This window comes from Anolis sagrei, chromosome Y, assembly GCF_037176765.1.
Source record: "Anolis sagrei isolate rAnoSag1 chromosome Y, rAnoSag1.mat, whole genome shotgun sequence".
Taxonomy (NCBI): domain Eukaryota; kingdom Metazoa; phylum Chordata; class Lepidosauria; order Squamata; family Dactyloidae; genus Anolis; species Anolis sagrei.
Genome location: NC_090035.1, coordinates 60,691,121 through 60,835,299, shown reverse-complemented (window position 1 = coordinate 60,835,299; position 144,179 = coordinate 60,691,121). Strand labels below are relative to the sequence as shown.

Below are 144,179 nucleotides of genomic sequence, written 5' to 3'. Positions count from 1 at the left end.
GGTAACAGAAAAGCAAAACAGAGGGTTTTTTTCAAAACAGCAAGACCCCCTTGGGCCAATGACCCCGCAGTAACTGGTTGGAACTACTTTGAGGTAACAGAAATGCACAATAGAGGGCTTTTTTTTTCAGAGGAGCAATACCCCTTGGGCCAATGGCCCCGCAGTAACTGGTTGAAATTACTTTAAGGTAACAGAAAAGCAAAATAGAGTGTTTCTTTTTTCAGAACAGCAAGACCCCATTGAGCCAATGACGCCACAGTAAGTGGTTGGAACTACTTTGAGGTAATAGAGAAGCAAAATAGAGGGTTTTTTTTTTCAAAAGAGCTTGACCCCTTGGGCCAATGATGCCGCAGTAAGCGGTTGGAACTACTTTGAGGTAACAGAAATGCAAAATAGAGGGGGGTTTTTTTCAAAAGAGCTTGATTCCTTGGGCCAATGACTCTCCAGTAACTGGTTGGAACTTCTTTGAGGTAACAGAAAAGCAAAATAGAGGGTTTTTTTCAAAAGAGCTTGACCCCTTGGGCCAATGACCCCGCATTAAGTGGTTGAAACTACTTTGAGGTAACAGAAAAGCAAAATAGAGGGGTTTTATTCAAAACAGCTTGACCCCCTTGGGCCAATGACCCAGCAGAAACTGGTTGAAACTTGTTTGAGGTAACTGAAAAGCAAAATAGAGGGGTTTTTTTTAAAAGAGCTTGACCCCTTGGGCTAATGAGCCCACAGTAACTGGTTGGAACTAGTTTGATGTAACAGAAATGCAAAATAGAGAGGGTTTTTTTCAAAAGGGCTTGATTCCCGCAGTAACTGGTTGGAACTAGTTTGATGTAACAGAAATGCAAAATAGAGTGGGTTTTTTCACAACAGCCTGACCCCCTTGGGCCAATGAGCCCACAGTAAGTGGTTGAAACTACTTTGAGGTAACAGAAAAGCAAAATAGAGGGTTTTTTTCAAAACAGCAATACCCCCTTGGGCCAATGACCCCGCAGTAAGTGGTTGAAACTACTTTGAGGTAAGAGAAAAGCATAATGGATGGGTTTTTTTTCATAGGAGCAATACCCCTTGGGCCAATGGCCCCGCAGTAACTCGTTGAAATTACTTTGAGGTAACAGGAATGCAAAATAGAGGGGTTTTTTTTTTCAAAAGAGCTTGATCCCTTGGGCCAATGACTCTCCAGTAATTGATTGGAACTTCTTTGAGGTAACAGAAAAGCAAAATAGAGGGTTTTTTTCAAAAGAGCTTGACCCCTTGGGCCAATGAGCCCGCAGTAACTGGTTGGAAGTACTTTGAGGTAACAGAAATGCAAAATAGAGGATTTATTTCAAAAGAGCTTGACCCATTGGGCCAATGACCCCGCAGTAAGTGGTTGAAACTACTTTAAGGTAACAGAAAAGCAAAATAGGGGGTTTCTTTTCAAAACAGCAAGACCCCTTGGGCCAATGACCCAGCAGTAAGTGGTTGAAACTACTTTGAGGTAACAGAAAAGCAAAATAGAGGGTTTTTTTTAAAACAGCAAGACCCCCTTGAGCCAATGACCCCGCAGTAAGTGGTTGAAACTACTTTAAGGTAACAGAAAAGCAAAATAGAGGGTTTTTTTTAAAACAGCAATACCCTTGGGCCAATGACCCCGCAATAAGTGGTGGAAACTACTTTGAGGTAACAGAAAAGCAAAATGGAGGGGGTTTTTTTTCAGAGGAGCAAGACCCCTTGGGCCAATGACCCCGCAGTAAGTGGTTGGAACTACTTTGAGGTAACAGAAAAGCAAAATAGGGGGTTTTTTTTCAAAAGAGCAAGACCCCCTTGGGCCAATGACCTCGCAGTAAGTGGTTGAAACTACTTTGAGGTAAGAGAAAAGCATAATGGAGGGGTTTTTTTTTTCAGAGGAGCAATAGCCCTTTGGCCAATGGCCCCGCAGTAACTGGTTGAAATTACTTTGAGGTAACAGAAAAGCAAAATAGAGGGTTTTTTTCAAAACAGCAAGACCCCCTTGAGCCAATGACCTCGCAATAAGTCGTGGAAACTACTTTGAGGTAACAGAAAAGCAAAATGGAGGGGTTTTTTTTTCAGAGGAGCAAGACCCCGTTGGGCCAATGAGCCCACGGTAACAGGTTGAAATTAGTTTGAGGTAACAGAAACGCAAAATAGAGGGTTTTTTTCAAAACAGCTTGACCCCTTGGGCCAATGACCCCGCATTAAGTGGTTGAAACTACTTTGAGGTAACAGAAAAGCAAAATAGAGGGGTTTTTTATTCAAAACAGCTTGACCCCCTTGGGCCAATGACCCCGCAGTAACTGGTTGAAACTAGTTTGAGGTAACAGAAAAGCAAAATAGAGGGGTTTTTTTTCCAAAAGAGCTTGACCCCTTGGGGCAATGAGCCCGCAGTAACTGGTTGGAAGTACTTTGAGGTAACAGAAATGCAAAATAGAGTGGGTTTTTTTTCAAAACAGCCTGACCCCCTTGGGCCAATGAGCCCACAGTAAGTGGTTGAAACTACTTTGAGGTAACAGAAAAGCAAAATAGAGGGGTTTTTTTCAAAACAGCAAGACCCCCTTGGGCCAATGACCCCGCAGTAAGTGGTTGAAACTACTTTGGGGTAAGAGAAAAGCATAATGGAGGGGTATTTTTTCATAGGAGCAATACCCCTTGGGCCAATGGCCCCGCAGTAACTTGTTGAAATTACTTTGAGGTAACAGAAAAGCAAAACAGAGGGTTTTTTTCAAAACAGCAAGACCCCCTTGGGCCAATGACCCCGCAGTAACTGGTTGGAACTACTTTGAGGTAACAGAAATGCACAATAGAGGGCTTTTTTTTTCAAAGGAGCTTGATCCCTTGGGCCAATGACCCCGCAGTAAGTGGTTGAAACTACTTTGAGGTAAGAGAAAAGCATAATGGAGGGTTTTTTTTTCAGAGGAGCAATACCCCTTGGGCCAATGGCCCCGCAGTAACTGGTTGAAATTACTTTAAGGTAACAGAAAAGCAAAATAGAGTGTTTCTTTTTTCAGAACAGCAAGACCCCATTGAGCCAATGACGCCACAGTAAGTGGTTGGAACTACTTTGAGGTAATAGAGAAGCAAAATAGAGGGGTTTTTTTTTCAAAAGAGCTTGACCCCTTGGGCCAATGATGCCGCAGTAAGCGGTTGGAACTACTTTGAGGTAACAGAAATGCAAAATAGAGGGGGGTTTTTTTCAAAAGAGCTTGATTCCTTGGGCCAATGACTCTCCAGTAACTGGTTGGAACTTCTTTGAGGTAACAGAAAAGCAAAATAGAGGGTTTTTTTCAAAAGAGCTTGACCCCTTGGGCCAATGACCCCGCATTAAGTGGTTGAAACTACTTTGAGGTAACAGAAAAGCAAAATAGAGGGGTTTTATTCAAAACAGCTTGACCCCCTTGGGCCAATGACCCAGCAGTAACTGGTTGAAACTAGTTTGAGGTAACAGAAAAGCAAAATAGAGGGGTTTTTTTTAAAAGAGCTTGACCCCTTGGGCTAATGAGCCCGCAGTAACTGGTTGGAACTAGTTTGATGTAACAGAAATGCAAAATAGAGAGGGTTTTTTTCAAAAGGGCTTGATTCCCGCAGTAACTGGTTGGAACTAGTTTGATGTAACAGAAATGCAAAATAGAGTGGGTTTTTTCACAACAGCCTGACCCCCTTGGGCCAATGAGCCCACAGTAAGTGGTTGAAACTACTTTGAGGTAACAGAAAAGCAAAATAGAGGGTTTTTTTCAAAACAGCAATACCCCCTTGGGCCAATGACCCCGCAGTAAGTGGTTGAAACTACTTTGAGGTAAGAGAAAAGCATAATGGATGGGTTTTTTTTCATAGGAGCAATACCCCTTGGGCCAATGGCCCCGCAGTAACTCGTTGAAATTACTTTGAGGTAACAGGAATGCAAAATAGAGGGGTTTTTTTTTTCAAAAGAGCTTGATCCCTTGGGCCAATGACTCTCCAGTAATTGATTGGAACTTCTTTGAGGTAACAGAAAAGCAAAATAGAGGGTTTTTTTCAAAAGAGCTTGACCCCTTGGGCCAATGAGCCCGCAGTAACTGGTTGGAAGTACTTTGAGGTAACAGAAATGCAAAATAGAGGATTTATTTCAAAAGAGCTTGACCCATTGGGCCAATGACCCCGCAGTAAGTGGTTGAAACTACTTTAAGGTAACAGAAAAGCAAAATAGGGGGTTTCTTTTCAAAACAGCAAGACCCCTTGGGCCAATGACCCAGCAGTAAGTGGTTGAAACTACTTTGAGGTAACAGAAAAGCAAAATAGAGGGTTTTTTTTAAAACAGCAAGACCCCCTTGAGCCAATGACCCCGCAGTAAGTGGTTGAAACTACTTTAAGGTAACAGAAAAGCAAAATAGAGGGTTTTTTTTAAAACAGCAATACCCTTGGGCCAATGACCCCGCAATAAGTGGTGGAAACTACTTTGAGGTAACAGAAAAGCAAAATGGAGGGGGTTTTTTTTCAGAGGAGCAAGACCCCTTGGGCCAATGACCCCGCAGTAAGTGGTTGGAACTACTTTGAGGTAACAGAAAAGCAAAATAGGGGTTTTTTTTTCAAAAGAGCAAGACCCCCTTGGGCCAATGACCTCGCAGTAAGTGGTTGAAACTACTTTGAGGTAAGAGAAAAGCATAATGGAGGGTTTTTTTTTCAGAGGAGCAATAGCCCTTTGGCCAATGGCCCCGCAGTAACTGGTTGAAATTACTTTGAGGTAACAGAAAAGCAAAATAGAGGGTTTTTTTCAAAACAGCAAGACCCCCTTGAGCCAATGACCTCGCAATAAGTCGTGGAAACTACTTTGAGGTAACAGAAAAGCAAAATGGAGGGGTTTTTTTTTCAGAGGAGCAAGACCCCGTTGGGCCAATGAGCCCACGGTAACAGGTTGAAATTAGTTTGAGGTAACAGAAACGCAAAATAGAGGGTTTTTTTCAAAACAGCTTGACCCCTTGGGCCAATGACCCCGCATTAAGTGGTTGAAACTACTTTGAGGTAACAGAGAAGCAAAATAGAGGGGTTTTTTATTCAAAACAGCTTGACCCCCTTGGGCCAATGACCCCGCAGTAACTGGTTGAAACTAGTTTGAGGTAACAGAAAAGCAAAATAGAGGGGTTTTTTTTCCAAAAGAGCTTGACCCCTTGGGGCAATGAGCCCGCAGTAACTGGTTGGAAGTACTTTGAGGTAACAGAAATGCAAAATAGAGTGGGTTTTTTTTCAAAACAGCCTGACCCCCTTGGGCCAATGAGCCCACAGTAAGTGGTTGAAACTACTTTGAGGTAACAGAAAAGCAAAATAGAGGGGTTTTTTTTCAAAACAGCAAGAACCCCTTGGGCCAATGACCCCGCAGTAAGTGGTTGAAACTACTTTGAGGTAAGAGAAAAGCATAATGGAGGGGTATTTTTTCATAGGAGCAATACCCCTTGGGCCAATGGCCCCGCAGTAACTCGTTGAAATTACTTTGAGGTAACAGAAAAGCAAAACAGAGGGTTTTTTTCAAAACAGCAAGACCCCCTTGGGTCAATGACCCCGCAGTAACTGGTTGGAACTACTTTGAGGTAACAGAAATGCACAATAGAGGGCTTTTTTTCAAAAGAGCTTGATCCCTTGGGCCAATGACCCCGCAGTAAGTGGTTGAAACTACTTTGAGGTAAGAGAAAAGCACAATGGAGGGGTTTTTTTTCAGAGGAGCAATACCCCTTGGGCCAATGGCCCCGCAGTAACTGGTTGAAATTACTTTAAGGTAACAGAAAAGCAAAATAGAGGGTTTCTTTTTTCAGAACAGCAAGACCCCATTGAGCCAATGACGCCACAGTAAGTGGTTGGAACTACTTTGAGGTAATAGAGAAGCAAAATAGAGGGGGTTTTTTTCAAAAGAGCTTGACCCCTTGGGCCAATGATGCCGCAGTAAGCGGTTGGAACTACTTTGAGGTAACAGAAATGCAAAATAGAGGGATTTTTTTTCAAAAGAGCTTGATTCCTTGGGCCAATGACTCTCCAGTAACTGGTTGGAACTTCTTTGAGGTAACAGAAAAGCAAAATAGAGGGTTTTTTTCAAAAGAGCTTGACCCCTTGGGCCAATGACCCCGCATTAAGTGGTTGAAACTACTTTGAGGTAACAGAAAAGCAAAATAGAGGGTTTTTTTCAAAAGAGCTTGACCCCTTGGGCCAATGAGCCCGCAGTAACTGGTTGGAACTAGTTTGATGTAACAGAAATGCAAAATAGAGTGGGTTTTTTCAAAACAGCCTGACCCCCTTGGGCCAATGAGCCCACAGTAAGTGGTTGAAACTACTTTGAGGTAACAGAAAAGCAAAATAGAGGGTTTTTTTCAAAACAGCAAGACCCCCTTGGGCCAATGACCCCGCAGTAAGTGGTTGAAACTACTTTGAGGTAAGAGAAAAGCATAATGGAGGGGTTTTTTTTCATAGGAGCAATAACCCTTGGGCCAATGGCCCCGCAGTAACTCGTTGAAATTACTTTGAGGTAACAGAAAAGCAAAATAGAGGGTTTTTCTCAAAAGAGCAAGACCCCCTGGGCCAATGACTCCGCAGTAAGTGGTGGAAACTACTTTGAGGTAACAGAAAAGCAAAATGGAGGGTTTTTTTTTCAGAGGAGCAAGACCCCCTTGGGCCAATGACTCCGCAGTAACTGGTTGAAACATCTTTGAGGTAACAGAAAAGCAAAATAGAGGGGTTTTTTTTTAAAACAGCAAGACCCCCTTGGGCCAATGACGCCGCAGTAAGTGGTTGGAACTACTTTGAGGTAACAGAAAAATAGAGGGTTTTTTTCAAAACAGCTTGACCCCCATGGGCCAATGAGCCCACAGTAACTCGTTGAAATTAGTTTGAGGTAACAGAAAACCAAAAAGAGAGGGTTTTTTTCAAAACAGCCTGACCCCCTTGGGCCAATGAGCCCACAGTAAGTGGTTGAAACTAATTTGAGGTAACAGAAATGCAAAATAGAGGGGTTTTTTTTCCAAAACATCTTGACCCCCTTGGGCCAATGAGCCCACAGTAACTGGTTCAAACTACTTTGAGGTAACAGAAAAGCAAAATAGAGGGGTTTTTTCAAAAGAGCTTGACCCCTTGGGCCAATGACGCCGCAGTAAGTGGTTGGAACTACTTTGAGGTAACAGGAATGCAAAATAGAGGGTTTTTTTTTCAAAAGAGCTTGATCCCTTGGGCCAATGACTCTCCAGTAATTGGTTGGAACTTCTTTGAGGTAACAGAAAAGCAAAATAGAGGGTTTTTTTCAAAAGAGCTTGACCCCTTGGGCCAATGACCCCGCATTAAGTGGTTGAAACTACTTTGAGGTAACAGAAAAGCAAAATAGAGGGGTTTTATTCAAAACAGCTTGACCCCCCTGGGCCAATGACCCCGCAGTAACTGGTTGAAACTAGTTTGAGGTAATAGAAAAGGAAAATAGAGGGTTTTTTTCAAAAGAGCTTGTCCCCTTGGGCCAAGGAGCCCGCAGTAACTGGTTGGAAGTACTTTGAGGTAACAGAAATGCAAAATAGAGGGTTTTTTTCAGAGGAGCAAGACCCCTTGGGCCAATGACCCCGCAGTAAGTGGTTGGAACTACTTTGAGGTAACAGAAAAGCAAAATAGGGGTTTTTTTTCAAAAGAGCAAGACCCCCTTGGGCCAATGACCCCGCAGTAAGTGGTTGAAACTACTTTGAGGTAACAGAAAAGTATAATGGAGGGTTTTTTTTTCAGAGGAGCAATAGCCCTTGGGCCAATGGCCCCGCAGTAACTGGTTGAAATTACTTTGAGGTAACAGAAAAGCAAAATAGAGGGTTTTTTTCAAAACAGCAAGACCCCCTTGAGCCAATGACCTCGCAATAAGTCATGGAAACTACTTTGAGGTAACAGAACAGCAAAATGGAGGGGTTTTTTTTCAGAGAAGCAAGACCCCGTTGGGCCAATGACCCCGCAGTAACTGGTTGAAACATATTTGGGGTAACAGAAACCCAAAATAGAGGGGGTTTTTCAAAACAGCTTGACCCCCTTGTGCCAATGAGCCCACGGTAACAGGTTGAAATTAGTTTGAGGTAACAGAAACGCAAAATAGAGGGGTTTTTTTCAAAACAGCTTGACCCCCTTGGGCCAATGAGCCCACAGTAACTGGTTGAAACATCTTTGAGGTAACAGAAAAGCAAAATAGAGGGTTTTTTTAAAAGGAGCTTGACCCCTTGGGCCAATGACGCCGCAGTATGTGGTTGGAACTACTTTGAGGTAACAGAAATGCAAAATAGAGGGGTTTTTTTTCAAAAGAGCTTGATCCCTTCGGCCAATGACTCTCCAGTAACTGGTTGGAACTTCTTTGAGGTAACAGAAAAGCATAATAGAGGGTTTTTTTCAAAAGAGCTTGACCCCTTGGGCCAATGACCCCGCATTAAGTGGTTGAAACTACTTTGAGGTAAGAGAAAAGCAGAATAGAGGGGTTTTATTCAAAACAGCTTGACCCCTTCGGCCAATGACCCCGCAATAACTGGTTGAAACTACTTTGAGGTTAAAAAAAAAAGGAAAACGGAGGGGTTTTTTTCCAGAGGAGCAAGACCCCTTGGGCCAATGATCCCGCAGTAACTGGTTGAAACATCTTTGAGATAACAGAAAAGCAAAATAGAGGGTTTTTTTCAAAACAGCAATACCCCCTTGAGCCAATGACGCCGCAGTAAGTGGTTGGAAGTACTTTGAGGTAACAGAGAAGCAAAATAGAGGGGTTTTTTTTCAAAAGAGCTTGACCCCTTGGGCCAATGATGCCGCAGTAAGTGGTTGAAACTACTTTGAGGTAACAGAAAAGCAAAATAGAGGGGTTTTTTTCAAAATAGCAAGACCCCTTGAGCCATTGACCCTGCAGTAAGTGGTTGAAACTTCCTTGAGGTAATAGAAAAGCAAAATGGAGGAGTTTTTTTCAGAGCAGCAAGACTCCTTGGGCCAATGACCCCGCAGTAACTGGTTGAAACATCTTTGAGGTAACAGAAAAGCAAAATAGAGGGTTTTTTTTTTCAAAACAGCTTGACCCCCTTGGGCCAATGACCCCGCAGTAAGTGGTTTAAACTAGTCTGAGGTAACAGAAAAGCAAAATGGATGGTTTTTTTTCAGAGGAGCTTGACCCCTTGGGCCAATGACCCCGCAGTAAGTGGTTGAAACTACTTTGAGGTAACAGAAAAGCAAAATGGAGGGGTTTTTTTCAAAACAGCTAGACCCCCTTGGGCCAATGACCCTGCAGTAAGTGGTTGAAATTAATTTGAGGTAATACTAAAGCAAAATAGAGGGTTTTTTTCAAAACAGCTTGACCCCCTTGGGCCAATGAGCCCACAGTAACTGGTTGAAACTAGTTTGAGGTAACAGAAACGCAAAATAGAGGGGCTTTTTCAAAACAGCTTGACCCCCTTGGGCCAATGAGCCCACAGTAACTGGTTGAAACTACGTTGAGGTAACAGAAAAGCAAAATGGAGGGGTTTTTTTTCAGAGGAACAGAACTCCTTTGGCCAATGAGCCCGCAGTAACTGGTTGGAAGTACTTTGAGGTAACAGAAATGCAAAATAGAGGGTATTTTTGAAAAGTTCTTGACCCCTTCGGCCAATGACCCCGCAATAACTGCTTGAAACTACTTTGAGATAACAGAAAAGCAAAATAGAGGGTGTTTTTAAAAAAGAGCTTTACCCCTTGGGCCAATGACCCCGCAGTAAGTGGTTGAAACTAATTTAAGGTAACAGAAAAGCAAAATAGACGGTTTTTTTTTCAAAACAGCAAGACCCCCTTGGGCCAATGACCCCGAAGTAACTGGTTGAAACTTATTTGAGGTAACAGAAAAGCAAAATAGAGGGGTTTTTTTTTCAAAAGAGCTTTACCCCTTGGGCCAATGACCCCGCAGTAAGTGGTTGAAACTAGTTTGAGGTAACAGAAAAACAAAATAGAGGGTTTTTTTCAAAACAGCTTGACCCCCTTGGGCCAATGAGCCCACAGTAACTGGTTCAAACTACTTTGAGGTAACAGAAAAGCAAAATAGAGGGGTTTTTTTCAAAAGAGCTTGACCCCTTGGGCCAATGAGCCCATGGTAACTGGTTGAAATTAGTTTGAGGTAACAGAAAAGCATAAAGGAGGGGGTTTTTTTCAGAGGAGCAAGACCCCTTGGGCCAATGACGCCGCAGTAAGTGGTTGGAACTACTTTGAGGTAACAGGAATGCAAAATAGAGGGGTTTTTTGTTTCAAAACAGCTTGATCCCTTGGGCCAATGACTCTCCAGTAATTGGTTGGAACTTCTTTGAGGTAACAGAAAAGCAAAATAGAGGGTTTTTTTCAAAAGAGCTTGACCCCTTGGGCCAATGACCCCGCATTAAGTGGTTGAAACTACTTTGAGGTAACAGAAAAGCAAAATAGAGTGGTTTTATTCAAAACAGCTTGACCCCCTTGGGCCAATGTGCCCGCAGTAACTGGTTGGAAGTACTTTGAGGTAACAGAAATGCAAAATAGAGGGTTTTTTTTTCAAAAGAGCTTGACCCATTGGGCCATTGACCCCGCAGTAAGTGTTTGAAACTACTTTAAGGTAACCGAAAAGCAAAATAGAGGGTTTCTTTTCAAAACAGCAGGACCCCCTTGGGCCAATGACCCCGCAGTAAGTGGTTGAAACTACTTTGAGGTAACAGAAAAGCAAAATAGAGGGTTTTTTTTAAAACAGCAAGACCCCCTTGAGCCAATGACCCCGCAGTAAGTGGTTGAAACTACTTTAAGGTAACAGAAAAGCAAAATAGAGGGTTTTTTTTAAAACAGCAATACCCCTTGGGCCAATGACCCCGCAGTAAGAGGTGGAAACTACTTTGAGGTAACAGAAAATCAAAATGGAGGGGTTTTTTTTTCAGAGGAGCAAGACCCCTTGGGCCAATGACCCCGCAGTAACTGGTTGAAACATCTTTGAGGTAACAGAAACGCAAAATAGAGGGGTTTTTTCTAAACAGCTTGACCCCCTTTGGCCAATGAGCCCACGGTAACTGGTTGAAATTAGTTTGAGGTAACAGAAACGCAAAATAGAGGGGTTTTTTTCAAAAGAGCATGACCCCTTGGGCCAATGACGCTGCAGTAAGCGGTTGGAACTACTTTGAGGTAACAGAAATGCAAAATAGAGGGGTTTTTTTTTCAAAAGAGCTTGATCCCTTGGGCCAATGACGCCGCAGTAAGTGGTTGGAACTACTTTGAGGTAACAGAAATGCAAAATAGAGGGGTTTTTTTCAAAAGAGCTTGATCCCTTGGGCCAATGACGCCGCAGTAAGTGGTTGGAACTACTTTGAGGTAACAGAAATGCAAAATAGAGGGTTTTTTTTTTCCAAAAGAGCTTGATCCCTTGGGCCAATGACTCTCCAGTAACTGGTTGGAACTTCTTTGAGGTAACAGAAAAGCAAAATAGAGGGTTTTTTTCAAAAGAGCTTGACCCCTTGGGCCAAGGACCCCGCATTAAGTGGTTGAAACTACTTTGAGGTTTAAAAAAAGTAAAACGGAGGGTTTTTTTTCCAGAGGAGCAAGACCTCTTGGGCCAATGAGCCCGCAGTAAGTGGTTGAAACTTCTTTGAGATAACAGAAAAGCAAAATAGAGGGTTTTTTTTTCAAAAGATCTTGACCTCTTGGGCCAATGACCCCGCAGTAAGTGGTTGGAACTAGTTTGAGGTAACAGAAATGCAAAATAGAGTGGGTTTTATTCAAAACAGCTTGACCCCCTTGGGCCAATGTGCCCGCAGTAACTGGTTGGAAGTACTTTGAGGTAACAGAAATGCAAAATAGAGGGTTTTTTTTTCAAAAGAGCTTGACCCATTGGGCCATTGACCCCGCAGTAAGTGTTTGAAACTACTTTAAGGTAACCGAAAAGCAAAATAGAGGGTTTCTTTTCAAAACAGCAGGACCCCCTTGGGCCAATGACCCCGCAGTAAGTGGTTGAAACTACTTTGAGGTAACAGAAAAGCAAAATAGAGGGGTTTTTTTAAAACAGCAAGACCCCCTTGAGCCAATGACCCCGCAGTAAGTGGTTGAAACTACTTTAAGGTAACAGAAAAGCAAAATAGAGGGTTTTTTTTAAAACAGCAATACCCCTTGGGCCAATGACCCCACAGTAAGAGGTGGAAACTACTTTGAGGTAACAGAAAATCAAAATGGAGGGGTTTTTTTTTAAGAGGAGCAAGACCCCTTGGGCCAATGACCCCGCAGTAACTGGTTGAAACATCTTTGAGGTAACAGAAACGCAAAATAGAGGGGTTTTTTCTAAACAGCTTGACCCCCTTTGGCCAATGAGCCCACGGTAACTGGTTGAAATTAGTTTGAGGTAACAGAAACGCAAAATAGAGGGGTTTTTTTCAAAAGAGCATGACCCCTTGGGCCAATGACGCTGCAGTAAGTGGTTGGAACTACTTTGAGGTAACAGAAATGCAAAATAGAGGGTTTTTTTTTCAAAAGAGCTTGATCCCTTGGGCCAATGACGCCGCAGTAAGTGGTTGGAACTACTTTGAGGTAACAGAAATGCAAAATAGAGGGGTTTTTTTTCCAAAAGAGCTTGATCTCTTGGGCCAATGACTCTCCAGTAACTGGTTGGAACTTCTTTGAGGTAACAGAAAAGCAAAATAGAGGGTTTTTTCAAAAGAGCTTGACCCCTTGGGCCAAGGACCCCGCATTAAGTGGTTGAAACTACTTTGAGGTTTAAAAAAAGTAAAACGGAGGGTTTTTTTTCCAGAGGAGCAAGACCTCTTGGGCCAATGAGCCCGCAGTAAGTGGTTGAAACTTCTTTGAGATAACAGAAAAGCAAAATAGAGGGTTTTTTTTTCAAAAGATCTTGACCTCTTGGGCCAATGACCCCGCAGTAAGTGGTTGGAACTAGTTTGAGGTAACAGAAATGCAAAATAGAGTGGGTTTTTTCAAAACAGCCTGACCCCCTTGGGCCGATGAGCCCACAGTAAGTGGTTGAAACTACTTTGAGGTAAGAGAAAAGCATAATGGAGGGGTATTTTTTCAGAGGAGCAATACCCCTTGGGCCAATGGCCCCGCAGTAACTCGTTGAAATTACATTGAGGTAATAGAAAAGCAAAATAGAGGGTTTTTTTCAAAACAGCAAGACCCCCTTGGGCCAATGACGCCGCAGTAAGTGGTTGGAACTACTTTGAGGTAACAGAAAAGCAAAATAGTGGGTTTTTTTCAAAACAGCTTGACCCCCTTGGGCCAATGAGCCTGCAGTAAGTGGTTGAAAATTCGTCTAGTTAACAGAAAAGCAAAACAGGGTTTTTTTTCAAAACAGCAAGACCCTCTCGGGCCAATGACCCCGCAGTAAGTGGTTGGAACATCTTTGAGGTAAAAGAAAAGCAAAATGGAGGAGTTTTTTTCAGAGCAGCAAGACTCCTTGAGCCAATGACCCCACAGTAACTGGTTGAAACATCTTTGAGGTAACAGAAAAGCAAAATACAGGGATTTTTCAAAAAAACTTGACCCCCTTGGGCCAATGACCCCGCAGTAACTGGTTGAAACTAGTTTGAGGTAACAGAAAAGCAAAATGGAGGGGTTTTTTCAAAACAGCAAGACCCCCTTGGGCCAATGACCCTGCAGTAAGTGGTTGAAACTAATTTGAGGTAACACTAAAGCAAAATAGAGGGTTTTTTTCAAAACAGCTTGACCCCCTTGGGCCAATGAGCCCACAGTAACTGGTTGAAACTAGTTTGAGGTAACAGAAACGCAAAATAGAGGGTTTTTTTTCAAAACAGCTTGCCCCCCTTGGGCCAATGAGCCCATGGTAACTGGTTGAAATTAGTTTGAGGTATCAGAAATGCAAAATAGAGGGTTTTTTTTTTCAAAAGAGCTTGACCCCCTTGGGCCAATGACTCTCCAGTAACTGGTTGGAACTTCTTTGAGGTAACAGAGAAGCATAATGAGGGTTTTTTTCAAAAGAGCTTGACCCCTTGGGCCAATGACCCCGCATTACGTGGTTGAAACTACTTTGAGGTAAGAGAAAAGCAGAATAGAGGGGTTTTATTCAAAACAGCTTGACCCCTTCGGCCAATGACCCCGCAATAACTGGTTGAAACTACTTTGAGGTTAAAAAAAAGGAAAACGGAGGGTTTTTTTTCCAGAGGAGCAAGACCCCTTGGGCCAATGAGCCCGCAGTAACTGGTTGAAACTTCTTTGAGATAACAGAAAAGCAAAATAGAGGGTTTTTTTTCAAAAGATCTTGACATCTTGGGCCAATGACCATGCAGTAAGTGGTTGAAACTACTTTAAGGTAACAGAAAAGCAAAACAGAGGGGTTTTTTTTGAAAACAGCAAGACCCCCTTGGGCCAATGACCCCGCAGTAACTGGTTGGAACTAGTTTGAGGTAACAGAAAAGCAAAATGGAGGGTTTATTTTCAGAGGAGCAAGACCCCTTGGGCCAATGACCCCGCAGTAAGTGGTTGAAACTACTTTGAGGAAACAGAAAAGCAAAATGGCTGGGTTTTTTACAGAGGAGCAGGACCCCTTGGGCCAATGACCCCGCAGTAACTGGTTGAAACATCTTTGAGGTAACAGAAAAGCAAAATAGAGGGTTTTTTTCAAAACAGCAAGAGCCCCTTGGGCCAATGACCCCGCAGTAAGTGGTTGAAACTAGTTTGAGGTAACAGAAAAGCAAAATGGAGGGTTTTTTTTAAAAGAGCAAGACCCCCTTGAGCCAATGACCCGGCAGTAAGTGGTTGAAACTACTTTAAGTTAACAGAAAAGCAAAATAGAGGGTTTTTTTTAAAACAGCAATACCCCTTGTGCCAATGACCCCGCAGTAAGTGGTGGAAACTACTTTGAGGTAACAGAAAAGCAAAATGGAGGGGTTTTTTTTCAGAGGAGCAAGACCCCTTGGGCCAATGACCCCGCAGTAACTGGTTGAAACATCTTTAAGGTAACAGAAATGCAAAATAGAGGGGTTTTTTCAAAACAGCTTGACCCCCTTGGGCCAATGACCCCGCAGTAAGTGGTTGAAATTAGTTTGAGGTAACAGAAACGCAAAATAGAGGGTTTTTTTCAAAAGAGCTTGACCCCTTGGGCCAATGACCCCGCAGTAACTGGTTGAAACTACTTTGAGGTTAAAAAAAAGGAAAACGGAGGGTTTTTTTTCCAGAGGAGCAAGACCCCTTGGGCCAATGAGCCCGCAGTAAGTGGTTGAAACTTCTTTGAGATAACAGAAAAGCAAAATAGAGGGTTTTTTTCAAAAGATCTTGACATCTTGGGCCAATGACCACGCAGTAAGTGGTTGAAACTACTTTAAGGTAACAGAAAAGCAAAACAGAGGGGTTTTTTTGAAATCAGCAAGACCCCCTTGGGCCAATGACCACGCAGTAACTGGTTGGAACTACTTTGAGGTAACAGAAAAGCAAAATGGAGGTTTTTTTTTTCAAAAGAGCTTGATCCCTTGGGCCAATGACCCCACAGTAAGTGGTTGAAACTACTTTGAGTTAAGAGAAAAGCATAATTGAGGGGTTTTTTTTTTCAAAATAGCTTGACACCCTTGGGCCAATGACCCCGCAGTAACTGGTTGAAACTAGTTTGAGGTAACAGAAAAGCAAAATAGAGGGGTTTTTTTCCAAAAGAGCTTGACCCCTTGGGCGAATGAGCCCACAGTAACTGGTTGGAACTAGTTTGAGGTAACAGAAATGCAAAATACAGTGGGTTTTTTCAAAACAGCCTGACCCCCTTGGGCCAATGAGCCCACAGTAAGTGGTTGAAACTACTTTGAGGTAACAGAAAAGCAAAATAGAGGGTTTTTTTCAAAACAGCAAGACCCCCTTGGCCCATGACCCCGCAGTAAGTGGTTGAAACTACTTTGAGGTAAGAGAAAAGCATAATGGAGGGGTATTTTTTCATACGAGCAATACCCCTTGGGCCAATGGCCCCGCAGTAACTCGTTGAAATTACTTTGAGGTAACAGAAAAGCAAAACAGAGGGTTTTTTTCAAAACAGCAAGACCCCCTTGGGCCAATGACCCCGCAGTAACTGGTTGGAACTACTTTGAGGTAACAGAAATGCAAAATAGAGGGCTTTTTTTTTCAAAAGAGCTTGATCCCTTGGGCCAATGACCCCGCAGTAAGTGGTTGAAACTACTTTGAGGTAAGAGAAAAGAATAATGGAGGGGTTTTTTTCAGAGGAGCAATATCCCTTGGGCCAATGGCCCCGCAGTAACTCATTGAAATTACTTTAAGGTAACAGAAAAGCAAAATAGAGGGGTTTTATTGAAAACAGATTGACCCCCTTGGGCCAATGACCCCGCAGTAACTGGTTGAAACTACTTTGAGGTAACAGAAAAGCAAAATAGAGGGGTTTTTTTTTCCAAAAGAGCTTGACCCCTTGGGCCAATGAGCCCGCAGTAACTGGTTGGAACTAGTTTGAGGTAACAGAAACGCAAAATAGAGGGGTTTTTTCAAAACAGCTTGACCCCCTTGGGACAATGAGCCCACAGTAACTGGTTGAAACATCTTTGAGGTAACAGAAAAGCAAAATAGAGGGGTTTTTTTTTCAAAGGAGCTTGACTCCTTGGGCCAATGACGCCGCAGTAAGTGGTTGGAACTACTTTGAGGTAACAGAAATGCAAAATAGAGGGTTTTTTTTCAAAAGAGCTTGACCCCCTTGGGCCAATGACTCTCCAGTAACTGGTTGGAACTTCTTTGAGGTAACAGAAAAGCATAATGAGGGTTTTTTTCAAAAGAGCTTGACCCCTTGGGCCAATGACCCCGCATTAAGTGGTTGAAACTACTTTGAGGTAAGAGAAAAGCAGAATAGAGGGGTTTTATTCAAAACAGCTTGACCCCTTCGGCCAATGACCCCGCAATAACTGGTTGAAACTACTTTGAGGTTAAAAAAAAGGAAAACGGAGGGTTTTTTTTCCAGAGGAGCAAGAGCCCTTGGGCCAATGAGACCGCAGTAAGTGGTTGAAACTTCTTTGAGATAACAGAAAAGCAAAATAGAGGGTTTTTTTTCAAAAGATCTTGACATCTTGGGCCAATGACCACGCAGTAAGTGGTTGAAACTACTTTAAGGTAACAGAAAAGCTGAATAGAGGGGTTTTTTTCAAAACAGCAAGACCCCCTTGGGCCAATGACCCCGCAGTAAGTGGTTGAAACTACTTTGAGGTAAGAGAAAAGCATAATGTAGGGGTTTTTTTTCATAGGAGCAAAACCCCTTGGGCCAATGGCCCCGCAGTAACTCGTTGAAATTACTTTGAGGTAACAGAAAAGCAAAATAGATGGTTTTTTTCAAAATAGCAAGACCCCCTGGGCCAATGACCCCGCAGTAAGTGGTGGAAACTACTTTGAGGTAACAGAAAAGCAAAATGGAGGGGTTTTTTTTCAGAGGAGCAAGACCCCCTTGGGCCAATGAGCCCACAGTAACTCGTTGAAATTAGTTTGAGGTAACAGAAAACCAAAAAGAGGGTTTTTTTTTCAAAACAGCAAGACCCCCTTGAGCCAATGACTCCGCAGTAAGTGGTTGAAACTAGTTTGAGGTAACAGAAAAGCAAAATAGAGGGTTTTTTTCAACACAGCTTGACCCCTTGAGCCATTGACCCCGCAGTAAGTGGTGGAAACTACTTTGAGGTAACAGAAAAGCAAAATGGAGGGTTTTTTTTCCGGAGGAGCAAGACGCCTTGGGCCAATGACCCTGCAGTAAGTGGTTGAAACTTCGTCTAGGTAACAAAAAAGCAAAATAGGGTTTTTTTTCAAAACAGCAAGACCTCCTCGGGCCAATGACCCCGCAGTAAGTGGTTGGAACATCTATGAGGTAACAGAAAAGCAAAATGGAGGAGTTTTTTTCAGAGCAGCAAGACTCCTTGGGCCAATGACCCCGCAGTAACTGGTTGAAACATCTTTGAGGTAACAGAAAAGCAAAATAGAGGGGTTTTTTTTCAAAAAAAGCTTGACCCCCTTGGGCCAATGAGCCCACAGTAACTGGTTGAAACTAGTTTGAGGTAACAGAAACGCAAAATAGAGCGGTTTTTTTCAAAACTGCTTGACCCCCTTGAGCCAATGAGCCCACAGTAACTGGTTGAAACTACGTTGAGGTAACAGAAAAGCAAAATGGAGGGGGTTTTTTCAATACAGCAAGACAACCTTGGGCCAATGACCCCGCAGTAAGTGGTTGAAACTACTTTGAGGTAACAGAAAAGCAAAATGGAGGGGGTTTTTTCAGAGGAGCAAGACCCCTTGGGCCAATGAGCCCGCAGTAACTGGTTGGAAGTACTTTGAGGTAACCGAAATGCAAAATATAGGGTTTTTTTGAAAAGTTCTTGACCCCTTCGGCCAATGACCGCGCAATAACTGCTTGAAACTACTTTGAGATAACAGAAAAGCAAAATAGAGGGTTTTTTTTAAAAAAGAGCTTCACCCCTTGGGCCAATGACCCCGCAGTAAGTGGTTGAAACTAATTTAAGGTAACAGAAAAGCAAAATAGAGGGGTTTTTTTCAAAACAGCAAGACCCCCTTGGGCCAATGACCCCGCAGTAACTGGTTGGAACTACTTTGAGGTAACAGAAAAGCAAAATAGAGGGTTTTTTTCAAAACAGCAAAACCCCCTTGAGCCAATGACCCCGCAGTAAGTGGTGGAAACTACTTTGAGGTAACAGAAAAGCAAAATGGAGGGGGTTTTTTTCAGAGGAGTAAGACCCCTTGGGCCAATGACCCCGCAATAACTGGTTGAAACATCTTTGAGGTAACAGAAAAGCAAAATAGAGGGGTTTTTTTTCAAAACAGGAAGAGCCCCTTGGGCCAATGACCCCGCAGTAAGTAGTTGAAACTAGTTTGAGGTAACAGAAAAGCAAAATAGAGGGTTTTTTTCAAAACAGCTTGACCCCCTTGGGCCAATGAGCACACAGTAACTGGTTGAAACAAGTTTGAGGTAACAGAAAGGCAAAATAGTGGGGTTTTTTTTCCAAAACATCTTGACCCCCTTGGGCCAATGAGCCCACAGTAACTGGTTCAAACTACTTTGAGGTAACAGGAATGCAAAATAGAGGGGTTTTTTTCAAAAGAGCTTGATCCCTTGGGCCAATGACTCTCCAGTAATTGGTTGGAACTACTTTGAGGTAACAGAAAAGGAAAATAGAGGGTTTTTTTCAAAAGAGCTTGACCCCTTGGGCCAATGAGCCCGCAGTAACTGGTTGGAAGTACTTTGAGGTAACAGGAATGCAAAATAGAGGGTTTTTTTCAAAAGAGCTTGACCCCTTGGGCCAATGACCCCGCATTAAGTGGTTCAAACTACTTTGAGGTAACAGAAAAGCAAAATAGAGGGGTTTTATTCAAAACAGCTTGACCCCCTTGGGCCAATGACCCCGCAGTAACTGGTTGAAGCTACTTTGAGGTAACAGAAAAGGAAAATAGAGGGTTTTTTTTCAAAAGAGCTTGACCCCTTGGGCCAATGAGCCCGCAGTAACTGGTTGGAAGTACTTTGAGGTAACAGAAATGCAAAATAGAGGGATTTTTTCAAAAGAGCTTGACCCCTTGGGCCAATGACCCCGCAGTAAGTGGTTGAAACTACTTTAAGGTAACAGAAAAGCAAAATAGAGGGTTTTTTTAAAAAACAGCAAGACCCCCTTGGGCCAATGACCCCGCAGTAAGTGGTTGAAACTACTTTAAGGTAACAGAAAAGCAAAATAGAGGGGTTTTTTCCAAATAGCAAGACCCCTTGAGCCATTGACCCTGCAGTAAGTGGTTGAAACTTCCTTGAGGTAATAGAAAAGCAAAATGGAGGGTTTTTTTTCCAGAGGAGCAAGACCCCTTGGGCCAATGACCCTGCAGTAAGTGGTTGGAACGTCTTTGAGGTAACAGAAAAGCAAAATGGAGGAGTTTTTTCAGAGCAGCAAGACTCCTTGGGCCAATGACCCCTCAGTAACTGGTTGAAACATCTTTGAGGTAACAGAAAATCAAAATAGAGGGTTTTTTTTTCAAAACAGCTTGACCCCCTTGGGCCAATGACCACGCAGTAAGTGGTTGAAACTAGTTTGAGGTAACAGAAAAGCAAAATGGAGGGTTTTTTTTTTCAGAGGAGCAAGACCCCTTGGGCCAATGACCCCGCAGTAACTGGTTGAAACTAGTTTGAGGTAACAGAAAAGCAAAATAGAGGGTTTTTTTTCAAAACAGCTTGACCCCCTTGGGCCAATGAGCCCACAGTAACTGGTTGAAACTACGTTGAGGTAACAGAGAAGCAAAATAGAGGGTTTTTTTCAATACAGCAAGACAACCTTGGGCCAATGACCCCGCAGTAAGTGGTTGAAACTACTTTGAGGTAACAGAAAAGCAAAATGGAGGGGTTTTTTATCAGAGGAGCAAGAACCCTTGGGCCAATGAGTCCGCAGTAACTGGTTGGAAGTACTTTGAGGTAACAGAAATGCAAAATATAGGGTTTTTTTGAAAAGTTCTTGACCCCTTCGGCCAATGACCCCGCAATAACTGCTTGAAACTACTTTGAGATAACAGAAAAGCAAAATAGAGGGTTTTTTTAAAAAAGAGCTTGACCCCTTGGGCCAATGACCCCGCATTAAGTGGTTGAAACTACTTTGAGGTAACAGAAAAGCAAAATGGAGGGGTTTTTTTTCAGAGGAGCAAGACCCCTTGGGCCAATGACCCCGCAGTAACTGGTTGAAACATCTTTGAGGTAACAGAAAAGCAAAATAGAGGGGTTTTTTTCAAAACAGCTTGACCCCCTTGGGCCAATGAGCCCACAGTAACTGGTTGAAACTAGTTTGAGGTAACAGAAATGCAAAATAGAGGGGTTTTTTCCCCAAACATCTTGACCCCCTTGGGCCAATGAGCCCACAGTAACTGGTTCAAACTACTTTGAGGTAACAGAAAAGCAAAATAGAGGGTTTTTTTTTCAAAAGAGCTTGACCCCTTGGTGCCAATGACCCCGCATTAAGTGGTTGAAACTACTTTGAGGTAACAGAAAAGCAAAATAGAGGGGTTTTATTCAAAACAGCTTGACCCCCTTGAGCCAATGACCCCGCAGTAAGTGGTGGAAACTACTTTGAGGTAACAGAAAAGCAAAATGGAGGGGTTTTTTTTTCAGAGGAGCAAGACCCCTTGGGCCAATGACCCCTTGGGCCAATGAGCCCGCAGTAACTGTTTGGAAGTACTTTGAGGTAACAGAAATGCAAAATGGAGGGTTTTTTTTCAAAAGAGCTTGACCCCTTGGGCCAATGACCCCGCAGTAAGTGGTTGAAACTACTTTAAGGTAACAGAAAAGCAAAATAGAGGGTTTTTTTCAAAACAGCTTGACCCCCTTGGGCCAATGACCCCGCAGTAAGTGGTTGAAATTAGTTTGAGGTAACAGAAACGCAAAATAGAGGGGTTTTTTTCAAAAGAGCTTGATCCCTTGGGCCAATGACTCTACAGTAACTGCTTGGAACTTCTTTAAGGTAACAGAAAAGCCAAATAGAGGGTTTTTTTCAAAAGAGCTTGACCCCTTGGGCCAATGACCCCGCAGTAACTGGTTGAAACATCTTTGAGGTAACAGAAAAGCCAAATAGAGGGTTTTTTTCAAAAGAGCTTGACCCCTTGGGCCAATGACCCCGCATTAAGTGGTTGAAACTACTTTGAGGTAACAGAAAAGCAAAACAGAGGGGTTTTATTCAAAACAGCTTGACCCCCTTGGGCCAATGACCCCGCAGTAACTGGTTGGAACTACTTTGAGGTAACAGAAAAGCAAAACAGAGGGGTTTTTTTCAAACCAGCTTGACCCCCTTGGGCCAATGACCCCGCAATAAGTGGTTGAAACTAGTTTGAGGTAACAGAAAAGCATAATGGAGGGGGTTTTTTTTAGAGGAGCAATACCCCCTGGGCCAATGACCCCGCAGTAAGTGGTTGAAACTACTTGGAGGTAACCGAAAAGCAAAATGGAGGGTTTTTTTCCAGAGGAGCATGATCCCTTGGGCCAATGACCCCGCAGTAAGTGGTTGAAACTAGTTTGAGGTAACAGAAAAGCAAAATAGAGGGTTTTTTTTTTCAAAATAGCAAGACCCCTTGAGTCATTGACCCTGCAGTAAATGGTTGAAACTTCCTTGAGGTAACAGAAAAGCAAAATGGAGGGGTTTTTTTTCAGAAGAGCAAGACCCCTTGGTCCAATAACCCTGCAGTAAGTGGTTGAAACTTCGTCTAGTTAACAGAAAAGCAAAATCGGGTTTTTTTTCCAAAACAGCAAGACCCCCTTGGGCCAATGACGCCGCAGTTAGTGGTTGAAACTACTTTGAGGTAACAGAAAAGCAAAATGGAGGAGTTTTTTTCAGAGCAGCAAGACCCCCTTGGGCCAATGACCCTGCAGTACCTGTTTGAAACTACATGGAGGTAACAGAAAAGCAAAATAGAGGGTTTTTTTCAAAACAGCAAGACCCCCTTGAGCTAATGACCCCGAGGTAAGTGGTGGAAACTACTTTGAGGTAACACTGAAGCAAAATGGAGGGGTTTTTTTCAGTGGAGCAAGACCCCTTGGGCCAATGACCCCGCAGTAACTGGTTGAAACTACTTTGAGGTAACAGAAAAGGAAAAAAGAGGGGTTTTTTTTTCAAAAGAGCTTGACCCCTTGGGCCAATGAGCCCGCAGTACCTGGTTGGAAGTACTTTGAGGTTACAGAAAAGCAAAACAGAGGGTTTTTTTCAAAACAGCAAGACCCCCTTGGGCCAATGACCCCGCAGTAACTGGTTGGAACTACTTTGAGTTAACAGAAATGCACAATAGAGGGCTTTTTTTTTCAAAAGAGCTTGATCCCTTGGGCCAATGACCCCGCAGTAAGTGGTTGAAACTACTTTGAGGTAAGAGAAAAGCATAATGGAGGGTTTTTATTTCAGAGGAGCAATACCCCTTGGGCCAATGGCCCCGCAGTAACTGGTTGAAATTACTTTAAGGTAACAGAAAAGCAAAATAGAGGGTTTCTTTTTTCAAAATAGCAAGACCCCATTGAGCCAATGACGCCACAGTAAGTGGTTGGAACTACTTTGAGGTAATAGAGAAGCAAAATAGAGGGGTTTTTTTTTCAAAAGAGCTTGACCCCTTGGGCCAATGATGCCGCAGTAAGCGGTTGGAACTACTTTGAGGTAACAGAAAAGCAAAATAGAGGGGTTTTATTCAAAACAGCTTGACCCCCTTGGACCAATGACCCAGCAGTAACTGGTTGAAACTAGTTTGAGGTAACAGAAAAGCAAAATAGAGGGGTTTTTTTTCAAAAGAGCTTGACCCCTTGGGCCAATGAGGCCGCAGTAACTGGTTGGAACTAGTTTGATGTAACAGAAATGCAAAATAGAGTGGGTTTTTTCAAAACAGCCTGACCCCCTTGGCCAATGAGCCCACAGTAAGTGGTTGAAACTACTTTGAGGTAACAGAAAAGCAAAATAGAGGGTTTTTTTCAAAACAGCAAGACCCCCTTGGGCCAATGACCCCGCAGTAAGTGGTAGAAACTAGTTTCAGGTAAGAGAAAAGCATAATGGAGGGTTTTTTTTTTCATAGGAGCAATACTCCTTGGGCCAATGGCCCCGCAGTAACTCGTTGAAATTACTTTGAGGTAACAGAAAAGCAAAATAGATGGTTTTTTTTCAAAACAGCAAGACCCCCTGGGCCAATGACCCCACAGTAAGTGGTGGAAACTACTTTGAGGTAACAGAAAAGCAAAATGGAGGGGTTTTTTTTCAGAAGAGCAAGACCCCCTTGGGCCAATGACCCCGCAGTAACTGGTTGAAATATCTTTGAGGTAACAGAAAAGCAAAATAGAGGGGTTTTTTTTCAAAACAGCAAAACCCCCTTGGGCCAATGACGCCGCAGGAAGTGGTTGGAACTACTTTGAGGTAACAGAAAACCAAAAAGAGAGGGTTTTTTTTCAAAACAGCAAGACCCCCTTGAGCCAATGACTCCGCAGTACGTGGTTGAAACTAGTTTGAGGTAACAGAAAAGCAAAATAGAGGTTTTTTTTCAAAACAGCTTGACCCCTTGAGCCATTGACCCCGCAGTAAGTGGTTGAAACTAGTTTGAGGTAACAGAAAAGCAAAATGGAGGGTTTTTTTTCAGAGGAGCAAGACCCCTTGGGCCAATGACCCTGCAGTAAGTGGTTGAAACTTCGTCTAGTTAACAGAAAAGCAAAATAGGGTTTTTTTTCAAAACAGCAAGACCCCCTTGGGCCAATGACGCTGCAGTAAGTGGTTGGAACATCTTTGAGGTAACAGTAAAGCAAAATGGAGGAGTTTTTTTCAGAGCAGCAAGACTCCTTGTGCCAATGACCCCGCAGTAACTGGTTGAAACATCTTTGAGGTAACAGAAAAGCAAAATAGAGGGTTTTTTTCAAAACAGCTTGACCCCCTTGGGCCAATGACCCCGCAGTAAGTGGTTGAAACTAGTTTGAGGTAACAGAAAAGCAAAATGGAGGGTTTTTTTTCAGAGGAGCAAGACCCCTTGGGCCAATGACCCCGCAGTAACTGGTTGAAACTAGTTTGAGGTAACAGAAAAGCAAAATGGAGGGTTTTTTTCAAAACAGCAAGACCCCTTGGGCCATTGACCCTGCAGTAAGTGGTTGAAACTAATTTGAGGTAACACTAAAGCAAAATAGAGGGTTTTTTTCAAAACAGCTTGACCCCCTTGGGCCAATGAGCCCACAGTAACTGGTTGAAACTAGTTTGAGGTAACAGAAACGCAAAATAGAGGGGTTTTTTTCAAAACAGCTTGACCCCCTTGGGCCAATGAGCCCACAGTAACTGGTTGAAACTACGTTGAGGTAACAGAAAAGCAAAATAGAAGGTTTTTTTCAAAACAGCTTTACCCCCTTGGACCAATGACCCAGCAGTAAGTGGTAGAAACTAGTTTCAGGTAAGAGAAAAGCATAATGGAGGGTTTTTTTTTCATAGGAGCAATACCCCTTGGGCCAATGGCCCCGTAGTAACTCGTTGAAATTACTTTGAGGTAACAGAAAAGCAAAATAGATGGTTTTTTTCAAAACAGCAAGACCCCCTGGGCCAATGACCCCACAGTAAGTGGTGGAAACTACTTTGAGGTAACAGAAAAGCAAAATGGAGGGGTTTTTTTTCAGAAGAGCAAGACCCCCTTGGGCCAATGACCCCGCAGTAACTGGTTGAAATATCTTTGAGGTAACAGAAAAGCAAAATAGAGGGGGTTTTTTTCAAAACAGCAAAACCCCCTTGGGCCAATGACGCCGCAGTAAGTGGTTGGAACTACTTTGAGGTAACAGAAAACCAAAAAGAGAGGGTTTTTTTCAAAACAGCAAGACCCCCTTGAGCCAATGACTTCGCAGTACATGGTTGAAACTAGTTTGAGGTAACAGAAAAGCAAAATAGAGGGTTTTTTTCAAAACAGCTTGACCCCTTGAGCCATTGACCCCGCAGTAAGTGGTTGAAACTAGTTTGAGGTAACAGAAAAGCAAAATGGAGGGTTTTTTTTCAGAGGAGCAAGACCCCTTGGGCCAATGACCCTGCAGTAAGTGGTTGAAACTTCGTCTAGTTAACAGAAAAGCAAAATAGGGTTTTTTTTCAAAACAGCAAGACCCCCTTGGGCCAATGACGCTGCAGTAAGTGGTTGGAACATCTTTGAGGTAACAGTAAAGTAAAATGGAGGAGTTTTTTTCAGAGCAGCAAGACTCCTTGTGCCAATGACCCCGCAGTAACTGGTTGAAACATCTTTGAGGTAACAGAAAAGCAAACTAGAGGGTTTTTTTTCAAAACAGCTTGACCCCCTTGGGCCAATGACCCCGCAGTAAGTGGTTGAAACTAGTTTGAGGTAACAGAAAAGCAAAATGGAGGGTTTTTTTTCAGAGGAGCAAGACCCCTTGGGCCAATGACCCCGCAGTAACTGGTTGAAACTAGTTTGAGGTAACAGAAAAGCAAAATGGAGGGTTTTTTTCAAAACAGCAAGACCCCCTTGGGCCATTGACCCTGCAGTAAGTGGTTGAAACTAATTTGAGGTAACACTAAAGCAAAATAGAGGGTTTTTTTCAAAACAGCTTGACCCCCTTGGGCCAATGAGCCCACAGTAACTGGTTGAAACTAGTTTGAGGTAACAGAAACGCAAAATAGAGGGGTTTTTTTCAAAACAGCTTGACCCCCTTGGGCCAATGAGCCCACAGTAACTGGTTGAAACTACGTTGAGGTAACAGAAAAGCAAAATAGAAGGTTTTTTTCAATACAGCAAGACAACCTTGGGCCAATGACCCCGCAGTAAGTGGTTGAAACTACTTTGAGGTAACAGAAAAGCAAAATGGAGGGGGTTTTTTCAGAAGAGCAAGACCCCTTGGGCCAATGAGCCCGCAGTTAGTGGTTGGAAGTACTTTGAGGTAACAGAAATGCAAAATATAGGGTTTTTTTGAAAAGTTCTTGACCCCTTCGGCCAATGACCGCGCAATAACTGCTTGAAACTACTTTGAGATAACAGAAAAGCAAAATAGAGGGTTTTTTTTTAAAAAAGAGCTTGACCCCTTGGGCCAATGACCCCGCAGTAAGTGGTTGAAACTAATTTAAGGTAACAGAAAAGCAAAATAGAGGGTTTTTTTTCAAAACAGCAAGACCCCCTTGGGCCAATGACCCCGCAGTAACTGGTTGGAACTACTTTGAGGTAACAGAAAAGCAAAATAGAGGGTTTTTTTCAAAACAGCAATACCCCCTTGAGCCAATGACCCCGCAGTAAGTGGTGGAAACTACTTTGAGGTAACAGAAAAGCAAAATGGAGGGGGTTTTTTTCAGAGGAGCAAGACCCCTTGGGCCAATGACCCTGCAGTAAGTGGTTGAAACTTCGTCTAGTTAACAGAAAAGCAAAATAGGGTTTTTTTTTCAAAACAGCAAGACCCCCTTGGGCCAATGACGCTGCAGTAAGTGGTTGGAACATCTTTGAGGTAACAGTAAAGCAAAATGGAGGAGTTTTTTTCAGAGCAGCAAGACCCCCTTGGGCCAATGACGCTGCAGTAACTGGTTGAAACATCTTTGAGGTAACAGAAAAGCAAAATAGAGGGTTTTTTTTCAAAACAGCTTGACCCCCTTGGGCCAATGACCCCGCAGTAAGTGGTTGAAACTAGTTTGAGGTAACAGAAAAGCAAAATGGAGGGTTTTTTTTCAGAGGAGCAAGACCCCTTGGGCCAATGACCCCGCAGTAACTGGTTGAAACTAGTTTGAGGTAACAGAAAAGCAAAATGGAGGGTTTTTTTCAAAACAGCAAGACCCCCTTGGGCCATTCACCCTGCAGTAAGTGGTTGAAACTAATTTGAGGTAACACTAAAGCAAAATAGAGGGTTTTTTTCAAAACAGCTTGACCCCCTTGGGCCAATGAGCCCACAGTAACTGGTTGAAACTAGTTTGAGGTAACAGAAACGCAAAATAGAGGGGTTTTTTTCAAAACAGCTTGACCCCCTTGGGCCAATGAGCCCACAGTAACTGGTTGAAACTACGTTGAGGTAACAGAAAAGCAAAATAGAAGGTTTTTTTCAATACAGCAAGACAACCTTGGGCCAATGACCCCGCAGTAAGTGGGTGAAACTACTTTGAGGTAACAGAAAAGCAAAATGGAGGGGGTTTTTTCAGAGGAGCAAGACCCCTTGGGCCAATGAGCCCGCAGTTAGTGGTTGGAAGTACTTTGAGGTAACAGAAATGCAAAATATAGGGTTTTTTTGAAAAGTTCTTGACCCCTTCGGCCAATGACCGCGCAATAACTGCTTGAAACTACTTTGAGATAACAGAAAAGCAAAATAGAGGGTTTTTTTTAAAAAAAGAGCTTGACCCCTTGGGCCAATGACCCCGCAGTAAGTGGTTGAAACTAATTTAAGGTAACAGAAAAGCAAAATAGAGGGGTTTTTTTCAAAACAGCAAGACCCCCTTGGGCCAATGACCCCGCAGTAACTGGTTGGAACTACTTTGAGGTAACAGAAAAGCAAAATAGAGGGTTTTTTTCAAAACAGCAATACCCCCTTGAGCCAATGACCCCGCAGTAAGTGGTGGAAACTACTTTGAGGTAACAGAAAAGCAAAATGGAGGGGGTTTTTTTCAGAGGAGCAAGACCCCTTGGGCCAATGACCCCGCAATAACTGGTTGAAACATCTTTGAGGTAACAGAATAGCAAAATAGAGGGGTTTTTTTCAAAACAGCAAGACCCCCTTGGGCCAATGACCCCGCAGTAAGTGGTTGAAACTAGTTTGAGGTAACAGAAAAGCAAAATAGAGGGTTTTTTTTCAAAACAGCTTGACCCCCTTGGGCCAATGAGCCCACAGTAACTGGTTGAAACAAGTTTGAGGTAACAGAAACGCAAAATAGAGGGGTTTTTTTCCAAAACATCTTGACCCCCTTGGGCCAATGAGCCCACAGTAACTGGTTCAAACTACTTTGAGGTAACAGAAAAGCAAAATAGAGGGGTTTTTTTCAAAAGAGCTTGACCCCTTGGGCCATTACGCCGCAGTAAGTGGTTGGAACTACTTTGAGGTAACAGGAATGCAAAATAGAGGGGTTTTTTTTTCAAAAGAGCTTGATCCCTTGGGCCAATGACTCTCCAGTAATTGGTTGGAACTACTTTGAGGTAACAGGAATGCAAAATAGAGGGTTTTTTTCAAAACAGCCAGACCCCCTTGGGCCATTGACCCTGCAGTAAGTGGTTGAAACTAATTTGAGTTAACAGAAAAGCAAAATGGAGGGTTTTTTTTCAGAGGAGCAAGACCCCTTGGGCCAATGACCCCGCAGTAACTGGTTGAAACTAGTTTGAGGTAACAGAAAAGCAAAATGGAGGGTTTTTTTCAAAACAGCAAGACCCCCTTGGGCCATTGACCCTGCAGTAAGTGGTTGAAACTAATTTGAGGTAACACTAAAGCAAAATAGAGGGTTTTTTTCAAAACAGCTTGACCCCCTTGGGCGAATGAGCCCACAGTAACTGGTTGAAACTAGTTTGAGGTAACAGAAACGCAAAATAGAGGGGTTTTTTTCAAAACAGCTTGACCCCCTTGGGCCAATGAGCCCACAGTAACTGGTTGAAACTACGTTGAGGTAACAGAAAAGCAAAATAGAAGGTTTTTTTCAATACAGCAAGACAACCTTGGGCCAATGACCCCGCAGTAAGTGGTTGAAACTACTTTGAGGTAACAGAAAAGCAAAATGGAGGGGGTTTTTTCAGAGGAGCAAGACCCCTTGGGCCAATGAGCCCGCAGTTAGTGGTTGGAAGTACTTTGAGGTAACAGAAATGCAAAATATAGGGTTTTTTTGAAAAGTTCTTGACCCCTTCGGCCAATGACCGCGCAATAACTGCTTGAAACTACTTTGAGATAACAGAAAAGCAAAATAGAGGGTTTTTTTAAAAAAAGAGCTTGACCCCTTGGGCCAATGACCCCGCAGTAAGTGGTTGAAACTAATTTAAGGTAACAGAAAAGCAAAATAGAGGGGTTTTTTTCAAAACAGCAAGACCCCCTTGGGCCAATGACCCCGCAGTAACTGGTTGGAACTACTTTGAGGTAACAGAAAAGCAAAATGGAGGGGGTTTTTTTCAGAGGAGCAAGACCCCTTGGGCCAATGACCCCGCAATAACTGGTTGAAACATCTTTGAGGTAACAGAATAGCAAAATAGAGGGGTTTTTTTCAAAACAGCAAGACCCCCTTGGGCCAATGACCCCGCAGTAAGTGGTTGAAACTAGTTTGAGGTAACAGAAAAGCAAAATAGAGGGTTTTTTTCAAAACAGCTTGACCCCCTTGGGCCAATGAGCCCACAGTAACTGGTTGAAACAAGTTTGAGGTAACAGAAACGCAAAATAGAGGGGTTTTTTTCCAAAACATCTTGACCCCCTTGGGCCAATGAGCCCACAGTAACTGGTTGAAACTACTTTGAGGTAACAGAAAAGCAAAATAGAGGGGTTTTTTTCAAAAGAGCTTGACCCCTTGGGCCATTACGCCGCAGTAAGTGGTTGGAACTACTTTGAGGTAACAGGAATGCAAAATAGAGGGGTTTTTTTTCAAAAGAGCTTGATCCCTTGGGCCAATGACTCTCCAGTAATTGGTTGGAACTACTTTGAGGTAACAGGAATGCAAAATAGAGGGTTTTTTTCAAAACAGCCAGACCCCCTTGGGCCATTGACCCTGCAGTAAGTGGTTGAAACTAATTTGAGGTAACAGAAAAGCAAAATGGAGGGTTTTTTTTTCAGAGGAGCAAGACCCCTTGGGCCAATGACCCCGCAGTAACTGGTTGAAACTAGTTTGAGGTAACAGAAAAGCAAAATGGAGGGTTTTTTTTCAAAACAGCAAGACCCCCTTGGGCCATTGACCCTGCAGTAAGTGGTTGAAACTAATTTGAGGTAACACTAAAGCAAAATAGAGGGTTTTTTTCAAAACAGCTTGACCCCCTTGGGCCAATGAGCCCACAGTAAGTGGTTGAAACTAGTTTGAGGTAACAGAAACGCAAAATAGAGGGGTTTTTTTCAAAACAGCTTGACCCCCTTGGGCCAATGAGCCCACAGTAACTGGTTGAAACTACTTTGAGGTAACAGAAAAGCAAAATAGAGGTTTTTTTTAAAAAAACAGCAAGACCCCCTTGGGCCAATGACCCCGCAGTAAGTGGTTGAAATGACTTTAAGGTAACAGAAAAGCAAAATAGAGGGTTTTTTTTAAAACAGCTTTACCCCCTTGGACCAATGACCCCGCAGTAAGTGGTTGAAACTACTTTGAGGTAACAGAAAAGCAAAATAGAGGGGTTTTTTCCAAATAGCAAGACCCCTTGAGCCATTGACCCTGCAGTAAGTGGTTGAAACTTCCTTGAGGTAATAGAAAAGCAAAATTGAGGGGTTTTTTTCCAGAGGAGCAAGACCCCTTGGGCCAATGACCCTGCAGTAAGTGGTTGAAACTTCGTCTAGTTAACAGAAAAGCAAAATAGGGTTTTTTTTCAAAACAGCAAGACCCCCTCGGGCCAATGACCCCGCAGTAAGTGGTGGAAACATCTTTGAGGTAACAGAAAAGCAAAATAGTGGGTTTTTTTCAAAACAGCTTGACCCCCTTGGGACAATGACCCCGCAGTAAGTGGTTGAAACTAGTTTGAGGTAACAGAAAAGCAAAATGGAGGGTTTTTTTCAGAGGAGCAAGACCCCTTGGGCCAATGACCCCGCAGTAACTGGTTGAAACTAGTTTGAGGTAACAGAAAAGCAAAATAGAGGGGTTTTTTTCAAAACAGCTTGACCCCCTTGGGCCAATGAGCCCACAGTAACTGGTTGAAACTACGTTGAGGTAACAGAGAAGCAAAATAGAGGGTTTTTTTCAATACAGCAAGACAACCTTGGGCCAATGACCCCGCAGTAAGTGGTTGAAACTATTTTGAGGTAACAGAAAAGCAAAATGGAGGGGTTTTTTATCAGAGGAGCAAGAACCCTTGGGCCAATGAGTCCGCAGTAACTGGTTGGAAGTACTTTGAGGTAACAGAAATGCAAAATATAGGGTTTTTTTGAAAAGTTCTTGACCCCTTCGGCCAATGACCCCGCAATAACTGCTTGAAACTACTTTGAGATAACAGAAAAGCAAAATAGAGGGTTTTTAAAAAAAAGAGCGTGACCCCTTGGGCCAATGACCCCGCATTAAGTGGTTGAAACTACTTTGAGGTAACAGAAAAGCAAAATGGAGGGTTTTTTTTTCAGAGGAGCAAGACCCCTTGGGCCAATGACCCCGCAGTAACTGGTTGAAACATCTTTGAGGTAACAGAAAAGCAAAATAGAGGGGTTTTTTTCAAAACAGCTTGACCCCCTTGGGCCAATGAGCCCACAGTAACTGGTTGAAACTAGTTTGAGGTAACAGAAATGCAAAATAGAGGGGGTTTTTTCCCCAAACATCTTGACCCCTTGGGCCAATGACGCTGCAGTAAGTGGTTGGAACTACTTTGAGGTAACAGGAATGCAAAATAGAGGGGTTTTTTTTCAAAAGAGCTTTATCCCTTGGGCCAATGACCCCGCATTAAGTGGTTGAAACTACTTTGAGGTAACAGAAAAGCGAAATAGAGGGATTTTATTCAAAACAGCTTGACCCCCTTGAGCCAATGACCCCGCAGTAAGTGGTGGAAACTACTTTGAGGTAACAGAAAAGCAAAATGGAGGGGTTTTTTTTTCAGAGGAGCAAGACCCCTTGGGCCAATGACCCCTTGGGCCAATGAGCCCGCAGTAACTGGTTGGAAGTACTTTCAGGTAACAGAAATGCAAAATGGAGGGTTTTTTCAAAAGAGCTTGACCCCTTGGGCCAATGACCCCGCAGTAAGTGGTTGAAACTACTTTAAGGTAACAGAAAAGCAAAATAGAGGGTTTCCTTTCAAAACAGCAAGACCCCCTTGGGCCAATGACCCCGCAGTAAGTGGTTGAAACTACTTTGAGGTAACAGATAAGCAAAATAGAGGGTTTTTTTTTCAGAGGAGCAAGACCCCTTGGGCCAATGACCCCGCAGTAACTGGTTGAAACATCTTTGAGGTAACAGAAAAGCAAAATAGAGGGGTTTTTTTTCAAAACAGCTTGACCCCCTTGGGCCAATGACCCCGCAGTAAGTGGTTGAAATTAGTTTGAGGTAACAGAAACGCAAAATAGAGGGGTTTTTTTTCAAAAGAGCTTGATCCCTTGGGCCAATGACTCTCCAGTAACTGGTTGGAACTCCTTTGAGGTAACAGAAAAGCCAAATAGAGGGTTTTTTTCAAAAGAGCTTGACCCCTTGGGCCAATGACCCCGCATTAAGTGGTTGAAACTACTTTGAGGTAACAGAAAAGCAAAACAGAGGGGTTTTATTCAAAACAGCTTGACCCCCTTGGGCCAATGACCCCGCAATAAGTGGTTGAAACTAGTTTGAGGTAACAGAAAAGCATAATGGAGGGGGTTTTTTTTAGAGGAGCAATACCCCTTGGGCCAATGACCCCGCAGTAAGTGGTTGAAACTACTTTGAGGTAACCGAAAAGCAAAATGGAGGGGTTTTTTTCAGAGGAGCATGATCCCTTGGGCCAATGACCCCGCAGTAACTGGTTGAAACTACTTTGAGGTAACAGAAAAGCAAAATAGAGGGTGTTTTTCGAAACAGCAAGACCCCCTTGAGCCAATGACCCCACAGTAAGTGGTGGAAACTACTTTGAGGTAACAGAAAAGCAAAATGGAGGGTTTTTTTTCAAAACAGCTTGACCCCCTTTGGCCAATGAGCCCACAGTAACAGGTTGAAATTAGTTTGAGGTAACAGAAAACCAAAATAGAGGGTTTTTTTCAAAACAGCAAGACCCCCTTGGGCCAATGACTCCGTAGTAAGTGGTTGAAACTAGTTTGAGGTAACAGAAAAGCAAAATAGAGGGGTTTTTTTCAAAACAGCTTGACCCTCTTGGGCCAATGAGCCCATAGTAACTGGTTGAAACTACTTTGAGGTAACAGAAAAGCAAAATAGAGGGGTTTTTTTTCTCAAAATAGCAAGACCCCTTGAGCCATTGACCCTGCAGTAAATGGTTGAAACTTCCTTGAGGTAACAGAAAAGCAAAATGGAGGGGTTTTTTTTTCAGAAGAGCAAGACCCCTTGGTCCAATAACCCTGCAGTAAGTGGTTGAAACTTCATCTAGTTAACAGAAAAGCAAAATGGAGGGGTTTTTTTTCAGAGGAGCAAGACCCCTTGGGCCAATGACCCCGCAGTAACTGGTTGAAACATCTTTGAGGTAACAGAAAAGCAAAATAGAGGGGTTTTTTTCAAAACAGCTTGACCCCCTTGGGCCAATGAGCCCACAGTAACTGGTTGAAACTAGTTTGAGGTAACAGAAATGCAAAATAGAGGGGGTTTTTTCCCCAAACATCTTGACCCCCTTGGGCCAATGAGGCCACAGTAACTGGTTCAAACTACTTTGAGGTAACAGAAAAGCAAAATAGAGGGTTTTTTTTCAAAAGAGCTTGACCCCTTGGGCCAATGACGCTGCAGTAAGTGGTTGGAACTACTTTGAGGTAACAGGAATGCAAAATAGAGGGGTTTTTTTTCAAAAGAGCTTTATCCCTTGGGCCAATGACCCCGCATTAAGTGGTTGAAACTACTTTGAGGTAACAGAAAAGCGAAATAGAGGGATTTTATTCAAAACAGCTTGACCCCCTTGAGCCAATGACCCCGCAGTAAGTGGTGGAAACTACTTTGAGGTAACAGAAAAGCAAAATGGAGGGGTTTTTTTTTCAGAGGAGCAAGACCCCTTGGGCCAATGACCCCTTGGGCCAATGAGCCCGCAGTAACTGGTTGGAAGTACTTTCAGGTAACAGAAATGCAAAATGGAGGGTTTTTTCAAAAGAGCTTGACCCCTTGGGCCAATGACCCCGCAGTAAGTGGTTGAAACTACTTTAAGGTAACAGAAAAGCAAAATAGAGGGTTTCCTTTCAAAACAGCAAGACCCCCTTGGGCCAATGACCCCGCAGTAAGTGGTTGAAACTACTTTGAGGTAACAGATAAGCAAAATAGAGGGGTTTTTTTTCAGAGGAGCAAGACCCCTTGGGCCAATGACCCCGCAGTAACTGGTTGAAACATCTTTGAGGTAACAGAAAAGCAAAATAGAGGGTTTTTTTTTCAAAACAGCTTGACCCCCTTGGGCCAATGACCCCGCAGTAAGTGGTTGAAATTAGTTTGAGGTAACAGAAACGCAAAATAGAGGGTTTTTTTTCAAAAGAGCTTGATCCCTTGGGCCAATGACTCTCCAGTAACTGGTTGGAACTCCTTTGAGGTAACAGAAAAGCCAAATAGAGGGTTTTTTTCAAAAGAGCTTGACCCCTTGGGCCAATGACCCCGCATTAAGTGGTTGAAACTACTTTGAGGTAACAGAAAAGCAAAACAGAGGGGTTTTATTCAAAACAGCTTGACCCCCTTGGGCCAATGACCCCGCAATAAGTGGTTGAAACTAGTTTGAGGTAACAGAAAAGCATAATGGAGGGGGGTTTTTTTAGAGGAGCAATACCCCTTGGGCCAATGACCCCGCAGTAAGTGGTTGAAACTACTTTGAGGTAACCGAAAAGCAAAATGGAGGGGTTTTTTTCAGAGGAGCATGATCCCTTGGGCCAATGACCCCGCAGTAACTGGTTGAAACTACTTTGAGGTAACAGAAAAGCAAAATAGAGGGTGTTTTTCGAAACAGCAAGACCCCCTTGAGCCAATGACCCCACAGTAAGTGGTGGAAACTACTTTGAGGTAACAGAAAAGCAAAATGGAGGGTTTTTTTTCAAAACAGCTTGACCCCCTTTGGCCAATGAGCCCACAGTAACAGGTTGAAATTAGTTTGAGGTAACAGAAAACCAAAATAGAGGGTTTTTTTCAAAACAGCAAGACCCCCTTGGGCCAATGACTCCGTAGTAAGTGGTTGAAACTAGTTTGAGGTAACAGAAAAGCAAAATAGAGGGGTTTTTTTCAAAACAGCTTGACCCTCTTGGGCCAATGAGCCCATAGTAACTGGTTGAAACTACTTTGAGGTAACAGAAAAGCAAAATAGAGGGGGTTTTTTTCTCAAAATAGCAAGACCCCTTGAGCCATTGACCCTGCAGTAAATGGTTGAAACTTCCTTGAGGTAACAGAAAAGCAAAATGGAGGGGTTTTTTTTTCAGAAGAGCAAGACCCCTTGGTCCAATAACCCTGCAGTAAGTGGTTGAAACTTCATCTAGTTAACAGAAAAGCAAAATCGGGGTTTTTTTTTCCAAAACAGCAAGACCCCCTTGAGCCAATGACCCCGAGGTAAGTGGTGGAAACTACTTTGAGGTAACAGAAAAGCAAAATGGAGGGTTTTTTTTCAGCGGAGCAAGACCCCTTGGGCCAATGACCAAGCAGTAACTGGTTGAAACTTCTTTGAGGTAACAGAAAAGGAAAATAGAGGGTTTTTTTCAATACAGCAAGACAACCTTGGGCCAATGACCCCGCAGTAAGTGGTTTAAACTACTTTGAGGTAACAGAAAAGCAAAATGGAGGGGTTTTTTTCAGAGGAGCAAGACCCCTTGGGCCAATGACCCCGCAGTAACTGGTTGAAACTACTTTGAGGTAACAGAAAAGGAAAATAGAGGGGTTTTTTTCAAAAGAGCTTGACCTCTTGGGCCAATGAGCCCGCAGTAACTGGTTGGAAGTACTTTGAGGTAACAGAAATGCAAAATAGAGGGTTTTTTTCAAAAGTACTTGACCCCTTCGGCCAATGACCCCGCAATAACTGGTTGAAACTACTTTGAGGTTAAAAAAAAGGAAAACGGAGGGTTTATTTTCCAGAGGAGCAAGACCCCTTGGGCCAATGAGCCCGCAGTAAGTGGTAGAAAGTACTTTGAGGTAACAGAAAAGCAAAATAGAGGGTTTTTTTTCAAAATAGCAAGACCCCTTGAGCCATTGATCCTGCAGTAAGTGGTTGAAACTTCTTTAAGGTAACAGAAAAGCAAAATAGAGGGTTTTTTTTAAAACAGCAATATCCCTTGGGCCAATGACCCCGCAGTAAGTGGTGGAAACTACTTTGAGGTAACAGAAAAGCAAAACGGAGGGGTTTTTTTTTCAGAGGAGCAAGACCCCTGGGCCAATGACCCCGCAGTAACTGGTTGAAACATCTTTGAGGTAACAGAAACGCAAAATAGAGGGTTTTTTTCAAAACAGCTTGACCCCCTTGGGCCAATGAGCCCACAGTAACTGGTTGAAATTAGTTTGATGTAACAGAAAAGCAAAATAGGGGTTTTTTTTCAAAACAGCAAGACCCCGTTGGGCCAATGACCCCGGAGTAAGTGGTTAAAACTACTTTGAGGTAACAGAAAAGCATAATGGAGGTGTTTCTTTCAGTGGAGCAATACCCCTTGGGCCACTGACCCCGCAGTAACTGGTTGAAACTACTTTGAGGTAACAGAAAAGCAAAATAGAGGGGTTTTTTTTCAAATCAGGAAGACCCCATTGAGCCAATGACCCCGCAGTAAGTGGTGGAAACTACTTTGAGGTAAGAGAAAAGCAAAATGGAGGGGTTTTTTTTCCAGAGGAGCAAGACCCCTTGGGCCAATGACCCCGCAGTAACTGGTTGAAACTACTTTGATGTAACAGAATAGCAAAATAGAGGGTTTTTTCCAAAACAGCAGGACCCCCTTGAGCCAATGACCCCGCAGTAAGTGGTTGAAACTACTTTGAGGTAACAGAAAAGCAAAATGAAGGGTGTTTTTTTCAGAGGAGCAAGACCCCTTGGGCCAATGACCCTGCAGTAACTGGTTGAAATTTCTTTGATGTAACAAGAAAGCAAAATAGTGGGGTTTTTTTCAAAACAGCAAGACCCCCTTGAGCCAATGACCCCGCAGTAAGTGGTTGAAACTACTTTGAGGTAACAGAAAAGAAAAATGGAGGGGTTTTTTTTCAGAGGAGCAAGACCCCTTGGGCCAATGACTCCGCAGTAAGTGGTTGAAACTACTTTGAGGTAACAGAAATGCAAAAAAGAGGGGTTTTTTTCAGAAGAGCAAGACCGCTTGGGCCAATGACCCCTCAGTAACTCGTTGGAACTTCTTTGAGGTAACAGAAAAGCAAAGTGCACTGAATAATAATAATAATAATAATAATAATAATAATAATAAAACTTTGTAGTAATAATAATAGAAAAAATTCTTTTTAAATAATAAATATTAATAATATAATAAAATATAACTCATTAAATGAAATTAAAGAAAAATAAATTAAATTTAAAAAAATTCCCCTCCCCACCCCACACACAAGCAGGCCTGGCTCAAGCCACAGCCACAACCAAAGCCAGGGACTGGGACTGGGAGGCAGTCTACAAGCTCTCTTCCCCCAGCCCCCAGCACTCCAAAGCCAGAGCAAGAAGCACACAGGCAGACCTGGCACAAGCCACACCACATCCACACACACACAGCCACAACCAAAGCCAAGGACTGGGAGGCAGTCTACGAGCTCTCTGCCCCCAGCCCCCAGCACTTCAAAGCCACAGCAATCCTAATCCTCCCTCCGCTCCCTGCCCGAAGAAAAGCCTCCTTCCACCCTCGCTCGCTTCCCCGGCTGCAATGCGGTCACGCGGAGCACGCAGCCGCTTTTAAAGGGCAATGGCGATTCGTTAATGTTTTGTAATTTTTTCACATTTACGAAATTTCGCAAATATCGAACTTTTTAAAAGGAAAATTTTGTAATTATTTTAAATAACGAAATGCAAAAAAACCCCAAAAATGAAAATTTTAGAAACAAATTTTTCCGTTGTTACCCAGGCCTAATACATAAATATACAGAAACATACAAACTTTGACCAATAATTTATTTATTTATTTAAAACTTTTGTACCCCGATCTTCTCTTCCTCCGTAGAGGGACTCAGGCCAGTTCACAGCAAGGATTCAATGCTAATAATACAGTCTAAAACATACAACAACAAACATACAACTGCTTTGAGTCAGCCTAAGGGCTGAGAAATGCGGTATACAAATAAAGTAAATTAAATAAATAAATAAATTAAAATACATATAGAATAAAATACATTTAAGCCAAATCACCAAGATAAAATCATGTCCAGCTCAGTCCGCATATGTGGTCAATAACTTTGGTCTGTAGCCGGTCTCAGCCATTATTCTGGGAATGCTTTGTTCCATAGCCAGGATTTCACTAGCCTTCTGAAGGACAGGAGGGAGGGAGCAGATCTGATCTCAATTGGGAGAGAGTTCCATAGCCAAGGGGCCACTACAGAAAAGGCCCTGTCTCTCATTCCCACCAGACGCGATTGTGAAAGAAAGTAGGGCCCCACCAGAAGATATTAACAGCCTTAATGGTTCAAAGGGGAGAATACGTTCGGACAGGTAAACTGGACCGGAACCGTATAGGATTTTGTAGGTTAAAACCAGCACTTTGAATTGTGCTCAGAAGGTAATTGGCAGCCAGTGGAACTGGTGCAACAAAGGAATACCCCATCCCCATTAGTAACCTGACTGCTGAGCATTGGACTAATTGCAGCTTCTGGGCAGTCTTCAGAGGCAACCTCACATAGAGAGCGTTGCAGTAGTCTATACGGGATGTAACCAGAGCATGAACCACCGTGGCCAAGTCAGACTTCCCAATGTACAGGCACAGCTGGCACACAAGCTTTAACTGCAAAAGCTCCCTGGAGTTCCAGGCTCAGTGATGAGTCCAGGATCACTCCCAAGTTGCGAGCCTGCGCCTTCAGGGGGAGAGGAGATTAACTACAAGAGAGGAGATTAACTACAAGAGAGGAGATTCCATCTGAACATTAGGAAGAACTTCCTGACTGTGAGAGCCGTTCAGCAGTGGAACTCTCTGCCCCGGAGTGTGGTGGAGGCTCCTTCTTTGGAAGCTTTTAAGCAGAGGCTGGATGGCCATTTGTCAGGGGTGATTTGAATGCAATATTCCTGCTTCTTGGCAGGGGGTTGGACTGGATGGCCCATGAGGTCTCTTCCAACTCTTTGATTCTATGATTCTATGAGTGTAACCCCATCAAGCACAGGCTGTAACCCTATGCCCTGTTTGGCCTTATGACTGACCAGGAGTACCTCTGTCTTGTCTGGATTTAGTTTCTATTTGTCCATTACAGCAACCAAGCACCGGTTCAGGATTTGAACAGCCTCCTTAGCAGCAGGTGGGAAGGAGTGACAGAGTTGGACATCATCTGCATACAGGTGATACCGTATCTTGAAACTCCGGATGATCTCCCCCAATGGCTTCATGTATATGTTGAATAACATAGGGGACAGTACTGAACCCTGCGGGACCCCACATTACAATGGCCGTAGGGCCGAGCAGGAGTCCCCTTCCAACACCTTCTGGGAATGACCGTTGAGGAAGGACTGTAGCCACTGCAAAGCAGTACCTCCATGGCCCATTCCTGTGTGGTGTCTCAGAAGGCTACCATGGTCGATGGTATCAAAGGCCGATGAGAGGTCCAGCAGAGCCAACAGAGACACACTCCCCCTGTTTAGCTCCTGGCGAAGATCATCAACTAAGGTGACCAAAGCTGTCTCAGTACCATGTCCTGGCCTAAAGCCAGACTGTGCTGGATCTAGATAATCAGTGTCTACCAAGAATTCCTGGAGTTGCGAGGCCACCATATGTTCCAGCATTTTGCGAAATAGGGGAGATTGGAAACTGGCTGATAGTTGACAAATTGAGTGGGGTCCAGTGATGATTTATTCAACGGCAGTTTTATAACAGCTTGTTTTAAGCTCTCTGGAATGTTGCCTTCCCAAATGGAGGCATTAACCACCACCTTTATCCATTCTGCCAAACCCCCTCTGGCTTCCTTTACAAGCCAGGATGGGCAGGGATCTAGGATGCATGTGGTTGCTCTCACCTCTCCAAGAATCTTCTCCACATCTTTGAGCTGAACAGATTGAAACAAACCCATCAAAACCGGACAAGCAGATGCTCATATTACATCCTCAGAGAGTGCCATTAACATGGTGTCAAGCCAGAACGGATCAAAGGGACTTTGTCCGCAAAGAACTGAGCTAATGCTTTACTGCCGATTCGAGTCATCAGGGGACTCGTCCTGATGACTCGAAACAACTCCACCAGATGGTTCCTTGCAGACACAATATTGGCCGAATAGAAGCATTTTTTTGCGGCTTCTATTGCCATGGCATACCCCCTTAGACAAAGACGTAGCTGTGTTCGGTTTAATTCGCCAGGCTTTAGTCCGCCACATGCTCTCCAGCCACCTCTAGACATTACATAGATAGAGTAAATAATGCTATTGTAATATAAATATTCCCTATGAAGGTTGAACTGCAATTACTGTTCTCTGTTTTCAATGTCAATCTGGTTAGATCCTGTTTTTCCTCCCCTTTTGTCTGCAAAGATTTCATTCCCTATCTATATGTATATCTATATCTATAATAAAAGTGAATGTGTGTATGTATGTGGAGGATGGAAGTGTATGTGGCAGCGTTCTGATTGGCTGCCACTGTGGTACAATTTGCATATGGTCTCTGATTGGCCAGTCTCTACATTCCAACATTCTCAAGTGGTTGAGAAGGTAAATGAAATTTGCATATGGTTTCTGATTGGCCAGCCTCAACATTTTAACATTCTCAAGTGGATGAGAGGAGAAAGGAGGGGGCCTGAGGGACTTGCAGTACCTTCACTCACTTTCTAAGACCACTGTGACCCTCGCCAGTGACTTATGAAGACCAAACTTGGCACACAGAGCCCCCATGACCCACTCTACATCCTGGTGCACTTTCGAGGAGGACAGACTATGAATGATGGGACTTCAAGTACCTCCACTCATTTCCCAAGACTGCTGCAACCCTCATCTAATGACCAATCAAGACCAAACTTGGCACACAGAGCTCTCATGACCCACTCTACATACCAGTGCTGTTTGGAGGAGGATGGATGATGATGGGACTTGCAGTACCTTCACTCACTTCCTAAAACCACAGTGACACTCATTCAAATATCAATAAAGACCAAACTTGGCACACAGAGCCACCCTGGCCAACTCAACATTCTGATGCAGTTTGGGGGACAACAGACTATGGATAATGGGACTTGCAGTACCTTAACACACTTTCTGAGACCACTGTGGCCTTCATCCAATGACTGATGAAGACCAAACTTGGCACACAGAATCCCCATGACCCACTCTCCATCCTGGTGCAGTTTGGAGGAGGATGGACCACAGATGATGGGACTCACTGTACCTTCACTAACCTCCTGAGACCACTGCGAACCATATAAATACCTGATAAAGACCAGCCTTGATGCACAATTCCTTTCTCAAAAAACCTGGGCAGAGCCAGGTCCCCAAGATAGTCTATATCTATATCTATATCTATATCTATATCTATATCTATATCTCTATATCTATATCTATATCTATATCTATATCCATCCCCCTCGATGGACTGTCACCTTGTCGTGGTGAGGGGGCTTGCGTGTTCCGATGAATCTGTAGGCACAACAACTGGAGTCTTGCACTCCCAGGAGTGGCCGCATGGGAGGTTCCAGACCAAGCACAGTCCGAAGACCCAAAGACCTCAACGGCGGAGCAGGCGGAGGATAACATGGTACATGTTACAACGGCTGTGAAGGCGGAGGAAGGCTGCAACAGACTGAGAAGCCACGGTCATTGTGTCAAACTACATCACCAGTGGAATCTCAGTCTGTGAAGACTGTGTTGATCAGTTGTGCACTGACCTCCACACATTAAAAAAACCCACACACAGGCGTCTTCCAAAGAAAATAAAAAACAAACCAACAAAAGTCCCATGGTGATCAGCGAGTGGCGATGGGGGCAGGACTGTGAAATCTGGAAGCCCCTAGTCACAGACTGGCACATGGGCGGTGGGTACGGACTCAGTCGTTCTACCTCAAGGTCCGAAGCAGTTGAGTAGTTCGGCAGCTGTATCCATGACTGAGCAGCCCTTTTGAGGACCCACTCTGCTCACTCCACATGGGGAGGGGGCTAGAAAAGGTGCCCTAAACATAGTCTGCCTCTCTTATCCCTTACTGGACTGCCGCATCCAGTGGGGTCACCACCCTGCGGCCAAAAAAGAAAATGAACTTCAGTACGTTGAACGTACATACACTGATGGACAACAGTGACAGTGAACAGCCCGAACGCAGAACTGCCATCATTGCAAGGGAGCTGGGATGCTTCAACATCGACATAGCAGCCCTTCAGGAGACCCTGAGAGCAGGAGAGGGACAGCTGAAGGAAGAAAAAGGAGGCTACACCTTCTTCTGGAAGGGACTGCCTGAAGAAGACCAAAGAATACACGGAGTTGGCTTTGCTATCAGAAATGATCTGGTGAAACATCTGTCTGAAGCACCCACTGGCATCAATGAACGACTCTCCACCCTCCGAATTGATCTTGCCAAAAACCAACGGGCAACCATCATAAGTGCCTATGCACCAACACTAGATGCTGATGAAGACATCAAGGAGAAATTCTACTGTCAGCTGGACACCGTCCTATCGGGGTTACCTAAGGAGGACAAAATCATCCTCCTGGGGGACTTCAATGCAAGAGTTGGGCAAGACTTTAACCTGTGGCCAGGCACCATAGGAAAAGACGGGGTTGGAAACAGCAACTTGAATGGCATCCTGCTTCTCACCAAATGTGCGGAGCACAACCTTGTCATCACCAACACGCTCTTCCGCCAGAAAAACAAGGTCAAGACATCATGGAAGCACCCCCGGTCAAAGCACTGGCACCTCTTAGACCAGTGTTTCTCAACCTGGGGGTCGGGACCCCTGAGGGGGTCGTGAGGAGGTGTCAGGGGGGTCACCAAAGACCATAAGAAAACACAGTATTTTCTGGTGGTCATGGGCAGCAACTACAACTCCCAAATGTCAAGATCTATTTTCCCCAGACCCCACCAGTGTTGACATTTGGGCATATTGAGTATTCGTGCCAACTTTGGTCCAGATCCACCATTGCATGAGTCCACAGTGCTCCCTGGATATAGGAGAACTACAACTCCCAAACTCAAGGTCAATGCCCATCAAACCCTTCCAGTGTTTTCCATTGGTCATGGGAGTCAAGTTTGGTTCAAACCCATCACTGGTGGAGTTCAGAATGCTCTTTGATTATAAGTGAACTATAAATCCCAGCAACTACAACTCCCAAATTACAAAATCAATCCTCCCCAACCCCACTAGCATTCACATTTGGGTGTATTGGGTATTTGTGCCCAGTTTGGTCCAGTGAATGAAAAAGCATCCTGCATATCAGATATTTATATTATGATTTATAACAGTAGTAAAATGACTGTTATGAAGTAGCAACGAAAACAATGTTATGGTTGGGGGTCGCCACAACATGAGGGACTGTATTAAGGGGTCACGGCATTAGGAAGGTTGAGAACCACTGTCTTAGACTATGTAATCACACAAACCAGAGATCACCGTGTGCTCCTCACAAGAGCCATGACAGGTGCTGATGACTGCTGGACTGACCACAGGCTAATTCGATCCACGATGGATATCAAGATCGCTTCCAAGCGCAGACTCCAAGGAAGGAAGACAAGGCGCAAAATGAACACCCAAGCCGTTCAGGAGCCCTCCAGACGAGCCCATCTCCAAAAAGCACTCAAAGACCATCTACCCACAGTACATCCCGAAAATGTTGAGGAACATTGGAACAAACTGAAGACCTCCATCATCCAAGCCTGCAAAGAAACGATTGGATACCAAGCCAAGAAACATCAAGATTGGTTTGACGAAAATGACATCGAGATCCAACAGCTAATTGACAAGAAAAGGAAAGCCTTCCAAACATGGCAGAGAGACATCAACTGTGCTGCTAAGAAAAAGATCTACGCCAGTGCAAAAGCTGAGGTCCAAAGAAGGACAAGAAAACGCAAGAACATCTGGTGGACAAAGAAGGCTGAAGAAATCCAACACCTGGCAGATACCCATAATGCTCAGGGATTTTTCAAAACCACAAAGGTCATCTACAGACCAAGAAACCATGGCATACAGCCTCTACGCTCATCAAATTGCACTACAGGCATGTAGCGGGGGGGGGGGGGGGGGGGGGGGCTTGAGGGGCTTCAGCCCCCCCCCCCCCGAAATTCTCATGGTGGTTCGCGAAAAGGCCTTACTGGTGCATTATTTAAACTGTTATGTTTATTCATATCATGATCTGATCACCATACTCAATATATCCCATATGCATGGGGGTATTGGGGTAATGATACAAAAGGTTTGCTAGGCTAGACCCTCTTTCACTCAGACTCAGCCCCCCCAAAAAACCCCTGAAAAAAATTCAGCCCCCCCCCCCCCCTGAAACGAAATCCTGGCTACGGGCCTGTTGCACTATGTTCTTGTGGGTTTTTTCGGGCTATATGGCCATGTTCTAGAGGCATTTCTCCTGACGTTTCCCCTGCATCTATGGCAAACATCCTCAGGGGTGAGGTCTGTTGGGACTGGGAAGGGGTTTATATATCTGTGGAATGACTAGGGTCAGACAAAGGACTTTTGTCAGTTGGGCTAGGTGTGAATATTTCAACTGACCACCTTGATTAGCATACAATCGGCTGACTGTGCCTGGAGCAAACTCTTCTTGAAAGGTAATTAGATGTCCCTGCCTGTTTCCTCTCTGCTGTTTTTGCTGTTTGAATTTTAGAATTTTTTTTAATACTGGTAGCCAGATCTTGTTCATTTTCATGGTTTCCTCCTTTCTGTTGAAATTGTCCACATGTTTGTATATTGTTGTGAAAACGGGACCTGAGAGAGGAAAATTTGCATATGCTTTCTGATTGGCCAGCTTCAACAGAGGCTTTCTAATTGGCAGCCACTGTGGTGCTATTTGCATATGGTTTCTGATTGCCCAGCCTAAATTCCAAGATTCCGAGATGACAAAGAGAGGAAATGAAAAGGCCAGAGTCAGTGTCTCAAAATTACCAATACAGACCAAACTTGGCACAAAGAGTCCACAAGACCCACTCTACATCCTGGTGCTGCTTGGAGGATGGACCATGGATGATGGGATTTACAGTACCATCACTCACTTCTTGAGACCACATCAACATTCATCAAATTACCAATAAAGACCAAACTTGGCACACAGAGCCCCCATGACCAACTCTGCATCCTACTGCAGTTTGGAGGAGAATGGACCATGGATGATGGGACTTGCAGTCCTATCACTAACATTCTGAAACTGCTGTGAACATCATCCAATGACTGATCAGGACCAAAAATGGCACATAGACCTATCATGACCCACTTTATGCCCTGATGTAGTTTGCCTGGGGATGGACCATGGATTATGGGACTTGCAGTACCTTCGCTCAATTCCTGTGAGCACTGCAACCCTCATCCAATTACCGATAAATACCAAACTTGGCACACTGAGTCTCTATGATGCACTCTACGTCCTGGTGTGGTTTGGAGGAGGATGCACCATGAACGATGGGACTTGCAATACCTGCACTCCCTTCCTCAGACCATTACAACTACCAACAATGATGGATCAGGATCACAATTCACACAGAGAGCCTGCATGACCCACAGTACATCCTGGTGCAGTTTGGGAGAATTTGGAGATGGATGATGGGACTTTCAGTAACTTCACTTCCTGAGACCACTGAGACCCTTGCCAATGACTGACAAAGACCAAACTTGGCACACACAGCCTCCATGACCCACTTTACATCCTGGTGCACTTTTGAGGAGGACAGACCATGGATGATGGGCCTTCAAGTACCTCCACTCCCATCCCAAGACTGCTGCATCCCCAATCTAATGACCGATCAAGATCAAACTTGGCACACAGAGACCCCATGACCCACTCTACATTTTGGTGCTGTTTGGAGGAGGACAGACAATGGTTGATGGCACTTGCAGTACCTTCACTCGCTTCTTGAAAACACAGCGACACTAATTCTAATACCAATAAACACCAAACTCGGCACAAAGAGCCCCCATGGCCAACTCAACATTCTGGTGAGGTATGGGGGAGAACTGACTAAGGATGATGGGACACAAGTACCTCCACTCACTTCCCAAGTCTGCTGCAGCCCTCATCTAATCACTGATCAAGACAAACTTGGCACACAGAGCCCTCATGACCCAATCTCCATCCTGGTGCAGTTTGGAGGAGGATGGGCCACAGATGATGGGACTCGCAGTACCTTCACTACCTGAGACCACTGCGAGCCATATGAATAACTGATAAAGACCAACCTTGAGACACAATTCCTTTCTCAAATAACCCAGGCAGTGCCGGGTCCCAAGCTAGTATATTATAAAGTCAAAGTTTGTATGTGGCATAGGACAGAGGTAGGACGTAGGACGTAGGATGTAGGGCGGAAGAGTTTGTGGCAGCTGTCTGATTGGCTGCCACTGTGCTGCTATTTGCATATGGTTTCCAATTGGCTAGCCTCAAATGGAGTCCCTGGTAGTGAAGAGGGTCAATGAGAGAAGCGGGACCTGAGAGAGGGAAATTTGCATATGGTTTCTGATTGGTCAGCTTCAACAGCAGCCTCTGGTGGGACTTGAGACCCTTGCCAATGTCTAATCAAGACCAAACATGGCACACAGAGTCCCCATGACCCACTCAACATCCTGGTGCACTTTCGAGGAGGACGGACCATGGATGTTGGGACTTCAAGTACCTCCACTCCCTTCCCAAGTCTGCTGCAACCCTCATCTAATGTCCAATGAAGACCAAGCTTGGCACACAGAGCCCCCATGACACACTCTACATCCCGATGCTGTTTGGAGGATGGACGATGGATGATGGGACTTCAAGTACCTTCACTCACTTCCTGAAACCACAGCGACACTTATCGAAATACCAAGAAAGACCAAACTTGGCCCAAAGAGCCCCCTTGGCCAACTCAACAGTCTGGTGAGGTTTGGGGGAGAACAGATTATGGATTATGGTACTTGCAGTACCTAAACTCACTTTCTGAGACCACTGTGACCCTCTTACAATGATTGATCAAGAACAAAACTTGGCACACAGAGCCCCCATGACCCACTCTCCATTCTGGTGCAATTTGGAGGAAGATGGACCACAGATGATGGGACTTGCAGTACCTTCACTAACTTCCTGAGACCACTGCGAGCCATATTCATTGCCCAACTTACCGGGCAAGGCCTGCTGCGGTGGGGGGTGCCCTTCCCTCTGGCCATGTTGTTAGCAGGGGCTTATCTTTCCCAGAAGCCCCTGTGTGGCGGGAAGTTTCCCGCCACTGGGTCAGCTGGCCAACCAGCGGCCAGCCCCACCCAGCTCCTGGCATTGGCCAGGGGCTGGTTGCACCCTGTGCCCAGCAGCCTTAAATAGGCTGCACAGGGCCTAGCAGGGCCTAGCAGGTACCAGGCCTGCTTCGAGTTGTCCTCCCACCCACCCTGCATGTTCATGTTTTTGTTCATTGTTCATTGTTTTGGTGTGACAACCAGGCAGTGGTAAGGATCATCAATAGGCAGACATCTAAGTCAACCAGGGTCATGCGTCTGGTTCGGCACTTTGTGTTAATAGTCTGGAAGCTAATATCACTTTTTCAGCACAACATATTCGGATGAGTTGTCATGTTTTCAGGAAGAAAGGTTTCGCTCCGTGGCACCTAACGCAGATCATCTGCCCACCAGCTTCCCAGAAGAGCTATGGACCCTTGGAGATGGGGTTGTTATAGATTGGCATCGCGTCAGTGTTCAATGTATGGCATTGAAGTTTTGGCTGTTATGTGTAAACCTCTTTGAGTCACCCTAGGGGTGAGAAAAGCAGTATAGAAATACTGTAAATCTATACATATAATAAAAGTCAAAGTTTGTATGCGGCGAACGTGTGGCGGTGCGGAGGAGTATATGCCAGCATTCTGATTGACTGCCGCTGTGGTGCTATTTGCATATGGTCTCTGATTGGCCAGCTTCAATAGGAGCCCCTGGTGGAGAAAAGAGTTAATGACAGAAACGGGGACATGAGAAGGAAATTTGCATATGGTCTGTGATTGACCAGCCTCAATTCCAAGATTCCGAGATGACAAAGAGAGGAAAGGAAAAGGCCAGGGGCTGGGTCAGAAAATTACCAATACAAACCAAACTTGGCACACAGAGCCCCCATGACCCACTCTACATCCTACTGAAGTTTGGAGGAGGATGAACCATGGATGATGGGACTTGTAGTCCCATCACTCACATTTTGAGACTACTGTTAACCTCATCCAATGACTGATCAGGACCAAACTTGGCACGTAGACCTCTCATGACCCACTTTACGTCCTGGTGTGGTTTGGCCAGGGATGGACCATTGATTATGGGACTTGCAGTACCTTTGCTCAATTTTGAGAGCACTTCAACCCTCTTCGAATTACCGATAAAGACTAAACTTGGCACACTGAGTCTCCATGATGCACTCTACATCCTGGTGCAGTTTGGAGGAGGATGCAACATGGACGATGGGACTTGCAATACCTGCACTCCCTTCCTAAGACCATTACAACTGCCAACAATGATGGATCAGGATCACAATTCACACAGAGCCCGCATGACCCACTTTACATCCTGGTGCGGTTTGGAAGAATTTGGAAATGGATGATGGCACTTGCAGTCACTTCACTCGCTTCCTGAGACCACTGATCAGGACCAAACTTGGCACTGAGACCCTCGCCAATAACTGACCAAGACCAAACTTGACACACAAGTCCCCATGACCCACTCTACATCCAGGTGCACTTTTGAGGAGGACAGACCATGGATTATGGGACTTCAAGTACCTCCACTCCCCAAGACTGCTGAAAAACTCATCTAATGACCAATCAAGACCAAACCTGGCACACAGAGCCCCCATGACCCACTCTACATCCTGCTGCAGTATCGGAAGAGGGTTGACCATGGATGATGAGACTTCCAGTACCTTCACTCACATTCTGAGACCTCTGCGAACCTCATCCAATGACTAATCAGGACCAAACTTGGCACATAGACCTCTCATGACACACTTTACGTCCAGGTGTCATTTGGAAAAAATTGGAGATGGGTGATGGGACTTGCAGTAACTTCACTCACTTCCTGAGACCACTGAGACTCTAATCCAATGACTGATCAAGACCAAACTTAGCAGACAGAGTCCCCATGACACATTCTACATCCTGCTGCAGTTTGAAGAAGGATGGACTTTGGATGATGGGACTTGCAGTACCTTCACTCACTTACTGAAACCACTGTCACCCTCATCCAATGCTGATAAAGACCAAAATTGGCACACAGAGATCCCATGACCCACTCTATATCCTGCTGCTGTTTGGAGGAGAGTGGACCATGGATGATGGGACTTCAAGTACCTTCACTCACTTCCTGAAAACAATGCAGCCATTATCCAATGGCCAATAAAGACCAAACTTGGCATACAGCACTGCCATTACCCACTTTCTCTAATAACCCACGCAGCGCCGGGTCCCCAAGCTAGTATATAATAAAAGTCAATGTTTGTATGTAGTTGGCAGAAGTGTATGTGGCAGCTTTCTGATTGGCTGCCACTTTCACAGACCACTGTGACCAACACGGGTGATGCACCAGGACCAAACTTGGCACACATAACCCCCATGACCCCCTCTACGTCCTGGTGCGGTTTGGCGGACCACGGATTATGGGATTTGTGGTACTTTCACATGTTTTGGTTTCCACAAAACACTGTGGCCCCCACAAACACCGATAAAGATCAAACTTGGCACACAGAGCACCCATGACCCATTCTACATCCTACTGCAGTTTGGAGGAGGGCAGACCATGGATTATTGGACTTGAAGTACCTCCACTCGGTTTCTGAAACCGCTGCGACCCACAACAATGACAGAAGAAGACCATACTTGGCACACATAAACCCCATGACACCCATTACATCCTGGTGAGGTTTGGGAGAGGGTGGACAATGGATGATGGGATTTGTAGTACTTTCCAACACTTTGGATCCCACAGACCACTGCGGACCACAACAAATACCGATAAAGACCAAACTTGGGACACAGAGCACCCATAACATCCCACTGCAGTTTGGAGGATGGCCCATGGATGATGGGACTTGAAGTACCTCCACTCACTTCCTGAAAACAATGCAACTGTCATCCAATGACTGATCAGGATCAAACTTGGCACACAGCAACACTTATTCAAATACCAAGAAAGACCAAACTTGGCACAGAGAGCCCTCTTGGCCAACTCAACATTCTGGTGAGGTTTTCGGGAGGATGGACCAAAGATGATGGTACTCGCAGTACCTTCACTAACTTCTTGAGACCACTGTGAGCCATATAAATAACTGATAAAGACCAATCTTGAGACACAATTCCTTTCTCAAATAACCCGGGCAGCGCCGGGTCCCCAAGCTAGTAAATAAATAAAATAAATATCCATCCCACCCACCAGAGTTCAAAAGGAAAAAGTTCATAAGCATAAAATCATAACATCCCTTGATCATGAGAAGGGGAGTCCATAGGGTTTGGGGAAGATTCCATAAAGTTTCCAAAGTTCCTTGAAAGTTTGAGAAAGTTGTCCAAAGTTGTAAAATCCAGAAAAGGCAAGTGGGGAAAGGTGTCCCAGTGTCCATGGAGTCCTTATAACCATCCACCAATGCTGAAGATCAAAACCTGGGGGAGAACCACACCAAGGCGGCCTGCTAACATCTTGGGGGTCATAGGAGGCAACCATGACAGTCTTCCAAGATCAGCAGGCTCCTTGGACATCCACAAAATGGTGCCAGCGAGGCAACGTCTTTGGAAAAACAGCTGGGCTCCAGGTTGAGGGGAAGAAAGCAAGGCAGGAAAGGAGTCTTTGGTTGGAGCTGTTGCTGTGGCCACATTCCCATTGATGTCAGCTCAAGCGGGCAACAGAGAACTGCGGAACTCCTGCTGCAGGTCAGATTGGCTTCAAGGCAGGGGCTCCTGGCTGGCTTGCCAACATTTCCATCTCATGGAACATGAACAAAGATAGTTTAGCTGTATAATTATGGTAGACACTGACCTCTGTGTACCAACCAAGGAATTTTTAAAAAAATATGTTTTATTATTTTTTCATGATTTAATACATTTGTTATACATTGTTTGTTTTACATATAATTTGATACAACCTACCATAATTTTGGCATCTAGTGTTATTTTTCTGCTTACACATGTTGTCTATCTCTCACCGCTGTGCTCCCCACCCCTCTCTCAAACCACAGCTGTCATCTGTCCAAAATTTCAATTCTTCTTGTGGGGGTAACTTTCCTTCTTTATTTTTTAATCCTTTTCCAATAAATTTTCTCCATACATCATCAAAATCACTTTGTTTCCATATACCTCTTTTAACTTTTAATATACATGTGAGCTTATCATTTATTGCCAATTTTCATACTTCCTTGTACCACTCCTTTGTATATTTGTATATTTATTTCTTTTTTCCAGTTCCTTGCTATAAGCAGTCTTGTTATTGTTAATAAATTTGTTATCACTTCTTTATCCTCTTTTTCCAATTGTTTATTATTATATAATGATAATAAAGCTATACTAGGACTTCTTTCTATTTTAATATTCATTATATCTTCTATTTCTTTAAATACTTTCCCCTAAAAATTATTTACATGTCTTTGTCTTCATAATTGTTGCCACTCTGTTTCATTTATTTTTATCCCTAAATCTTCTTCCCAGACCTCCTTGAGGGTGTTATTTGTTGTTTTTCCTTTCTTTATTTCAATTATTATCTTATATATTTTACTAGTTATTCCTTTCAAATTTTCATGTTCCTCTACAACCCTTCCATTTTGAATTATTTGTTCAAATTGGTTAAGCTTACTTCTGTTTTTATTATTTTTTCCCCAATTTTTAAACCATTGTTCTAATTGTATACAATGGAACCATGTCAATTTTATTTCTCTATATTCTTCCATTATTGTTTCCTTCCTCATTTCGACCTTTATCCAATCCCCTATTTTGTCAAAAAAAAATTCCCTTAACTTTTTATCCATTACTTTTTTTTAAATGAAATTTCTTTTCCATTACAATTGGGGTTATTAGTGAACCCTCCATTATTAACATTCTCCTATATTTGTTCCATACTTCTAATATATTGTTCAACATTGGGTTTCTAATTTCCCTAGTTTCTTTTCTCGTATATATTCCAAATTTCTTCCTCCACTTCTTCCGAATCCTTTCTTAGCCAATCTACTCCCTCTTTTTTGTCATTCATTCTATAACCAATCTTAATCTACTCGCTTCGTAATATATTTTTAATATTAGGGAGTGCTAATCCTCCCTCTTTTTGTGATCTGTACCATAACTGTTTGTTTAATCTATTTCTTTTTCTACCATTACAATATTTATTTATCATTTGTTGCCATCTATTTAGCTCTTCTGTAATTTGAAGTGGCAACATCCTAAATATAAATTTTATCTTTGGAAGTATTTTCATTTTTACTAATGCTATCTTTCCAAAGCAAGATAAATGTATATTTTCATATTCTATTAATGTTTCTTGAACAACTTTTCTCAATGCGACTACATTTACCTCTTCCATTTCTTTTAAATCCTTTGTTATTATTACTCCCAGATATTTTAATTTATTCTTAATTCTAATTCCCATTTTGCTCTGTTCTATAAAGTCTTTTTCTTCTTTCTTTGTATAATTAAATAGCATCATTTCTGATTTGTTCCAGTTAACTTGTAGACCTGTTGTTTTCCCAAATATCTCTAAATGATCCTTTATTTTATCCATTTTACTTATTATATTTTCAATAAATAACAATGTATCATCGGCAAATAAACCCACCTTCTCCTTTTCCTTTATTCCTAGCCCTTCTAAGTTCTTATCTTTCCTGATGGCATTTGCAAATAATTCTATCACCATGGTAAACAAAATTGGTGATAGAGGACAACCTTGTCTTGCCCCCCTTGTCACTTTTCTTTTGTCACCACATCATTTATAGTTACTACTGCTGAATTTCTTGAATAATATTGTTCTAATAATCCTTTTATTCTACTTCCCATTCCAAATTTATTAATAATCTCCCTTAACATTCCCCATTTCACACAATCAAAAGCTTTAAAAATGTCTAATGATAATATCCCTACTTTTATCTTCCCCTCTTGAACCACACAAATTTTATTTAATACTCCTCCTATCAAATTTGACATTTGTCGTACTTTTACAAACCCACACCGATCTTTTTTAATATACTTGTACATGCATTTACTCATTCTATTGGCTATTATAGCAGATAAAATCTTTGCATCCTGATTAACTAGATATGGGCCTATATGACCCTGGATCTGTTAAATCTTTATCAGGTTTTGGTATTAATGTTATTAATGACTTCCTCCATGATTCTGGCATCTTATCTCCTTTCATTATTCCATTACACAGTTCTAATAATTTTGGAATCAATACTTCTCTAAAGCTTTTATAATTTTGTGTTCCCAGTTTGTCCAAACCTGGAGCTTTCCCAGCTTTTAAATTCTTAATAACTTCCTCTGTTTCTGTCTTCTTAATGGGTTGTTCCAATAATTCTTTGTCTTTCTCTTCCAACCTACTCTCTCAATTTTCCTCCACATATTTCCTAATTGCTTCTATGGAGCTAGCTTTTGTTTGGTATAATTCATTGTAAAACTCTCCGAAAACCTTCAATTTTTCTTTTATAGATCCACATATTTCTCCTGTTTTATCTTTTATCATACTTATTATACCTTCCATTTTCTTTTTTTTGTGTGGATTTGGCTAACATCTTTGAATTCCTATCACTAAATTAAAAAAAAATCCCTCCTTAAACCTATTAGATTATCTTGTACTTCATCTATTTCCATTTTATCCAATTCCTCTTTTTAGCTCTCAACCTTACATAAATTTGTATATCTCTCTTTATTACCTATTCTTTTTCAAGCTCATCTACTTCTTTTTCTAGGTTCCTTTTCCTTTCTTCTTGTCTTTTTTTTTTGAGATTAATTGTCTCTTTTATACATAACCCTCTCAGCACTGCTTTCATTGTGTCCCATAGCACTCCTTTTGATATGTCCTTTTCAATAAATCCCCAAATTTCTTGCCATTCTTATTTCATTCTATCCACAATCTCTCTATAATTCAAAATTTTTGTGTTCAATCTCCACCTCCTCATTTTATCATAATCACATTTCAAGGCAATCTCAGTTGACACCAGGGCATGATCCGAAATCTTAATAATTCCAATATCAGCATTTAACAATTTACTTAACATGTTTGTAGAAACAAAAATATAATCTATTATTGTATACACTTTATGTACAGCTGAGTAGTATGTGTGATAGTTCTCTATCTGTCCTGGTACTTTTTCATAAAATTCTTGCTGTTTTACATTTGGTGCGTATACATTTACTAATACATATTTATCCTCTCCTATTTCACCATACATTATTATATATCTACCTTCCTCATCTTTTGATAGCTTGTTTATTAAAAAGTTACATTTTTTTGCAATTATTTTAGCTACACCTCTTGATTTTGATGACCCAAAGGATTTTTCATAGCTCCTTATCCAACTCGATTTTAATTCATTCAAACCCTGTTTATTCTGTGTTTCCTGTAAGAAGATAACATCCGCTGCATCTTTCTTCAATAGGGTTTCAATCCTCCTCCTTTTAATTACTGTTCCTAAACCTCTCGTGTACAGTGTTGATATTCTCAATTTATTGGACATCATTTCCATTTCCATTTAAAAACATGTTATGGCTTGATCCATTGTAAACCCTTGTCCCTTTTAATTCCCTCCCCTCCCCCTCATTCCCCCATTCCCCCCCTTCCTTCCCTTCCATTCTTTGGGATGTCTAGTCCCAACCATGGCCCCTGGCCTTCCCAAGTGGGGAGTGGGGAGCAAAGTCATCCTGTGGCCCAGAGTCTCCCTCCCCCAAGTGCTCATTTTTTTTTAAAAAAAAATAGATTTTTAAATTCAGTGCTTCTAAATTTCTTCTTACAGCCCAATTCCTCCGATGGCGCTGATTATTCCCTCCAATTCTCCTTCCTTCTCTGGTGTTCTTCCTCCCTCCACTCCTTTCTCCTCCTCCTCCTTTCCATTTCTGACTTGGCTTGTTATTATGCCGAGCTCCTTCAATAGTTGTCCTTGTTCCAAAGAATCAATTCTGTACCTCTTGCCTCTCCATTGGAATCTGAGAAAGGTTGGGTATCCCCAGGTAAACCGTGTTCTGGGCTTCATTAACTGAACTGTAATTGGCTTCATTGAATATCTCCAGTTTTTAGTTTCAGGGCAGTAATCATTGAATATTTCCAGCTTTACTTCCCCCATCTTCAAATATTCTGGGTTCTTCCCCATATTTTCATCAGATCTTCTTTTTTAGCAAAGTAATGAACTCGAATTATTATGTTACTAGGTGTTATTTTATTTTTTCCAGCTCGTTCTAGATCCATTTCCGTCCAGTTTAAAATTGGTGTAGTTTTTTGCAACCATTTCAAAATTTCAGTTTTCAAAATCTTCTTTTCTGTTCCCTTCTGGAATTTTTAAAATTATAATGTTATTCCTTCTCTGGTTATCTTGCATATACACAAACTTTTTTTTCCATATCTGAAAGTTTGTTGTCACTTTGCTGGATTTGTTGTTTGAGTGCTTTTGTTCTTGTTTGTTCTTTTCAACTTCTGATTTAATTATTTCGTTATTTGTATCTCTCCATGTATTGTTTGTAGAGTTCTTTGTATAGTCTGACATTTGTCATCCGAGCTTTTCCTTTCTGCTTCCAAGCATTCATCTTGTTCTTCTCCAAAACTGAGCCTTTTAATACATATACAGAGCTGTCAGATTTGAATCTTCCGCTCCCCACCCCTTAGCCAGCTTGCCGCTGATTGGTTGGCACTCTACAGCTGGGAAGAGGCTTGGCTGCCTCCTGAGCACCTTAACCAATGGATGAGTTCCTGCTGCCTCGGCCCCCTGGCCAATCAGGAGAGAGGGAGGCAGGACGAGAGGGAAACAATGAAGTCTTAAGAGGATTATGGAAATATGTGGTGTTCAAATGGCCGGTGAGTCCTCGGGGGCCTTCTAGATGGCCAGCTTATTGTCTTGAGGGATGGCAATCATCATCTGATGTCTGGTGAGAGGGCCAGGATCCAGATTTTTCCAGAACGGAGATATGGGGACAATAGAGTAATCTGGTTTGCAATTTTGGTTGAGAGAAGTTTAAATGAGTAAACAGATCAGGACAAATTGTAGCTTTCCAAAGGCCTTTTGTCCTGTTGATATATGACTATCTATGCCAAGTGGGCACATCCCCTCGAGCGGCCAGACTCTGAGACTCAAGATCAATGCCCATTATAATTTCCATGCAAATATGTCCTTTGTCAAGGTTCTTTTCAATCAGTAGATTACCTCCTTTCCTGGGGTCACAGAGGGTGGCTCTCCACATTTTTATACATTTTAAATAAAAAAAGGGGAATGGAGAAGAAGGGCCAGGCAAAGGTTACAGGGGATAAATTATATAAAGGCAAAGGGAAACCTTGTCAGCCCTCCCTCCCTCCAAAGTTAAGACAAACACATTTGTCTTGTGGCCATTTGAAGGGTCTTTGACCACCACCCCTTCGCATTTCCATGAGGGAATAGATGGGGATCCCAGAGTTTTTCCACTTAGCCCAGGCAGGCAAGGCCCAGTTGGGGTACACCCTGGGACTAAGAGGTGAGTACATGGGGTTCATGCAGGGAAGTGGGGAGAGGTGTCCCTGATACCTAAAAGTTCATGGCAAGGGAAACATAAAGCATAATGTTTCTCCTGGCTAACCTGGTTTCTCCTGGTTAGATATGTAAATGTTTCTCAGCTCAAAAGAGACCCCCTTTTGTTTGTGAGTCATTGACTGAGATGGAGAACCATTTGGAGAGTTGTTAACTCTCTGGCCCAGGTGTGTCTCAGATGGAAAAAGTCAAACACTTTTGTGGCATGGTTTTCAGTAATAAATCGGTTACCTTCTGCTATAAATATATGAAAATGGGGGGGGGGGGGGGAGGTCATATTCGACCTTACTTCCACACAGTTGTATAAAATCCACATTGTATTGGATTATATAGCAATGTGGACTTGAAGTTGAACATGACCCCTCCCCCCCCCCCACCATAAAAGATAGTAACTTATAGTTTTGCTAAGGACAAGGACACCAGACTGGACAATAAGGGTTAAGCCCTGGTCAATTTGCCAAGACACTAACAACAACAACAAGGATGCTTCCCATGTTAGATAGTGTGTATCATTTAATCAAGGTTTTAATGCCCTATTTTAATATATTTATAGCAGAAGGTAACACATTTATTACTGAGAAACCACCTCCCTTTACACTTATGTACTCTCTTGAACTTCTATGGGACTTTTTCTCTTCTGAAGGACTCTTAGAAACTTTTTGGAAACGTTATCTTTTCAAGCCCCCTATGAATGATCTTTGCCTGACCCCTCTGCCCTTTATATAAAAATGTATAAAAATATAAGAAGCCACCCTCTGTGGCCCTGGAAAGAAGGAAATCGTCTGTTGAAAAAAACCTTATCAAAAGAAACGTTTTGGAATACAATACAATGGGCAGCAACCCTGGGGCTCGGAGTTGGTCCCCCCAGCGGATGGTGCCCGCTTGGCATAGATGATCATATCTCAACAGGACAAAGAGCCTTCAGAAACCATACTTTGTCCTGATCTGTTTGCTCATTCAAATCTTCCATCCACCAAAACTACACCCAGGATTACCCCATTGTCTCCATATCTCAGTTAAAGAAAAATCCGGATTCTGGCCATCTCGCCAGACTTCAACTTTTATTGCCACCAATCAAAGACAAAAGACTGGCTGGGTAGAAGGCCCCCTGAGGACTCATCGGCCATTTGGACACTACATATCTCCATAATCCACTCCAGTTCTCATTGTTTCCCTCTCGTCCCACCTCCTTCTCTCCTGATTGGCCGGGAGGCCAAAGTAGCATGAGCTCATCCATTGGTTAAGGCACTCAAGAGGCAGCCAAGCCTTCTCCCAGCTGTAGAGCGCCAACCAATCAGGCAGCTCTGTATATGTATAAAAAGGCTTTTATTTGTGTACACTGTATGCTTTGCATGATGAATTATTGTGGCTTTGCATCCTTTCCAGCTGGATGGAAATAAATCAACTCAGTGGCACTTCCTTCAGCTTTGGGGAGATTCTTTTGGGAACTTAGGGAAATCTTTTAATCGTGGCTTCTCCTTTCCTTTGCTCACCAAAGTAGTAAGTCCTCTTTGGTGAGTCTGCAGGGTCTCTCCTTTGGGGCGAGACCCTTTTAAAATTTCTTCTCAACCTCAGACTCAGATAGCCCTGTTCAAAGCAGATATTGTAGATTATCTGTCTTGATATTCAGGGTTATATGGTTGTGTGGAAGAGTAGGAAAAGTTAACAAGACACACCACTCAATTACAGACACTCAGGCTCCTCCCACTCAGCTGACTAAAATCCCACAATCCCTGCCTTTTGTTCTTGAAAGCAACTCCCTTTACCTTTGAAAGGACTTGCTTCCAGGTCCATATTGCCTGGGAGAGCACTGGATAATAACTTCCATTCAGCAGGTCACAGGGCAAGACATGAAAGGGGTTGATTGGCCTATAAATGCAAATGACCTTCGCTCTACCCCCTCGCTCTGGGCAGCGTCTCTCTTTCTCTCTCCTTACACTTGCCCTCTTCCTTTCTCTCTCAATCTTCCTCAGAGGAGCAGGAAGGCTGTCTCAACAGCACCCCCCGGGGATTTGAGTGGTAAGCAAATGCTTACCTTGAGTAATGCTTGAGCCACCCCTGGATCTGATTCAAAAACAACAGGCATCAGCTCCTCATCCCATCCTTTTGGCAGGTAGCTGAATGTTGGTTTCAGAGGACACAGGCAGGGATGATGGGAACTGCAACCCAAGCACACTTCCTCCACACTAGCTGTAGAGGCAGAACACAATGGAACCAAATGGCAGAACAAGAAATCGCACCTCAACAAAGAGCTTCCTGACTATTTGAACTGATTGACCATAGACTATAGTAGAGTGCCCTCTTTAGGTTTTTAAGTAGCATCTGGGTGACCATCTTTTGGGAGGGCTTTGTTGGTGTCTCTGATGGTAGAATGGGTTTGGACTGGATGGCCTTTGGGAGGGTCTTTCAACTATAGGATTTATTATTCTATAGTGCAATTTCTCTTTGAACCAGGTAATGTCTATAAGGCTGGATTGCTATCTGTCTAGAGGGCTTTGATGGTGTCTTCTTGCCTGGCAGACCACAGGAGAGAGATATGGCAAGCATTATTATTATTATTATTATTATTATTATTATTATATAGCACATTGTTATATTATTATATTGTTATATACTATTTATTACATGTATATAACATCACAACACACATGCACATTAAGTCAAAGTGTCTGGGATTCTAAATATTGGGCTCTTCCCAAGGGCTAGGATATTAGAGGTTTAAGAGCTATATTATTATTATTATTATTATTATTATTATTATTATTATTATTATAAACACGATACGATAAATCCACAACAGACAAGATCACTTTGTTGGCTGTTGTATTGGATCACATGTTGAACACATCCCAAGTGTCTAGGACTGTGTAGTGTATTGGCGAATAATGTGTGCAGATCCCAGTAAGGTGGCCTTCTGCAGCTGACAGATGGTAATTTTGTCAGTGCCAATTGTATTTAAGTGCAGGCCAAGGTCTTTAGGCACTGCACCCAGCGTGCAGATCATCACTGGGACCACCTTGACTAACTTGTGCCAGTGTCTTTGCAGTTCAATCTTTAAATCCTCATATAGTGTCACCTTTTCCAGTTATTTCTCTTCAATCCAGCTGTCACCTGGGATTACAACATCAATAATCCATACTTTTAACACGATTGTGAGGTCAGAGTATTGTGCTCCAAAACTCTGTCTGTCTGAATTCGGAAGTCCCAGAGGAGTTTGACGTGTTCATGTTCTGTAACTTTTTCTGGCTTGTGATCCCACTACTTCTTTGTAGCAGGCAGATGGTATTTGTGGAACAGGTTCCAATTAATCATCTGAGCAATGGTGTTATGCCTTTGCTTGTAGTTTGTCTGCATGATCTTCTTGCAGCAGATGAGAATGTGATCTATTGTTTCATCTGCTTCCTTGCAGAGTCTACACTTGGGATTTGCCATCAACTTTTCAATTCTGGCTTTGATGGCATTTGTTCCAATGGTTTGTTCTTGGGCTGCCAGAATCAGGACCTCCGTCTCCTTTTTCAGAGTTCAATTTGTGAGCCACAGCCATGTTTTTTCTTTGTCAATTTGGCTCTCAATTTTTGCCAGGAACTGTCCATGGAGAGTCTTCTTTTGCCAGTTTTCTCTTCTGCTCTGGATTGTGGATTTTACAGTATTCACTCTTTGTCTTTTGCACTTGAAGCAGTTTACTACTATTGACTTCCCTCAATGTTGGTTCAATGTTGCCTTTCACATCATCTGATAAGTGTGCCGCATTAACATTGGTGGTGGTGGTTTGGGTGTGTGTGTGTGTTAACTGCTTCTATGATGTTGAGAACTGTGCTGGCAGTAGTGTAAATTACCAGCAGGTTCAACCAAGCCAGAGTGGTCTCAAATGAGAGGTAGAATAAAGTGCATCCAATCCATTTAAATATGGTGAAACAAACTGTAAAGAAGTCTATACTGGCTCAGTTGACACCCAGGATAATAAGGACCTCGGCGAGTGCTTCTCCTGGGCACGGGTCAACAAGTGGGCTACAGGAACCAGGCTCACTGCTGAGCAACCAGGGCATGTGCCTGTAGGGCAACTGGAAGCAAAATAACTACAGAAGCAGCAGAAACTTTCAATGCCACAGAACTGAACTGTCATGAACTGCTACTACTACTGCTACTACTACTACTATTGACACAAAAGGACAGTATGTCACAGCAAACAAGATCTATATGCTGGATTTCGTATCACAAAATCACAAGTCGAACACTTCTCAAGTGCCTAGGACTGTGTGATATATTTTCGAATGATGCACGCAGATCCAAGTAAGGTGGCCTTTTGCAGTTGACAGATAGTGATTTTGTCAATGTTTATTGTTTCCAAATGCCGGCTGAGATCTTTTGGCACAGCACCCAGTGCGCCAATGACACTGGGACCATTTGTACTGGTTTATGCCAGAGCCTTTGCAGTTCAATTTTGAGGTCTTGATAGCGGCTGAGTTTTTCCTGTTGTTTTTTCTCAATGCGACTGTCACCCAGTATGACGACATCAATAATCCAGACTATTTTCTTTTCCACAATCATGATATCTGGTGTATTGTGTTCCAAAACTTTGTCAGTCTGGATTTGAAAGTCCCACAGTATTTTTGCATGTTCATTTTCCCACCAATTCTTTACTGCTGGCAGGTGGTACTTGTGACATAAGTTCCAATGAATCATCTGGGCCACAGAGTTGTGTCTTTGTTTGTAGTCCGTCTGTGTGATTTTCTTGCAACAGCTGAGGATATGATCCATGGTTTCATCAGCTTCCTTGCACAGTCTGCATTTTGTGTCATCCGCTGATTTTTCAATCCTGGCCTTAATTGCATTGGTTCTGATGGCTTGCTCCTGGGCTGCAAGAATCAGGCCTTCTGTCTCCTTCTTCAAGGTTCCATTCGTGAGCCATAACCAAGTCTTCTCCTCATCAACTTTTCCTTCAATTTTCTCAAGGAACTGCCCATGTAAGGCTTTGTTGTGCCAGCTGTCAGCTCTGGTTTGGAGTGCAGTTTTCTTGTGCTGACTCTTTGTCTGCTGTGCTTTGAGAAGTTTCCAATTATTGACTTCAATTAATGCAGGTTCTTGGCTTTCTTTGACATATTGTACTAGGGTGTATTTTTCTTCTTCAACTGCTTGTTTGACTTGTAAAAATTCCTCTGCCCCCAGACTTTCTAGGCAGATAGAGCTAGTCATCAGCACTGCGAGGATGTAATGATTTACGAATGGTCATGGGTTTTCTTGTTTTTCTGTCCAAATTGTCCAGTTCTGCCTATGTCCAGCTTATGATGCCAGCAGTATATCTTATGAGAAGTATAGCCCAGGTGTTTATGGCCTTGATGGTATTGCCTCCATTGAGCTTACTTTTGAGAATTTTTCTGACCTTTGGAATGTATTCTTTGCTGACCACAGTTTTCACATGTTCATGTTTGATGATGTCCAGCTGTAGTATGCCCAGTATGCATTATTATTATTATTATTATTATTATTATTATTATTATTATTTGAAACACAACAAGATGAATCAACAGCAGACACTCTGCTAGCTGTTTATTGGACACTTCCCAAGTGTCTAGGACTATGTGATGTATCAGCGAATAATGTGGCCAGATCCCAGTAAGGTGGCCTTCTGCAGCTGGCAGATGGCAATTTTGTCAGTGCCAATTGTGTTTAAGTCCAGGCCAAGGTCTTTAGGCACTGCACCCAATGTGCAGATCATCACTGGGACCACCTTTACTGGTTTGTGCCAGAGTCTTTGCAGTTCGATCTTTAAATCCCCATATCGTGTCATCTTTTCCAGTTGTTTCTCTTCAATCCTGCTGTCACCCAAAATTGCAACATTATTATTAGCTTGGGGACCCAGCAATGTCCAGGTTATTTGAAAAAGATTTTTTTTGGGGGGGGGGGGATGTTAGGTAATATCATTTAATTAATTTATAACACTATATCTTAGAAAAAAGCAATGTCTGATTTCATTTTTTTTATAAATGCTCCCATTAGAATATACATAATGATGTGGGTGAACTACAATTCCGAATCTCCACAAATCTCAGCAGCATGTTCAGTGGGTCTCTGTGCCAAGTTTGGTTCCAATCCATTGTTGGTGGAGTTCAGGGTGCTTTGGTTGCAGAGCAAATGACAACTCCCATGTGGGTGGGAAATTCCCTCCCCAACCTCTCCAGTATGTTCTGTTGGTCATCATGGCTCTGTGAGCTGTGTTTGGTTGAAGTTCTGTCATTGGTGGGGTTCAGAATGCTTTGGTTGCAGGGTGAGCTACAACTTCCACATGGGTGGGTCAGTCCCGCTACAAACACCTCCAGTATGTTTTGTTGCTCCTGGGGGTTTTCTGTCCCAAGTTTTGTCCAGGCCCATCATTCGTAGCTGTGGTCTGTGGAAGTGGGTGAAGCTACTGCAAATCCCATTGCCCCTGGTCCATCCTCTCCCAAAACCCACCAGGATGTAAAGTACATCATGGAGAGTCTGTGTGATAAGTTTGGTTCAGATCCTTCATTCGTGGGTGTGACTGTAATCTGTGCATGTGGATGAAGGTACTGCAAATCCCATCAATTGTGGTCTATCCTTCCTCAAACCTCACAAGGACATAAAGTGGGTCATGGGTCATGGCAAATTTGGTCCAGGTCCATCATTTGTGTGGGTCGCAGTGATCTCAGGAGGTGAGTGAAGGTACTGGAAATCTCATCACCTGTAGCAAGTATGGTCCAAATCCATTGTTGGCTGGGTTCAGAGTGCTCTCTAGCTGTAGGTGAACTACAACTCCTATAAGTCAAGGTCACTTTCCCCAAATCTCTTGTTCAGTTGCTAACCAAATCATGTTTGTTGTGTACCAAAGGAAAGGATATGAAAGGGTTAAGGGAGAGGCAGTGGATGGGGTCATGCAAATTCCACCCCAACAGAGAGAGAAAGGACCCTGGAATGTCCAATCTGGTGGAAAAACAGAGCATCTTGGATGACATGGTCCCAGAATGAAAACATTTCTAGGGTGGTGGGTAGTATGGTGCTTGGGGAGGACATTGGCATGGTTTGGGCTACATGTTCATGGTGCACGCTGTAACTTGAAATGTGCTTGGAGGGAGTGCTTTTGGTGGCTCTTCAGCATTGTGGGTTAAAGCTGTTTCTGGAGGCAGGCTGTCTGGACGCTTCCGTTACATACACACATACACATTTTCATTGATTATGTGTATAGATAAATAGATAGATAGATAGATAGATAGATAGATAGATAGATAATCCAGCCACAAGGGATCACTGTGGAGTAGCAAGGTCCATGGGTGCTATACCCCATCTGGCCATCAGAGGGGGGATATGGCAAGTGCATATCCTAGTATTCAGAGCTACTTTGATCCAGTTTTGCGCTTGGTTGTTGGCATGCGTCTGGACCTTGCAGGCCACATAAATTGATGTGGCAGGCTAAATTAGTTCCACGGGGCTTCCATTCAATGCTAGTGGGCATCTGTGGACACAAACGAAACCCATGGGCCATTAAAAGGGAGATAGCAAATGCATGCCAAAACAGTTCTCCATTGAGCATTGGGAGGCCAGAAACCCATTCATAAATCGCGTTGTAGACTAAAAACAATGAGGCGAAACTGCAGTGGCAGGCAATATTGTGTTTTGGCTAACATTCAAAGCTGGTATCGGGCAAAGCTTTCTATAGGGAGTCTCGGTTCTCAAATTTTACGGCCTTCCTTTGGCAGAAAAGTTTCAGCAGCTGGGCGCCAGCATCTGGAGGGAAGACACCTGCCCTTCCAAATCCTTCAGGGCCATCATGTTGAGCCAGTTTTGTGAGAGAGTCTTGCCTATACCTTGAGATGGGAGAGCAGAAAAACACACAACACAAACCCAGTTAGCAAACGAAATCAGGCCCCAAAAGCTCAGTCTCTCCCAAAGATATAAGTGGTTAGTTCCTGATACGTTCTATCCTGATACGTTCCATGGTTAGAAAAGAGCACTCTCTAGTGGTCAGTCCTGGGAACTAAATATGAATACTATACTCTTAATGCATTGTATGGTTAGAAAACAGTACCCCCTAGTGGTCAGTCCTAGGAACTAAATCTAAATCCTATATTCCTGATACATTCCATTGTTAGAAAACAGTATCTTCTAGTGGTCAGTCCAAGGAACAAAATATAAACATGTTATTCCTGATACATTCCATGAATAGAAAACTAACTATAGTGTATTGCTGGTGCAGTCCATGGTTAGAAAACAGCACCCTCTAGTGGTAGATCCCAGGTACCAAATATATATACAGTAGTCTCGCTTATCCAACATAAATGGGTCGGGAGAACGTTGGATAAGCGAAAATGTTGGATAATAAGGAGGGATAAAGGAAAATACTATTTCATTAGGATTTTACAAATTAAGCACCTAAACATGTTTGAAATCCAAACACCTGGAAGACCAGAGTTGGGAACACATTCATATACTGGAGAATAACCATCTCTGGAATCCATATTGAGTATAGAGGGATGGCAACACTGGAAAACCAAAGTTTGCTAAACACTAATATTGGTTGACTGTCCACAGATTCTCATCTGGAGCTGGCTCTATATGGAGAGGACTTGGCATCTGCCTTCCAGCCTAGCACAATGGGGCTGAACTGGGAAACCTCTTCAGGAGGGGGATTGGGATTGGGTTAGAAGAGGAGAAGGAGAAGACCAGAAGTGCAAGTTGCTGCAAGGCTGCCAGAAGTAAAAGATGGGAGGAAGAGGAGGAAGAAGAAGAGAGCATGCGTGGGGAAGGAAAAGAAAGAGTGAAGAGAGAGGGGGATCTGGTGCAAAGTGTGTGTGTGTGTGTGTGCGTGTGCGGGAAGAAAGGGGGGTCTGAATACTAGCATATGCACTTGTCATATCCCCCTCTGGTGGCTACCTCCAAGGCAATGAGGCGTCTCTCCCCACTTTTCTTCCTTCTAGCCATGAGCCCCTCCCCCCAGCTGGAAACAAGGTTGGGTTGGAGATAAGTCTCCAAAGAAGGGGAACAAGCATCTGTGTGCACCAAGAACACACACACAGAGAAGGAGAGCCATCGCATTTCCTTTTTCCCTCCCCCTCCCTTCTTTTTTCCACTCTCATCCCTTTTTCTCATTTGATTCACTCCCCTTCCCCTTTGGAAATGTGCTTTCCTCTCCTTCTCCTCCCACATGGGAAAGAAAGCTGCCCTCATGAGCACATATCAAAGGGTGCAATTTTTCCAATCAGCCACATGATGCCATTGGTTAACACGGAGTGTCAGATGAGCTGAGATTGGATAACCAGAACTGTACTCCTGGTACATTCTATGGTTAGAAAACTGTCCTCTAGTGATCAGTCCCAGGTATTAAATATAAACACAATATACAGTTTGTCGGATAAGCAAGAATCTACTGAGCTTTATACATTCCATGGTTAGAAAACATCGCCCTCTGGTGGTCAATCCCAGGAACTAAATATACATCCTCTATTCCTGATACATTATATAATTAGAAAACAGCACGCTTTAGTGGTCAGTCCCAGATATGATATAGTCAGAAGTGACTAAACAAATAAACAACAACAACAAATATATATTATTCCTAATACATTCTTTGGTTAGAAAACAGCACCAGCTAGTGGCCAGTCCCAGAAACTAAATATAAATCCTCTATTCTTGATATATTCCATGGATAGAAAAAACACCATCTAGTGGTGTATTCTAGGTTCCAAATTTTAAAAAAACACTGTGCCATGAAAAACCTAGGAGAGGTTCACAATTTGTAAGATCAGAAGACATATCATCATCATCCAATTGCTGCCCTCCTCTGATTTTTGGAACACTTACTTGTAAAATTCAGGTTATCTGGGCTGTGGAAAGAGAAAGGGAGGATGAAAGAGTCAACACAAGAATTGGAAAAATGCTTTGTGAATGAGATATATTCAGTGTAACCACAAGAGGGCAATATGTAGATGGAAAGGATTAGCTCCAAGTCTGTATGTATGAAGTGCTCAAATGCAGCCACAAGAGGGCAGTATAGAGATAGATGGGATTAGCCACTGGCCTCTAAGTCTATATGTATGCCGTGCTCAGATGAAGCCACAAGATGGCAATATAGAGCTAGAAAGGTATTGTTGAAGGCTTTCATGGCCAGAATCACTGGGTTGCTCTGTGTTTTTTGGTCTGTATAGCCATGTTCCAGAAGCATTCTTTCCTGATGTCTAGCCAGCATCTATGGCAGGCATCCTCAGAGGTTGTGAGGTCACAACATATGAGGATCCCTGCCACAGATGCAGGCAAAACGTCAGGAGGGAATGCTTCTGGAACATGGCCATACAGCCCAGAAAATACAGAACAAGCCGTAGAAAGGTCTATATGTATGCAGTGCTCAGATGCAGCCACAAGAGGGCAGCATAGAGATAGAAAGGAATAGCCACTGGCATTTAGGAATAAATGTATGCAGTGCTTAGATTTTTTTCATGTCAGGAGTGGCTTAAGAAACTGCAAATCACTAATGGTGTGAGAGAATTGACTGTCTGCAAGGATATTCCACAAGGGATGCCCAGATGTTTTGATGTTTTACCATCTTTGTGGGAGGCTTCTCTCATGCCTCCTTTGCATGGGGAGCTGGAGCTGACAGGTGGAGCCCATCCGTGCTCTCTCAGATTCGAACCTGCGACCTGTCAGTGTTCAGTCTTCAGTCCTGTCAGCATAAGGGTTTAACTCATTGTGCCACTGGAAGCTTCTGGTGCTTAGATGCAACCACAAGAGGGCAATACATATATAGGTAGAAATTATTAGCCACTGGACTTTAGGAATGTATGTATTCATGCAGTGCTCGGATGCAGCCACAAAAGGGAAGTATAAAGATAGAAAGAATTTTTCTGGACCTTACCTTGTGGATGTACAGTGGCTGGAAGTGAAAAAAAGAGAAAAAGTTACCAGTGATGGTTTGCAAATTGGTTTTCCCCAAAGCTTTTCAGGGAAATGTATACATACCTAAATCCGGGGAGCTGCTTTAAGCCCACTGCCCACTTTTGTGGCTGCCTGCAGAAACAAAAGTAATTCCTTCATAGCCATTGCTTCTCCATTCTGCCACCATTGGTTTATTCAAATAATAATAATAATAATAATAATAATAATAATAATAATAATCCCAAATGTAGAATCTGCAAGGAAGCAGATGAAACAATAGATCACATCCTCAGCTGCTGCAAGAAGATCGTGCAGACAGACTACAAGGGGAGGCATAACACCATTGCTCAGATGATTAATTGGAAATAGTGCCACAAATACCATCTGCCTGCAACAAAGAACTGGTGGGATCACAAGCCGGAAAAAGTTACAGAACATGAACACGTCAAATTGCTCTGGGACTTCCGCATTCAGACAGAGTTTTGGAGCACAATACTCCTGACCTCACGATTGTGTTAAAAAACAAAGTATGGATTGTCGATGTTGCCATCCCAGGTGAAGAGAAACAATTGGAAAAGCTGACACGATATGAGGATTTAAAGACTGAACTGTAAAGACTCTGGCACAAGCCAGTCAAGGTGATCCCAGTGATGATCGGCACACTAGGTGCAGTGCCTAAAGACCTTGGCCTACACTTAAACACAACTGGCACTGACAAAATTACCAGCTGCCAGCTGGGATCTGGACGCATTATTCGCTGATACATCACACAGTCCTAGACACTTGGAATATGTCCGATGTGTGATCCAATACAACAACCAGCAAAGTGTCTGCTGTGGAAATAATAATAATAATAATAATAATAATAATAATAATAATAATGTATTATTATTTATCATAATTAGTTGCTAAGCTATAGTCATGCATGTATGTAGTGCTCATATGTAGTCACAGGAGGGCAGTATAGAGATTGAAAGAATATAATAAATTAATTATTTGATTATTTGTCAGCTTTTCCAGTTGTTTCTCTTCAATCCTGCTATTGACTGGGATTAAATTAATAATAATAATAATAATAATAATAATAATAATAATAATTCCTGCTAGAGTTACATATACTCTGTTGAATCAATGCACTAATGTAAGGGAATTCTGGGAGTGGTAGTTTTATATATCCTAAGAGTGTTGGTGTCCAGAAACTAACTCCCAAGATTCCAAAGCATTGAGTCACAACAGTCAAAGTGATCCTAAATATGATTCTATATTATTATTATTATTATTATTATTATTATTATTATTATTGATTAGCACTTCTCAATTATTAGAATTGGTCTCTTCCAACTTGTTGTTGTTGAATGGCCTCAATAATAATAATAATAATCATCATCATCATCATCATCATCTTTATATTCTGTTCTATCTCCCCAATGGGACTCAGGGACAAATTACAGAACATATTAACAGCAAACATTCAATGCCATTATAAAATTAACAAGGACAAAGAATATGTAAACAGAGCTATAGGCTTTTCCATCTTTTTCCATCTCCAGCATCTGAAGGCTGTGCTCAACTCCAGCCACAGGGAGGTGCTGTTGCTCCATCTTCCATTCCATGGAGCTTTTGTTGTTCATAAAAGTCCTTCTGATCAAATTGTCCAGGGGTCTTTTATTATCTCCCTGCTTAAAGCAGTACTTATTTATCTACTTACAACTGCTGCTTTCAATCTGCAGCTGGGTTGATGGTGGGAACTCACACCGACTCGGGCTTAAATGGCCAACCTTTTGGTCAGCAAGAGTTTCTACAGCTGGCAGTTTAACCTGCTGTGCTAAAGCCCAGCTCTATCAACTCTAAGAATCTTTATAATAATAATAATAATAATAATTATTATTATTATTATTATTATTATTATTATTGCCCCTCTCTATTACTAAAGTTGGTCTGTTTCAATAGCAATAGATCACTGTTAATTGGAGGATGACAAGTTCGAAGCCCAAGTCAAATTGAGCACCTGACTGTTAAGCCTAGCTTACTGTCAACCTAAGCAATTCGAAAACAGTTGTGCTGTGAATAGAGAAATTCACAGCACAATGAATTTCTTGGGGATGGCTCTTGGGGAGTTTCCTGCCACCTCGGTAGATGATCCTGTTGATGCCTCGGTCACTCTCTGAAACGGGGAGATGACTAGGGCAATAGACATGAACGCTCCAGAACATCCCCTCTCAAGTAGTCGAGCTAAACCAGCTCCTTGGTTCAACGAGGAGTTGGCAGCGATGAAGCGAAGGAAGAGGGAACTGGAGAGCGTGTGGCATTCGGATCCGATCGAGCCAAATTGAACACGGTTTCTGTCCTTTTTAAGGGCATATGCCGTGGCAATAAAGGCTGCAAAGAAATTCCAGTGAAAATGGAGGTAGGCACAGCTTGACGAGGCTCTCGTCAGCCACCTGGTTTTTACCGATCGAGAGGAAAGGAACCTCTCCTCAACCCGCGGATTGAAACGGGAAGAGTCATGAAGCCTAAAGACCCCCCTCATAGATCCTGAAGTCGCCCCCACCCTCAAGGAGGGGGTGACTAGAGGGTCTGAGGGAGTGCGGTTGGGCGAGCGGATCCAAACCCAGGAAGTGGGGAAATATCCCGGCACTTACTGCCTCCACACCCTTTTTAAAAACAGAAAGAAGAAGAAAGAGAAAAGAGTGCAAGAGAAGCTGGTAAGGAGGACATGTAAGTTCCCAACAAAATTAAGTTCTCTTACTGCCTATAAAAGCTACTCTCTGGACCCCAGGCTGGGGATGATCAAAGAGAGGAAAGAGAGGAAATTAAAGAAATAAAAGATATAATCAACTAGGTCCTCAATAGAGGAAAGAAAATTAAAGTTGACTTAAAGGAAGGAAGAAAGAAGAGGGAGCTGAGAGAACCTCTAAAATTCCTGTAATTCCTGAAATTCCTGAAAATAGGAGGGAGAAGGGAGCGGAGCGGAGATTCAAGGGAAAAGGAACAAAACAAATTGGTGATCACCCGAAACACGATCCCCTCCCTTCCAAAAAAGAGACTTAACCAATTTAAAGGGCAAATGGGAACAATAACTAAAAAATGGATGAATAATAATGGCAGCAGAGAAAGGAAAACAACAAAAGCCAGAACTGACCTTGAAGAGCCTCGAAGAGCCTTTTGTTTAGTCTACGGCAGGCCCTTCTTGTAAACAAATGCTGGCAGACTGAAGATTAGAAGGAAACCGGAAGAAGAAAGGCAGGGACGGAATGCCCTACCCGTAGACATCAGGCAGGCCCCTTCGTTGCTGGAGTTCCGGAGGAGGGTCAAGATGTGGCTCTATGAACAAGCGTTCGGTCAACAAGGCAACTGAACTCATGAAGACGGTATAAATGAACAAAGGAATGGTAGAAGGATTATGAGAACGGAATCTGATTTTACTGAGGCGTTGATGACCACGTTGTTTGTCTTGTATTGTCTGTTGTGTATGTTGTGTTTTAATCTGTCATTGTTATATAAATTGCATTGTAAACCGCATTGAGTCGCCGATTGAGGCTGAAAAATGCGGTATAAAAATGAAGCAAATAAATAATAAATAAATAAATAATAAATAAGGACGGTCAATGAGGAAGATTTAGAACATAGAGATAGTAAAAGACAGAGGTGAACGCGCACACGACCGGAAACGGAAATTTAAAAGGCGCAGCAAGAACATAGATATAGTAAAACACAAGAAAATTAATATCCTAAACAAACGGGAAGAGTTAAGACCGGGGAACAGACCAGGAAGAGAAGAAGACGAGCGACGGACCAGGAAGAGAAGCAGACAAAAACCCAATTAAGGATTACAAATTGAGAAAATAAAGTTCCAGAGAAAGAAATCTTGATCTAGTAGTAGGATCATAAAAGGAACCGAAACTGAACAGCACCCATTTAATAGAAATTAAGTAGAAATAGGGAGAACCAACGACAATCAGACGAAGGAATATATAGATAAAAATAAAATAAAAAATAAACAAATTAAAATATTAATAATAATAAATTAATTAATTAAGTAATTAAAAAAGGAAAAAGGGGAAAAACAATAAAGGATACATTAACACAAGCAGACATTTAGGATAATAAATACACACACTCTCTCTCCCCCCCCTAAAAATAGGATTATATTCAAAGTAATTGACTAAGTAAGTCAAGTAGAGGTACAAAAGAACTCTCTAAAAATAAATGAATTAAAATAAATGAATTAAACATACAACAGACTACAAATATTGCTTAGTACTTAATAACACAAAGTACTTACACTACTACTTACTGAAAATCAGGAATTACCAAAGAGACACAATGACCACTCCTAAACACAAGGCAGAAAAAGAACTAAAAGACCTTAAAGGTACAACTAGAAGAGGTTCAGGACAAGAAGAAGCAATGATAGTAGGAGCAGTAGGAACAACAGGGACAACAGGAATAACAGGTTGGAAAGACATTTTAAAGGAAATACAAAAACTGTCAGAAAAGCAAGATGAACTACAAAAAGATTTTGAAACAAGATCAATAAGACACGAGGAACAACAGAAACTGATCAGGGAAGAGATGGCGGAGATTAAAAAAGACTAAAGGGAAGAATTAGGAAAAATGAACAAAGACATAGATGATCTAAAAAAAGATAAAATTAAAATAGAGAAAACTCAGATCAAAATACAAAAAAACGTGGAACAGTTAGACAACAAAAACATGAAATTAGAACAACTTCAAGAGAAATTAGAACAAAGTGAAATGGAGTATCAATTAAGATTCCAGAATGTTATAGAAACTGAAACTGAAAATATAAGAGAAATAGTCGTTAAAATAATGGCAAAAATACTGGAATGCCCAGAACAAGAGATGGACAATGGGATCGATAGGGTCTTCAGGATTCAGACTAATTATGCAAAGAAAAATAAAATGCCAAAGGACGCTATCATTAAATTTGTGAGAAAAAACCCCGAGATGATATCCTGAAACAAGGTAGTCTAAAGCTAACTTTCTATAAGGACACTAAAGTGATAATACTTAAAGAATGCCCACTGACAATCTTGAATAAACGCCGGAGATATTTCTTTTAACTGAAGAGCTTAAATTGCTAAATATAAGATTTAGATGGGAGAAGTACGAAGGAATAATGACTACGTACAAGGGAGAGAAATTCTGGATCACGTCGGAAGAGAAGGCTAAAGAATTTTACAAAAGATTGGAAAAAAGAGAAACTGATAAAAAAGACACCCAAATCAGCAGAAAAAGGAAAAAGACCAAAAAGAAAAAGATCTAGATCCCGAGAACTACAAGGTGCAACGGCAAGTATGCAGTCTACTTAGGAGGATGGTGATGATGAATAGGAAGGAGAGGAAAATGGCAGAATTCACATATCAACTAAACTGCTATTCAAACAATGTAATGGTTTAAACCCCCCCCAATTAAAGGAAAAAGTATTTAACCAATTAAAGCGTGGAAAATATAATGTTATTGCTTTGCAAGAAACACACGTTGCACAAAAACACATATCTTATTTAGAACAAAAACAACTAGGCAAATTTTACTATTCCTCAGCGGCAGAAAAGAAAAAAGGAGTAGTACTATACATTGATGAACGAATCCCATCTGAAATGGCTTTTAGAGACTAGGAAGGCAGAGTGGTGGCAGCTAAAATAACTTTAGGTACAGATTCCATCCTCTTATGTAATATATATGCACCAAACAGACCGAAATCAAAATTTGTGAAAATGTTCAAGGAAAAGTTATTAAACCAACAAATCAATCATATGATTATAATGTGGGACTTTAACAGCATAATTGACACGAAGATAGATAAAACGAGACATCAGAAAAACATAATAAAGAGAACCAAGGAAATTTACCTAAAAACTTTCCTATATTGAAAGAAGAATTTGATTTGGATGATACCTGGAGGTTACATAACTTCCAGGAGAGAGACTTTACGTTTTATTCTAATAGACATATGAGTTGGTCCAGGATCGACATGATATGGACAACGAGGACATTAACACTAAAGTAGATGATATAAAAATCTTACCAAGAGACTTATCGGACCACGGCCCAATAATAATGAACATAAACTATAAAAAACCAGTAAGGAGATGGAGATTAAACAAAAACCTACTAAAAACACAAGAGGATATAAATAAATACAAGATGAAATCGAGAGAATATTTTGAGATCAATGATAAGGAAGATATAAAAATTCAAATGGTGTGGGAAGCATACAAAGCAGTTATGAGGGGGTCATCTGATCCAGCAAAATACGGTAAGAAACAAACTTAAAAGCCAAAAAAATCAAAGAAATACAGGGGAAAATCGATAAAAAAGAAAAAGAGTTAAAAAGTGATCGAGGAAATTGTCAGATTAATAAAGAATTAGACTTACAAAAAAAGAGAAACATAATATGGAACTGGAAAAAATGGCAAAACAATTAAAATATATCAAACAAAATGCAAATAAGATAGGAAGATGGCTGGCAAGAAAATTAAGAAAGAAGAAACAAGCAGAGAATATAAACAAAATTAGAATAGGGGAGACGGTATTAACAAAAGAAAAAGAAATTATGAGGGAGTTTCAAAAATATTACCAACAGTTATACATGAAAGGTGACATAGAAAAAGAGAAAATAATGAAATATCTGAGTAAAATGAAATTAGAGAAAATCTCAGAGGAACAAAGAGAAAAATTAAATAGACCAATTACTATTGAAGAAATTAAAAGGGCAATACAAAATTTAAAAAACAATAAAGCACCAGGACCGGATGGATATTCGGCATGCTTTTATAAATCAATGCAAGAGGAAATCTTACAAGTTCTACAAAAGATCATGAACAGAGCTCTTACAAATCGTGAGATACCGGACTTGTGGAAAGCAGCAGGTATTATTTTGCTCCATAAAGAGGGTACAGATACAGAGGAAATGAGGAACTATCGCCTTATATCGTTATTGAATTCGGATTATAAAATTAATCAAGTATTTTAGCTAATAGATTCAAAGACTTCTTAAAAGATTGGATTGGGGATGATCAAAATGGTTTTTTACCGGACAGGAACATAAAAGACAAAGTAAGAATTATTGTAGACTCTTTGGAATATTATGAAACCCACCACCAAAAAGAAATGGCACTACTTGCTGTCGACGCTGAGAAAGCGTTCGACAACATGAACTGGGACTTCTTTAAACTTCTACTTCAAGAAATAGACATCGGTTACCATTTTCAAAATACAATCGAAGCGATCTACGAGGGGCAGAAAGCTAAATTGATGATCAACGGGAGTATAACAAAGGAATTCAGGATAGAAAAAGGCACAAGACAGGGGTGCCCACTGTCCCCACTAATTTTCATTTTTGCTCTGGAAATCCTATTAAAAGATATTAGAGAAGATGACTCCCTAAGAGGTATTAAAATCGACAAACAAGAATATAAAATTACGGCTTTTGCCGACGATTTAATAGGTATAATTGAAAATCCGAGAGATAATATAGTAAAATTGATTTAAAAATTAGAGGAATAGGGAGAGGTAGCAGGCTTGAAAATTAATAAATCTAAAACAATGATGTTGACTAAGAATATTACAAGTCAAAATAAAAAAAACCCTACAAGAAATAAATTAAAACATCATCTAAAATTAAATATCTGGGTATTTGGCTAACGGCAAGGAATTTGCAGCTACTGGAAAATAACTATCTAAGCAAATGGAAAGAAATTAAAAGAGAGATGGAAAATTGGGGAAAATTAAATCTATCTATGTTAGGGAGAATTGTGGCGGTAAAAATGAACATTCTACCAAGGATGCTTTATCTCTTTCAAAACCTCCCTATTATAAGAAGTAATAAATACCTTAAAGACTGGACTAAGGATATTATGAAGTTTGTTTGGAATAACAAAAAACCTAGAATTAAATTAACAATTATGATCACTCCTAAGGATAAAGGAGGCTTTGGTCTACTGGACTTGAAACTTTATTATGAGGCAGCAGCACTAACGTGGGTTATAGACTGGAGTAAACTAACCAAAGTCAAAATTTTGACCTTAGAGGGCTACGATCTGAGAAAAGGATGGCATTCATACATGTGGTATGATGGAATAAAAAAAGAAAAAAACTTCAGGAACCATTTTGTTAGATCATCGTTGATAAAAGTATGGGAACAATATAAGAAACATTTATTTGGGAAAACTCCCTTATGGATTTCGCCCTTAGAGGCAAATCAAAGGAGACTGCTAGGGTGGACATGTTGGTCGACTTATAAAGAGGACATTGCGGACCAATTTAAAAATGTATCATGGTTTCAGTATTTACAGGTGAAGGACTTTTTTTAGTGTAGATAAAAAGTATGGTTTCGGAGATAAAGAAGATTTTTGGAATAAAATACAGATTGGGGGAAAAATAGAAAATTACAAAAATTTATAATAAATTGCTAGGATGGGCAACAGAGAGGGAGGAGATAAAAGATTCAATGATACGATGGGCCAAAAACATTGGCAGAACAATTCAATTAAGAGAATGGGAAGAAATATGGACAAAAAGGTTGAAAAATACATATGCATCAGACTTACAGGAAAATTGCCAAAAAAATGTTACATAGGCGGGACATGACACCACAAAAATTAGGCAAAATGTATAAACAGGTAAATAAGGAATGTTGGAAATGTAGAAGGCAGGAAGGAACCTTCTACCATATGTGGTGGTTGTGCGAGTCAACAAATAAATACTGGAAAATGATTCATACAGAATGTAAAAAAAATATTAAATATGGAGTTCCCGTTAGTGCCAGAAATGTATTTATTAAGTATGTTTGATTCAGATATATTTAAAGACAAAAATAAGGAAAAACTATTCACCTTCTTTGCTACGGCTGCAAGAATGGTGTTTGCCAAACTTTGGAAACAAGACAAGATACCTTCAAAAACGGACTGGATTGGAAAAATTATGAACATCAAAGACATGGATGAGTTAACATATTGGTTAAGGTACAATAATGGACGAGGTACAAAATCAACTGACTGGAAAGCATTACAAGAATATATAGAAAAGAAAGACTGGTTAAGTTAAGCTAAGTAAAATAAGAGGGACAGAAATATCTTAAACGGTTCTTTTTCTTTGTACATAATTAAAATTTGGTGGAAGAAGGGCAAAGAAGAAGAGAAAAAGAAAAGGTAGAATGTATTTCAGACTAAGTAAGAAGAACGAAAGTCACACTAGGACGGGGGATGGTGTGTTTTTTTAAAGGTTTTTTCCTCCTTTTTTCTCTATATTTTCCTTCTTTTTCTTTTACTTGTGTTGAGGACTCTTGGGGGATACTTTATGAATGTTTTATTGTAAACTTTTTGGTGAAAATTAATAAAAAATATTTTTTAATAAAAGGCTACAAAGAAATTTTTCTTTGTGGCCACTATTGCGTCTGCAAAGAACCATCCGGCTGAACTGTTTCGAATTGTCAGAGGCCTTTTAAATTCCACCTCTCAGGTTGGGAGCCCTGACAACTCAACAGCTCGCTGTGAAGCTTTTGCTCAGTTCTTTGCAGACAAAGTCGCTTTGATCTGTTCTGGTCTGGACACCATGTTAACGGCAGTCTCTGTGGATGTAACTGGAGGATTTGCTTGTCCGATTTTGAGGGATTCGTTTCAATTGGTGAAACCCGAGGATGTGGACAAGATACTTGGAGGAATGAGGGCAACCACATGCATCTTAGACCCCTGCCCATCCTGGCTTTTGAAGGAAGCTTTTGAAGGATTGGCCGAGTGGGTAAAGGTGGTGGTTAGTGCCTCCCTTCGGGAAGGCAACATTCCAGTGAGCTTAAAACAAGCTATAATAAAACCGCTGTTGAAGAAACCATCACTGGACCCCACTCAATTCGACAACTATTGACCAGTATCCAATCTCCCCTTTTTGGGCAAAGTCTTTGATTGTGTGGTTGCTTCACAACTCCAGGTTTTCTTGGGAGACACGGATTTTCTGGATCCAGCACAGTCTGGCTTTAGGCCGGGACATGGAACTGAAACAGTCTTGGTCGCCTTAGTTGATCTTCGCCGGGAGCTAGACAGGGGGAGTGTGTCCCTATTGGTTCTGCTGGACCTCTCAGCAGCCTTCGATACCGTCGACCACGGTATCTTTCTGGGACTCCTCGCGGAAATGGGCCTGGGAGGCACTGTTCTGCAGTGGCTCCGGTCCTTCCTAGAGGGTCGATCTGAGAAGGTGTTATTGGGAGACACCTGTTCAACTCCACAACCATTGTCTTGTGGACTTCCTCAGGGCTCAATACTGTCTCCCATGTTGTTTAATATCTACATGAAGCCGCTGGGAGAGATCATCCGGAGTTTTGGGGTACGATGTCATCTGTACGCGGATGATGTCCAACTCTATCACTCCTTTCCACCTGCTACTAAGGAGGCTGTTCAGGTGCTGAACCGGTGCTTGGCCACTGTAATGGTCTTGATGAGGGCGAACAAATTGAAACTGAATCCAGACAAGACAGAGGTACTCCTGGTCAGTTGCAAGGCCAAACAGGGCATAGGGTTACAGCCTGTGTTGGATGGGGTCACACTCCCCCTTATGACACAGGTTCGCAGTCTGGGTGTGATCCTGGACTCAGCGCTAAGCCTGGAACGTAAGGTTTCAGAGGTGACCAGGGGAGCATTTGCACAGTTAAAACTTGTGCACCAGCTGCGCCCGTACCTTGGGAAGTCTGACTTGGCCACGGTAGTCCATGCTCTGGTCACGTCCCGTATAGACTACTGCAACGCTCTCTACGTGGGGTTGCCTCTGAAGACTGCTCGGAAGCTTCAAATGGTCCAACGATCGGCAGCCAGGATGCTAACAGGAGTGGCACCCAGGGAGCATACAACTCCACTGTTGCGCCAGCTCCACTGGCTGCCAATTTGCTACTGGGCACAATTCAAAGTGCTGGCTTTAGCCTTTAAAGCCCTAAATGGTTCTGGCCCGACTTACCTGTCCAAACGCATCTCCTCCTATGAACCAGTTAGGACACTAAGATCGTGTGGGTAGGCCCTGCTCTCGATCCCGCCAGCTTCACAAGCACGCCTGGCGGGGACGAGAGACAGGGCCTTCTCAGTGGTGGCCCCTCGGCTGTGGAACGCCCTTCCTACGGACATTAGATTGGCCCCCTCCCTACTGGCATTCCGAAGGAGAGTGAAGACCTGGCTGTTCGAACAGGCATTCAACTAGGCAGTGCAATTCATTATTGGAACACAGAAAATGGATATGAGGACTGGATTCTGATTTTATTGATGAGACGCGATGGATTTGTTAAATTGATGTATTGATGTTTGATGTTTAATCACTTTGTTTTTAAATGTTCAATGATTTTCTACTGTGTATATTGGAATTGTTAACCGCTCTGAGTCGCCTAAGGGCTGAGAAGAGCGGTGTACAAGCGAAGTAAATAAATAAATAAATAGATACTGCCTAAAGCCAGGTATTTTATGACACCAAAGAAATACCAGCAATCAAAGGAGGAAATATGATCAAAATGACTTGGCATATTAGTGGATGAAGCGACAGCACCCTCCCTGTGGCCGGAATCGAGTGTAACCTCAAGGTGCTGAAGATGGAAATGCCAAAATACCTCTGTCTGTCTTGTATGTCTACAAACGGCATTGAATGTTTGCTGTGTATGTCTGCATTGTGATCCGCCCTGAGTCCTTTTCAGGGCAAAAAGGGTGGAATATAAATACTGTGAACAAATAGAAAATAAAATAAATAAATTATTAATGATTCCACTTCCAACCCGATGAATCTATGTTGTTGTTGTTGTTGTTGTTGTTGATCAGTCCTCCTCTACTGTTAGAGATGGTCTCTTCCAACTCTAAGAATGTATGGTATTATAATAATTATTGCTATTGTTGTTATTACTATTATTCAGCCATGTCTGTTTAAGGGATGCCAAACTGCATTCATTCTACAGTATAGAGTAGAGGCCTCCAGACTAGATTGAGATATATTGGATTAGTTTGGAGAAAAGGGAACATGGATCCGCTCCAGGTTTTGGTTCAAACTTTAGAATATCTAGTTCTGGTGCTAGGTTAATTAAAGAGGTGGTGGAAGGTATCAACTTACGAGCCCAAGTCGTTTCTGAAAGAGAAAAAGAAGGGGGACAAATAATATAAATTAGGAAAGAGGATGCTGCAGAAGAGCAAAGAGCACTGCTTCTGAAACATTGGGTTCTCTGAGCACCACCTAGTAGCTGTTTGGGCATTGACGTGAATCCATTGTGCAGTGTTTACAATGGAAGACACTTCTTTAAAAGCTTATTTGTTTTCAGACCCCGCAACCAGCCCATTCACTTCTATGGGGGCAGGGTGCTCCATATTTTAAAGGGGTCCTATCCATTGACCCAGAGACTTACATATATTTATAGAGGCCCTTCAGTGCAGTCTCCCAAGCTTCCGAGGACCTGGTAGAGAAGTCGAACAAAGCCAGTAAGACCATTTTTTTGGTTTCATATATATTTCAAACAGCAGTCTAACATCATACTTATCAGCCAAAGCAGTACTCTTTAGTGTTCAATCCTAGGTACTATACAAATGTACACAAAGAAATCTATATTATATATTCTTGATACATTACATAGTTAGAAAACAGCTCCCTCTAGGGGGAAATGATAGGTAGCAGATCTATATATTATATTCCTCATGCATTCCATAGTTAGAAAACAGCTCCCTCTAGTGATAAATGGCAGTTACTAAGTTTACTGTGTATACTTTGAGTATAAGCCTAGTTTTCCAGCCTTTTTTTAGGGTGAAAAAGCCCTCCACAGAGTATACTCAGATGAGGGTCCTTGTGGGAAAGCATGGGGCTGCCCCAAACCTTCTTGCCAGGACCCTCACCTCTTCGCACAGCAACCCAGCTCTCCTTCCTCTCCTTCCCTCTTGTTCAGCATGTGCTTTCCTCTCCTCCTCTCTTGACACCTGTCATTCCCACTTTTCCTTATTCATATACACACAGCATTTCCCCCAAAATGTATAGTTAATGATTTAAACAGAATAAGACAGTTTTATCTTAAATTACAGTTTTATGTAAAAATTCAAATACATTTGACCTACTGCTACCCCAGTTGATGTAATTTTATTGGTATCTATTTTTATTTTGAAATTTACCAGTAGCTGCTGCATTTCCCACCCTCTGCTTATATTCATATCAATAAGTTTTCCTGGTTTTCTTGTGATAAAATTTCTTACCCCGGCTTATATTTGGGTTGGCTTATACTCAAGTATACTCAAGTATATACAGTATATATTATATTCCTGATACATTACATAGTTAGAAAACAACTCCCTTTAGTGGTAAATGATAGGTACTAAATCTAGATTATATTCCTCACGCATTCTGTGGTTATCAAATAGTTCTCTCTAGTGGTAAATGATAGGTACTAAATCTATATACTATATTCTTAATACTTTACACCAGTGGTTCTCAACCTGTGGGTCCCCAGGTGTTTTGGTCTACAATTCCCAGAAATCCCAGCCAGTTTATCAGCTGCTAGAATTTCTGGGAGATGGAGGCCAAAACATCTAGGGATTCACAGGTTGAGAACCATTGCTTTACATAGTTGAAAAACAGCTCCATTGGAACAGCTCCCTCTAGTGGTATATGGAAGGCACTAAATCTATATATTATCTATATATATAAATGTGTTAGGCGAGTCCAATGGGACAGCAAAACTCTAAAAAAAACCCAACGAAACTTAACCAAAATTCCCATGCCCATAACACAACCCACAAAGTACAAATATATCTACTCAAAATGAAAAACAACACAACACACTCACAAAATGGCAAAACAACAAAACTCAAAAAACCCCAATGAAACTTAACCAAAATTCCCATGCCCATAAAACAACCCACAAGGTACAAACATATCTACTCAAAATGAAAAACAACACAACAACACACTCACAAAACGGCAAAACAACAAAACTCAAAAAAAAACCCAATGAAACTTAACCAAAATTCCCATGCCCATAACACAACCCACAAGGTACAAACATATCTACTCAAAATGAAAAACAACACAATAACACACTCACAAAACGGCAAAACAACAAAACTAAAAAAAACCCCAACGAAACTTAACCAAAATTCCCATGCCCATAACACAACCCACAAGGTACAAACATATCTACTCAAAATGAAAAACAACACAACAACACACTCACAAAACGGCAAAACAACAAAACTAAAAAAAACCCAATGAAACTTAACCAAAATTCCCATGCCCATAACACAACCCACAAGGTACAAACATATCTACTCAAAATGAAAAACAACACAATAACACACTCACAAAACGGCAAAACAACAAAACTAAAAAAACCCCAACGAAACTTAACCAAAATTCCCATGCCCATAACACAACCCACAAGGTACAAACATATCTACTCAAAATGAAAAACAACACAACAACACACTCACAAAACGGCAAAACAACTGAGCATGCGCATTGATGCCCACCCGCAAGTTCCCTGGCGCGCGCACACAGCCTTCCAGCCAACGTTCCCTCTGTGGAAGCCATGCCCACTCCAAGCCCCGTCCTGCCACTTCCCGCACACACACACACACCCTGCCACACGCACACACACAACCCCATGCTCCATCACTCCCCCTGCCGCCGCATACACACACACACACACACACACAACCCCATGCTCCATCACTCCCCTGCCCCAATCTTACCTCCTTTTACTTCACGCCACCTCCAAACCCCACCCTGCCCCTTCCTGCCCTGTCAAAATCCAGGAAAGACAGGAGGAAAGGAAAGAAGGAAGAAAGAGAAAGGGAGGTAAAGAAAAAGGGGGAAGGAAGGAAAGTTAGAGAAAGAAGGAAGAAGAAAAGGAAAGGAAAGATGGAAGGAAAGAAAAGAGAGACAGCAGAAGAGAAAGAAAAAGGGGGAAGAAAGGAAAGAGGTAGAGAAGGAAGAAATGAGAGACAGAGGGAGGGAAAGAAAAAGGGGGAAGGAAGGAAGGAGAGAAGGAAAGAAAAAAGGGAATGAAGGAAGGAAAGAGGGAGTGAAGGAAGGGGGAAGATGTAGAGAAAGAGGGAGGGAAGGAAAGAAGGAAAGAGAGAAGGAAGAAAAGAGACCAGAAGAGAAAGAAAAAGGGAGAAGGAAGGAAAGAGACAGAGAAGGAAGAGGAGAAGGAAAGATGGGAGGGAAGGAAGGAAGGAAGGAGGGAAAGAAGGAGAGAAGAAGGGAAGGTTGGCCCAGCAGCACGTGGCGGGTAAAGGTTGTTATTTCTATTATTATTATGCTATTATTCCTATTAGACCCTGGGGAAATGGGAGAGGTGTCAGGTCCCAGAGGCAATGCATTGCATTATTGTTATTGTTATGATGGTGGTGAAATAAAAGGAAATAAAAAGTGAAAGAAGGAAGCAAACAGGGAGGGAAGAAAGGCAAAGGAAGAAAGGGGGAGGGAATGAAGGAAAGAGAGAAGGATGAAACCAAGTAGTGAAAGAAGAAAAGAAAGAAAGAGGTAGAGGAGGAAGAAAGGAGAGAAAGGGGGAGGAAAAGGGGGAAGGAATAGGTAGGCACCTCTTTCATAATAGTCCAGATATCTACCTCAACTTTGATAAGTTTTACTATAGGCCACAGCAACGCATGGCAGGGCACAGCTAGTATTCTTATACAATCAGCAAACAGAAAACAGCTCCTTGTAGTGGTATATGGATGATACTAAATCTATATATTATATTCCTGATACAGAAAATACATACCAGGGCACTACGCTCAAAGGAAAGAAAAATGCAGCAATAGGAAAACAATTGCGACCCATCAATTCGACATGTTCCCTTCCCCAAAAAATATAAATGAAAGTAAAAAATGACTCTTACTCGCAATTATAGCCAAAGCACGTGGGTTTGGTCTGATTACAGGTCTCACAATTGATGGCTTTGTACTGGTTGATTCCTCCAAAAAAATAAAGGAGAGAAGAGAATGAGTGGAAAGACAGCAGAAGGGATGAGGCATTTCTACAGGAAGTAGCTATCTACCTGTTTCTCTAATTACTTATCTATCTGTCTCCAGTCTCATGACTTAATCTATCTATTTACCTGTCATTTATCTTATCTATCTTTCTTTTCCCCCTAACTACTTAATCTATCAATCTAAGTCCCCTCTTTCTCACTACTTAAGCTATCTAAATATCATTCTGTATATTTAACCTTATCTATATATTTCCCCTCTCTCTCACTACTTAATCTATCCATCTATCACCCTATCTGCTTTAATATACTTTATTTATAGGAAGGACAAGAGACCTCTTCCAGAAAATTAGAAACAACAGAGGTAAATTTCAGGTGAAAATGGGCATGATCAAGATGGCAGGGACCTAACAGAAGCTGAAGAGATCAAGAGAATGTAGCAAGACTCAACAGAAGATCTGTATAGGAAGGACAATAATACTGAAGACAGTTTTGACTGTGGTGAGTTAATTAGAACCAGATATCCTGAGGAATGAGGTTGAATGGGTCTTAAAAAGCATTGCTAACAACAAGGCAGCAGGGGATGACAGGATCCCAACTGAACTGTTTAAAATCTTGAAAGATGATGCTGTCAAGATGATGCATGCCATATGCCAGTAAATATGGAAAACACAAGATTGGCTATCAGATTGGAAAAAATCAACTTATATCTCCATATCAAAAAAGGGAAATGCTAAAGAATGCTCAAACTTTCATACAGTGGTACTTATTTCACATGAAAGTAAGGTAATGCTTAAGATCCTGCAAGGGAGACTCCAGCAATACAGAGAGAGAGTTGCCAGATGTACAAGCTGGGTTTCAAAAAGGCAGAGGAACAAGAGACCAATATCCACTGAATAATGGAGAAGGCAGGGAGTTCCAGAAAAAACATCTATTTCCGTTTTACAGCAACAAGATGGATTGATAACTGGCAAATAGAAGGGGGAAAGGTGGCAGCAGTGCCAGCGTTTGTATTTCTAGGTGCAAAGATTACTGCAGACTCAGACTGCTGCCAGAAAATCAAAAGACATTTACTTCTTGGAAGGAGAGCAATGACCAGTTTCAACAAAATAGTGAAGAATAGAGACATCACATTTGCAACGAAGATCTACATAGTCAAACAATGGTATTCCTCATAGTAACCTATGGATATGAGAACTGGACCATAAGGAAGGCTGAGGGAAGGAAGATAGATGCTGTTGTTGGAGGAAAATTCTTATACAGTCCATACTTCAGGAAATAATGCCAGACTGCTCATTGGAGGGAAAGATATCAGAGGTAAAGATGAAATACTTTGGCTACATAATGAGAAGACAGGAAAGCTTGGAGAAGACAACAATGATGGGGAAAATGGAAGGAAAAAGGAAGAGGGGCAGACCAAGGGCAAGATGAATGGATGGTATCCTGGCTTGACTTTGAAGGAACTGGGGGTAGCCATGACTGACAGGGAGCTCTGGCATGGGCTTGTCCATGAGGTCATGAAGAGTCAGAAACGACTGAAAGAATAAACAACAACTATTTATATTCTGATCTATCCGAGGGGACTTAGGGCAGATTACAGAATACATTAACAGCCAACATTCAATGCCATTGTACAATTAACAAGGACTGACAATACATAAACAGAGGTAAAGGCTTTCCCCATCTTTTCCATTTCCAGCATCATTCTAGAGGCTGTGTTTGAATCTGGCCACAGGGGGTGCTGTCACTCCATCTTCCATGCTGAAAAGCTTTGTTGTCCTTAAACGTACTCCCAATCAAATCGCTGACACCTTTTATAACCTCCCTCGATCAACTAGGTGGCCAGTGAGCTGAGGCTGATGGGGGGTGCTCATCCCAACCAGGGGTTGAATTGCCAACCTTTTGATTGGCAAAATTTTCTGCAGTTTAGCGGTCTAACCCACTGTGCTAAGCCCAGCCCCCCTTATCTATCTGTCTATCTATCTATCTATCTATCTATCTATCTATCTATCTATCTATAATTTATTTTATCCGCTTACCTAATATATTATCTACCCTCACTACTTAATTTAGCTATCTAGCTATCTAGCTATCTATCAATCAATCAATCAATCAATCCTATCAACCAATCAATCAATCACCCATGCTTAATTGCAACATAGTCTCACTTTTGATCCCTTTTTGGCTGAAGAAAAGGGGTGCAACTATTAGCTGATGAAAAAGCAGGTTGTTTGGGGAGACGAATCAAGGATGCAACTATTATTAGAGGAAAGCAAAAAATACACATTTGGGAGGCCAAAAACGGGATGTATGACTATGCCATGAAACATGGTATCTACCTAATTTATTTATCTCATTTATCTATCTACCTTGTCTACCTAATCTACCTACCCACCTACCCAGTCACTCAATCAACCTGATCAATCGATCTACCTAATCAAGCTGTCCAATCTGGCTGGCTGGCTACCTACCTACCTACCTACCTACCTACCTAATGAATCATAGTTAGTTAGTAGTTAGTTAGGTGATTCCTAGTTGTCTGAGTAAGATTGTCCTCCAAGTTCAGTGTTCGAGCAGTGAGTACATATGTGACTGTGGAGCCCTATTCTTGATCCGCATATTCTTCCACAGTGAGGACATCGGTTTCTAGATAGAAGGCGGTCCCGGTCAGGGTTGGCTTTCCTCTTGGCATATTTTTCTCTTTTGCCCTCCATTCATGCCTCTTCGAATTCTACAGCACTGTAGAATTCGCAGTTTTTTACTGACAAAATCACTTTGCTCCGAACTGTCCCCTACACCTGGAACTGTCCCCTACACCCGACACTTTGAGTGAGCTGGAGACTCCGTAGCTGCTTAGTGGGCCTAATTTCGATAGATTCATCCCGCTAGACGCGGAAGATGTCACCAGAATCCTGGCTTCTGCAAAGCCAACCACCTGTTCCCTTGATCCATGCCCCTCTTGGCTGGTTAAGAGCTGCCTGGAAAGACTATTCGATCCTTTGAGCAATATAATCAATGGCTCTCTTGAACAAGGGGTTTTCCCGGATAACCTAAAAGAGGCAAGGGTCCGTCCCTTGTTGAAGAAGCCCAACCTGGACCCTATGACCCTTGCCAATTATCGTCCCGTCTCTAATCTTCCATTCTTAGGTAAGGTGATAGAGCGGGCTGTATTGGGACAATTGCAGCAATTTTTGGACCCTTTCTAGTCAGGCTTTCGCCCGGGTCATGGGATGGAGACAGTCCTGGTTGCTATTACAGATGAACTTCGTCACCAGTTTGATAGCGGCAGATCGGCGCTTCTGGTACTTCTTGATCTTCAACACCGTTGACTACAATTTAATGATCCACCGTCTCACCATGTCCGGAGTTCGCGGTCAGGCCCTCAATTGGTTCAATTCATTCCTCTGAAATCTGAGTTAGTGCGTGGAATATGTGGACCAAGTCTCCAAAAGTTCCCCCCTCCTATGCGGGGTACCCCAAGGTGCAATTCTCTCCCCTCTTCTTTTCAACATCTATGTTAGACCCCTTGCCAGTTTGGTTCAGAGATTTGGCCTGGACTGCTATCAATATGTGGATGACACCCAACTCCTGTTGCGCTTGGAGCCTGGAGTAAGATCAATACCTGACAATGTCACCTTATGCCTGGAGGCTTTGTTGAACTGGCTACGTGCTAGCAGGCTGCAGGTGAATCCGGCGAAGACTGAGATCCTGTGGCATGGCCGCCCGATAGGTCTGACCCATCCGTTACCTACCTTTGATGGCGCTGCTCTATCTCCATCGCCTACCGTTAAGAGCCTAGGTGTCGTTTTGGATTCGCAGCTGACGATGGAGGTTCAGGTGGCTGCTGCCAGCAAACAGGCCTTTTTCCATCTACGACAAGTGAGGCAACTGGCACCTTAACTGTCGGATGAGGCTCTGGCAACAGTCATCCATGCCACGGTCACATCTAGGCTGGACTATTGTAATGCCTTGTATGTTGGCATTCGTATTTCTATGACCCGAAAGCTCTGTATTGTCCAGAATGCTGCAGCCAGGTTACTCACAAAAATGCCCATGAAATGCCATATAACACCAGTGCTGTGGCATCTACACTGGCTCCCAATTGAGTATCGTGGTTTGTATAAGATGCTGGTCCTGACTTTAAAACTTTATATGGCCAGTATCCATTGTATCTTAGAGATCGTCTCTCCTCCTACCATCATCGGAGGTCGCCACGACCATCCCAACGCGATCTGCTCTATATACCGAGTTCTAGGGAAGTGCACTTGGAAAGCCTTCTCTATTTCTGCCCCTGCCTTGTGGAATTCCTTGCCTCCCTATTTGAGAGCCATGTGCAACTTGGGGCGTTTTGTCCTGGCGCTTAAGACCTGGCTTTTTACTGGAGCATTTGACTCATGTTAATTTTAATATTTGTATGTATGTGTTTTATCCTGTGTAATTTCTGCAGTGTAAATTGCCTGGAGCATCTCAAGTGGAGGGCGATTAATAAGTAATTAAAGATGAGATGAGATGAGATTTTCTGTTCTTGAGTTTGGAGTAGAGCAAATGCTTTGGGAGACAATGGTGGGGCATTCGGATAAAGTGGCGGGTCTAGCGGATGGCAGAGGAGCATCGCTTCAATGCTGGTGGTCTTTGCTTCTTCCAGCATGCTGATATTTGTCTGCCTTTCTTCCCAAGAGATTTGCAGGATTTTTCAAAGGCAACACTGATGAAATCATTCAAAGGAGTTGCATGTGACATAACAAAATATGTAGATACTTAGTCCACATTTTGCAGGTATTTAGCAGGGTTGGGAGGACAATAAATTTATAAACAAGCACCTTGGTATCCTTACAGATGTCCCAGTCTTCAAACACTGTGCTTCATTCAGAAAAATGCTGCACTCGCAGACCTCAGGTGGTGTTGCATTTCAGTGTCAGTTTTGACTTTTTTTGGAGAGGTGGTTGCCAAGGTAGTGGAAATGGTCAACATTTTCTAATGTTACTTCACTTCACTTTATTTCTTAATTAGTCGCTCTCCACCAAGGTGCTCCGAGTGACTTACAGTCTAAAATAGCATTTACATAATATAAAAACATTCAACATAAAAACATTCAACAGTGACTATTTGGCAAATTAGATCTGATTACTTAAATGCACAACCAAACAGCCAAGTCTTGAGTGCCTTTACAAAAGGTCACAACTCCGACATTGCTCTAATGTATGGAAGCAATGAGTTCCACAGAATTGGAACATAGGTTGAAAAAGCTCTACGCCTTCTAGCTTCCAGGTGTACCTCCCTAGGGCCTGGTATATATAGGAGATTTTCCTAGATAGATCGAGGTGACCACTGATGGAGAAAAGGAATGAACCGGTCCCTAAGATATAAAGGTCCTTGGCCATTTTGAGCGCTAAATATCAGAATCAGTATCTTGTAAGAGATCCGATGTTCTATTGGTAGCCAATGCAGTTGTTGCAGAATCTGTGTAATATGGGATCTTATAGAGGATCCCACTAGCAGCCTAGCCGCTGCATTTTGGACCATCCGAATCTTCTGGGTTGTTGACTTCGGAAGGCCAGCATATAAGGCGTTGCAATAGTCCAACCTCGTGGTGACTGTTGCGTGGATTACTGTTGCCAATGCTTCTACCAAAAAGCAGGATGCCAATTTCCTTGCCGGATAAAAAAGGCCTGCTTACTCCATCATCAGTGATGAGTCCAACACAACCCCAAGGCTTTTAACAGTGGCAGACAGAACCAGAGCTTTCCCATCGAAATCAGGCAGAGACTGGATTAATTCTGGCGGCTGGCCAGGCCAGAGTATCTCAGTTTTAGCAGGATTCACTTTTAGTCTGCTCACTCGCAGCCAACTCATCACTGCTTCCAAACACAGCCTAAAGTTCTCAGGAATTGCGGTTGTCCCAGGTTCGAGATGCAAGAGTAGCTGGGTATCATTTACATACTGGTAGCACTCTATGCCAAAGCTCCACACCAGTCCAGCAAGTGGCCGGATGTAGATGTTAAATAACAGGGGCGAGAGGATAGCACCCTGGGGAACTCCACAGCAAAGGCAGGAGCTCTCAGAGCTTTGGCCTAACCTTTCCACCCTCTGTCTCCGGTCCCAGAGGAACGAATTGAACCATTTCAGGGCTAAACCTCATACACCAGACATAGCCAATCGATGAATCAGCAAGTCATGGTCCACGGTGTCGAATGCAGCTGTGAGGTCCAAAAGTACCAATAGTGCTGATCCGCCTTGGTCTATCTGACGATGAATTTTGTCAGTAATAGCTACCAAGACAGTCTCTGTCCCATGACCTGAATGAAAGCCTGATTGAAAGGGGTCCATACCCGCAGTCTCATCTAAGAATTGCTGTAGCTGCCCCCCACTGTCCATTCATTCACCTTGCCCAAAAATGGAAGGTTTGAAACTGGACAATATTACTAGGTATGGCGGCGTCTAGGCTTGGTTTTTTCAAGAAAGGGTAGACCACTGCTTCTTTAAGGCAATCTGGAAAAATTCCTTGCTCCAAGGAGCTGTTGATGATGCTCCTTAAGATCTCTTGATCCCTCCCAGCACTCCTTAACCAACCGGGAGGGGCAAGGATCGAGGGAGCAGGTGGTTGGTCTTGCTGCAGTTAGAGTCTTTTCCAGGTCTTCAATTCCTAATGGCACAAAATGTTCTAGAAGTTAGCCACTAGATAGGCAGAAGGCCTCTAGTTCCCTCGATGTGTCCTCTGTGGAAGGTAGCTTTTCACAGAGCAGATTGATCTTATTTATAAAGTGGCTCTGGAAGGTCTCTGCTGTAATATCTTGACTAGCCATATCTTTGGCCGGATGGGTTGGATTTGTGATGTTACGAACAATTTTAAATATTTGAGCAGGTCGAGATCTGGCGGATGCTATCAATGAGGAATTATATTCTTTTTTGGCCTCTCTGGTGGCTGCTTTGTAGATTTTTTGATGTATTGCAAAAACCGACTTTGATGTTTCATCAGGTTTCTTGCGCCAATTACGTTCTAATCTCTTCCGCTCAAGTTTCATCTGACGTAATGCATCCGTGAACCATGGAGATCTATTCCAGCGAGGGCAAAGAGCCCGTTTAGGGGCAGTTGATAGATTTTTGTTCCAGTTTTCCACTCGTTCACATAGAGAATCAGCGGTGTAATCCAGTTCTTTAAGGACACTCAAAAGTCTAGTCGGATCCATCAGCTTCCTCGGCCACACAAAAAATTGTTCAGTCTCTGGACGCTGTGGTGGTGGAATCTCTATTTGAGTGTTCAAGATATAGTGGTCAGACCAAGGAATCTCTAAGACTGAAGATAGAGTCACTTGTATTCCGATACTAAAAATCAAGTCCAAGGTGTGCCCAGCTCGATGAGCAGGACCGGTCACCATTAATGAGAAGCCTATTGTTTCCATAGATTGTACTAGGTCCCTTGCTATCGAAGAAGACAACAACCTATCTGCATGTACATTGAAGTCTCCCAATATGATGAGACTTGGGAACTTCAGGGCCCAGTTCGCCACAAGGTCTAATAACTTGGGCATGCTCTCGTTTGGGGCCCCAGGGGCCCGATATACTAAGAGGATAGTCACACTTTCCCTAGCAGCCAATGTCAAACCTATACATTCGATACCCACAATATCTGGGGTAGGAATAGTTCTAATGGAGAAATGATCGCGGGCTACTATTCCCCCCTCCCTCCTCGACCCCCCTTTTGAGATCTTTGAAGCATCTGGAAACCTGAAGGTATTAGTTCATATGAGAGAATATTATCTCCTTCTCGTATGAAGGTTTCTGTAATGCATACTACATCTGTCTTCTGATCAACAATAAACTCTCGAAGGGTCACGGTTTTGTTCACCACTGACCTAGCATTGATCAGTTGCAAGGTCAAGGAGGATGAAGGAGAAGGGTTCTTGTTATCATATTTGGGAATATCACATAATACAGATGGAAGCCGAATCTGTCTCTTACTTTGTCTCTTTTTAGAGATCAGCACGTTATCATTCTCATATATCCCTCTCCCGATGATTACTTGGATCGTCCTCCCAGTACTGGGTTCGTCTGTAATATCAATTAGGTGCCGGATGTTCGAAACACCTCCAGAAAAGGGAATGACGCAGGCCCGAGAGAGTATGATTTTGGGCACCAACCTGTGGGCACAGCAGAGCTGGAATAAATGCTAAGTCTCCTAAACGTTGTTTAGGGCATACAGGTGTTCCGTTGGACCGAGGGGACAAGCCCCTAACTGATGGGTTTTTAGAATGACCCTCCTCTGTGGCCCTATCTTCCCTGTTTGTGTTAATAGTAGCCCTAACTGGAGAGGTATTCATCCTTTGTGTTGAAGATGACTTGGGCATTCTTGTCCCGGCTCCAAAACCAGACCCCCAAAAGGTTCTGGTTTTGTGGCTGGACTCTGTGCTTTGATGGACAAGGGCTGGTAGCTGATAGCTCTTTCCGATATCTATTCAGATCGTTGACGGAAGTGTTCTCCACCTTTGCAGAAACCCCTCCAGATGCGATCTTACTCACTAGGGCATCCTGAGTTGGAACTTTCCCAATATTTTTCTCAGGACTGGCCCCTTCAGAGTTTCTTCATCCGGAGACATCCCCTCCAGGGTAACTCCTACCGGAAGTTGATGCTTTAGATGGATTCCCCTCAGGATCAGTTCTTTTGGAGATGTTGTCACCGAAAGTAGGGCCTTTCCCTAGGTGGTGCTTCCATTTCTTTCTCGAACGGTGTTTACGCCTGCGCTGTTTCTCTTTAGGACTTAACCATAGGGAGGTCGATTCCCCTTTAACAATCCCCATACAAGGCATCATTTTCAAGGCCTTAATCTGAGCTCGTCTTTCAGACAAAGGAAGACAACGACGTCTGTGGCGATCTTCCGGATTTGAGGTTTCGGTAATCATCCTTGGATCTTTCTGCAGGATCGAGGAAATGTCCAATGGCTCCACTTCCATCCACTGAGGCAGGTCTGCCCCCATGGCCTTCCAAGGTTTCTGTTTTGACCAGGACAAGTGCTGTCAGGGTTTACCCCAAAAGGGCAACAATGTTACACAATTAAGCTACATTTCTGGCATTGCAGATGGGTTGGTTAGTGACTGCTGAAAGAGCACTTTGGTTTTCTCGATGACAGACTGAGCTTCTTGTATATATCTGCAAAGGTGTTTAGAGTGGTTTGTAGGTCTTTCTCTGAATGTGCACAGATGACATTGTCATCAGCAAATTGGAGTTCTATAATAGATGTTGTTGTAACCTTGGTTTTGGCTTTCAGTCTGCTGGGATTAAATAGCTTGCCACCTGCCCAACAGATTATTTCCACTCCAGTGGGAAGCTTCCCATCAACAAGATGAAGTATCATAGCGATGAAGATGGAAAATCAGGTTGGGGCAATAACACATCACTCTTTGACACCTGATTCCACCTTAAATGGGTTACTTTGGGAGCCATTGCTGCCCAACACTGTTACCATCATGTCATTATGGAGGAGCTGCAGGATGTTCACAAATTTGTCAGGGCACCGATTTTTTGGCGGATGGTCCAGAGAGCACTGCAATTTACGGTGTCTAATGGCTTTGCAAGGTCAATGAATGCCATGTACAGAGGTTGATTTTGTTCCCTGCGTTTTTCTTGGAGCTGTCGTGCAGTGAAGACCATGTCCACTGTTCCTCTGGAGGGCTGGAAGCCATTTTGGGATTCTGGGAGGGTGTCTTCTGAGAGAGGTAGATGGCGGTTTGCAAGGATTCTGAGGATTTTCCCAGTGGAGGTTAGAAAGGAGATACCTTGATAGCTTCCACAGTCTGTTCTTTCCCCTTTTTTGAAAAGGGTGATAATGGTGGCATACTTGAAATCTGCTGGGATTTTCTCAGTCACCCACACTTTTTCAATGAGCTGGTGGAGTTGTTGTGTTAACTGTGATCCTCCCTCTTTCAGCAGAGATCCCATCAGGTCTGCTGGTTTTGTTACTTTTTGTTGGCTGGTGACATTGCTGATTTTTTCCAAACTTCTTCCAAACTAGGCAGTGCTGCAAGCTAATTCCTGTTTTTTTTTTTTTTTAATCATGTCAGTAGTGACTTGAGAAACTGCAAGTCACTTCTGGTATGAGAGAATTGGCCATCTGCAAGGATGTTGCCCAGGGGACGCCCAGATGATTTGATGTTTTTATCATCCTTGTGGGAGGCTTCTCTCATGTCCCTGCATGAGGAGCTGGAGCTGATAGAGGGAGCTCATCTGCCTCTCCCCGGATTCGAACCTGCAACCTGTTGGTCTTCAGTCCTGCCAGCACAGGGGTTCAACCCACTACGTCACCGGGGGCTCCACAAATGCAGGTGAAACATCAGGATAGAATGTTGCTAGAACATGCCATGCAGCCCGGAAGCCATACAACACTCGTGTTTCAAAGGATTGCTGCTTTATGCCCTTCCCAGTGCACAAACAGCCCCTGGCCTCAATTATTCAAAAGATGGCGATCCTGCAACATGAAACTAATGAGTTAGTCTCTATTTTCAGAGTTATTTTTTCCATTTGTTCCTGTCTCAAAATGATTAATATATCTTGATAACTCTTTAATCCATTTGTGACTGTTTGTGTAATTATAACATGCTACCATTGTGGAATATACTGCTTTGAAAATGATATGTCCATTATTTTAAAACTACATGTAGAGTATCGTTTTTAGATCTATCTCTGTGGAGCAAAGAGTATTTTACAGTTACTCTTCCTGCAATTGCTTCAAGTTGAGGGGGAGTGGTGTTAGACCCTAGTTTACAACTTGTGGAGCTCCCATTCAGATTGGAGAAGCTTGAATAGGAATGTGTTGCACTAGGCATTTTTGCACTAGGTACTGTTGCACAAGAGAACTATCTCGTTCCTTCTCTAAGCCATGCACTTTATTCTTGGCCCACTTATTGGCTACTCGGCACTTTCTAAGGGTATTCCTCAGCCTCTCTTCACTTGAATCCCGCACTTTCCATTGTGCAAAGATCTCGGAATCATTGCACTTATTTGAGCCTGATCCCAGGTTTGAACTTTATCTCAGCCTTATTGTTTTAATATGATGTTTTGTGATTGTGTTATGTTTTTATTTGATTTATTTTAATGCTGTTTTATTGTAACGTGGGCTTGTCCCCTTGTAAGCCACCCCGAGTCCCTTTGAGAAGAAGGTGGTGGGGTATAAGAATAAAGTTTTTGTTGTTGTTGTTTGTCAAACCAATCTTGATGTTCCTTGGTTTGATGTCCAATAGCTTCTTCGCAGACTATGATGATGGGGGTCTTCAGTTTGTTCCAATGTTCCTCAACATTTTTTGGGATTTTCTATTGGTAGATGGTTCTTGAGCATTGTTTGGAGAAGGGCTCATTTGGAAGTGCTTCAGTCAGGTCTTTCACCAGGTCATTTCTGATAGCAAAGACAACTCTGTGCATTCTTCTTCAGTCCTTTCCAGAAGAAGGTGTACTTCCTTTTTCTTTCTTCACCTGTCCCTCTCTTGTTGTCCGGATCTCCTGAAGTGCTGCTATGTTGATGTTAAAGCATCTCAGCTCTCTTGCAATGATTGCAGTTCTTTGTTTGGAGCTTTTGGAGCATGTTGTCTAACAGTGTCCGTATATTCCAAAGGACTTGGGGCGGCTTACATGGCGCCAAGCCCAAAGCAAAATACAATTAAAAGCAAGAAATAACAAATTAAAACAGTAAAAACAGAATAAAACAGCATAAAACAGTATAACAATAATAACAAGCATCAAAGGCAACAGCAGACTAATTTTGGAGGGGCGGGGGAACGACAAAGACCACTGTGCGAGCCAGTCTAAGGATAAGGTAATTCAATAAGGTGGATAGCAATGTATAGTAGTATAGGAAATAGCATGGGCACAAAGCAATTTAACAGGAATTTATAGAGCAATTTAAAGATATATATAGTAATGTGACATTGGAATTCAGAATCAGGTCATGATTCAGGTCATGATATAAATAATTTATCATAGGAGTCATCAGTTGAATGCACAATAAAACATCCACGTCTTTAATTCCTTGTGGAATGTAGCCAGGACGATTGACACGATTGCTCCTGAACGTCCCCTCTCTTTGTTCAGAGTCACACCAACTCCTTGGTTCACTGAGGAGCTGGCTAAGATGAAGCACTGGAGGAGGGGTCTAGAGGGCATCTGGAGGAAATCTCGAGGCGTATTTGACCAAGCATGGGAAAGTATTCTCGACTGCTCACATAGCGTCTGCAGCAAATAGACCATCGGAGTTGTTCCGGGTTATTGGGGAGCTCTTCCGGCTTCCTGAGGTTGGGGAACTTCCTGACGACTCGGCAACTCAGTGCGGTGATTTTGCGCACCATTTTGTAGGCAAAGTTGCCCAGATACATCTTTAGCTGGGCTCCAGTTTAAATGTAGTACCACATGAGGTAGCCGAGGCACCTGTCTGTTCAATCTTATGGGATTCTTTCCATCTTGTTCAACCTGATGACATGGAGGGGATCCTTGGGATGGTGAGAGCAACCACTTGTGCTCTGGATCCTTGCCCTTCCTGGCTAGTTAAACTAGCCAGGGAAGGGTTGTTGGAATGGTTTGTCGCAATAATAAATGCTTCATTGGGCCAGGGAAAATACCCATCCTGCCTTAAGCAGGCAGTGATCAAACCACTATTAAAGAAAACTTCCCTTGAACTGACTACTTGTAACAACTACATATCAATTTCCAACCTCCCTTTTTTGAGCAAGGTCCTGGAGCAGGTGGTAGCCTCACAGCTTCAGGGTTTCCTTGATGACACCGATTTTCTGGATCACTCGCAGTCTGGCTTAAGGCCTGGCCACAGTACCGAGACAGCTTTGGTCTCCTTGGTGGATGACCTGGACAGGGGGAGTGTGGCCCTGCTGTTTCTCTTGGATATCTCAGCAGTTTTAGATACCATTGACCATGGTATCCTTCTGGGGAGACTTGCTGGGATGGGACTTGAGGGCATTTATTTTCCGAGCCCAATTTAAGGTGCAGGTGCTTACCTACAAAGCCCTAAATGGTTTGGGACCATCCTACCTGCGTGACCGCATCTCCGTTTATGAACCCATGTACTCACTTCGTTCATCCGGAGAGGCCCTGCTCGCGATTCCGCCTGCATCGCAGGCGCGTCTGGTGGGGATGTGAGACAGGGCCTTTTCTGTGGTGGCCCCCTGACTCTGGAACACCCTCCCCAAAGATCTTAGAAAGGCCCCTAGGTTGGCAGTCTTTAGAAAGAACTTGAAGACCTGGCTGTTCCGATGTGCCTTTCCAGAGTAGGAATACTCCAACAACAAGTCCCAGAAGCACTTTATTAGAATTAAGATTGCTGTACACTGCACTTACCCCATAATCCTTATATATCACTGTCACATCAGCACTTTTAATTCTGTACCCATTACTCTGGCCCGGCCCAGTTTTATTGTGTCTTGGTGTATTGTTTATTGCTTGTTGTTAATATTGCTTTAATTTGCTTTAATTTTTTAATTTGCTTTAAGTTTTGAACTGTTATGTTGTGTTTGAGGCCTTGGCCTTTGTAAGCCGCATCGAGGTCTTCGGGAGATGCTAGTGGGGTACAAATAAAGTTAATAATGCTTTTACTGTGGCTCCGGTCCTTCCTAGTGGGTTGTTCCCATTTGGTGAAGCTGGGAGACACCTGCTCGGACCCCTGGCCATTGACCTGTGGGGTCCCGAAAGGTTCTATTCTGCCCCCCATGCTATTTAACATCTACATGAAACCGCTGGGAGAGGTCATCCTGAGTTTTGGAATACGGTGCCATCTCTATGCAGATGACACCCAACTCCACTACTCTTTTCCACCAGACTCCAAGGAAGCCACTCAGATACTGGACCAGTGCCTGGCTGCTGTGACGACCTGGATGATGAAGAACAAGCTGAGGATCAATCCTGACAAGACAGAGATTCTCCAGGTCAGTCGCTCGGTCTGACTGGGGTATTGGGTGGTAACCTATGCTGGATGGGGTTACACTCCCCCGGAAGTCACAGGTTCCGCAGTTTGGGGGTCCTCAGCACTGACACTTGATGTACGGGTGCTGGCGGTAGCCAGAAGGGCCTTCGCACACCTAAAACTTGTGTGTCAACTGCGACCTTACCTCGTGAAATCTGACTTGACCATGGTGATCCATGCCTTAGTTACCTCTAGACTGGACTACTGTAATGCATTCTACGTGGGGCTACCCTTGAAGATGGCCAGGAAACTACAATTTGTCCAACGTTTGGCAGCTAGATTAATAACTGGGGCTAGTTATAGGGAGTGGTCTACTCCCTTGTTTAAGGAGCTCCACTGGCTGCTGTTTATTTTCCGGTCCCAATTCAAAGTGCAGGTTATCACCTATAAAGCCCTAAACGATTTGGGACCCACCTACCTCCGTGACCATATCTCTCTCCATGAACCAATTCGGGCCCTCTGATCTTCTGGGGAGGCCCTTCTTTCACCCCTGCCAGTTTCTAAAGCTCACCTTGTAAGTACAAGGGGAGAGCTTTTTCCTCTGTGGCCCCCGACTCTGGAACTCACTATCTGGAGAGATTAGGAAAACCCCTATCCTAGAAACCTTTAAAAGAACCTTAAAACCTGGCTCTTCCACTGTGCCTTTGGTGAGTAGGTATACAACTTCACACTATGTTCAGCCTCAATGTTCTGTCATTTGGAGTCCCTCCCCCCCCCTCTTTGTGGGAAAGCTTGATTCCACAACCTCCGCTATAATGAGCCCTCCTCCACAAATAACTGCTTCTTCTTTATCTCACTCGAGTTTTAATTAGTTTTTTCTTTTAAATTTTACATGTAGCCTGCTCATTGTCACTGTGATTGTGTTTATTGTAATTTTATACTGTTAAGTTTTCACATGTTTTATGTAATTATGATGTTATTGTTTAATGTCTGCATTTTCGGGTTGCATTTTTGGTTTTTTGCTGCTGTAATTTGTGTTTGGGTTTGGCCTCATGTAAGCCGCTCCAAGTCCCCATTGGGGAGATGGTGGCAGGGCATAAATAAAGTTTATTATTATATAAAGTTTATTAATATGGACATTATCACAGGATGTCTACGCCCTATACCACTGGAGAAATTATACTGTTTAGCGGTATTGCACCACATAACATCCATTGGAAAGTTGCAGCCTGTAATGAAAGGACCATGGCATTGACATCTCCGGCCCATCCTCTGTTCAGATATCAGTCATGATGCCAACACCTTTAATCAAGAAAGTGCTTCCTAGGATCTACAGAGATACCCACAGGAACTCCTCAGTGAGCGAGAGTCCAATAGTGGCAGGTGAAAACCCAGAACCTAAATCAATTGCAGAGACTAGATAAGAAACTCCTTCCTGGGCACACAGAAGACTGAGGCACTTCTGATCGCATTCTGGCATCACGAGATGCAGAGCCAAAATAGAGTCTACGACATGTGAGTGTGGAGAAGAACAAACCACAGAACACTTACTACAATGCAGTCTGAGCCCTGTCACATGCACAGTAGACCTTCTCACAGGGACACCAGAGGGACTCCAAGTGGCCAACTTCTGGTCAAAGGACATTTAGTGTAATGCCAAGTTTTGAACTGTATTTGTGGTTTTTCAATGCAGCTCACAAATATTAGTTTAAACAAAGTAGTTGAAACTTTGGAGAAGTTTTTTTTAAGAACCGATCATGTCAAAAAAATTAATTAAAACAAATTATATTTTAAAAATATAATTCCCCCAAAAAGGAGATTCCATCTGAACATTAGGAAGAACTTCCTGACTGTGAGAGCAGTTCAGCAGTGGAACTCTCTGCCCCAGAGTGTGGTGAAGGCTCCTTCTTTGGAAGCTTTTAAACAGAGTGCTAGATGGCCATCTGTCAGGGGTGCTTTGAATGAAATATTCCTGCTTCTTGGCAGGGGGTTGGACTGGATGGCCCATGAGGTCTCTTCCAACTCTATGATTCTATGATTCTATGATTGTATGAATCCACATCCCACATTCTTCTCAGCCCCGCTTACCACAATGGCGTTCACACTTCACTCTGCCTAAAGGGAAAGAGAGAGACGAATACTATGTTTTGCAGGAAGGAACTTGCAAAAAATCACCTCTGAATCAACACTAACCTGGATAGGCATCTGCTGATTCTTATTCGCAGTCTTTATGGGAAAACATACATTGCAAGCGAGATGTAACTAATCAATACCCACATATGTGAGAGGAAACAAGGTTGTGGGTTTTTTTTTTACCACTACTTCATTCAGTATTTATATAAGCTCCCTGGATGTTACATAAAAAATATAACATTTATATAAATGAACCTAATATTTCTATAAACAAACCTTTGCCTTCCTAAATTGGTTGGGAGAGCAATCTCTGTTTTACTGTATGCAGATGACGCAGTGCTTTATCATTGTTATTTTCATGTCTAATACATCTATCTATCTATCTATCTATCATCAGTCTGTCTATCTATTGGTCTATCTGCCTATCTATTGGTCTATCCATCTGCCTATTGGCCTATATATCTATTGGTTTATTTATCTATTGGTCTATTTATCTATCTGTCTGTCTATCAGTCTATTGGTCTATCTATCTATCTATCTATCTATCTATCTATCTACCTACCTATCTATTAGTCTGATAGACTAATAGTCTATCTGTCTGTCTATCTACCTCTCTATCTTTTGGTCTATCTATCTATCTATCTATCTACTGGTTTATCTATCTACATTATCTGTCTATCTATCATCTATCTATCTATCTATCTATCTATCTATCTATCTATCAGGGCTGGTCAATTCGTTTCGTTAATTCGTAATTCGTTAAAAAATTCGTTATTTTTTGAATTACGAAACGATTACAAAACATTTTTTTAACCTGGAAGTGTTTTTAAATATCGAAACGGCAGGCACCAAAAAATTTTGTATTTCCGTCCATTTTGGAAATACGTAAGATGGCCGCCTGCCGATGCTTGCTGAGAGGGGCGAGCGAGAGGGGCGAGCGAGCGGCGAGCGAGAGGGGCGGAAGCACTCTCTCCTGACATTTCACCCACATCTATGGCAGGCATCCTCAGAGGTTGTGAGGTCTGTTGGAAACTAGGCAAGTGGGGTTGATATATCTGTGGAATAATGTTCAGGGTGGGAGGAAGAACTCTTGTCTGCTGGAGGCAAGCGTGAATGTTGCAGCTGGCCAGCTTGATGAGCATCGAATGGCCTTGCAGGTTCATGGTCTGGCTGCTTCCTGCCTGAATGTTGCAATTGGCCAGCTTGCTTAGCATTGCCTGCCTATTAATAATAATAGCGAGCGGCGAGCGAGAGGGGCGAGCGAGCGGCGAGCGAGAGGGGCGGAAGCACTCTCTCCTGACATTTCACCCACATCTATGGCAGGCATCCTCAGAGGTTGTGAGGTCTGTTGGAAACTAGGCAAGTGGGGTTGATATATCTGTGGAATAATGTTCAGGGTGGGAGGAAGAACTCTTGTCTGCTGGAGCGAGAGGGGCGAGCGAGCGGCGAGCGAGAGGGGCGAGCGAGCGGCGAGTGAGAGGGCCCAACAGAGTGAGTGCCTGCCTTCCCTCCTTAATAATAAATAATAATTAATCCCTATTCTACTAAATTAATAATTAAAATTAAAAAATATTGAAAAAATATTGAAAAAAAAAGGGCGCTATCTTTATAAAATGTTTTGTAAATATTTACAAAATTTCGTAAATACCGAAACTTTTTTTTGGGAAAGTTTTGTAATTATTTTAAATTTCGAAAAAAAAAAACCTAATTACAAATCGATTTTAGAAACAAATTTTTGCGTTGTTACCCAGGCCTACTATCTATCTATCTATCTATCTATCTATCTATCTATCTATTTATTTATCTATCTAGCTACCTTATTGATCTTTGTACTTAATCTATCTAATTGATCCAATCTATCCACTCTATCTATTTATCTGTCTATATAATCTACCTAAATACCTTATCAATCTGCCTAATCCATCAATCTTATTTATCTTTCTACTTAATCTAATTGATCCAACCTATCCACTTTATCTATTTATCTGTCTATGTAATCTCCCTAAATGCCCAATCAATCTATCGATCTGCCTAATTCATCAATCCTATCTATCTACCTAATCTAAGAAGGCTGGATGTTTATTGTAACATTGAATTTCTGGCAATTAATCATTATATCCGATATCTGTATGCATGTCTAATCTGGCCATTCATGAAATGCTGAAACAAATAATAACTCTTTCTAATAAATAGCATTACAAAATGCCTAACCAAAGGCATTGCGAGATATCTATGCCAATGTGTGTGCGCAGATATATAGATAGATAGAGAGAGAGAGAGAGAGAGAGAGCAGTGTAGTATAATCATTAGATTATTATTAATAACATTATAGTATTATAATTAGATGGTTATTATTAATAATGGCATCATATTATTATTATTATTATTATTATTCTAATTGCATTATATTATTATCAGTAGATAAGGATGATGATTATTATTATTATTATTATGAACAAAGAAGGAAGGCAAGCTCACTTTCAAGGATAGCGTTCCGTAACATTCTGACTTGTTCCTCGAAAATGGAATGCAGGACTTCCGGAAGAGCCCCTGGAAGAACAGGAGAAAACACATTATACCATCAAGGAAAGGACAGAAGGGGAGAAATAATGATATATATATATAATTATATACACATTTACCTGGCTTATATAGCTTGCCTTGAAATAGGGTGTCGAGCTTTGCATACACCTTGGTCGCGATCATCTGGAGCTCCATCATTGCTGGAAAAGGAAAACATATAGGCAGGGCTGGTTCATCAATTACGCAAAGTAAGCGGCTGCTGTACACTTTTTTTTATGCCAGGGCGCCTCTGAGTCGCAGTCTTTCTCTGTCTCCCTCTCCCTCACTCCACCGCCTTCCTTCTAGTGCATGTGCCCCACAGTTGGATGGGGAAGGCGGGCTCCTCTGTTTCCCTCCACTTGGTGCCTGTGTGAGGAGATGAGAGCAGCTGTGTACATGGCTCCAGCTTGAGCTAGCGAGGAGCACAAGGAGGAGCTCAAGGCCAGGTCAGTTCTAGTCACCTACTTACAAGGAAAAGGCTTAAGGCTGCAAGGAATAGTGGGAGTTGGAGTCCAAATCACCCAAGGGCAGCATGGCTCTCTTCCCCTCTGCCTTCAAGAACTTCCTGGCCCCACTTGACTTACTGTTGTTGTTATATTGTTATTATTATTCTCATTACTATTAATTTATTATATGCGAGGAATAGTGGGAGTCCAAATCACCCAAGGGCAGCATGGCTCTCTCCCCCTCTGCCTCCAAGATCTATTTATTTTATTTATTTTGTGTACTTCAATCCCCGAGGGGGGACTCAGGACTTCCTGGTCCCACTTGACTTACTGTTGTTGTTATATTGTTATTATTATTCTCATTACTATTATTTAGGGTTGGGTGGTTTCGTTCGTTAATTTCATAATTTGTTATTAATTCGTATTTAAATTAGCTTACGATCCGATGTTGAGCCATGCAGGAGTAATTAAAAATCAAAACGATTTTTTTCAATTTATTTCGTAATTGTTTCGAAATCGTTTCGTAATTGTTTTGTAATTATTTCCGTATGTCTGGTGCAAGTTTTAGGGTTGTTGTTTGTTTTATTAGTGATAAAAAATAAATTATCACACCAACAGTCAACAACAGAGGGAGAGGGAAGCTTCAGAAGTTCCCCCTGTCCCATTTGGAGGGTTTTTTTTTAGCATATTGCGCAATCGCGTCCGCCATTAACAAATTGATTCGTAATTGTTTAAAAATCGTTTCGTAATTGTTTCGTAATTTTACGAAATTTTGTATATTTCGAACTTTTTTAAAGGAAAATTTCAGAATTCTTTAAAAAAACAAAATGCAAAAACCCCCTAAAAACGAATCGAGTTTAGAAACAAATTTTTCCGTGGTTACCCAGCCCTACTATTATTTTATTACATGCGAGGAATAGTGGGAGTTGGAGTCCAAATCACCCAAGGACAGCACGGCTCTCTTCCTCTTTGCCTCCAAGAACTTCCTGGCCCCATTTGACTTACTGTTGTTGTTATATTATTATTATTCTCATTACTGTTATTATTTTATTATATGCAAGGAATATTTGGAGTTGGAGTCCAAATCACCCAAGGGCAGCATGGTTCTCTTCCTCTTTGCCTCCAAGAACTTCCTGGCCCCACTTGACTTACTGTTGTTATTATTATATTATTATTCTCATTATTATTATTATTATTATTATTATATGGGGCAGAAAGGATGAGGGAACCTGCTATAACCTTGACTTACTGTTGTGGTTGGTTGGTTGGTTGGTTGTTGTTGTTATATGGGGCAGAAAGGATGGGAGAACCTGCCATAAGCTTGACTTGTTGTTCTTATTGGAAACACAACAAGATGAGTACACAGCAAACAAGATCATTCTGCTGCCTGTTGTATTGGATCACACGTCGGACACTTCACAAGTGTCTAGGACTGTGTGATGTATTGGTGAATAATGCGTGCAGATTCAAGTAAGGTGGCCTTCTGCAGCTAACAGATGGTAATTTTGTCAGTGCTGATTGTTTTTTTAAGTGCAGGCCAAGGTCTTTAGGCATTGCACCTAGTGTGCCGATCACCACTGGGACCACTTTGACTGGCTTGTAGCAGTTCAATCTTTAAATCCTCATATCATGTCAGCTTTTCCTGTTGTTTCTCATTAATCCTGCTGTCACCCGGGATTGCAACATCCACAATCTGTACTTTTTTTTTTAACACGATCGTGAGGTCAGGAGTATTGTGCTCCAGAACTCTGTTGTTGTTGTTGTTGTTGTTGTTGTTATATGGGGCAGAAAGGATGGGAGAACCTGCCATAAGCTTGACTTGTTGTTGTTGTTGTTGTTGTTGTTGTTATATGGGGCAGAAAGGAGAACCTGCCATAAGCTTTACTTATTATTATTTGAAACAAAACCATATTAGTACATAGCAAACAAGATCACTATGCTGGCTTTTGTATTGGATCACATGTCAGACACTTCCCAAGTGTCAATTATAATAATAATAATAATAATAATAATAATAATAATAATAATAATAACTATTATCATTATTTGGAACAGAAAGGATGGGAGAGCGTACAATAAGCTTTACTTATTATTATTATTATTATTATTATCATTATCATTATCATTATTGTTGTTGCTCCTGCAGTAATTCTATGTCTCTGTCTGGTAGAAAGAAGGGGGCTGGACTGGATGGCCTTCGGGGTTCCCTGCCAACTGCCTGAGTCTAATAATAATAATAATAATAATAATAATAATAATAATAATATTGGCTTTTGGGGTTCCCTTTCAACTGCCTTAGTCTAATAATAATAATAATAATAATAATAATAATAATAATAATAGTAATAATCTATTATAATGATGGTGAAGATGATGATGATGTGATGATGATGATGTATAATAATAGAATAGTAATTCTATCTTCCTGCCTGGCAGAATGATGGGGGCTGGATTTGATGGCCTTTGGGGTTTCCTTCCAACTGAGTTTTATAATAATAATAATAATAATAATAATAATAATAATAATAATTTATTTATCGTGTCATCCACAACCAGAACACTGTATTACATTTCTTACAAAACAGAACAAAACAAACAGATTAAAAAAACAAACAAAAAACCCCACACATTTTGCAAACTTGGTAGCTGATTAAATGTCCTTTGACTAGTATCTGGCCACTTGGAGTGCCTCTGGTGTTGCTGCAAGAAAGTCCTCCATCGTGCATGTAGCAGGGCTCAGGGTGCATTGCAGCAGGTGGTCAGTGGTTTGCTCTTCTCCACATTCACATGTTGTGGGTTCCACTTTGTAGCCCCATTTCTTAAGACTGGCTCTGCATCTCGTTGTGCCAGAGCGCAGTCTGTTCAGCGCCTTCCAAGTCGCCCAGTCTTCTGTGTGCACAGGGGGGAGTCTCTCATCTGGTATCACCCAAGGATTGAGGTGCTGGGTTTGAGCCTGCCACTTTTGGACTCTCTCTTGCTGAGGTGTTCCAGCAAGTGTCTCTGTAGATCTAAGAAAACTATTTCTTGATTTAAGTCGTTGACGTGCTGGCTGATACCCAAACAAGGGATGGGCTGGAGATGTCTCTGCCTTGGTCCTTTCACTATTGGCTGCAACTTCCCAGCGGATGTCAGGTGGTGCAATAATGGCTAGACAGTGTAATTTCTCCAGTGGTGTAGGGCGCAGGCACCCTGTGATAATGCGGCATGTCTCATTAAGAGTCACATCCACTGTTTTAGTGTGGTGAGATGTGTTCCACACTGGGCATGCGTACTCAGCAGCAGAGTAGCATAGCGCAAGGGCAGATGTCTTCACTGTATCTGGTTGTGATCCCCAGGTTGTGCCAGTCAGCTTTCGTATGATATTGCTTCTAGCACCCACTTTTTGCTTGATGTTCAGGCAGTGCTTCTTGTAGGTCAGAGAACGGTCCAGAGTGACTCCCAGGTATTTGGGTGCGCTGCAATGCTCCAGTGGGATTCCTTCCCAGGTAATCCTCAGAGCTCGGGATGCTTGTTTGTTCTTAAGGTGAAAGGCTCATGTCTGTGTTTTAGATGGATTAGGGATCAGTTGGTTTTTCCTGTAATAGGCAGTTAGAGCACCTAGAGCTTTGGAGAGCTTCTGTTTAACCATCTCAAAGCTGCCTGCTTGAGCGGTAATGGCACGATCATCAGCATAGATGAAAGTCTCTGTCCCTTCTGGCAGTGCTGGTCATTTGTGTAGATGTTGAACATGGATGGAGTGAGCACGCTCCCCTGAGGCAGGCCGTTCTTCTGTTTCTGCCATCTGCTTCTCTGGCCCTGGAACTCAACAAAAAAGATCCTGTTTTGTAGCAGGTTTCCTATGAGACGGGTGAGATGGTAGTCCTTTGTGATATTATACATTTTTCTCAGGAGGCGGCGGTGGTTCACAGTATCATAGGCTGCTGACAGGTCTATGAAGACAGCTCCTGTGATCTGCTGCTTTTCAAAGCCATCTTTTATGTGCTGAGTCAGGTTCAGCACTTGCAATGTGCAGCTTTTGTCTTTCCTGAAGCCAGCTTGATGTGGAATCAGACATGGGTCTATTTTTTCCATAATTCTATGTCGAATAAGTCTCTCCAGAACTTAGTAGAAGGTGGCACAGCAGGGAGATTGGTCTGTAGCTTTTTGGATCATTACAATCTTTGCCTGGCTTCAAGATGCCAGTGACTCTTGCTTTCCTCCAGATTTTGGGGATCTGACAGGATGCAGTGCAGTTGTTCATCAGCTCCAGTAGCCAGCGCTTTGCTTTTGGGCCAAAGTTCTTGATTTGTTCCATCCGTAGATCATCCAAGCCAGCTGCTTTGCCATTCTTACATTTATTGAGAGCCATGTTCAATTCAGTTGATGTAAAGGGTTCATGAAGGTTGTTGTTCTCAATCTCTTGTTGTCTGGCTATTGGTTGTCTGGTTATTGGGGGACATGAGAGAAGGCTCCTCGCAGGATTGCAAGACATCTGGGCATCCCTTGGGCAATGTCTTCGTAGTCGGCTGATTCTCTTGATCCAGAAGCAACCAGAGACGACTTGCAGCATGCAAACAAGCAAGCAAAACAACCAACAGACCTTTTCAGGACCAACCATGACAATAATCTCAATCAACATCGAAGGCATGTCAGCTGCCAAAAAACAACTGCTTTATGAACTGTGCCGAGATAAGAAATGTGACGTGCTGTGTGTCCAAGAAACACACAGGGATGAACGACAGAAATGACCCAAAGTTCCAGGAATGATCCTAGTAGTGGAAAGACCACATGCGCAGTATGGAAGTGCTGTCTTTGTTAAACCAGGCCTCCAAGTCAGCAGTGCCCACAATACTGAAGAAAACAATATCGAGGTTCTAACAGTAGAGTTTAATAACATCACCATCACCTCTGTGTACAAGCCCCCAAATGAAGAGTTCTGCTTCTCCTCCCCTGAGAACTTTGACAGGCACCAAAGGGCGGTAGTAATTGGTGACTTCGACAGCCATAGCCATGTATGGGGCTATGCCCAAGAGGACAGAAATGGAGAGGCTGTCCTCTCCTGGTCTGAACTGCATAAACTATCACTCATCCATAATAACAAGCTCCCACCATCCTACAACAGTGGGAGATGACACCGAGGTTATAACCCAGACCTCTTATTTGTGAGCGACAGCATTGTACAGCAATGCACTAAATCAGTGGGACCACCAATTCCAAACACACAGCACCGACCAATAATATGCCAACTGTTCCCAACAATAAGGCCTCAGGAAGTTCGATTTAAACGAAGATACAACTTCAGAAAGGCCTGTTCATTTGTTCAGTTGTCTCTGACTCTTCGTGACCTCATGGACCAGCCCACACCAGAGCTCCCTGTCGGCCGTCACCACCCCCAGCTCCTTCAAGGTCAGTCCAGTCACTTCAAGGATGCCATCCATCCATCTTGCCCTTGGTCGGCCCCTCTTCCTTTTGCCTTCCACTTTCCCCAGCATAATTGTCTTCTCTAGGCTTTGCTGTCTCCTCATGATGTGGCCAAAGTACTTCAACTTTGTCTCTAGTATCCTTCCTCCAGTGAGCAGCCGGGCTTTATTTCCTGGAGGATGGACTGGTTGGATCTTCTCGCAGTCCAAGGCACTCTCAGAACTTTCCTCCAACACCACAGTTCAAAAGCATCGATCTTCATTCGCTCAGTCTTCCATCTTGTCTTCTGCCTATATCATCACTTAGAGGCCTCACCCCCTTCTGGCTCCAAGGGCTGCTCTAGCCAGAGCAAAGACAGAAGGGCACAGAAGAGACTCCATCTTGTCTTCTGCCTATATCATCACTTAGAGGCCTCGCCCCCTTCTGGCTCCAAGGGCTGCTCTAGCCAGAGCAAAGACATAAGGGAACAGAAGACACTTACTATTCTTATTGTTAGTTAATTGTGAAAGGGGCAAGGGACAAAGCGAGCTGGAGATCTTGGGAAATGATAGAACAGGGGTGGGGGGGAGATAAAGGGAACAGAAGACCATGGCAAGTTGAGATCCCAACAAAGCAAATTGCCAACAATGAAATACATATTGAGATTCTGGATATGGAATGCGGCATGGAGGAGGGGGGGTGTTGCGCCAGCCGAGGGGCCCCCATAGAAGTGGTGGTGGGGAAGAGGAGATGCGGGAAAAGGAGACCATTAATTCGGCCTAGGGATCGTGTAACATCATTAGTAATTCCAAACCGGTCTCCTGATATGGTAAACTGGTGTAACCAGGATGGCGGTCCCTCTGGATTGAAGGTGGTACTGTTGAACGCCAGATCTGTCAATGGAAAAACAACTTTCATCCAAGACTTAATCCTGGATGAGCGGGCAGATCTGGCGTGCATTACGGAGACCTGGTTAGACGAAGCGGGAGGCGTGAATTTGACCCAGCTTTGCCCACCAGGTTTTTCCGTGCAGCACCAGCCGAGATCCGTAGGGCGGGGAGGCGGGGTCGCAGTGGTCTATAGAGATTCCATCCCTCTGACCAGGGGCCCCATCCTCCAGTCAACAAATTTTGAATGTGTCCACTTGAGGTTGGGTGACCGGGACAGAATAGGGATTCTGTTAGTGTACCGCCCACCTCGCTGCACTACAGTCTCCTTACCTGAGCTAGCGGGGGTGGTCTCAGGCCTGGCATTGGAATCCCAGCGGCTCCTTGTGCTGGGGGACTTCAATGTCCATGCCGAGGCAGCCCTTTCAGGAGCGGCTCAGGACTTCATGTCTGCCATGGCAACCATGGGGCTGTCCCAGCAAGTATCTGGCCCCACTCATAGTGCAGGACATACATTGGACTTGGTTTTCTGCCAGGGATGGGAGGAAGGTGGTGGGGTCGAGGAGCTGACCATCTCTCCATTGCCATGGACCGACCACTTCCTGGTCAGATTTAGGCTCACTGCGCCCCCTAACCTCTGCAGAAGTGGAGGACCCATTAAGTTGGTACGCCCCAGGAGGCTTATGGATCCGGATGGATTCCTGATGGCTCTTGGGGAGTTTCCCGCCGCCTTGGTAGGTGATCCTGTCGAGGCCCTGGTCACTCTCTGGAATGGGGAGATGACTAGGACAATTGACACGATCGCTCCGGAACGTCCCCTCTCAAGTAGCCGAGCTAACCAGCTCCCTGGTTCACCAAGGAGCTGGCAGCGATGAAGCGAAGGAAGAGGGAACTAGAGAGTGTGTGGCGTTCGGATCTGAGTGAGCCAAATCGAACACGGTTTGTGTCCTTTTTAAGGGCATATGCCGCAGCAATAAAAGCCGCAAAGAAGGCCTTCTTTGCGGCCACTATTGCGTCTGCAAAGAACCGTCCGGCTGAGCTGTTCCGAATTGTCAGAGGCCTTTTAAATCCCACCGCTCAAGGTGGGAACCCTGACGATTCGACTTCTCGCTGTGAAGCTTTTGCTCAGTTCTTTGCAGACAAAGTCGCTTTGATCCGTTCTGGTCTGGATACCATGTTAATGGCAGTCTCTGAGGATGTAACACGAGCGCCTGCTTGTCCAGTTTTGATGGATTCATTTCAATTGGTGAAACCCGAGGATGTGGACAAGATACTTGGAGGAATGAGGCCAACCACATGCACCCTGGACCCCTGCCCATCCTGGCTTCTAAAGGAGGCCAGAGGGGGATTGGCTGAGTGGGTTAAGGTGGTGGTTAATGCTTCCCTTTGGGAAGGCAAGATTCCAGCGAGCTTAAAACAAGCTATAATAAAACCGCTGTTGAAGAAACCATCACTGGACCCCACTAAATTCGACAACTATCGGCCAGCTTCCAATCTCCCCTTCTTGGGCAAAGTCTTGGAACGTGTGGTGGCCTCACAACTCCAGGTATTCTTGGTAGACATGGATTATCTAGACACGGCACAGTCTGGCTTTAGGCTGGGACATGGTACTGAGACAGCCTTGGTTGCCTTAGTGGATGATCTGCGCCGGGAGCTCGACAGGGGGAGTGTGTCCCTGTTGGTGCTGCTGGACCTCTCAGCGGCCTTCGACACCGTTGACCACGGTATCCTTCTGGGATGCCTCGCAGGGATGGGTCTTGGAGGTACTGTTCTGCAGTGGTTCCGGTCATTCCTGGAGGGTCGATCTCAGAAGGTGTTGTTGGGGGACACCTGTTCAACCCCACAACCATTGTCTTGTGGGGTTCCTCAGGGCTCAATATTGTCTCCCATGTTGTTTAACATCTACATGAAGCCACTGGGGGAGATCATCTGGAGTTTCGGGGTACGGTGTCATCTGTACGCGGATGATGTCCAACTCTGTCACTCCTTTCCACCTGCTACTAAGGAGGCTGTCGAGGTCCTGAACCGGTGCTTGGCCGCTGTGACGATCTGGATGAGGGTGAACAAATTGAAATTGAATCCAGACAAGACAGAGGTACTCCTGGTCAGTCGCAAGGCCGAACAGGGCATAGGGTTACAGCCTGTGTTGGATGGGGCTGCACTCCCCCTGAAGACGCAGGTTCGCAGCTTGGGTGTGACCCTGGACTCATCGCTGAGCCTGGAACCCCAGGTTTCGACGGTGACCAGGGGAGCATTTGCACAGCTAAAGCTTGTGCGCCAGCTGCGCCCGTACCTTGGGAAGTCTGACTTGGCCACGGTAGTCCACGCTCTGGTTACATCCCGTTTAGACTACTGCAACGCTCTCTATGTGGGGTTGCCTTTGAAGACAGCTCGGAAGCTCCAACTAGTCCAACGCTCGGCAGCCATGATTTTAACAGGAGCAGAGCGCAGGGAGCATACAACCCCCCGTTGCGCCAACTCCACTGGCTACCGATCTGCTACCGGGCTGAATTCAAAGTGCTGGCGTTGGCCTTTAAAGCCCTAAACGGTTCCGGCCCAAACTACCTATCTGACCGCATCTCTGCCTATGAACCCACCAGGACTTTGAGATCTTCCGGGGAGACCCTGCTCTCGATCCCGCCTGCTTCTCAAGCTCGGCTGGCGGGGACGAGAGATAGGGCCTTCTCGGTGGTGGCTCCTCGACTGTGGAACGCCCTTCCTACGGATATTAGACTAGCACCATCTCTAATGGTATTCCGCAAAAAGGTGAAGACCTGGATGTTTGTGCAGGCGTTTGAGTAATTTAGTGCAATCTGGTAATGGAACAAAGGAATGGAACAATGTACGACGAACCTGGACTACACTTGGATGATGAGAAGATTGGGTACGGTTGTTTTTTGTAATAATTGTGCATTGTAATTGCTTATTGTTAATTTATGGATAATGTGTTAAGTCAATTGTTATATGTTGTATGGAACCACTGCTTTTTCTACTGTTTTTACTGTTTGTGAACCGCTGTGAGTCGCCTTCGGGCTTTAGATACAGCGGTATATAAGCAAAGTAAATAAATAAATAAATAAATAAGGTCCAGCTCTCACATCCGTAGGTTACTACAGGGAATACCATGGCTTTGACTAGGCGGATCTTTGTTGCCAGTCTGATGTCTCTACACTTTACTATTTTATCGAGACTGGACATTACTCTCCTCCCAAGAAGTAAGCATCTTCTGATTTCCTGGCCACAGTCTGCATCTGCAGTAATCTTTGTGCCTAGAAATACAAAGTCTGTCACGGCCTCCACATTTTCTCCCTCTATTTTCCAGTTGTCAATCATTCTTGTTGCCATAATCTTGGGTTTTTTGATGTTTAGCTGCAACCCGGCTTTTGCGCTTTCTTCTTTCACTTTGATTAGAAGGCTCCTCAGCTCCTCCTCGCTTTCGGCCATCAGAGTGGTGTCATCTGCATATCTGAGGTTGTTAATGTTTCTTCCAGCAATTTTCACCCCAGCTTTGCATTCATCAAGCCCTGCACATCGCATGATGTATTCTGCATACAAGTTAAAAAGGTTGGGTGAGAGTATGCAGCCTTGCCGTACGCCTGTCCCAATCTTGAACCAGTCTGTTGTTCCGTGGTCAGTTCTTACTGTTGCTACTTGGTCCTTGTACAGATTCCTCAGGAGAGAGACAAGGTGGCTTGGTATGCCCATCCCACCAAGAACTTGCCACAATTAATTATGATCCACACAGTCAAAGGCTTTAGAATAGTCAATGAAGCAGAAATAGATGTTTTTCTGAAACTCCCTGCCTTTCTCCATTATCCAGCGGATATTGGCAATCTGGTCTCTCATTCCTCTGCCTTTTCTAAACCCAGCTTGAACATCTGGCAACTCTCGCTCCATGTATTGCTGGAGTCTTCCTTGCAGGATCTTGAGCATTACCTTACTGGCATGAGAAATAAGGGCCACTGTGCGGAAGTTGGAGCAGTCTTTCGCATTTCCCTTTTTTGGTATGGGGATATAAGTTGATTTTTTCCAGTCAGTTCAGAAAGGCAAATTGGACTAAATAATAATAATAATAATAATAATAATAATAATAATAATAATCTCCTGGAGTGACTGTAAGACCAAAACAGAAAACCTCTTTCAGTATTTTCTGTTGATCATGGGAGTTTTGTGTGCCAAGTTTGGTTCAATTCCATCACTGGCAGAATTCAGAATGCTCTGATTGTAGGTGAACTATCAATCCAAGCACTACAACTCCCAAATGTCAAGTTTTATCCCAGATTATCTGGCAGTGCAGACTCATATAATCCAGTTTAAAGCAGATAACCTGGATCGGATCTTGGGATATAAGGACAGTGCAGAAGGGGTCTAGGGGCCCTTCCAGACAGACCCTATATCCCAAGATCTGATCCCAGGTTTTCTGTTTATCCCAGATTATCTGGCAGTGCGGACTCATATAATCCAGTTCAAAGCAGATAACCTGGATTGAATCTTGGGATATAAGGACAGTGTAGAAGGGGTCTAGGGGCCCTTCCAGACAGGCCCTATATCCCAAGATCTGATTCCAGGTTTTCTGTTTATCCCAGATTATCTGACAGTGCGGACTCATATAATCCAGTTCAAAGCAGATAACCTGGATTGGATCTCGGGATATAAGGACAGTGTAGATGGGGTCTAGGGGCCCTTCCAGATAGGCCCTATATCCCACGCTCTGATCCCAGGTTTTCTGTTTATCCCAGATTATCTGGCAGTGCGGACTCATATAATCCAGTTCAAAGCAGATAACCTGGATCGGATCTTGGGATATAAGGATAGTGTAGGGATCTTGGATGAAATGGATATAATAGTACACGAGTTTTCAAAATTGAAAGCCAGAAACATCTCTTTTTAATTTTAAAAGTGTTCAAGTTTAGTTGTGTTAAGGAAAACTGGATGTTAAAGTATCCACTCAAGTGAAGGGGCCAGAGGCTGGCTATGTTGCCACACCCATTGCAATGGTCCAGGCTGGCATGGCACTTTTGAAGGACAAGAATTCACTTTCTTAAAAAGGAGGTGTCTATTCTCATGGGGCTGCGTTCTCCAAAACAAATCTGATTGGCAGACCCAAAAAGCATTGGATTGAGTTCTCTGTTATTAGCAAGCCCCTTGTCTGAAATATCTTCTGAAGAGACAGCATGACCAGGAAACCTTTGTGTAGCACTTGTAGACCAAAAATAACAACAAAAACTTAAAATTGTTGCTAAGTTTAATAAAATATTTGCATTCTAAAAAAAGTTAATTTGTGTTAATTCTATGTAATGTAACTATATGAAAATAATGTTGTAAGTAAATTTCTGGTTTGTAAGGTAACTCTTTTATTCACCTCTACCTTCTAGGGGGGAGGGGGGGAAATAATGTTTGCTTACCTTTGAAAATTACCTAGGATCACCTCCGCATATAGCGCTTTGGCTGTAATTTCTTACTAGGTTCCCAGCCTTTATGGCTGCTAAGATGATGGTGATGATGATTCAGGCCACAAAGGTAAGTCATGTTTTTATTTTGTTTCCTAACCATGGATTGTATTAGGAAGACAGGATGTAGATTTGTTTGTGTGCATTTGCTTTGTACTTGAGATCGGCCACTAGGAGTGGGTGCTGCTCCTAACAATGGAATGTATCAGGAATAGTGGATTTATATTTAGTACCTGGAGTCGAACACAAGAGGGTGCTGCTAACTAATCATGGAATGCATCAGTGATGTAGAATTATAGAATCATAGACTTGGATGAGACCTCGAGGGCTGTCCAGTCCAACCCTCTGCCAAGAAGCAGGAAAATACAATTCAAAGCACATAGGACATAGATTTGTGTGTATTTACATAGTACCTGTGTCTACCACTAGAGGCAGATATTTCCTGACCATGGAATGCATCAGGAATATACCATATTTCAATGTATTGTCGAAGGCTTTCATGGCCGGAATCACTGGGTTGTTGTAGGATTTTTTGGGCTATATGGCCATGTTCTAGAGGCATTCTCTCCTGATGTTTCACCTGCAACTATGGCAAGCATCCTCAGAGGTTGTGAGGTCTGTTGGAACTAGGAAAATTGGATTTATATATCTGTGGAATGACCAGGGTGGGACACATAACTCTTGTCTGTTGGAGCTTGATGTGAATGTTTCAACTGACCACCTTGATTAGCATTTGATGACCTGGAAGTTTTTTGATGTGGCTTGTTAGTGCCTGAGGGAATCTTTTGTTGATAGGTGATTAGCTGTCCCTGATTGTTTCCTCTCTGTTGTTTTGCTGTGGTAATTTTAGAGTTTTTTAATACTGGTACCAGATTTTGTTCATTTTCATGGTTTCCTCCTTTCTGTTGAAATTGTCCACATGCTTATGGATTTCAATGGCTTCTCCTTGTAGTCTGACATGGTGGTTGTGAGAGTGGTCCAGCATTTCTGTGTTCTCAAATAAAAAGCTGTGTCCAGGTTGGTTCACCAGGTGCTCTGCTATGGCTGATTTCTCTGGTTGAAGTAGTCTGCAGTGCCTTTCATGTTCCTTGATTCATGTTTGGGCAATGCTGCTGTGTTTGATGGTCCCTATGTAGACTTGTCCACAGCTGCATGGTATACGGTAGACTCCTGCAGAGGTGAGAGGATCCCTCTTGTCCTTTGCTGAATGTAGCATTTGTTGGATTTTCTTGGTGGGTCTGTAGATATTTTGTATGTTGTGTTTCCTCATCACCTTCCCTATGCGGTCAGTGGTTCCCTTGATGTATGGCAAGAACACTTTTCTTCTGGGTGGATCTCTGTCTTTACTCTCATTACTTGTTCTAGGTCTTGCAGCTCTTCTGATGTCTGAGATGGAGTATCCATTGGCCTGTAGAGCCCAGTTTAGGTGCTTCCGTTCATCTTGGAGGAGGTAAGGTTCGCAAATTCTTTTTGCGTGGTTTGCCAAGGCTTTAATTGTGCTTCTTTTTTGACTCTGTCCCACCCTGGTCATTTCGCATATATATAAACCCAATTTTCCTAGTTCCAACAGGTCTCACAACCTCTGAGGATGCTTGCCATAGCTGCAGGTGAAACATCAAGAGAGAATGCCTCTAGAACATAGCCATATAGCCTGAAAAAGCCTACAGCATACCATATTTTGTTGATTATAAGATGCCATCGATGGCGAGATCAATAACATTGGTACCAACATGACTATGAACCTGCTAATGTCTAAGGGGTTTGATGGCCTTCTGCCGGGAGGGATCAAATGGTGTCCTCCTTCAGGACAAAATGGAGAGAGCCTTTGCAGGGTCCCTTCCAAATCTAGGATCCTATAGCCCTGTGTCTTCTTGTCTGTGGCTGAATGACTCTCTGCTGGGAAAGATTGGATGGTGTCCTCTTTCAGGGCAGAATGGGGAATGTCTCACATATGTTTTACTTACGGATCTCTGCAGGGACCCCGAGCTGCAGGCCTCGGAGTGTGTCCTGGGCCCACCCACGGAGCATCCTCCCAGCAGCCGGCACCACCCCAAGGCCCCAGGCCTTGCGACTCAAGTGTGGAGCGTAGGAGGCAAAGCGGAGGGAGAAGTTGGGGTCGCACTGCAGGCAGCCGCCACAGGGGCCCACAGGGCCTAGGGCCAAGAGCAGCACCAGCGCCAGGGACAGGGCCATCCTGGGGCATCCTGAGACAATGCAGAATGGGTTCTGTCTCAGGGATGGAACACAGACCTCCAGGTTCTAGAACTCTGGGTCAGTGCCCGAAGATCCTTCTCGACAGAGGGCTGCCAAGACTTGCATGATCCTTCAATGGGATCATAGGGTCCTAGAGCTGGGACCCCAAAATGCCCTCCCTATTCTGCCCTAAAGGAAGGCATCATTTGATCCCTCCCAGCAGATGGCCACCCACCCTCATAGACATGGAGATATAGTGCTACAGCATCCTAGAGTTGAATGGGATCCCCCAAAGTCCTTCCCATTCTGCCCTAACACCATCCAATCCCTCATGATTAATAGTCATCTAGCCCCATAGACAATAGCAGGTTCATGGAGAGAAATAGGGTGAGTTTTGTTGGTAGTGGTGGTACCACCGATGGAGTCTTACAATCAATTAAATATGGTATATTCCTGATACAGTCCATGGTTATGAAACAGCTCCCTCCAGGGGTAGATACATGTACTATGTAAATAAACACAAACCGGTCTATGTTCTATATCAGTGATACATTCCATGGTGAAGAAACAACACCCTCTAGTGGTCTTGCTTTTTTTCACTTTTTGGGTATGGAGAGAGAGTTGGGGATCACTCTCTTAATTGAAGAGGAAATGCTGGAGGAAAGAGAGGTGTTGGATAAGAGCATTGGATAAAACAGAATGTCAGGTAAACGAGACTCTACTGGACACACACACAAGTCTTATGTTCTATATCACTGATGCATTCCATGGTGAGGAAACAGCTTCCTCTCGTGGAAGATATGGGTACTATGTAAATACACACAAACAAATCTATGTTCTATATCTCTGATACATTCCATGATTAGAAAACAGCCTCCTCCACTGGTAGATGCAGGTATTATGTAAATACACACAAACAAATCTACATTTCATCTACAGCCATAGTGCTATAGGAGTATAAGATCCTAGAGTTGGAAGGGTCCCTCAAAGGCCATGCAGTCCAACACCCTTCTGCCACAAACAGGTGGTCATTTGGTCTCATAGATGGACATTAACAGGTTCATGGAGAGAAACAGGGCATCCTAATGTTGAAAGAGAACCTCTAAAGGCTAAGTCCAACCCTTTTTCTGCCATAGAGGGACACATTATCAAAATCTTCCTGACTGATGGTCATCCAGCCTCATAGAATAATAATAGTTTTTATTTCTTACCTGACTCTCCTTAAAGACATTATAAAACATTATGTATAATATGTATATTAAAATGCATTTAATAGGATCATAGCATTCTACAGCCAATTTCATAGCTCCCTGCTTGAACGGTGATGACATGATCATCAGCATAAATGAAACTCTCTCTCCCTTCTGGCAGTGGCTGATCATTTGTGTAAATGTTAAACACGGATGAAGCAAGTATGCTCCCCTGAGGCAGGTCGTTGTCCTGCTAGCGGCACCTGCTTCTCTGGCCTTGGAACTCAACAAAAGGGCTCCTGTTTTGTAGCAGATTTCCTATGAAGTGGGTGACGTGGTAATACTTTGTAATATTATAATTTTTTCTCAGGGGAAGACAATGCTTTATAAGCACAAACACAAAAAGGACCAAGTACCGAAAGCATAATAATCCCAATTAAACAGCTGAGGGGAAGATCTCAGGGGCTCACATGTCTTTACACTAATGCACAGAGCATGGGAAATAAACATGACGAACTCCAACTTTTAGCACAACACCACAAATATGATATCATAGGCATCACTGAAACCTGGTGGGATGACTCCTATCGCTGGAATGTAGACATCGAGGGCTATAACCTCTTTCACAGAAACCGAACAAAGGGGAGAGGAGGCGGAGTAGCCTTATATGTCAAAAACTCTTATGCTGCAGAAGAAATGCATGACAGCAATCCGGGAAACCAGCTTGAAAGCATCTGGATAAGAATCAAGGGAACTGGGACTCAAAAAGATCTTGTTGTAGGAGTCAACTACAGACCTCCAAGCCAGGAGGAAGAACTTGATGAAGTCTTCTGCCAACAGTTGACCAAACAGGCACAGAGAAGAGATGTAGTAGTCATGGGCGATTTCAACTATCCCGATATTTGCTGGAAAACAAACTCGGCCAAGAGTACAAAGTCCAACAAATTCCTCGCTTGCCTTGCAGACAATTTCATGGTCCAGAAGGTAGAAGAGGCAACAAGGGGATTGGCTATTCTTGATCTCATCCTAACAAATGTGGAGGACCTGATTGATGTGGTTGAAGTGGTTGAAGTGGTAGGATCCTTAGGGGCAAGTGACCATGTGCTCCTGCAATTTGAGGTACAAAGAAAGGCCGAACCTAAGACAAGTCAAACCCGCATTTTGGACTTTAGGAGAGCTGATTTCCAAAAAATGAAGGAATCACTGAGCAGCATTCCATGGACACAGATACTAAAAGACAAGGGAGTTACAGATGGATGGGAGTTTCTCAAGAGTGAAATACTCAAGGCGCAGTTGCAAACCGTGCCAACAAAAAGAAAAAATAGGACAAGTGCAAAGAAGCCAGAATGGATGTCCAAAGAACTTCTAACTGTGCTGAGACACAAAAGAGACATGCACAAGAACTGGAAAAAGGGAGAAATCACCAAAGAAGAATTCAAACAAATAGCGAACACCTGTAGGGAAAAGGTCCGCAAGGCTAAAGCACAAAACGAGCTCAGGCTTGCCAGGGACATTAAAAACAATAAAAAGGGATTCTTTTCTTATGTCAGTAGAAAAAGGAAAAACAAGGAGGCGATAGGGCCTCTTTGAGGACAAGATGGTGCAATGCTGACAGGGGATAGGGAAAAGGCAGAACTACTAAATACCTTCTTTGCCTCGGTCTTCTCACAAAAAGAAAGTCATCTTCAACCTCAGCAAGACGGAGTGGATGAGGGATTTGAGGACATCCAACTCCAAATTGGGAAACAAGTCATACAGGAATACCTGGCTGCTCTAAATGAGTTCAAGTCCCCAGGGCTACTACACCCAAGAGTATTGAAGGAACTAGCGGAAGTCATTTCGGAATCATTGGCAACCATCTTTGAGAGTTCTTGGAGAACAGGAGAAGTTCCAGCAGATTGGAGGAGGGCCAATGTGGTCCCAATCTTCAAGAAGGGAAAAAAGGATGACCCAAACAGCCTCACGTCGATACTAGGCAAGATTCTGGAAAAGATTGTTAAAGAAGTGGTCTGCAAACACTCAGAAACAAATGCGGTCATTGCTAATAGTCAACATGGATTTATCAAAAACAAGTCATGCCAGACTAATCTGATCTCTTTTTTCGATAGAGTTACAAGCTGGGTAGATGCGAGGAATGCCGTGGATGTAGCGTACCTGGATTTCAGTAAGGCCTTCGACAAGGTCCCCCATGGCCTTCTGGCAAGGAAACTAGTCCAATGTGGGCTAGGCAAAACTACGGTGAGGTGGATCTGGAATTGGTTAAATGGACAAACCCAGAGGGTGCTCACCAATGCTTCCTCTTCATCCTGGAAAGAAGTGACGAGCGGAGTGCCGCAGGGTTCCGTCCTGGGCCCGGTCCTGTTCAACATCTTTATTAATGACTTAGATGAAGGGTTAGAAGGCAGGATCATCAAGTTTGCAGATGACACCAAATTGGGAGGGATAGCCAATACTCCAGAGGACAGGAGCAGGATTCAAAACGATCATGACAGATTAGAGAGATGGGCCAAAACTAACAAAATGAAGTTCAACAGTGACAAATGCAAGATACTCCACTTTGGCAGGAAAAACGAAATGCAAAGATACAGAATGGGGGATGCCTGGCTCGAGAGCAGTACGTGTGAAAAAGATCTTGGAGTCCTCGTGGACAAGTTAAACATGAGCCAACAATGTGATGTGGCGGCAAAAAAAAGCCAATGGGATTTTGGCCTGCATCAATAGGAGCATAGTGTCTAGATCTAGGGAAGTCATGCTACCCCTCTATTCTGTTTTGGTTAGACCACATCTGGAATATTGTGTCCAGTTCTGGGCACCCCAATTCAAGAGAGATATTGACAAGCTGGAATGTGTCCAGAGGAGAGCGACTAAAATGATAAAAGGTCTGGAGAACAAGCCCTATGAGGAGCGGCTTAAGGAGCTGGGCATGTTTAGCCTGAAGAAGAGAAGGCTGAGAGGGGAATATGATAGCCATGTATAAATATGTGAGAGGAAGCCACAGGGAGGAGGGAGCAAGCTTGTTTTCTGCTTCCCTGGAGACTAGGACGCGGAACAATGGCTTCAAACTACAAGAGAGGAGATTCCATCTGAACATGAGGAAGAACTTCCTGACTGTGAGAGCCGTTCAGCAGTGGAACTCTCTGCCCCGGAGTGTGGTGGAGGCTCCTTCTTTGGAAGCTTTTAAACAGAGGCTGGATGGCCATCTGTCAGGGGTGATTTGAATGCAATATTCCTGCTTCTTGGCAGGGGGTTGGACTGGATGGCCCATGAGGTCTCGTTCAAATCTTTGATTCTATGATTCTATAAGTTGTTGACGGGCTTATGAAGACAGCTGCCTTTCAAAACATCTTCCATGTGCTGAGTCAGATTCAACAATTCTGATATGCAGCTTTTGCTTTTCCTAAAATCAGCTTGCTGTGGAATCATACATGGGTCTATTTTTTTCATAATTCTATACAAAATTGGTATCTCCAGGACTTTATAGAGATGGCTTTTTGGATCATTACAGTCTTTCCCTGTTTTTCAAGATAGCTATAACTCTTGTTTTTCTCCAGGTTTTAGGAATTTGACAGGATGCAATGTAGTTGTTATCAGCTTCAGCAGTCAGAACCTTGCTTTTGGGCCAAAGTTCCACCCATAGATCATCCAGGACAGTTACTTTGCCATTTTTACATTTATTGAGAGCCATTTCCAATTCAGTAGATGTAAAAGGTTCATGAAGATTGTTGTTCCCATTATCTGGTTGTCTGGCTATTGGTTTCCTTGGTGGCAAGGTTGGGTTTCCCATTTTTCAGAAGTTGATGCACTATCTGATTTGCCTTTATGTTGGCATGGGTATTAGTTTACGAAGGGTCATTGCTCAACCATCTTAATAGCCTCCATGCCTTCTGACTGCTACTGCCCATATCAAATTCTGTTTTCTGCTTTATCCACCGTTCTTTCTTGGTTTCAGAGATGGAAGACAAAATGTTCTTCACTGCCTGAAGAGTTTGCTCACTAAATGCATCTTCATTGTGGAGCCTGTTATAGTCTTTCAACAAGGCAGCTATATGAGGAGTAATGCCCTGAAGGTAGGGTGTTCTGCATAGTATAGAAACCCGTGGGCAAGTGCTATATTCCTCGGGGAGTGGAGTGACCAATATGATCTTGTCATCTGAAATGTCTGAGAATTTAGACCAGGGGTCCTCAAACAAAGGCTCAAGGGCCAAATATGGTCCTCCAAGTTCATTTACGGTGCCCTAGCTCAGGGCCAACCTAAGTCTGAAACTATTTGAAAGCACACAACAACAACAACAACAACAACAATCCTATCTCAGGTCCACACTTCCCAATGAAATACTAATAAATTTATATTTGTTAAAATTATTCTTCATTTTAATTTATTGCATTGTTTTAAAGTGTTTTTTGCACTACAAATATGTGCAGTGTGTATAGGAATTCATTCATGCTTTTTTCAAATTATAATCCGGCCCTCCAACAGTTTGAGGGGCTGTGACCTGGCCCTCTGTTTAAAAAGTTTGAGGACCCCTGATTTAGATCAATCTCTTTTCTGAGAAAACAGAAGAATAGCCTGCATCAGGGGTACGTGCTCACTCCATCAATGCTTAAACATTTATACAAATGATCAGCCATTGCTAGAAGGGACAGAGAGTTTCATCTATGCAGATGATCATGCCATTAACCCTGAAGCAGAGAGCTTTGAAATGGCTGAACAGAAGCTCTTTGAAGCTTTAGGTGCTCTTACTGCCTATTACAGGGGAAACTATCTGATTCCTTATCCATCTAAAATGCAGATGTATGTTTTTCATCTTACGATCAGACAAGCATCTCAAGGTCTGAGGATTACCTGGGAAGGAATCCCACTAGAGAATTAAATCACACCAAAATACCTGGGAGTTACCCTGGACCGTGCTCTGCTAGAATATCAAGCAAAAAGTGGGTGCTAGAAACAATATCATACAAAATAAGACTGGCACAAATTGGGGATGACAACCAGATACAGTGAAGACATCTGCCCTTGCACTTTGCTTCTCTGCTGCTGAATACTAGGCTTGGTTGATCCTGCTCGTTAATTTCTAATCTCGTTAAGAAATCATAAAAAAAATACCTTTAGAAGTGATATCAATGCGTTTTGGGAACCTGGAAGTGTTCTTGCCAATAGAAAGCCGCGTTCACCATTTTTAATAAGACTTCCACCAGTTTCGAAATTGATGTCACAGGTGTTGGGATACTGGGAATGCTGGGATTCCAGCCAATGAGGAGAAGCCAGGTATGGAGGGGTGAGGTTTCTGCAGGGCAGCCATTGCCCTTTAAAAGGAGCCGTGTGTGCCTCATGGCTCCATTGGGAGACGCGATAGGGATGAGAGAGGAGGGAGAGGGTCATCTGCTGCTGGTGCTGCTGCTGGTGATTTTGAGGGTACAGGTCCCTGGCTGGCCTGCCTGCCTGCCTGCCAATTGCCAAATAGTCAGTGCCACACAGCAGGGAAAGACAGAGACAGGGTTTTGAAGAGAAGCCCTGGTTGTTTCTCTGTCTAGGGGTATTTTATTTTTAAAAGGAAAAATCTAATCCATTTTTTTCCTTTCTACCTGTCCTGCCTTTTTCATTTTTGGAAACTATAAATGGGATTTTAAACAAATAAAGGCCCATTTATAAAGAACCCCCATTTATTATTTTTATTTTATTTTATTTTATTTATTTGAATTTAATTTTTAATATATTATTTTCCTTTTTTCCCTTGGGGAAAAAAATCAAGCTCAGATTCTTAGCTATTTGGAAACTAACTATAAATGGGCCTTTAAAGAAATAAAGGCCCATTTATAGCAAACATTATAATTCAATAACCATTTTGTTGTTTTTATTTTCTACTTTATTTTCTATTTTATTCATTATTTTTTCTTGGGCCAAAGAAATACAAGCTGAAGCTAAACTATAAATGGGCATTTAGAGAAATAAAGGCCCATTTATAAATTAAGCCCCAAGTATTTCTTAATCTTTTTGTTTTTATTTTCTATTTTATTTCATTTATTATTACTATCTTTCTTGGGCAAAAGAAATACAAGCAAAAAACCTGGGGTTGTCCCTACTTTTTGTGCTGGTTTTTAAAAGGAGCGTGGGAGTGGCTGTGTGTGCTCCCTGCCGTCTCAGATAACACAAACAATAACCCAGAGAAACCCTCTTTGTGTTGTCCTCCTTTTCTGTTTCTCTTGGCCCCAGTTTGTGTGGCCCCACACAGAGGTGGCCCTAGATAATTTTCAACGATAAGCAAACAGTATTTTGGTGCCCCCCCCCACCCCCACCCCAACCAAACACTGATATATATTTTCTGTTCGTCGTGGGAGTTCTGTGTGCCATATTTGGTTCAATTCCATCATTGGTGGAGTTCAGACTGCTCTTTGATTGTAGGTGAACTATATATCCCAGTAAATACAACTCGCATATGTCAAGGTCTATTTTCCCCCAAGAGCACCTCAAGAGCGCACCTGGGCAAAATAAACTATACTGCAAATGCTTACTTTGCGTAATGGCTTGAGCCGCCCCTGGCCCCACATAAGGGTGACTGAAAGCCTATGCATACGCAAGAAGGTTTGTCTCTGCTGCATTGCATCCCATCATTTTCCTCCTTTGTGTCAGGGTTGGGTTAGGAAAACAAGCAACCCCTCTCTCACACCAGCGTTTGACTGTTTGTGGTTTCTGTACTCCCTGCCGTCTCGCAGAAAGCCCAAAAAAGCCAGGAAAACTTTTCCTACCATGTTTCTGTTGGCCTCTGTTTGTGTTGCCCCTACATAAGGGGGACTCAAAACTTACGCATACGCAAAAGGGTTCACCTCTGCTGCATTGCATCCCCTCATTTTTCTCCTTTGCATCAGTGTTGGGTTGGGAAAACAAGCAACTCCTCTCTCACACCAGCGTCTGACTGTTTGATGTTTCTGTACTCCCTGCCATCTCGCAGAAAGCCAAAAAAAAAAAAAAAGGCAGGAAAACCTTTCCTACCACCTTTCTATTGGCCCCGATTTATGTTGCCCCTACATAAAGGGGACTGAAAGCCTATGCATACGCAAGAGGGTTCACCTCTGCTCCATTGCATCCCCTCATTTTCCTCCTTTGCATCAGGGTTGGGTTGGGAAAACAAGCAACCCCTCTCTTACACCAGCGTCTGTCTGTTTGTGGTTTTGACATCGAGGGCCCCAGTCCCCAAGTTGGGTTGAACTGCAGCAGAGAGTTCCACAGTTCCTGGAAGCCACCATTGGGATAAATGTGCCCCAACAGACAGCTCAAACTAGGACTGCATTCAGCCTCTATTCCTTTCCCCAAGCCCTGACTTTGTATCTAATCCCTAATAAAAGTACTTGAGATTTGCAACTTTCAACTTTCCTGCTTGTTACTTTGTTACTTTTACCTGTGTCTTTCACTTGCCTGAACTATCTAATGCCATATTTTTCTGTGATTAATTCTAAACTAAACTATCTTGCTTTTCTCATTTTGGACCTCTACGGCCGGAAATAACCTCTCTATTTTTGAGAATATAATTTGACAGAAACCAGCTGATTGCCAAAATCGCTGGCTCCATGCCAACAACTCAAACGCTCCTTGCTGCAGCCCGCCCCTGCTGAGCTCCAGATCCGGGGACGATGTGGTTCCCCCATGGGACTTCGGAGAGGAGCCTGGCCAGGGCCCCCCCGAACCTTGGGAAGAGATTCCAGTTTTCCAAGGACCAAATTGTGGAATCCATTGCAGCATGGCTGGAACTCTATTTGCCAGCCTTTTCCAAGATCAAGGACTGTCTGTTGCCTTTTGGGACTTCAGGAAACATTATTTATCATGGACTTTCTCCAAGGATCTTGGATTCAAAGCCTCCAAATAAAAAAATCAATTATTTTATTAAATATACTTGAGACATGGGATAGGGATGGGATCTTTGTACTATGTAATGCCTATGGTTTAAATGCCTATGTATCTTTCTATGAAATATTATTTGCCCTTCTGTTTTCCCCCTTGCCCTCTGCCCCAGAAAAAGGCGACCAGGAGACATTCAGTGCCTGAATGAGGGCTTTTGTCCCCCTCGAAACCAATCTTATCACAAACGTTTGCATGGACAATAGCAGTTGGAAATTCTTTTGTTTATTTTCTGAGATGGTCTGGTAAACAGGGAATTTCTCTAGGCACATTTTAATTTAATCACAAAGGGGCGAGACTGGCCCCAAGGGTCTTCTTGCCCAGCTCTGTTTGCTTCATCCACAAACCCACTGAAAAACACTCCTTATCAGATCAGGAAAAAGGAAAACTTTTCTTAATTCAATCAACTTTTTCTGGCCAAACAATGCCAGCTGGCCGCTTGCATCATAATCCCATTGCCTTCCATTGTTCGCAATCGTCCCGCCTCCTCTTCCCTTATTCGTCAATCCCCAGAAGCAGGGAAGCCTTGCGATTGGCCCAGGTTGAGGGCAAGCCGCCAAACCTCCTCAAGTCACCAGCCAATCAGCATCGAGCAGGGCGGGGAAGGAGGGGAGGGAAATACAAAATCTCTGTGTGTATTTTGTCTATAAAATGCTTGCAAAACTCTGTAAAGGCATGCTTGTGAGTGAGCTATCCTCGCAATTGCATCCGACTCAGCTGAATGGCTAATAAACGTCAGTGCCACTTCTTCGCCTTGGCAAGAGTCTCATTTCAATTATTAATATCAATAAAATTGCTGGAATCAGGCTTCTCCTGGCTGGCTCACCAAGGTCATGGGCCCTCTTTGGTGCGGTCCTAGGGGTTTCTCTTACTGGGGAGACCCTCCTAAAGTCTGCATTGACTTCAGTTTCCGTACTCCCTAGCATCTCGCAGAAAGCCCAATCTAGCCAGGAAACCTTTTCTACCACCTTTCTATTGGCCCCAGTTTGTGATGCCCTTACATAAGTGGGACTGAAAGCCTATGCATATGCAAGGGGTTCAGCTCAGCTGCATTGCATCCCCTCATTTTCCTCCTTTGTGTCAGGGTTGGGTTGGGAAAAGAAGTAACCCATCTCCCACACCAGCGTTTGACTGTTTGTGGTTCTGTACTCCCAGCCGTCTTGCAGAAAGCCAAAAAAAAGGCAGGAAAACCTTTCCTACCACGTTTCTGTTCACCCCAGTTTGTGTTGCCCCTACATAAGGGGGACTGAAAGCCTACGCATATGCAAAAGGGTTCCCTCTGCTCTATTGCATCCCCCCATATTCCTCCTTTGCATCAGGGTTGGATTGGGAAAATAAGCAACCCTTCTCTCATACCAGCGTCTGACTGTTTGTGGTTTCTGTACTCCCTGCCATCTTGCAGAAAGCCCAAACAAGCCAGGAAAACCTTTTCTACCACCTTTCTGTTGCCCCCAGTTTGTGTTGCCCCTACATAAGGTGGATTGAAAGGCTACGCATACGCAGGAGGGTTTCCTTCAGCTGCATTGCATCCCCTCATTTTCATCCTTTGCTTCAGGGTTGGGTTGGAAAAACAAGCAACCCCTCTCTCACACCAGTGTCGGACTGTTTGTGACTTCTGTACTCCCTGCCATCTCGTAGAAAGCCAAAATAAAAGCCAGGAAAACATTTCCAACCACTTTTGTGTTGGCTGCAGTTCATGTTGCCCCTACATAAGGAGGACTGAAAGCCTACTCATACGCAAGAGGGTTCACCTCTGCTGCACTGCTTCCCCTCATTTTCCTCCTTTGCATCAGGGTTGGGTTGGGAAAACAAGCAACCCCTCTCTCACACCAGCGTTTGACTGTTTGTGGATTCTGTACTCCCTGTCATCTCGCAGAAAGCCAAAGAAAAAAGTCAAGAAAACCTTTCCTACCACCTTCCTATTGGCCTATGTTTGTGTTGCCCCTACATAAGGTGAACCGAAAGCCTACGCATACGCAAGAGGGTTCTCCTCTGCTCCATTGCATCCCCTCATTTTCCTCCTTCATCAGGGTTGAGTTGGGAAAACAAATAACCCCTCTCTCACACAAGCGTATGACTTTTTGTGGTTTCTGTACTCCCTGCCATCTCGCAGAAAGCCCCAAAAAGCCAGGAAAAGCTTTCCTACCACCTTTCTGTTGGCCCCAGTTTGTGTTGCCCCTACATAAGTGGGACTGAAAGCCTATGCCTCTTCATACACAAGAGGGTTCGCCTCAGCTGCACTGCATCCCCTCATTTTCTTTCTTTGTGTTGGGGTTGACTGGTGTGAGAGAGCAACCCCTCTCTCACACCAGTCTTGGACTGTTTGTGGTTTCTGTACTCCCTGCCTTCTTGCAGAAAGCCAAAAAAAAAAAAAGCCAGGAAAACCTTTCCTACCATGTTTCTGTTGGCCCCAGTTTGTGTTGCCCCTATATAAGGGGGACTGAAAGCCTACGCATATACAAAAGGGTTCCCTCTGCTCTATTGCATCCTCCCATTTTCCTCCTTTGCATCAGAGTTGGGTTGGGAAAACAAGCAACCCTTCTCTCATACCAGCGTCTGACTGTTTGTGGTTTCTGTACTCCCTGCCATCTTGCAGAAAGCCAAAAAAAAAAAAAAGCCAGGAAAACCTTTCCAACCACGTTTGTGTTGGCCGCAGTTCGTGTTGCCCCTACTTAAGGGGGACTGAAAGCCTATGCATATGCAAGAGGGTTCACCTCTGCTGCACTGCTTCCCCTCATTTTCCTCCTTTGCATCAGGGTTGGGTTGGGAAAACAAGCGACCCCTCTCCCACACCAGCGTTGGACGGTTTGTGACTTCTGTACTCCCTGCCATCTCGCAGAAAGCCAAAAAAAAAAAAAAAAAAAGCCAGGAAAACATTTCCAACCACTTTTGTGTTGGCTGCAGTTCATGTTGCCCCTACATAAGGAGGACCGAAAGCCTACGCATACGCAAGAGGGTTCTCCTATGCTCCATTGCATCCCCTCATTTTCCTCTTTCATCAGGGTTGAGTTGGGGAAACAAATATCCCCTCTCTCACACCAGCGTTTCACTTTTTGTGGTTTCTGTACTCCCTGCCGTCTCGCAGAAAGCCCCAAAAAGCCAGGAAAACCTTTCCTACCACCTTTCTGTTGGCCCGTGTTTGTGTTGCCCCTACATAAGGGGGACTGAAAGCCTACTCATACGCAAGAGCGTTCACCTCTGCTGCACTGCTTCCCCTCATTTTCCTCCTTTGCATCAGGGTTGGGTGGGAAAACTAGCAACCCCTCTCTCACACCAGTGTTGGACTGTTTGTGGCTTCTGTACTCCCTGCCATCTCGCAGAAAGCCAAAAAAGAAAGAAAGAAAGAAAGCCAGGAAAACCTTTCCTACCACCTTTCTATTGGCCTGTGTTTGTGTTGCCCCTACATAAGGTGGACCGAAAGCCTACGCATACGCAAGAGGGTTCTTCTATGCTCCATTGCATCCCCTCATTTCCCTCCTTTCATCAGGGTTGAGTTGGGAAAATAAATAACCTCTCTCTCACACCAGCGTTTCACTGTTTGTGGCTTCTGTACTCCCTGCCATCTCGCAGAAAGCAAAAAAAAAAAAAAAAAAAAGCCAGAAAAACCTTTCCTACCACATTTCTGTTGGCCTCTGTTTGTGTTGCCCCTACATAAGGTGGACCAAAAGCCTACGCATACGCAAGAGGGCACTCCTCTGCTCCATTGCATCTCCTCATTTTCCTCCTTTCATCAGGGTTGAGTTGGGGAAACAAATAACCCCTCTCTCACACCAGGGTATGACTTTTTGTGGTTTCTGTACTCCCTTCCGTCACGCAGAAAGCCCCAAAAAGCCAGGAAAACCTTTCCTACCACCTTTCTGTTGGCCCCAGTTTGTGTTGCCCCTACATAAGTGGGACTGAAAGCCTCCTCATACACAAGAGGGTTCGCCTCAGCTGCACTGCATCCCCTCATTTTCGTTCTTTGTGTTAGGGTTGTGTTGGGAAAACAAGTAACCCTCTCTCACACCAGTCTTGGACTGTTTGTGGTTTCTGTACTCCCTGCCGTCTTGCAGAAAGCCAAAAAAAAAAAAACCAGGAAAACCTTTCCTACCATGTTTCTGTTGGCCCCAGTTTGTGTTGCCCCTATATAAGGGGGACTGAAAGCCTACGCATATGCAAAAGGGTTCCCTCTGCTTTATTGCATCCCCCCATTTTTCTCCTTTCATCAGGGTTGAGTTGGGGAAACAAATATCCCCTCTCTCACACCAGCGTTTCACTTTTTGTGGTTTCTGTACTCCCTGCCGTCTCGCAGGAAGCCACCAAAAGGAAGGAAAACCTTTCCTACCACCTTTCTGTTGGCCCCAGTTTGTGTTGCCCCTACATAAGTGGGACTGAAAGCCTATGCATACGCAAGAGGGTTCACCTCTAGTGCACTGCATCCCCTCATTTTCCTCCTTTGCATCAGGGTTGGGTTGGGAAAACAAGCAACCCCTCTCTCACACCAGCGTTGGACTGTTTGTGGTTTCTGTACTCCCTGCCGTCTTGCAGAAAGCCAAAAAAAGCCAGGAAAACCTTTCCTACCATGTTTCTGTTGGCCCCAGTTTATGTTGCCCCTACATAAGGTGGACCGAAAGCCTACGCATACGCAAGAGGGTTCTCCTATGCTCCATTGTATCCCCTCATTTCCCTCTTTCATCAGGGTTGTGTTGGGAAAACAAATAACCCCTCTCTCACACCAGCATTTCACTTTTTGTGGTTTCTGTACTCCCCGCCGTCTTGCAGAAAGCCAAAAAAAGCCAGGAAAACCTTTCCTACCACCTTTCTGTTGGCCCCAGTTTGTGTTGCCCCTACATAAGTGGGAGTGAAAGCCTCCTCATACACAAGGGAGTTCGCCTCAGCTGCATTGCATCCCCTCGTTTTCCTCCTTTGTGTCAGGGTTGTGTTGGGAAACCAGCAACCCCTCTCTCACACCAGCGTTGGACTGTTTGTGGTTTCTGTACTCCCTGCCGTCTTGCAGAGAGCCAAAAAAAAAGAGCCAGGAAAACCTTTCCTACCACCTTTCTGTTGGCCCCAGTTTGTGTTGCCCCTACATAAGGTGGACCGAAACACTACGCATATGCAAGAGGGTTCTCTGCTCCATTGCATCCCCTCATTTTCCTCTTTCATCAGGGTTGAGTTGGGAAAACAAATAACCCCTCTCTCACACCAGCGTATGACTTTTTGTGGTTTCTGTACTCCCTGCCGTCTCGCAGAAAGTCCCAAAAAGCAAGGAAAACCTTTCCTACCACCTTTCTGTTGGCCCCAGTTTGTGTTGCCCCTACATAAGTGGGACTGAAAGCCTGTGCATACACAAGAGGGTTCACCTCTGCTGCACTGCTTCCCCTCATTTTCCTCCTTTGCATCAGGGTTGGGTTGGGAAAAGAAGCAACCCCTCTCTCACACCAGTCTTGGACTGTTTGTGGTTTCTGTACTCCCTGTCATCTTGCAGAAAGCCAAAAAAAAAAGCCGGGAACACCTTTCCTACCATGTTTTTGTTGGCCCCAGTTTGTGTTGCCCCTACATAAGGTGGACCGAAAGCCTACGCATACGCAAGAGGGTTCTCCTATGCTCCATTGCATCCCCTCATTTCCCTCCTTTCATCAGGGTTGTTTTGGGAAAACAAATAACCCCTCTCCCACACCAGCGTTTCACTTTTTGTGGTTTCTGTACTCCCTGCCATCTCGCAGGAAGCCCTAAAAAGCAAGGAAAACCTTTCCTACCACCTTTCTGTTGGTCCAAGTTTGTGCTGCCCCTACATAAGTGGGACTGAAAGCCTACTCATACGCAAGAGGGTTTGCCTCAGCTGCATTGTATCCCTCATTTTCTTCCTTTGTGTCAGCATTGTGTTGGGAAAACAAGCAACCCCTCTCTCACACCACCGTTTGACTGTTTGTGGTTTCTGTACTCCCTGCCGTCTTGCAGAAAGCCAAAAAAAGCCAGGAAAACCTTTCCTACCACCTTTCTGTTGGCCCCAGTTTTTCTTTCCCTACCTCTCAGCGGCCTTCGATACCATCGACCACGGTATCCTTCTGGGACGCCTCGCAGGGATGGGTCTTGGAGGTACTGTTTTGCAGTGGCTCCGGTCATTGCTGGAGGGTCGATCTCAGAAGTTGTTGTTGGGGGACACCTGTTCAACCCCACAACCATTGTCTTGTGGGATTCCTCAGGGCTCAATATTTTCTCCCATGTTGTTTAACATCTACATGAAGCCGCTGGGGGAGATCATCCGGAGTTTCGGGGTACGGTGTCATCTGTACGCGGATGATGTCCAACTCTGTCACTCCTTTCCACCTGCTACTAAGGAGGCTGTCCAGGTCCTGAACCGGTGCTTGGCCGCTGTGACGATCTGGATGAGGGCGAACAAATTGAAATTGAATCCAGACAAGACAGAGGTACTCCTGGTCAGTCGCAAGGCCGAACAGGGCATAGGGTTACAGCCTGTGTTGGATGGGGCCGCACTCTCCCTGAAGACGCAGGTTCGCAGCTTGGGTGTGACCCTGGACTCATTGCTGAGCCTGGAACCCCAGGTTTCGGCGGTGACCAGGGGAGCATTTGCATAGCTAAAGCTTGTGCGCCAGCTGTGCCCGTACCTTGGGAAGTCTGACTTGACTACGGTAGTCCACGCTCTGGTTACATCCCGTTTAGACTACTGCAACGCTCTCTACGTGGGGTTGCCTTTGAAGACAGCTCAGAAGCTCCAACTAGTCCAATGCTCGGCAGCCATGATTTTAACAGGAGCGGAGCGCAGGGAGCATACAACCCCCCTGTTGCGCCAACTCCACTGGCTACCGATCTGCTACCAGGCTGAATTCAAAGTGCTGGCGTTGGCCTTTAAAGCCCTAAACGGTTCCGGCCCAAGCTACCTATCTGACTGCATCTCTGCCTATGAACCCACCAGGACTTTGAGATTTTCCGGGGAGACCCTGCTCTCGATCCCGCCTGCTTCTCAAGCTCGGCTGGCGGGGACGAGAGATAGGGCCTTCTCGGTGGTGGCTCCTCGGCTGTGGAACGCCCTTCCTACGGACATTAGACTAGCACCATCTCTAATGGTATTCCACAAAAAGGTGAAGACCTGGATGTTTGTGCAGGCGTTTGAGTAATTTAGTGCAATCTGGTAATGGAACATAGGAATGGAACAATGGACGACGAACCTGGACTACGCTTGGATGATGAGAAGATTGGGTACGGTTGTTTTTTGTAATAATTGTGCATTGTAATTGCTTATGGGTAATTTATGGATAATGTGTTAAGTCAATTGTTATATTTTGTATGGAACAACTGCTGTTTCTACTGTTTTTACTGTTTGTGAACCGCTGTGAGTCGCCTTCGGGCTGTAGATACAGCGGTATATAAGCAAAGTAAATAAATAAATAAATAAATAAATAATAAATAAGGTGGACTGAAAGCCTACGCATACACAAGAGGGTTCTCCTCTGCTCCATTGCATCCCCTCATTTTCCTCTTTCATCAGGGTTGAGTTGGGAAAACAAATAACCCCTCTCTAACACCAGCGTATGACTTTTTGTGGTTTCTGTACTCCCTGCCGTCTTGCAGAAAGCCCCAAAAAGCCAGGAAAACCTTTCCTACCACCTTTCTGTTGGCCCCAGTTTGTGTTGCCCCTACATAAGTGGGACTGAAAGCCTATGCATACGGAAGAGGGTTCACCTCTAGTGCACTGCTTCCCCTCATTTTCCTCCTTTGCATCAAGGTTGGGTTGGGAAAACAAGCAACCCCTCTCTCACACCAGCGTTGGACTGTTTGTGGCTTCTGTACTAGCTGCCATCTCGCAGGAAGCCAAAAAAAATGCCAGGAAAACCTTTCCTACCACCTTTCTATTGGCCTATGTTTGTGTTACCCCTACATAAGGTGGACCGAAAGCCTACGCATACGCAAGAGGGTTCTCCTATGCTCCATTGCATCCCCTCATTTTCCTCTTTCATCAGGGTTGAGTTGAGAAAACAAATAACCCCTCTCTCACACCACCGTTTCACTTTTTGTGGTTTCTGTACTCCCTGCCGTCTCGCAGGAAGCCCCAAAAAGCAAGGAAAACCTTTCCTACCACCTTTCTGTTGGTCCAAGTTTGGGTTGCCCCTACATAAGTGGGACTGAAAGCGTACTCATACGCAAGAGGGTTTGCCTCAGCTGCATTGCACCCCTCATTTTCCTCCCTTGTGTCAGGATTGTGTTGGGAAAACAAGCAACCCCTCTGTCACACCAACGTTTGACTGTTTGTGGTTTCTGTACTCCCTGCCGTCTTGCAGAAAGCCAAAAAAAGCCAGGAAAACCTTTCCTACCACCTTTCTGTTGGCCCCAGTTTGTGTTGCCCCTACATAAGTGGGAGTGAAAGCCTCCTAATACACAAGGGAGTTCGCCTCAGTTGCACTGCATCCCCTCGTTTTCCTCCTTTGTGTAAGGGTTGTGTTGGGAAACCAGCAACCCCTCTCTCACACCAGCGTTGGACTGTTTGTGGTTTCTGTACTCCCTGCCGTCTTGCAGAAAGCAAAAAAAAAAAAAAAAAGCCAGGAAAACCTTTCCTACCATGTTTCTGTTGGCCCCAGTTTTTCTTGCCCTTACATAAGGTGGACCGAAAGCCTACGCATACGCAAGAGGGTTCTCCTATGCTCCATTGCATACCCTCATTTCCCTCCTTTCATCAGGGTTGTTTTGGGAAAACAAATAACCCCTCTCCCACACCAGCGTTTCACTTTTTGTGGTTTCTGTACTCCCTGCCATCTCGCAGGAAGCCCTAAAAAGCAAGGAAAACCTTTCCTACCACCTTTCTGTTGGTCCAAGTTTGTGCTGCCCCTACATAAGTGGGACTGAAAGCCTACTCATACGCAAGAGGGTTTGCCTCAGCTGCATTGTATCCCTCATTTTCTTCCTTTGTGTCAGCATTGTGTTGGGAAAACAAGCAACCCCTCTCTCACACCACCGTTTGACTGTTTGTGGTTTCTGTACTCCCTGCCGTCTTGCAGAAAGCCAAAAAAAGCCAGGAAAACCTTTCCTACCACCTTTCTGTTGGCCCCAGTTTTTCTTTCCCTACCTCTCAGCGGCCTTCGATACCATCGACCACGGTATCCTTCTGGGACGCCTCGCAGGGATGGGTCTTGGAGGTACTGTTTTGCAGTGGCTCCGGTCATTGCTGGAGGGTCGATCTCAGAAGTTGTTGTTGGGGGACACCTGTTCAACCCCACAACCATTGTCTTGTGGGATTCCTCAGGGCTCAATATTTTCTCCCATGTTGTTTAACATCTACATGAAGCCGCTGGGGGAGATCATCCGGAGTTTCGGGGTACGGTGTCATCTGTACGCGGATGATGTCCAACTCTGTCACTCCTTTCCACCTGCTACTAAGGAGGCTGTCCAGGTCCTGAACCGGTGCTTGGCCGCTGTGACGATCTGGATGAGGGCGAACAAATTGAAATTGAATCCAGACAAGACAGAGGTACTCCTGGTCAGTCGCAAGGCCGAACAGGGCATAGGGTTACAGCCTGTGTTGGATGGGGCCGCACTCTCCCTGAAGACGCAGGTTCGCAGCTTGGGTGTGACCCTGGACTCATTGCTGAGCCTGGAACCCCAGGTTTCGGCGGTGACCAGGGGAGCATTTGCATAGCTAAAGCTTGTGCGCCAGCTGTGCCCGTACCTTGGGAAGTCTGACTTGACTACGGTAGTCCACGCTCTGGTTACATCCCGTTTAGACTACTGCAACGCTCTCTACGTGGGGTTGCCTTTGAAGACAGCTCAGAAGCTCCAACTAGTCCAATGCTCGGCAGCCATGATTTTAACAGGAGCGGAGCGCAGGGAGCATACAACCCCCCTGTTGCGCCAACTTCACTGGCTACCGATCTGCTACCAGGCTGAATTCAAAGTGCTGGCGTTGGCCTTTAAAGCCCTAAACGGTTCCGGCCCAAGCTACCTATCTGACTGCATCTCTGCCTATGAACCCACCAGGACTTTGAGATTTTCCGGGGAGACCCTGCTCTCGATCCCGCCTGCTTCTCAAGCTCGGCTGGCGGGGACGAGAGATAGGGCCTTCTCGGTGGTGGCTCCTCGGCTGTGGAACGCCCTTCCTACGGACATTAGACTAGCACCATCTCTAATGGTATTCCGCAAAAAGGTGAAGACCTGGATGTTTGTGCAGGCGTTTGAGTAATTTAGTGCAATCTGGTAATGGAACATAGGAATGGAACAATGGACGACGAACCTGGACTACGCTTGGATGATGAGAAGATTGGGTACGGTTGTTTTTTGTAATAATTGTGCATTGTAATTGCTTATGGGTAATTTATGGATAATGTGTTAAGTCAATTGTTATATTTTGTATGGAACAACTGCTGTTTCTACTGTTTTTACTGTTTGTGAACCGCTGTGAGTCGCCTTCGGGCTTTAGATACAGCGGTATATAAGCAAAGTAAATAAATAAATAAATAAATAAATAAAAAATAAGGTGGACTGAAAGCCTACGCATACACAAGAGGGTTCTCCTCTGCTCCATTGCATCCCCTCATTTTCCTCTTTCATCAGGGTTGAGTTGGGAAAACAAATAACCCCTCTCTAACACCAGCGTATGACTTTTTGTGGTTTCTGTACTCCCTGCCGTCTTGCAGAAAGCCCCAAAAAGCCAGGAAAACCTTTCCTACCACCTTTCTGTTGGCCCCAGTTTGTGTTGCCCCTACATAAGTGGGACTGAAAGCCTATGCATACGGAAGAGGGTTCACCTCTAGTGCACTGCTTCCCCTCATTTTTCCTCCTTTGCATCAAGGTTGGGTTGGGAAAACAAGCAACCCCTCTCTCACACCAGCGTTGGACTGTTTGTGGCTTCTGTACTAGCTGCCATCTCGCAGGAAGCCAAAAAAAATGCCAGGAAAACCTTTCCTACCACCTTTCTATTGGCCTATGTTTGTGTTACCCCTACATAAGGTGGACCGAAAGCCTACGCATACGCAAGAGGGTTCTCCTATGCTCCATTGCATCCCCTCATTTTCCTCTTTCATCAGGGTTGAGTTGAGAAAACAAATAACCCCTCTCTCACACCACCGTTTCACTTTTTGTGGTTTCTGTACTCCCTGCCGTCTCGCAGGAAGCCCCAAAAAGCAAGGAAAACCTTTCCTACCACCTTTCTGTTGGTCCAAGTTTGGGTTGCCCCTACATAAGTGGGACTGAAAGCGTACTCATACGCAAGAGGGTTTGCCTCAGCTGCATTGCACCCCTCATTTTCCTCCCTTGTGTCAGGATTGTGTTGGGAAAACAAGCAACCCCTCTGTCACACCAACGTTTGACTGTTTGTGGTTTCTGTACTCCCTGCCGTCTTGCAGAAAGCCAAAAAAAGCCAGGAAAACCTTTCCTACCACCTTTCTGTTGGCCCCAGTTTGTGTTGCCCCTACATAAGTGGGAGTGAAAGCCTCCTAATACACAAGGGAGTTCGCCTCAGTTGCACTGCATCCCCTCGTTTTCCTCCTTTGTGTAAGGGTTGTGTTGGGAAACCAGCAACCCCTCTCTCACACCAGCGTTGGACTGTTTGTGGTTTCTGTACTCCCTGCCGTCTTGCAGAAAGCAAAAAAAAAAAAAAAAAAAAAAAGCCAGGAAAACCTTTCCTACCATGTTTCTGTTGGCCCCAGTTTTTCTTGTCCCTACATAAGGTGGACCGAAAGCCTACGCATACGCAAGAGGGTTCTCTGCTCCATTGCATCCCCTCATTTTCCTCTTTCATCAGGGTTGAGTTGGGAAAACAAATAACCCCTCTCTCACACCAGCGTATGACTTTTTGTGGTTTCTGTACTCCCTGCCGTCTCGCAGAAAGTCCCAAAAAGCAAGGAAAACCTTTCCTACCACCTTTCTGTTGGCCCCAGTTTGTGTTGCCCCTACATAAGTGGGACTGAAAGCCTGTGCATACACAAGAGGGTTCACCTCTGCTGCACTGCTTCGCCTCATTTTCCTCCTTTGCATCAGGGTTGGGTTGGGAAAACAAGCAACCCCTCTCTCACACCAGTCTTGGACTGTTTGTGGTTTCTGTACTCCCTGCCGTCTTGCAGAAAGCCAAAAAAATGCCAGGAAAACCTTTCCTACCACCTTTCTGTTGGTTCAAGTTTGTGTTGCCCCTACATAAGTGGGACTGAAAGCCTACTCATACGCAAGAGGGTTTGCCTCAGCTGCATTGTAGTCCCTCATTTTCTTCCTTTGTGTCAGGATTACGAATTTACGAAATTAATGAACGAAACCGCCCAGCCCTACAAGCAACCCCTCTCACACACCACCATTTGACTGTTTGTGGTTTCTGTACTCCCTGCTATCTCGCAGAAAGCCAAAAAAAACCTTTCCTACCACCTTTCTGTTGGCCCCACTTTGTGTTGCCCCTACATAAGCAGGACTGAAAGCTTACGCATATGCAAGGGGTTTGCCTCTCCTCCATTGCATCCCCTCATTTTCCTCCTTTGCATCAGGGTTGGGTTGGGAAAACAAGCAACCCCAGCGTTTGACTTTTTGTGGTTTCTGCACTCCCTGCCGTCTCGCAGAAAGCAAAAAAAAAAAAAAACCAGGAAAACCTTTCCTACCACGTTTCTGTTGGCCCCAGTTTGTGTTGCCCTTACATCAGGCGGACTGAAATCCTACGCATACGCAAGAGGGTTCGCCTCAGCTGCATTGCATCCCCTCATTTTCCTCCTTTGCATCAGGATTGGGTTGGGAAAACAAGCAACCCCTCTCTCACACCAGCGTTAGACTGTGGTTTCTGTACTTCCTGCCGTCTCGCGGAAAGCCAAAAAAGCCAGGAAAACCTTTCTTACCACCTTTCTGTTGGCCCCAGTTTGTGTTGCCCCTACATAAGCGGACTGAAAGCCTACGCATACGCAAGAGAGTTCGCCTCAACTGCATTGCATCCCCTCATTTTCTTCCTTTGCGCCAGGGTTGGGTTGGGAAAACAAGCAACCCCTCTCTCACACCAGCATCTGACTGTTTGTGGTTTCTGTACTCCCTGCCATCTCGCAGTAAGCAAAAAAAAAAAAAAAAAAAAGGCCAGGAAAACCTTTTATGATGGCACACCGGGAAGATCTAATGAGAAAACTAAATGTGTTTGGCTATTTTCCCAGTGACCATCGGTATGCCCTAAATTACTTTAATACCTCAAATTAAAACACTAGAGACAAGACTAAATTCAACAATTGTTTACTAAATAATCAAGGTATAAAAGTGCAGTTTGAATAGTGAAATATAAACTCTGAGGTAACAACTATAATTTCTATGAGGTAAATATATTCTAATCTGTCAGCTCACAGCAGCCGGCTCAATGATGACACGAGACTTCCATCGTTATCAAGCAAAGAACTTTACTGGTGGATGCATAGACATGGAAAAAGCCGAGATTGACTGGCCACGGCTGGTAACCCCTTATATACACACCCACTTATTTGAAGAGCTCAATTCCCGCCGAGCCCAAAACCCCCGTGCAAAGCTTCCTGCCACCAGGCAACTGCCTTTCTCCAAGGCCACCAGCTGCACGGCCCTTATCAGTGCGAAGCGTCAGGACTCTAGTTTTCGGCGCCAAAGCCCAGGCTGCGGAAACTGGATCCTGACATGGCGTCCTCCTCCTCTTCTTCCTGGAATGGGAACGGGAGATATATCTATAAGCTTTCTTGGTCGAGTGGGCCCTGGTACTTCTTTAGCAACCCGCAATGGAATATGGGGTGGACCTTCCCCAAATCCTTGGGTAGCTTTAACTTATATGTAACTTCATTGATCTTATTCAGGATTCTGAACGGACCCAGGTAGCGTGGGGTCAGTTTCCTAGATGGGGTGCCTAATCTGATGTTCTTAGTGGATAACCAGACCAGCTCGCCCTCCTCCAGTTTGTCCCCCTCTCTCCGCTTGTGGTCGGCGAATAGTTTGTGCCTCTTCTGGGCCTCCCGCAGTGATGTAATTACTTCTTCCCAGCTAGACCCCGCTTTGCCTGCCCATTCCTCATTCCCTCTTGGTTCCCCTTCTTCCCACTCTGGCAATCTCGGAAAGGGGGCTACCTCCTGTCCAAAGGGGGATCTACCTGTTGTTGCGTGAGGGGCCGAGTTGTATGCTAATTCTGCATAGGGGAGTAGATCTGCCCAATCTGACTGGTGCTGGTTCGTGTATGTCCTGAGGAAGACTCCTAATGTCTGCTGCATGCGTTCGACCTCCCCGTTGGTCATGGGGTGGAAGGCTGAGCTTAGAGTTCTATCTGCCCCCAACATTTGCATGAACTCTTTCCAGAATTTTGCGGTGAATTGTACCCCTCTATCGCTGATGACCTGGTCTGGACATCTGTGCAACCGGTAGATGTGTTTCACGAATAGCCCAGCTAGTTTCTCCGCTGAGGGGAGTTTGGGGAGTGCAATGAAATGTGCCTGTTTTGAGAATAAGTCAAGGACCGTCCAAATGTAGCGTTGGCCTTTGCTATTCGGGAGTTTGCCAACGAAGTCGAAGGCAATAGAGCTCCTTGGCCTCGTTGGGTTAGCCACTTTCTGTAACAGGCCTGCGGGCTTTTGTGTGGGGGCCTTGTTCCTCACACACACGTCACATTGGGATATGTATGTCTTAGTGTCGCCCCTCATCCCTGGCCACCAACATTGCCGTGCCAGTAATTTGGTTGTCTTGGTGACTCCGAAATGGCCTGCGCTCTTGTTGTCATGGCATCTTGTCATCATCTCCCCCCGCAACCCCTTGGGGATATATAGCTTTCTGTTCACGAATCCCAGGCCATCCTTCCACTCCACCTTTCCCTCGTTTCCCTTGAGCCATTCATCCTTTAGGTATCTCTGCTTCAGCTTCTCCTCCCAACTCTCGCCCCCTCCGCTTCCTACTCCCACGAGCTTTTGGTTGCGTTCTGCCTGCGCCCAGGTCACCACCGCCATACCCCCTTGTTGCACCGAGATAAGGCTTTCGTGTGGCCGTTTCTCTCCCCCCTCCCTTTGCGGCATGCGAGAGAGCGTGTCCGCGAGCACATTTTCTTTCCCTTTGTGGAATTTTAACTTAAGGTTGAATCGACTGAAAAACTGGGCCCATCTGATCTGTTTGGCCGACAATTTACAGGGCAATGTGATGTATTGCAGATTTCTATGGGCGGTCCACACTTCAACTGGTGTGGTGCTCCCTTCTAGTAAGTGACTCCAACACTCTAAGGCTTTTAGTATTGCTAGCGCCTCCTTCTCCCAAATCGGCCAATTGCGCTCTGGTTCGGTAAACTTTTTTGACAGAAACCCACAAGGTCTTAGTACCCCTTCCGAATCCCTTTGCATTAATGCCGCTCCGTACGCCCAGTCAGAGGCGTCGCAATGGAGCACAAATTGCTTGGCTGTGTCTGGGTGGGTCAGGAGCGGCTTCTCCGTGAACCTACATTTAAGCTTCTCAAAAGCCTCCTGACATTCCCCTGACCATGCTAGCTTAGCTCCCGGGGACCGTACCTTGGCTGTTTCCCCCCTCCCTTTTGTCTTTAACAACTCCGTGAGTGGCAGTGTGAGTTGGGCGAAATCTTTGATAAATGACCGGTAAAAATTTGCGAATCCCAGGAAGGACTGTAGCTGCTTATGCGTGGTTGGGGGCTCCCAGACCCTCATGTCATCCACTTTAGTGGGGTCCATCACAATGCCCTTTTGTGAAATCCTGTACCCCAGGCAGTCTATCTGCTCCCTATTAAACTCGCACTTGGCCAGTTTGGCGAACAATTTTGCCTCCCTTAGCCTCTGGAGCACTTCCCTAACCAACTGAATGTGGTCAGATATGTTCCGGCTGAATATGATTACATCATCGATAAAGCAAAAAAACTCCGCGATACAGCAATGAATGCAACACCTCGTTGATCATTTGCATGAATGCCCCCCGTCCCCCCTTAAGCCATACGGGCAGACACAAAAGTTGAATAATCCGAATGCACAGGAGAACGCAGTCTTCCACCTGTCCTCCGCTTAATCCGTAGTTTGTGGTAAGCCTCGACCAAGTCCAGTTTTGTTAACACCCTTCCCTCTGACAGTCTAGATAGTAAGTTCTTGGTCAGGGGTAATGGATAACAGGTGGTGGTGCTCACGGCGTTTAGCCCCCTATAGTCCACGCACAGCCTCAGTGAACCGTCCTTCTTTCGCCTGAATAGCACGGGGGCCCCGAGGGGGGAATCAGAGGGCTCTATGAACCCCCGAGCTAAGTTTTTGTCTATGTATTTTTTTTTAACTCGTCCATCTCCCTCGCTGACATGGGGTAGATTTTGGCTTTGGGGAGTGTAGCGTCTTTGTTCAGTTCAATTTTCACTTCAACCCTCCTTTTGGGGGGTAGCCTATCTGCTTCCTTTTCGTCAAAAACGTCCGCGAAGTCTCGGTATTGGGGGGGAATGTTCTGCACCCAATCTGTTAGTGTGCTTTCCTCCCCCCCCCCCCGATTACCTATGTCCACCGGCGTCTCTAGGAATTGTAGGCTCCCCTTCCCCCAGTCTATGCAAGGGTTTGCCTTCCTCAGCCACGGCATGCCTAGAATCACATTGTAGGTTGCCAACTGGGAAATAACAAATGTCACTTCGCCCTCCCATTCTCCTACTTTACACCTCACCCCTCTAACTTCGAATCTTGCTGGAGCCCCTGACGCGATCGACCCATATAACTGGGCGAAGGCTATGGGGGCCTGCAGGGCTACCTTCTCATATTTTGGCTCCTCTGCTAGTTCAGGGGCCATTATGTTCCTAGAACACCCACAGTCTATGAAGGCTTTGCAGCCGGCTCATTTGTCCTCCCCCTCCAGTTTGATGGGGAAAACTAACATTCCAGGGCTGTGACTCACCAAGGTTTCTACTGGGGCCTCAGGGAGGACGCTTTCCTCCACCTTCTTCCCAGCAGCTGACCTTGCTCTGGGCTGTGGGGGATTCCCCCCCTTCCGTTGCCAACATTCGACCGCCCGGTGGCCCAAACGGCAGCAAACGAAACATCCGCTTCGTCGGTCTCTTGCTCCGCTTTTCGGTTCCCTCTTGACCGGCTCCCCGTAAGTCTTCCGGTTCTCCACCCGTTGTTGTCCGGTCTGCGCCGCTGCTCCTCGATGCATCTTGACCTGGGCCAGCGTCGTCTCGATGCACCCGGCTAGTTGGATCCATCCTTGGATCGTCTCCGGGTCGTCGCGATGGAGAGCTCAAGCCAGCAGTTCCTTCCTCAGGCCCTCTTTGAAGATTTCAACCTTTGTCTGGCCGGACCACTTGGGCACCCTTTCGACGAGCAGCTGGAACTCCTCGGCGTACTCCGATACGGTCTTCTGGCCCTGAGTTATAGTTTTTAATTTGTCCCTCGCCCTAACGTGTTCGAGTGGGTCTCGGAATCGCGTTTCCAGGGCAGTCAGGAACGCCCTCACCGACCCCAAGCATGGGTCATGCCGGGTATGGAGTTGAACATACCAGCTCGCTGCGCCTCCTCTCAGTGCCGCGCCCATGGCTCTCACCCAGCTGGCTTCCAACCTGAAGGTATGTGCATTGTCCTCCAGGTACCCTTTCACCAAGGTCAGGAAAAAGTTGAGGTCTTCGGATCCTCCTCTGAACTCCACCCGTAATTCCTCTCTCCTCTGCTGTAGGGGCTGGAGTTGCATCCCTTGGCCGCCCACGTGTGCTGGCCTCCCGGGGGTGCGGGTTGTTCCAATGGTGCTCCAAGTAGCCCCGCGCCACGCCCGGCTCCAGCCAGGGGCCCCAGGGGGTGATGCTGCATGCCTGTTGTGACTCCCCGCTGCCCACCTTCTCCTCTGCTGCTCTGGGCCGCCTTGGTCTTGGACCGTGCCCCCAGGACTTGGCTGCTCCCTGTACTTGCGTCCCATGGTGACTCTGGCCAGGATTGGGGCTCCTCCAGCAGGGGGGGCCAGACGTCCCATTACCCTTGACATCATGGCTAATGTGGTCTCCATGGCCACTACTCTCTCCTCCAAGTAGCCAGATCTCTGGGGCGAGGCAAATTCCAGGTCGCTGCCCTCTTCCGCAGGCCCCTTCGCCCACCTTTGGGTAACTCCATTGAGGTTAGCATACACGGTCGAGGAAGCAAGCGCCGTTACTCTCTCGAGTTCTGCCTCGGCCTCTCTAAACGATGAGACCTGCTTCCCTCCCACCGCTCCGAGAACGGTATCCTCTTCCTCCTCCAGAAGGGATTCACTCTCATCCATAGCAACACCTCACTGCTGCTACAGGACGGTGCGAGAAATCTCGGCTTAATGTCAGCTCACAGCAGCCGGCTCAATGATGACACGAGACTTCCATCGTTATCAAACAAAGA

General features: G+C 43.8%; 1 protein-coding gene across 1 annotated transcript; it reads right to left on the bottom strand.

Moving 5' to 3' along the window:
* Window positions 1–64,667: 64,667 nt before the first annotated feature.
* LOC137095635 (izumo sperm-egg fusion protein 4-like) lies at window positions 64,668–116,835 on the bottom strand. Its single transcript, XM_067462392.1, has 11 exons — window positions 116,607–116,835; window positions 102,561–102,641; window positions 102,397–102,468; window positions 99,874–99,900; window positions 83,804–83,879; window positions 80,324–80,371; window positions 80,035–80,049; window positions 68,023–68,070; window positions 67,919–67,936; window positions 66,871–66,893; window positions 64,668–64,877 (listed from the first exon to the last, which is right to left on the bottom strand). The coding sequence occupies exons 1-11, from the start codon at window positions 116,833–116,835 to the stop codon at window positions 64,777–64,779; spliced, it is 738 nt and encodes a 245-aa protein (XP_067318493.1). The 3' UTR covers window positions 64,668–64,776.
* Window positions 116,836–144,179: the final 27,344 nt, after the last annotated feature.

What these genes read in the sequence shown, in the direction of transcription:
- LOC137095635 (XM_067462392.1), bottom strand. Translation starts at nt 116,835, where the DNA reads ATGGCCCTGTCCCTGGCGCTGGTGCTGCTCTTGGCCCTAGGCCCTGTG. An exon ending in AGGCAAGCTATATAAGCCAG is followed by an intron (nt 102,469 to 102,560) that starts GTAAATGTGTAT and finishes CTGTTCTTCCAG; the next exon opens with GGGCTCTTCCGGAAGTCCTG. An exon ending in GAAGTGTGAACGCCATTGTG is followed by an intron (nt 83,880 to 99,873) that starts GTAAGCGGGGCT and finishes ATTTTTTTGGAG; the next exon opens with GAATCAACCAGTACAAAGCC.